The 121,896-nt window shown below is 38.6% G+C and overlaps 1 protein-coding gene across 2 annotated transcripts; it reads right to left on the reverse strand.

The window, feature by feature from the left end:
* Positions 1-72,755: 72,755 nt before the first annotated feature.
* On the reverse strand, positions 72,756-121,380 carry LOC116719267 (nuclear receptor ROR-alpha A-like). 2 transcript variants are annotated; one of them, XM_032561759.1, is made up of 12 exons: positions 120,938-121,380; positions 93,949-93,981; positions 82,867-82,952; positions 80,605-80,746; positions 79,841-80,091; positions 79,573-79,768; positions 77,319-77,440; positions 76,382-76,514; positions 75,979-76,086; positions 75,228-75,338; positions 75,043-75,155; positions 72,756-73,348 (listed from the first exon to the last, which is right to left on the reverse strand). In XM_032561759.1, exons 1-12 carry the CDS (start codon positions 121,077-121,079, stop codon positions 73,193-73,195), a joined length of 1,593 nt encoding a protein of 530 aa, XP_032417650.1. In that variant the 5' UTR covers positions 121,080-121,380; the 3' UTR covers positions 72,756-73,192. The 2 variants fall into 2 exon arrangements, with proteins under 2 accessions (XP_032417650.1, XP_032417651.1); XM_032561760.1 differs by lacking the exons at positions 93,949-93,981; positions 120,938-121,380 and adding an exon at positions 92,964-93,176.
* Positions 121,381-121,896: the final 516 nt, after the last annotated feature.

Raw genomic sequence — 121,896 nt, forward strand, 5'->3', positions numbered from 1 at the left:
GTGTGTTGGAATGGCCTAGTCAAATCCAGACGTAAAACCAACCAATTGAGACAAGAGTTGAAAGTTTCAGTCTGTAGATATTCAAGGCTGCAGGTAAAATCAGTTCTGACTCAAGAAGGCTGAATGAAAATGCACGCCGCACTTTTCAGATTCTTGATTGTGAATCAATCTGAAATCAAAACTTTTCGTCCCACTTTCACACCGTGCATTACGCGCTGAAGGCCTGCAGCACGGCGGCTTTCACTGAGGTTAAAGGTGGGAAAAGGTGAAACGTTTTGCAGGTTGATTCACGTCTGAGAGGGAAAAAAGTCAGAGATCAATAATCAAAAGTTTCTCCCAAATGATGAGAAGTTGACCTTAAAATTACTGAACAGCTTCAATATTTGCCATGTTTTTGGAGTTTATATCGGTTCAATTATTTTTCAAACTGTTACCTCGTATAATTAAACTCACACTAAATCAAAAGTGGATTTTTCTCATTTTCCCGTTTGAAATTTGTTGCCGCTGTAATAAAATCTGGATTAATTTAAAGGCTTTTCACCAAAGTTATGCAAATAAATATAGAGGACGTTGTGATTTAATGAAATCTGCACTGAGCCGCTGTGTGGACAACGAGCTGCTGCACATAAAGATGTAATTTAATAAGCGAGTCAACATATTGGAGAGCGGAGTTTATTATGATGCTTTCAAATTACAGATAAAATCAGAAAAAATGAATATTTACAAAGTACAGAAGCAAAGGAAGTCAGATTATTTTATTTTTAAGAGAACATATCTGATCCTAAAACAAGACTGCTGGAAAAACAGAAAATGATAATCTCTTGAAATGTTGCTCTTTGCCGTCAGGAAGTTCAGAGGAGGCGATCACATTTATGTTGAATTCCTCCATAAACTGTTTCCAGGTCCGGTTTCAGGTCCTGCAGCGGATCGGAATCACGTTTCTCTGTGAGTGGCGGCCCGCAGCACCATGAGCCGTTACCTGCTGCCCCTCAGGAAGATCTGTGCAGTAAATCCAGCCATTACCGGGAATGTCTGCAGAGATTATCGACCTTTCCCCTGCCGTGGGTCCGGACCCGGCCCGCCTCGGGTTTCTGTCAGCAGAACCAGAGCCAGAACCGGCTCAAGGTTCTGGTTCCAGAGGACGGCTGGAAGACCTCAGGTCCATCTAATGATGGAGGAGAGGCAGGATGAAACCAGAAACGGTTTAAACCGTTTCATGAAATCTATAAAAGTCTTGATACAGAGAGTGGCACCAGAACATCATGCTGGTTCTGCTGGGTTCTGATGGAGCAGGTTATGGATCTGTTCATGACCTGCAGATTAGACGACTGGCAGAAATGATCTAACAGCCTCAGCCATCACATTGTTTATTATTTATTCTATGATGTTTACATCAGTTTTAAACTGTCCCACTGAACGCTGCTGTAAACATCGTCACACATAAAGCAAAGTTCAGTCACCAGAACAGATGCAGAAATTTTTGCAATTTCTTCTGTCCTAAAAAACAGCATTTTGACGTGTTTTTGTTTCTTGTGTTACTTTCTAAACAGACGCGTAGTAAAAGTGCCGATTTGTGGCACACTTAGCTTTCCATATATCTCAACACAACTTTTCATCCCTGCAGCAGCCTGCACAACAATATCAGTTTTACACACAATCATCGTTGTAAGCAATATTTTGCACAAGAGCAAACTTTTAATTATCATCTCTTACAGTTTTTGTGCAAATCGGACTTTTCTCGGTCATAAATCCTTGCTCCAACATGGCGTATCTTGTCCTGCGGCTCGGTTCTGCAGAGTTTCTTTGGCTGTGAGGTTCAGGTGAAGTTCAGGTAGACAGCTGAGGACGAACCTTGAGGGCCGACAGAAGCAGCTGGGAGAAAATGACTCGGCAGCAAAGCGCGCCGACTCTCCACAAAGTCTGACTGCATAATCAGGGAACAGCAGGTTGGGACAAAGTCAGCCCAGTCCAAGTTCCTCCGGGTCAGCGAGAGAGTTCTGGAAAGTTTCCTAACAGACGGACGCAGAGTGTGACTCGGTGGTAACCGTGGTAACCCTGCCAGCTGCTGAGATGGGCAGACTTTAAAAACGAAGTCCGCAGAACAAAATCTGCTTCAGAAGGAAAGTTTCTCTAAGACGTTTGGACATATGAATGTTTAATAATAGTTTTTAACAACACAGAGGGCAAAATAAAGAGCAACAAAGAAAATCTTTTCATATTTTTAAGTAAAATATAATGAAAATATCAATTTCTTCTGAGGAATGAATTAATGATTTCTCAAAACTGGATATTTTGCTGAAATGACAAAAGTTTCCTTGAGTTAAATGAAGAAAAAACTGGAATAATTATCTCTGTACAGATTAAGGAGATCCTTTGACTATTTGGTTCTTTGGAAAAACCTGCTGTTAGAAACTTTGGGATGACCTTTGACCCTGTTTTATTCTCGAACATCATGTTAAATCTCCACATTAATCCAACTCCAGTCTGTTTGTTTGGGAGATGTGAACTCAACATCCAACTCTGAGTCGAACTCAAAAGCAAAAAGTTTCCATTTTTTCTTTTTTTAATATAAGTTCAGTTTTTTCAAAAGTTCATTCATTTGCAGTTTTATGGAGCTGAACTGAGGGCTTGACTTTGGTTGCTAGGTAACGTTCTGGAGTTCCGCTTTGGTTGCTAGGTAACGGGTTGAGCTAAGCTGGGGTTGCTAGGTAATGGGTTGCGCTAACCTGAGGTTGCTAGGTAACGGGTTGACTTAACCTGGGGTTGCTCGGTAACGGTTGAGCTAACCTGGGGTTGCTAGGTAACGGTTGAGCTAACCTGGGGTTGCTAGATAACGGGTTGAGCTAACCTGGGGTTGCTAGGTAACGGCGGAATGTGACTCAACAATTGGGAAATTTTTCTTCTTGAAATTTCAAGACATTAAAAAATATGAAATTATTCCCAGAAATCAGCTGGTGTTTTTTTTGTTTGTTTTTTCAAGAGGCAGTTGAGACACAAATGAAAGAACAAAAGAGTATAAAATATCAGTTTTTAAAGGTGTTTCTAACTTGTACTAAACCTCTACCGTGTGTTTAAACTTTTATTTCTTCATTAAATCCTAATCAATGGCACGGAGGAGGCTCATCTTCTGTCAGGCGTCTTTATTCAGGTTCTGTTTAATTTTAAATTGTGAAATTTGTCCAAATGAAAACCTTCCAACTCTGAATGAATCTGTTTCAGTTTTTCTGTGGGGCTGAAATCAGGCCTTTCTGCTGCTTCCCTGATATGTTTCAGTCGTTGTCCAGGTTAACCCCGTTTCCTCAGACCGTCTGAGGTTTTCATCTCTCCTCCTCTTCCTCTCTGTCTGATCGCCGGCTCCAGTCTGAGGTGCTGCGCTGCCAGAGGAGCAGATTAATGGAGCAGCTTCCTCCTTGGCAGCGATAAAACACACCCATCGCGCCCCCGGCTCTCCTCTGACGCCGCATCCAAATGGATCTGTCGCACTTCTGGAGATTAGATTAAATTTGGTGGTAATGTGAAGCCATTTTGTGAAGAGAGATAAACTACCATCTGCTCTTCTATACACTTTTTCACTCACATTCTCAGCCGTCATCAACATCCACATGATTGTTGTCTGGATGTGTCTCAGATTATCAGAACCGCTTCTTGTTTTTCAGCTTCGGTTCGCCAGCGTCCATCTGGGTTTGATCCTCCTTTCAATGCCGAGTGTTGGGCAGCGCTGGACGCCGTGGCTGCCAGCGCGCCGCAGATCGCCGGTGGGCGGCGTGGAAAACGCCTCACGCTGTTTGTTTGCCTCAGATGGATTCGCCTGTTCTTGGCGAAAAAACTGCATGCAGAGAAAAACAGTCAACAGGTTCGTCCTCCTCCCAGACGTACCGGCGTTTAGGGCCTTTGATCGGGAAAGAAAGAAGTAAATTTAGGCCAAAACACTGAAACATTTTAAGAATAATTTAATTAATTTTCAAAAAACAAAAATAAATTCCTTAAGGTCAAAAAGTCAAAAGTTTTCTGGACAACATTTCAAAATGTCTGAGCTACAAAAGTCGAACATTTACAAGAAAAATCTCAGAAATTCTGAGATTAATTTCACATATTTTTTAGAAAAAATCTTGGACATTTCTGAGCTGCAAAAGTCAAAACATTGCAAGAAAAACACAACAAAATTTGCAAGAAAAATGTTTTAGATTAATCTCAGTAATTTTCTAGAAGAAACTTTGAATTTTCGGAGCTCAAAAAGTAAAAGAATTGCAGGAAAAATCTCAGAAAGTTTGAGATTAATTTCACATATTTTCTAGAAAAAACACATGGACATTTTCTGCTTGTAAAGTCCAAAATGTTTGACTTTGGAAATTTTTTGTTTCAAAAGTCACCAATTTTCAAGAATTTTCCTGAAACAACTCAATATTTCTGAGATTTTTCTTGAAAGGTTTTTACTTTTTGAGCTCAAAGTTTTTTGTAGATAATTTCTGAGATGAATCAGAAAAAGTTTTTTCCTCGCAAATTTACAACTTCTTGAGCTCAGAGAATTTCTTTGTCTTTTCTTGAATATTAAAGAGATGAATCTCAAACTTTCAGATTTTTTTGCTAGATGTTTTCTGTGTATAATGGCCGTAATCAGCCGTTGTTCTCACTGGGTTGTTAAACTGGAAGATTTCCAGCTCCTCACGCAGCGCCACTGTTTCAGGGCGCCTGAAAGCCTCGCAGCTTCATTCATTGATCTCTACAAAGCCTTTGATACAGCAGATTTTGTAATTATGCACACTAATTAGTTCTCCCACTAACTGCAGTGTGTACTTGTTGATGGTTTCACATCAAGTCTGTTTTGTGGTTTCAGAGAGACGCTCCCAGTAAAATGCAGATGGCTCACATTCACCAGCTCAGTTTATTTCAGATTTGATGCAGTCTTTAAATGACATTGGATCTGAGCATGTGGCAACAACGAGTTTATTAACAGCAACAACAACTTTCTGGTTAAATTCAACACTAAAATGTTTAAGCTGTCTGTCTCGCTCTGCATCACTGGAAATGTTTCAAATAAACTAAAATCCTCTAAATTACATCCGACTTTAAAATGAGAATTTTCCAAGGAAAACTCTTTTCATGCCCACTTCTTTGAAAAAAAGAAAGAGAAATGTATTTTTAACAAACCCATTTTACAAATGTAGAAGAAAATCTTTGAAAAATTATGACCTACACAATATTAGAAATTTAGCATAGTTGATAATATTTTAAATCTGCATGTGAAATCTTGCTATTCTCTTCTTTTCTCTCTTTCTCATCTGTGCTTCCATCACTCTGACATTTAGGATTTTAGGAAATGTCAATGGTGAGCACTGCTAGCTAAAACATTAGCTGCACTAAAGCGCTAATCATAAACATTAGTTTTGCTAATGCTAACGCACTATCTGGCAGAAGCTAATGCTAAAGCCCTTGAAAGATTACAACTCTTGAGCACCAGTTTCATTTTGACATCATGATTTACATCTTCTATAACACCACTAGATATTATACTAGTGTTTATATCTTGTTCTCTGCTGTCTGTGTTTTATTTTGCTTCTTGTTTGATAAAGTTGAAGAGACAGGAAATGAAACTGCAGCCTAAACAGTCTTCACCACTTCAAGAGAAGAGCATGATTATTAACATTTAATTACTTGAAAAATTCATAAGTCAATAACCAAAACACCAACACAGCTGTTGAACTTTATTCAACCAAAGTTTACCAAACAAACAAGTAAATTAACGCTTTAGAATTTATGGAAAAAATAATTTAGTGGAAGCTAAGTGGCTAAATGTTTTCAAAGTTAGCTAAATTTAATATTAGCTGTTAGCAGATTAGCTAACAACTCGCCACTCATTGTTGGCATCCTGAATTATTTATATTGGAGCAGAGGTGACGTCACACTGTGTGCCACAGGAAGCGGTTATGTCAGAACAAGCAACGGGTTTGCCATTTTAAACAGTTTTTAGCATCTTAATTAGCTATTAGCATGATTAGCTTGGCTAGAATCGCCTGTAGTCTGGATGCTTTCCTTATAGAGTACCTTTGTGTTACAATGATGCTTTATTTTAGGATTTGGCACCTTTTGATTTTCATACTTTAAGATTCTTTGTGTTTTTTGTTGTGTATTTATTACATATTTATCTGAGCTGAATCCTGTTTCTAATCACCTCTGCAGCCTAAATACCTCTCAGTTCATCAGCTTTCTGTCAGATCCTCCTGGTTTTTCCACCAGGTTTTCTTGTAGTCCTCTCATGATTCATAATTTTAGATTTTATTTCTATTTTTAGTTTAATCGTTCATTTTCACTCTTTAACATGAGAAAAAAAACAGAAGAATTTTGCTGCCTTTCAGAAAGAGTCGCCGGTTTTATTCCTCTAGCTTTAAAATTACAGATCAGATACTTTCACCAAACATCCCGGCGTTTTTTTTATTTAAAAAGTGTCAGCTTTAGGTGTCTCCTTCAGATTTAATTGTTGGACCGATGCCTGCAGACTTGGGCTCTGAAAGCGAAGCAGCGGATGGGACGTTAGGAGAGACAAAGATTGTGGTAAGCAGGAGGTGATTAAAGCTGGAGTGCTTCATGGGCCGGCAGCCAGCAGGATGGAGAGCCCAGCAAATTACATTTCTGAACAGAAGGACTTCTGGCAATTACAGTTAGAACAGGAGCTTGGGGCTCCAGAAAAAGTCTTCACTTGAAAATGTTTTAAAAAATCCAAAGCTTAGTGACCAAGTGATGCTTGACATACATGATCTGATATGGAAATAGAAAATGCAAAGAATGGAAAACAATTTGATTGTTTAAATAATCCCAGATCTGTTCATTCACTTCAAAATTAAGCATATTTGCCATCAATTAAATAGTTTTAATCAATAAGTTAAAAAATCGGTACATTTCTGTCAAACAACTCAGAAATGTTGAATTTTTTGTCTGAATTTTTTTAGGAGTTAGAAAAGTTGAACATTTTCAACTTGGAACAGAAATTTAAAAATTTTTTCTAGAATTTTTTTTTCAGTTTTTTGTAGCAAATTTACAACTTTGGAAACTCAGAAATTCCTAAGATTTTTCTAGAAAATTTCTGATAGTTTTGGCAGAAATTTATCAAATTTATGTGTTAAAAGTCGACTTTGCTGCACCGAAATCAGCTTTTATTGAAATGATTAAACTTGAATAAATATGTGAAGCACTTTGAAACACTTTGATCCAGATCAAAAAACAAGAAGTTAAACTTGATGCTTTTCTTTTAATTCAGCAAACGCGCAAAATCATGTTTTAATTTTTGGACCTGTGATGAATAACATCCCCTTCCTGTACAGACAGACAACTTTTATTTGGTTGATTTTAGTTTTTTAAATGTACTTTTGACTTAACAATTTTGTCCAAAAAGTTTGGCCACCCCTGCTGTACAAAGTCTCCAACCTACTGACCAGAAATAAAGAGCTAAAAAATATTACTGACACTTTGATGCCATTCTAATGTGGAGATATGACACAATTAATCCATGAAAGGGTTTCATATTTCTTATCAAATCTATATTTACATATAAAAAACATTTATTTATGTATGTGATTCATTTACAGTTTAAAATGAACATGTCACATGTTGATATAAGCAAAAGTTTTGAATGAAAGAGAAAAATGTGATTTGCTGTTTTGTCCCATTCACAGTAAAGATCAACATCTGCTTTGAAAAGTCAAATTGAGGAAGTTCTTTGTGAAAACAAGCCGTATTGTTTTCCTGCTTTGAAGACGACGGATGTAAATGAGTTCCTCTGAGGGAGCGCGGCGGCTCGGCGGGAGGAAACCTCCCGCTTTCACTGAAGTTGTGTTGGTTGAGTTGCAGACGCCGTAATTAAAAATCTGCGCTGGAGGGGAAGCTGGGATTGATAGGAGCAAACAAAGTTACTGGTACAGGCGATCAAATTCATTAGCCGTGTTTGCAGCTCGACGCGGGGCGATACATCCTTCCAAACATTAGATGGGTCGATATCACAGTCCAGCTTGCTGAGGGCTTTTCTCAGTATGTGGCACCAGATGAATATTTATCAGTTTCTTGCTGCAGGGATTTAAACTCCCAACTGTTCACTGCAGATAAAGTTTAATATTATGATCAAAAACATGTAATCCTGTTGCATAAAGCAGTTATTCCCTCATTGATCCAATGAAAGTTCAATAAAAACGATGGCAAATTAAGTAAAAGGAGCTTAAATGAACTTCTTTCTAACATTTCTTCACTCAGAAAGACTTACAGCAGTATTTCAATCTGTGGCGGTCTAAACTTTGACTAGGCCATGGCAACACTTTGCTTTTTTTAATTTTAATGTGTAACTTACTCCCTGTGAAAGAATAGCCACACCCCTAAAGTGGGCGGGGCCAAAATAAAATGGGGGCGTGGTCATGTCTGGTGATGAGTGGAGGAGGTTTAGCGGGGCGTAGTCAGACTGTTGCACTGCTGCCAATTTAGCAACTTTTTCTCAAAAAAGCAACTAGCAACCATTGTTGCCAGATCTGACTGATAGTTTCCAGCCCAAAAACAAAATCTGCCCAAATCTAAACCTCTAATGACATTTTTTGTTGTTTTTTGTCCTTTTAAGTCTTGATGTTGCCCTAAAATTTCTGTTTTCCAATACTACTGCACAGTGAGGCTTGATTAACCCATGACTAATCATTGATGATGTCACAATCGACAGATTTTAGATATTTAAAAATAAACTGACTTATAAGATAAGTGCAATAACACGTCATTTTATTAAAAGTTTTGTGCTTTTGCCACACAGTGACAATTATTTTGAAAGAGTTTTCATCTGAAGCATTTTTAAAATGTGCAAAGCAGCAAAGATTTTAACAACTCATCCAAAGCTGTTTTTTTCCAGCCAGATTGGGTGGAAACCCGTCCAATCTGGCAACATTACTGGCAACAATTTCTTTATTGCGATGTGAAGAACCGATTGTTCTGGATTATCATTAGTTGCATCCCTAATCTGAAGAAATTAAATTCCTGAAGTCATGAACAAAAACCTTCATTTCTGTTTTGAGAGTGAAATGATTGTTTCTCAGAATTGTATTTCCTGATTAATATTTTAATATTGGTATTTTTAGTTCTATTGATTATTTCAAAACGCAGCTAAAAAACCAGCAGACTTTTAATTTAATTTTATATGTTCAATGAACTTTTCCTTTCTGCTTTTATCAGGGAAATAAAATGTTAATTATTTTATATTTTCGACATATCAGGCATACCGTACGGAGAAGCTAGTCGCTCCTTTTGCTTTACTTAAAGGAGATCTGGAGAGGATTGTAATGACTTTCGAGACAGGCCTAGTCAAAGTCCTTAATTTCCTTTAAACCTCAGTGTTTTATTATTATCGCCACGTATTCATGAATTATTTTTTAAGGTAATTGATTTTAACTCAACGCATCAGAGGGACGGGGGTTATATTTAATGTATTCTGTATTTTCTATGAAGGATAAAAAGTAAAACTTCACCCAGAAATGTAAAATATTGAAAGCAGAATATTGAGATTGAAGCATTTTCAGCAGTTCTGAGCAACAACAGGACGTTTGGAGTTGGCTTTGGTGTAATGGGTTTTTATTGGCTCTTCTGGTTGGAGTTGCTTTCTCTCCGTCCGCGCAGTGAGAATGGCTTTCTGACATCTTAATTGCCTGAATATGAGCCTTTCTGATCTAATGCCGTCTTATCAGCTTCCTCTGCTCTCTGGAAGCCGCAGGGCCTGAAACGCTGATTGTCTCAGTGACAGATATGATCAGCATTAATGCTATCATTAATCACAGCCCTAGTAATGGAATGCTAATGCTTCCAAACGCACACACATATTTATGCTAGTAGGTGAGTCCTGTGGGGGTTCTGCACAGCGGCCCAGTTGGTTCTGGTTCTGTATGTGAGGCAGAACCGGGTCTGACCGAAGCCAGAGAGTTGGAGCGGAAACGGTTTTCCACGCAGTCTGGCCGGAAAACCAGAGGAATGTTTAGGAGACGAGAAAAATCGAAAACCTGTTGGAAACGTAAACATCAACATGTGAGTCCTAAACTCCAGGGATTATTTCAGATTATAATTATTAAACATGATTATTGGGACAGAAATAAAAAATGAAAAGCAGCTCCGCATTAAACTCGATGCAGCTTTTACTCAACTGGAGAAAGTTTTGGCTCCCGGTGAAATATTGATGAAATGATTCATTCTGAATGGATTCAGTCACCAGGAGACTAACGGCAACAAAGAGCTGGGTACAATCTGCGTAACTATGGAAACGGATGGATGAACAGATGGATGTACGGTTGGATGTAGATTCTCTCCACCAGTCAGGAAAGTGTTTCCTGAACTGGTTCTTTTCCTGAACTGGTTCCTCTGGTTTGAGCCAATCAGGTTTCATTTCCTGCTTCGCTGGCCGTTAGCAGCTCGTTAATAAAAACTAATTAATCTGATGGAAAAGCTCGTTATGGAGGAAGTGTTTCCAGTCTGGCTGGACTGGGAACAGTGGGACTCCCTGATGGTTTTATATGGTTCATACTGGGTTCATGGAGCGGGTCAGAGCGGTGCTGCTGATGGCACCAGTGCAACCAGATCAGTGGGAGAACTGGGAAAGCTTATCCATCCCAGTAACAAACATGCTGCTGATTTATGGCTTTTTAATTTTTAATTTTAAAGGTTTGAACTGCTGAGCCGCTTCCTCTGCAGAGACTTTGAGTCTCGTTTGATCGCAAGACTAATCTATTATTCTATCTATTATTCTATCAGTTATTCTGTCAATTAATCGGATAAACAGATTAGCATATTCTGCACAATTTTCATCTAGCCATTTTTTGTTTTTATAATTGATTAAAAATACGTTAAAAGACGCAAACAAATAATTTTTTTAATCAGAAAATAAAAATCTTGCTGTTTAAAGTGCAGCATTCCTTGAGTGAAAACTAATTTCCAACATCAACATGTGAAAAACTTTCCCAGTTTCACACCAGTTTAAACAAAAACTGCTTAAAATCTTTTTTTCAGGATGTTAGCCAAGTTGAGCTAAAACTAAAAATATTTTTTATACAGTTATAGCTTTGTGGTCTTTCAGAAAATTGCCTTTTTTTACTCCTGTTAACGATTATTCATTTACTAAATCACTTGACAATTATTCCAATAACTGATTAATAACGATTAGTGTTTCAGCTCTACCTGTTCTGCTGTCTTTGTCTCGGTTTTGCCTCCTCAGACGCTCCAGCAGGAACATCTTTAGTCTTTGTTATGTAAAACGAACTTTCTTCTCTTTCTCTCCAACAGAGCGATTCCAGCCGAAGTTTGTTTCTTCTTCTGAAGTCTGTCTGGGTGGAAAACATCGGCCTTCAGGTGTGGGACCCTCAGGAATACGGCTGTGATGCCTAAACTCCGGCAATTCTTCTCCCTCAGGAATACTCAGAGTTTATTCTGCTGATTCTCGCAGACAGATCGTAGATAATCAGTTCGTAAGAAACTTCTCCTCCTCGCCGTTTTCCCAGGGGAAACATGATCCAGACGTTCGTCTCAATGTGACCTACTTGTTTCTGAAGGTGGAACAGTCACGACAAACAAATATGACAAATACAAGGAAAAAGAGAAAACAGATGAGAAAAACTGAAACAAGATTTTATTTAATTGTCTTTATTTTCATGAATGGAGATAATTTTAGGGACAAACAAATTTCCAAGAAAAACCATAGTAGTAGCTTGATTTGTTTCTAATCCATAGTAGTTAAATTAATTGGATTAATTAATTAATCAATGATTAATCAATTATTAAAATAAATGTCAACTGATTTAGCAATTGATTAATTGTTAATTTTAGTATACAGACTCAAAATTATGCCATTTCCTGAAGAAACAGCACAACCAGTACGATGTTTTAGATTTAGTTTTTTCATCCAAGACTCAGAAACCTTAATAAAAAAAAACAAGGACATTTCTGAGCTGGAATAGTTTAAAATATGCTGTAAGAAACTCAGAAATGTTGAGATGAATTTCAGAATTTTTAAAGAAAACACACAGAATTGTCTGAATTTGAAAAGTTAAAAAATTGCTAGAAAAAAAACATTTTTTCTAGCAATTTTGCTAGAAAAATTGTTAGCATAATTGCTAGCAATTTTCCAAAAGTAAAGAAAAATTCAACTTTTCAACTCAGAAACTTCAAAGCGTTTTTTTTTGTCAGAAATTTGCTCGTCTTATTCCTCCACAGCGGCCCTCGTTCGTAACAGTAAATATGAAAAAATCTGCCCAAAAATATTTAAAGTTTTGGTGAAAAAACTTTGAACATGTTCAACCCAGAAGTGTCATAGTTTCACTTCCACCCAGTTCAGATAATTCTCCTTTTGTTATCCAATTATTAATCTGTTTATTGAAGAAGCTACAGACGTGTTGATGTAAGTCAATCAGAAAAAGCTTCTAGTGTTTATTTAGCTGCAGACACTGAAAGAATGCATCTTATTTAGGCAATAAAATGCAATAACATGTTTAGAAAACTGAATTAGATTAAATTTAACGTCCGATCTGCTTTCTCTGGTAACTTCTCTCACTTACAGAACCAAACGTCTTCAGGTCCGTAACGGCGGCTCAGCCAGAGAATCTCATCCTGACTCCAGTTTCTGATCACTTAACTCACGCAGTCGGCTTCAGTCGGCCGCCGCTGCAGGACGATCAGATCTTCTCGTCTCTTTAACCGCCAGCAGCTCCCGTTTCCGTCCGCAGTAAATGTTTCCTCGCTGCAGCGCAGGGAGGAATTTAAATATTTATCACCTGTAAACTGTTCAGGTCACACAGAAACCGGAGGAGGAAACCGTCAACAAGATTTAATATTCTGCTGTTTGGATACGGATTCATGAACACAGCAGTTCAGGTTTAGATCCTCCGTTTTAGTTCATCCCATGTGTTAGTTTATATATTCTCTTTGTTTACTGATTGTCAGTTTCAGGCTTTTTCCTTTAAGTTTTCTCTGTTGGTTGATCTTTGTCCTTCCTTGGTTTCCTCGTCTCCCAGCTCCACCGGCTGCAGCTACTCGCCTGTGATTAGCTCTTCTGCTTCTCATGTCATTTCCTCCTCTCTACGTTCAGCTTCCTTTCTGCACGATTCTCCTCTGGTTCCTCCATCTTTTCCCATTTTCCTCCCACTTTCCTGATCTTTGCTCCTCATCAGTTACTATATCTAAAGTTCTAAATATTTAGCTAAATATTTCGTTTTTAAACTAAATATTTAGCTAAATATGCTAGATAAATATTTAGAAGGAAAGTACACCCTGCTGAATATTTAGCCTGCTAGCTAAATATTTTATTGGTAAACTAAATACCGACTAAATAAATGTATTAATTAAATTTACCAATAAATATAAATATTTAGCAAATATAAATGTATTTCTACTGGATATTTAGCTTGCTAGCTACATTTGGTTCTGTATGCGAGGGAAGTTACCAGAGAAAGCAGAGAATTAGAAACTAAGCATTTAGCTTCAACCTAAATATTTAGTTAGCGAAATGAACACACTATTAGCCTTAATAGCAAGCAAGCTAAACTAAATATTTAGCTTTGAGCTCTAGCTAAATATTTTGCTTCAAAATAAATATTTGACCTGATAACTAATTATTTAGTTTCAGTGTAAATATTTAGTTTGTTAGCTAAACATTTAGGTTGCGAAGTATTTTGCTTAACTAAATATTTAGTTGCTTAACTAAATATTTAGTTTGAAGCTAAATATTTAAGCAATTTACTAAATATTCAGCTTGATAACTAGAGTTTGGAGCTAAATTGTTAGTTGGTTAAATACAGATTTTGCTTCAAACTAAATATTTAGTCTGAAACTGAATAGTTAGTTTGTTAACTAAATCTTTGGCTAACTAAATATTTAGCTCTAAGCTTTAAGCTGACTAAATATCTAGTCTGAAACTGTGACATTTAAAAAATGAATAACTTGGTGAAAAATGAACCCATATTTACTCTTATAACAGACTAACTAGCCCAAATTATCGCTGTTATTTTTACTCTTTCTAACTAAAAACTGTTTCTGTTCTTCCCAGAAATCTGGTCTGAATTCATTCCACATTCAGCGTTAGCTGAACAGATGTCGAGGCAGCAATAACTTCCTGTTTGGACTAATGATGCGTGTTGAGATGAATAGATAGAGGCTTGGAAATGATGACAAAGAGTTGCAGCTAAACTCTTGTCTCCGGCAGCCGAGCATATGTTCAGCCGCACTTCAGATGCAATATTGACTCAGTTGGAGTTTAGGGAATTAGAAGCTGCCTCACAGCACTCAGCTGGAAAATGACTCGCTGATGTTTCATAATGAAAACTCTGAAGCACGTAGGGACAGGAGAAGTGATTGATTCACTCGCTGATAGCTCACATCATATCCTTACTTCTTCTGTTTCACTCAACATAATCACGAACGTGAGCGATGGCGGCGGCTGCCAGCGCGTTCTCTGCTAACGTCTGACACAAATGGAAGCAGAGCTACACATGTAGCCAAGGATTCACACCTCGACACAATAGCTTTTAATGAAATGAGCCGAGAGCGGCAGCAGGCATGTACAGCATGTATGGAGACGTAAATCTATTAGTTCAGATGAAATCCCTTTTCATTCCTGCCTGCCAGTGGGATGCATTCGTTGAATCCAATGAGCAGATATTGATTCTGGGGTTATTTTCTCCTTACGACGCCTGATTGTTGCAGGAATGAAAAATATTCGCAGCGCTACGAAATCCAGAGAGACAAAGATAATAAATTCTTTGTGTGGCAACAACAGATTTTATTTGTAAAGGTGAACCTGAGCTGCATTTAAAGCGCTCAGTGTTTTCGTCCTGAAGGACGATGTGTTGCAGGGACGTTCTCGTGGTTCTGGAAAGAGTTCGGATGAAGTTGATAAGATCTCGGTCTGCACTCAGTTTGCTCTACGTTTGTAAGAATCTTGTTTTATAGCTGAGAGGAGAAATCAGATGGTTTAAGTTGTCCACTGTTCAGTCGTGTATTCATGAGTTTTTATGGTCGTCGTTAAGGAGACCATTTCTGAGGTCAGACGCTGATGTTGGATGAGAAGACCAGGCTCACAAGCTAATCTCTAATTCATCCCAATTTGAGTTTATAGACGTGTTGCAACATTAAATAATGTGTTCAATATCCTGGCCCCATATTCCTGCTCACCAATGATGACTAGCATTAGCGTTAGCTGTTAAGTTGTCACCATAACGATCTAAATCTTAAACATAAGCATAATATATAAAAGAAAAAGTTTGTACTAATTGTCAACACTATGACAACCAGATAACAAGGTCAGGAAAAAGTTTTAAGAAAAAAAACCCCCACTGTGTTAGCTTAGCTAATAGCTAATCTATCAAATGACCAATTGGATTCATTTTCTTTATCCAATTAATTGATTACTAAAATAATTGATAGCTTCAGTCCTAGTCTAATCAAGCTATGCTTCAACTAAAAAACATAAACAAAAGCTGCCACCATTAATCACCAAATTAAATTTCTAATTTCTTACATGTCAGATCCAGAAATGATTCTGCAGGTCTAGTTAGAGAAGCTGAATCCTGTTTAAGATAAAATATAAGTAAAAGTTTCCACTGCAGCAGCTTAAAAATAGTCAAACAACTTGATGTGACTGGAGCTTTGGAACAAAATGTTCCCAAACTGCTTTAAACTTCAGCGCTTCACCCAGAGCAGATAATCTCACATCAGACCTTCTGCTTTCCTGCTCACTTATCACCAGCGCATTATGGCAGGAAGTGCACTCTCACCATCTCCATATTTCACATCGGAGCTGCCACTCAGCAGGCGGCTACCGGCAGACTGATGGGTGCTTCGGCGCTGCCGAAGAGCTCCGGAAGGAGAGAAGCCGATAGGTGGAGAGGCTCTGAGTGCCGGCAGGAAATGGACACCAGAACGTTGATTTCCGCTGGGAAGCTTCAGAGAGGCTGCAGGCTGAGTGCTGCTCTGACAAAAACAGCGCAGGGAGCCGCTAGGTTTCTGAGCGACAAAATTCAGGCAGATGTTTGGTTTTAAAAATTAAACTATTTTTTTTCTATATATGTGAGTCAAATGAATGGGATGTGGTGTTTTTTAGGGTCCAAGACCAACGATTGGGTCATTCTGGACTCAAACTTCCTTCAGTACAAGCAGGGGTGTGTAACAAGAAGCTATGCTAACGTGGAATTTAAGCTAAAACAGGAGCTATGCTAAAACAGAAATTTAGTCTATGCTAAAATAATAGTAAAAATTCCAAAATCAGAGAGAAATTTATGCTAAAACGGAATTTATGATAAAGCTAAAATGTAGTCTATGCTTAGCTAAAGCTAAAACAGTAATTTTACTGTTTTGTAATTAAGCGAAATTAATTACAAAACAGAATTTATGCTAAAACTGAGATTTATGCTAAACTGGAAGCTGAGCAGTCGGTTAGAACTGACAGTTAAAATCGAGACAGGATTAAACAGATGCTAAGCCAAAACGAAAGTTTATGTTCAAACAGAAATCACGCTGATTCTCCATTTATCATAATTTGTTGAGCTTTTAAAGTCTATAAATGTTGCATAAACACAGTAATGGCTCATCATCTCCTGTATGTGGTCAGAATGAAGGTTTGGTATATAAATAGACGAGCTTTACTCTGCAGCAGCAGCATTCTGCCGGTGCAGGTAAAAATGTTCTGTCGGCCGTAATCTGGGCCATCTGGCCTTTCCTGTGGGATGATCTTCTCTCTGCTCAACTCCTCTTTTGTCCTGGGAGAATCCGAGGTGCAGTCACGCGCCCTGCAGGCGGCCGCTAGCGTCTGTAAAAACTCATCTCTGTCCAGACGCAATCAACACAACAATCCTGTTTCTGCTCCATGCTGCCTTTAGTCCAGGCAGGAAGTCATATCACAGATTTTCCACCAAAATTAAACCTCAGATCGTTCTTTCTCTCGCCGTGAAATGATGATGTTTATTTTTTAATAATAAATTAGTTTTACCTGCACGGCTTGCTTGGTGTCGCTTCTCTAAATTTCCACACCCAAACATTCCTCTCTGTGGCAGAAATTTAAGACAAACCAAATGATAAAATATTTCATTATTAATGCTGATGCTGTGTAAACTCCTGACCTGCTCCTGATTTTCCTTTGATTTTTCAACGTTTTTATGAATTTCTAATCAGAAAAAGCCTCAATGGTTACAGATAGAAAACAACCAACATGGATGAATCCTGCAAACAACAACAATAACCAGCAGATTTATCTCCTCTTTTTTTTAAGTTAAAGAACTTTTTTCTTTTAATTGCTGCCAATAAGTGTAAACCAACATGTTCCAATATCGGCGCGTTTGTGATAATTTTGGTGGAAATTTAAGCTACCAGCAAAAACCTTTCCAGTTTAAACAATAATAATGAATCGGTGGTTAATCACATTTTCACTCCAAGTCGTTTGAAGTTCATTTTCACCAACTTTTCACATCTAGAAACTCTTTTTTTTTCTTCTTTGCAATGTGAATTTAAAAAGTTTAATTTGTTATTCATCTGACCAGATCAGCAGATTTAAAATCTTCATAAAATACAATCATTACTGGTATTTGTGGTTTTAAGTAATAAAAAGTGACAAATTTCAAGGGCTGTGAATATTTTCGCAATGAACAAATAAAGAATAAATTAGAATATTAAGGAAAAATCTATTTATTTAGGAACTTTTATCATTAAATAAAACATGTTATTCCACATTTTATTACATAAAATAGATGTAAGCATTTTTCTCAGTTAATTATGACCTTCTGCTTATATTTTATGAAAATGTGACATTTAAAATTAAAGGTTTTAAAATAATTTGCAGCCTGTTGGAAACAAGGTTAGCGGTTAGCAGAGACCGCTAACCTTGTGCTAATGATGCTAATTGCTAATGAAAGTTGTTAAAAACATAATTTGTTACTTGATTAAACAGAAAACTCTTTATTGTTGTTTTTGGTGATACCTCATTCACACAGGAAGTGATGTCACTGCCAGACAGAAAGCCTCATTATTTACGCTATTATCAAGTAATTTTACATTTTATAAACTTTTAAAAGCAGATTAAGAAGCTCAAAACAATCTGAATAAGAAGAAGGACATGAAATTATTATTTTGACACGCGTTATTTAAATATTAATCTTCTAAATATCAATATAACTTAAGCTAGCAGGCCTCGTTAGTTAGCTCAGAACCAAAAATAAAATAAAGAGCTTTGATCCTGAAAAAGATCACAGCCATCAGGTAATTAAGTTACATGTCACAATTGAATCATAAACATTGACTATTTAATAAGTAAGAATAGTTAAAACTGAGTCTTTGTGCACTTAGAGGTAAACAGGAAGGCGCTAAAGCTACGTAGCATCCACACTTCCTTCCCAACCTCCATCCTTTTCTGCTAAGAAACTTTTAATAGGAATAAAAAATGTTAAAACTGAAAGTAGAAGAACATTTAAAATGAAAATGTCGGCTGATGCAGGTCCTCAGTGGAACGTTTTGTCATGAAACATTTCCCTAAAGTGTGACAGTCAGTCTCTCCTGTTTTCGCCCTCCTGATATCAGGACGCTGCTCCGGCAGCAGCTGATGACACTCAATCAACCGGCAGTCAGAAGTTAATGGCAGCCAATTTCTGCTCTCCAAGACTCATTTAAAAGCCTTGAAGAGCAGCAAATTGCATGTAATGAGTGGTATGGCAGTTCCTGGCTCTCTTCAGCTTTCCCAGTGATTGATGGTTATTCGCCCCTCACCCCCAGGATGGATTAAACCACATCATGTGGAGTCATTTCTCTATCTCCTCTTTGGCACAAGTTAGGCTGATTGTTTTTAATAACTGCAGAGAGAGCTGCTCCCAATGAAACTGTCAGGTTAGGTACCCTGAGATTGTTTTTAATTTGCTCCATGTTAAAAGTGCCAACCTTGAATACCTATAAAAGATTGGCACTTTTAAATGTGTACATGCACACATTTTTTATATATTTATCTCCTATTATATATATTTATTAGGGATTATAACGTATTAATTTAGATTAATTATGTAAATTTTAATGCGTTATTGTATTATTATTATTATTATTATTATTATTATTATTATTATTATTTATTTATTTATTTTTTTTACCACAATTATCGCACAATTAAAGTTCCGACCTGGAACCTTTATATTCTTTACGGGCGTTTCTGGTACGCCCGTAATTCTGACGCAATGCTACAACACCAGCTAACTAGCTATGGATAAAAACACTCTTCTATTTGTCACTGGGTGTCGAATTGAGCTTCAAAAACGATCTAACGGGTCGCTGAAAAAGATTATTGTTGCGTTCAAGTTGTGCTAAAAGCAGTTAGCATATCAGCGAAGCTATTAAACCTACATTAGCAACTCATGCTAACATGTAGCAGCAGCACAGACGTCCCCAACGCTGACGTCAACGTCCATACTCCACATTTCCAAAGAAGTTCCTGAAACACTGAATATAACTTTGCGCCAATCTGATAGTTTAATAATCTAAATAACATTTTAAAACAATAAATATGTTTATTATTGAGCTGATTTGTCTATTCAATAATTTATCTGTACTAAAGTGGTTTTGAATTGAAAATGTTGCTTAATTTGAATAAATTAACTTGGATTACAAACTTTAATCAAATCCCAATTTTAATATTTATATTTAGCTTTCTGTACCCTGCTTGTTACACAAACCTATTATATCCTGATTGCAGCCAACGGGTGTTGTGATTTGTAAACATTGACCCAGGATTTCTGGACTTTATAGTTGTTTTTTTTATTATTGTTGATATTGTTTTAACATCCATCCATCCATCCATCCATCCATCTTCTTCCGCTTATCCGAGGTCGGGTCGCGGGGGTAGCAGCTTCAGAAGGGAGGCCCAGACTTCCCTCTCCCCAGCCACTTCTTCTAGCTCCTCCGGGGGAATCCCGAGGCGTTCCCAGGCCAGCCGAGAGACATAGTCCCTCCAGCGTGTCCTGGGTCTTCCCCGGGGCCTCCTCCCGGTGGGACGTGCCCGGAACACCTCACCAGGGAGGCGTCTAGGAGGCATCCTGACCAGATGCCCGAGCCACCTCAACTGGCTCCTCTCGATGTGAAGGAGCAGCGGCTCTACTCTGAGTCCCTCCCGGATGACTGGGCTTCTCACCCTATCTCTAAGGGAGAGCCCAGCCACCCTACGGAGAAAACCCATTTCGGCCGCTTGTATCCGCGATCTCGTTCTTTCGGTCATGACCCAAAGCTCATGACCATAGATGAGGGTGGGAACGTAGATCGACCGGTAAATCGAGAGCTTCGCTTTTTGGCTCAGCTCTCTCTTCACCACGACGGACCGGTACAGCGCCCGCTTGACAGCAGACGCTGCGCCAATCCGCCTGTCGATCTCCCGCTCCCTTCTTCCCCCATTCGTGAACAAGATCCCGAGATACTTAAACTCCTCCACTTGGGGCAGGACACCCCCCCTGACCCGGAGAAGGCACTCTACCCTTTTCCGGCTCAAGACCATGGCCTCGGATTTGGAGGCACTGATCCTCATCCCGGCCGCGTCACACTCGGCTGCGAACCGCTCCAGCGAGAGCTGCAGATCACGATCTGATGAAGCCAAAAGGACCACATCGTCTGCAAAAAGCAGAGATGAGATCCTAAGGCCACCAAATCGGATCCCCTCAACACCTTGGCTGCGCCTAGAAATTCTGTCCATGAAAGTGATGAACAGAATCGGTGACAAAGGGCAGCCCTGGCGGAGTCCAACTCTCACCGGAAACGAGCCCGACTTACTGCCGGCAATGCGGACCAGACTCTGACACCGGTCATACAGGGACCTGACAGCCCGTATCAAAGGGCCCGGTACCCCATACTCCCGGAGAACCCCCCACAGGGCTCCCCGAGGGACACGGTCGAACGCCTTCTCCAGGTCCACAAAACACATGTAGACTGGTTGGGCGAACTCCCATGCACCCTCCAGGACCCTGCCGAGGGTGTAGAGCTGGTCCAGCGTTCCACGACCAGGACGAAAACCACACTGCTCTTCCTGAATCCGAGGTTCGACTATCCGACGGACCCTCCTCTCCAGGACCCCTGAATAGACCTTGCCAGGGAGGCTTAAGAGTGTGACCCCTCTATAATTGGAGCACACCCTCCGGTCCCCCTTTTTGAACAGGGGGACCACCACCCCAGTCTGCCAATCCAGGGGAACTGCCCCCGATGTCCATGCGACATTGCAGAGTCGCGTCAACCAACACAACCCTACAACATCCAGAGCCTTAAGAAACTCCGGGCGGATCTCATCCACCCCCGGGGCCCTGCCACCGAGGAGCTTTTTAACCACCTCGGCGACCTCGTCCCCAGAGATTGGAGAGCCTAACCCAGAGTCCCCAGGCTCCGCTTCCTCAGTGGAAGGCATGTTGGTGGGATTGAGGAGGTCTTCGAAGTACTCTGCCCACCGGCCCACAACGTCCCGAGTAGAGGTCAGCAGCACACCATCCCCACTATAAACAGTGTTGGTGCTGCACCGCTTCCCCCCCCTGAGACGCCGGATGGTGGACCAGAATCGCCTCGAAGCCGTACGGAAGTCTTTCTCCATGGCCTCTCCAAACTCCTCCCACGCCCGGGTTTTTGCCTCAGCAACCGCCCGAGCCGCATGCCGCTTCGCCCGCCGGTACCCATCAGCTGCTTCCGGAGTCCCACAGGCCAAAAAGGCCCGATAGGACTCCTTCTTCAGCCTGACGGCATCCCTCACCGAAGGTGTCCACCAGCGGGTTCGAGGGCTGCCGCCGCGACAGGCACCGACAACCTTGCGGCCACAGCTCCGATCGGCCGCCTCGACAATGGAGGCACGGAACACGGTCCACTCAGACTCCATGTCCCCCACCTCCCCCGGGACGTGTTCGAAGTTTTGCCGGAGATGGGAGTTAAAGCTCCGTCTCACAGGGGATTCCGCCAGACGTTCCCAGCAGACCCTCACAACACGTTTGGGCCTGCCAGGTCTGACCGGCTTTCGCCCCCACCACCGGAGCCAACTCACCACCAGGTAGTGGTCAGTGGACAGCTCCGCACCTCTCTTCACCCGAGTGTCCAAGACATACGGCCGCAGATCCGATGAAACGATGACAAAGTCGATCATCGAACTGCGGCCTAGGGTGTCCTGGTGCCAAGTGCACATATGGACACCCTTATGCTTGAACATGGTGTTCGTTATGGACAATCCATGGCGAGCACAGAAGTCCAGCAACAGAACACCGCTCGAGTTCAGGTCGGGCGGGCCGTTCCTCCCAACCACGCCCCTCCAGGTCTCACTGTCATTGCCCACGTGAGCGTTGAAGTCCCCCAGCAGAACAAGGGAGTCCCCAGGAGGAGCACTCTCCAGTACCCCCTCTAAGGACTCCAAGAGGGGGTTGTTTTAACATATATATTTATACTTATTTGGGCCACAGATAATTATTTCATTGATCGATTATTCTAATAATTGTGTAATCATTCTAAAAAATGGCAGGTTCAGCACATGTTTCATGTAACCATTGAGATTTATTTTATATATTACATAAATCTAAAATGCAAAACAATTTGCCATTGTATGGTTAGGTTTATATATACCAGTATGTACAGTTTGTTATTTTTTCATTAAATGGAAAAATACTCGTACTAACAATTAATGGATTACTAAATTAGTTAATGATTTAATAATTGATTAATCATATCAGCCCTAATATGTATATAAATACACATTTTTTTTTATTATTTTTAATATTGATTTTATTTTTATTCATTTGATTGCAGCAAAAGTAATCAGAGCTTTCATATTTTTTTAATGAAACCTAATCTTGTTTTTAGTTCATATTTCATTAGCTTATTTAATTCTGTTGAACTTCTTAATCACTTGTATTGTTACTGGGAGGTTTTATTTATTTTTAAATTAAAACTTTCCTTCTTCTAAATTTGATCTTAGATCTAAATGAGACAACCAGCGTAAACAAAGGTCCACATATGAAATGCTGATTTATTTTTTTGGTTAATTCTCCAGATAACTCTTTGGGTTAGCCAAACCACATCGTGATTCCAGTATTAAACCGGAAAAAATTCTTAACTCATTTCTTCTCTTCCAGAATTATGTTGCGGTCAGATGGGACAACGGCCAAGCGGGCCAGGTGTGAAGCACGGTGGTGGAAGCATCATGAGCTCCAGGTAAACAGCTGAGACTCAGTTGGCTGCTGCAACACAAACACACATCCAAACTTGTTCTACACTGGATCAAACAGGCCAGGAGTTGGATTAAACTCCATTTAACATTTTATTCTTGTTAATAAAAATTATTTCTGTCGGTTTTGGTTCAAAAGCTGTGATTTTCTTAACATTGGAGCCTCGGACGAGTGGAGAAACCTCTCACTGCAGCTGTTAGGGACGCTTCATGTCCCGTAACCTCTTCATCTTCAGACATAAAACTGTGAGTTTTCTGCCGGTGAAGAGTCTCGACCTCGTCACGCGCTCTGATATTTCTGCTGCTTCGTTATTGTGTCTGCAGAGGCCAAACCGAGTGAAAATATGTTGGGGCGCAGCTCCCACACGCAGAGCTTCAGTGGGATATCGCAGCCGTGACCTTTCAGTTTCCTCACTGTTGACAAAAAAAACCCAGCGGTGCTAAAGTCTCTGCGATGACGAAAGGACTATGAAACGCTTTCAGAAAATCCATGTGGGTAAAAAAAGGACAAAAAATCAAAAAGGACCCCTGACAAAGTAGGAATAAAGGAAAGTGCTTTCTTACAAGCCTCACATGAAGCCTCAGCAGCTTTTACTGAGCTCTGGTTTTGGAAACAGTTTGATGATTCATTTTTAGTCACAGCTAACACAGACAAACGCAGACAGGAGCAGGAGTTAAAGCCATGAGGAGAAAAAAATCTTATTACCAAATCAATACACAGTAAACCAGAAAATGTTTCACAGTAATTTGTCTGTTTTAAGCCACAAAAGGAGCGAGTACTGCTAATGTATCACATAGATTCTCCTATAAACAGGAAAATAATGATAAAAGTCTCCCTGCAAGAGGATGAATTGGGTAAACAAACACTATATTACCAAACCTGGAAGTTATAAAAACAGGGATTACTGAGACGTTTAACATTAGAGACATCTGAGATTAAATAAATGCTAATTTTAAGGTTTTAATTGTGTCCGTTTTAAAGTTCACAGTCTTGATGCTCAATTCAGATCTTTTTGTTTTTTGCTTGTTTGTTCTGCTGCTAAATAAATGCGTCTGCAATCAGATTTCTGTCAACAGTTTACAACAAAAGCAATCTGCATGGGTAGAGGAAGAACGTTAGCATCACACAGCAGCGCTCAGATTTCAAAATGTATAATGGACGTTGCTGCTTATTTATCAGTTTTAAAGTTTTTGTGCAACAGGAACGTCCAAAATGTCGGCTCTGCTTCAGCTTTACGTCCATTTTTAACTCGTCTGGCTTCTTCTGGTGCCGAATTATGACGCATGTCTCACGTCAATGACAACAAGGTCAGACAAAATGCGACATGACAGTTCAGACTGCAGATACTTTGAAAACAATCAGATGCTTATGAGTCAGTACCACACATGGAAGTGGCACAAATCAGATTGTTTGGGGGATAAAAAGATCAGAACTGGCTGCAGTGAAAAAGTTGAAAACGGATTTGGGTCTCATTCGCCTGATGAGGTGACAATCATTGAAGGGAGAATAATTCAGCGCCAGGAGAAACCAGAAGCAGTAAAACAATGGCTGACATTAGTTTAATTGATAGTATGAATAATCAGGCAAAAATTCAAATTTCAGCCCAAAATAATCAGAGCATCCAGACCAGCTGCCTGAACGTGACGTACGACAGTCAAGAAGAGAGTCTGACGACTTGAGGGAGACATTAATCTGACAGTCATCAGCATATAAATGAAATAAAATAAAATCCTGTGTTTCTGTAAAAGTGGCAGAAGGTTTGGAGCCTTGTGGTTCACCGCTTGGCAGGTCAGCAATACTCACAGAGAGACGGCTTCATCTTCTAGTTATTATGATAATTATGTTGTAATTTTCCTTTCTTTGTTTTTATTGTTTGTCTTGAGTGTATTTTTTGTATTTATTGACAAAATTAGTATATTTAAGTCATTTTAATCGTGTTGGATGATGTCGTGTAATTTCGTCTAATTGTTTTTAGCTACAGAAATTAATCTTTGTCCAGAGACAACAGATGAAAATGAGCCTTACAGAAATGTCAGTAGCGTACAAATAAATTAAATCTAAATTAAAATCATCTGTTGGAGATATAATGTATATTTATACATGAATTTATACAGAATTGGTCATTCGAATACCACAGTAAAGATGGAGAGTGATTTGTTTTATAACTGCTCAGGTCAGACTTCTGTTCATTATTTTACTAAATAAAATTTATGCAACAATACGGCAAGCTGCAGTTAAAGTTTCTGTATCCATAATTTAAACCATATTTTACACCTCAAGTGTTTCCTTAAATACATGTTTACATTTTCTGAGGGCATCTGCAGTATAGTTGGCATATTTTGTCCCATGTACATCAAAATATTCTCTACATTTTTCCATCTGATGCAAATATAAAAACATGAATCCATTTTCTACGTTCTAATAACTAGTTTGTTTCATATCTCAGGTTTATATCAGTTCTCTGATTGGAGGGTTTCCTCCGGGACAAACGGGACTCTGAGTTAAAATCCTGAAGTTACCAGTAAATCGCCTCTTCATTAACGGTCAAAACAAAAAAAGATGCAGCTCACATTTATCTGCTCCAAAAACTGGAGCTTCCTTTGACACAAGCTGCAATTATGGAGCTTTACAGAGACGCTGCAGAGGATGTAAAGGACAACAGGATAAAAGAGCAGCAGAGGAGAATAATCAGCTGAAAACGGAGTTTCTGTGGTTCAGCCTCTGCTGGCTGCAGCACACGACTTAATGTGACTGAAATAATTATAATTATCCATGATTCACCCTCCATTCAAGCCTCATGGAGGTTATCCTCATGATTTTGTTTTTTTATTTTAGAGGATGTTTTTAAACTCACAATATTCTGTTTATTACATTTTATTAAAAAACAAGAAGGCCTAGAAATGTAAAGCTAATCTCCGTCCTGCAGCGATTATCATTCTTACAGCACAATCCAACTTCATGCTTCCACTGTTCATCCATATGAGCTGGATCACATGAGTCTCTTCTCATGTGAAATATGATTCATATCAAAACCTCACCTTGTTCTTTCAGTCAGCGTCTGCAGGATTTTCCAACTGTTTTTGATTCTTCAGAAATATTTGCATGAAATGTTGTGATGTTTGTGCTCACGTGTGAATGTGACTTTTTGTTTCTCGTCATATTGACTAACTTGACATCAAGTAAGGCTGAGATGTTAGCTCACTGCTAACAGAACCATTACAAACATTTATCTTATATGTTAGCTCAGTTCTAAGTGCAATGGAAATGCTAACCTGATGTTTTAGCCCATTGCTAACTGACGCATTAGAATGTTTGTTGGATCTGTTAGCTTGTTGCTAATTGAAACATTAGAAACATTTGTTGGATGTTTTAGCTCACTGCTAGCTGAAACATTAGAGATCGTTTCCTCATGATTATTGGACTTTGATTAATAGATCTATTTACTTTTAAATGTAATCTTTGTTTCTAATTTTGATAAATTCCTTATCATTTACTAATATTTGGTTTTACTTCATCCCTTGTTTTTGGTTTTTAGTTAATTCTTGTATCTTTTAGTGTATTTCCTTAGATTTGGTGTTTGTTTATTTCCTGTCAGCCATCTTGGTTTATTACTATGTAGATTTATTTTTAAGTGCTTCTCTGTCGTGTTTCTGTTCTTGTAGATTTTATTTCCTGCTAGATCTTCATAGTTCAGTTTCTCTTAGTTAGTTTTAGTTGTTTGGCTGTGTTGTGTCTGCCCCCTGGTGTCAGCATCCATTAGTTTCCCTCTTCTGCTGCTAATTTCCTCCAGCTGTTTCCCATATCCTTCATTACTCCATCTGCATATATTTCCTTCTGCTTCCATGTTTTGTGTCGGATTCCCGCTCATGTCACCCGTTCTTCTCCCTCGAGATATCTTGCTGTAAGTGTTTTGTTGAACTCTTTATTAAATTGGTTATCGTGAGATTTCTACTTTACTGCGTTTTGGTCCGATCCCTGGGCCATACATGACATCTGCACCAAATTAAGTCCCAGTCGGATTATTCCTTCTGGTGCTTCGTTTTATTTTCTCAGTGAATCTCAGCAGCATATCTTCCCGTCTCGTCCACAGAAACCAGCCGGAAGAATTTGCAAAGTTATTAAGTCAGGTTTTGTGTGAATATAAATAAGAAGCAGATGACAGAGGAACAGAAAAATAGTTCTACATGTTATTTCAAATCCAGTTTTGTCCAGAAATAAGTCAGTTTTATAAAACTGATGATGCAAATTCAGTGTCTGAGATTCATTGTTGGTTAAAATGGAATTAATTGCATTTTATGCAACAAGTGTTAAAAAACAAATGCAACATTGAAACACTTCAGTTTTCCTTTTGGTTACTGTAATGTAACTGTACAGTGCTAACACTGCTAGCAATGCTAGCTAAGCCACAAAGCATTAGCAACCTCTCATACCTCCAGTCGGTCGTGGCAGGAGGCCGCTGGTACTGAGCCGGGTTCTGGTTCTGCTGGAGTTTTCTTCATGTTAAAGGAGAGTTTTTCCTCTCTGCTGTCGCCATGTGCATGCTCTGCCTCGATATGAGGGGGTCAACGACACAACGCAAGTGATTACCTGTTGGTGCTACGTTCAAGAGGAGCGAAGGCTGCAAGTAACTGCTGGGTTTCCTTAGAAACTTTTTTAACTAATTAGAATAATTAACTGAGTTTAATCGACTGATTGATAACTGCGATCAAATGGCATGTATGTGTGATTGAATTTACGTTTTTTGTAACATGTCTTAAGACAACATTTTTTTAGAAACTGAATTGAACTGAACCTTTATTCTTGTCTTTTGAAGTGGGAGTAACCTTTACATCATGTTAGAAAGTTATTCTCATCAGAAACCGGACTGCTGCTTTGATTCTTCCATGCGTGTTTTAGAAATCTCCATGGCAACCATTCAGCTGCGCAAAACGCCTGGTGAACCTAGCCCCGCCTTCCAGGCACAGCTCCTCCCCCTCTGAGCTCCTTCAGACTAGCCAGCAGCTACAGAAGCCCTGGAGGGACAAAAAGTTTTAAAATTCAAACTAAATTTATGGATTAACTCTAATCTGTTCCTGGGATTTAGATGCAATCCGTAAATCTGCCTCAGAACATTAAAAAATAAACCATCTTTAAATTTTTAATGGTGGATATAAATATTTATAAAGAAAAAGGAACCATTTTTAGTAAGAGTTCCTTGTAGCAGAGAACAAATCTTAGGCTTTGCGACTCTTCATACGCTCATTAAGTTTTATAAGACAGTTAAAAAAAAAAAAAAAGCCGGATGATCTAAAAGCAAACTGTGGCATTTCTTAGGAGCCTGAATACATGAAAAGGGAAAAGTAGAGGCTTTTTTCTATATTTTTTCCTGCAGTGTAATAATGAAAGTTTCCCATGAAAGTCCTTTTACTTTTTCATGACATTGTGAAGTTGACGTGCATCATGACTCAGCGCACATTCTTTTATACTCTCTCCGCCCGTCTACCTTGAAAAAAATCCTGCTTTTCATCTCCACCTTATTTTCTCGTCCCTGCCGTCTCTCTCTCTCTCTCTCTCTCTCTCCGGTGTGGAGTGGCCTTTTTTCAAACATCCAGCTCAATGCAGTCTCCATATTTATTCTCAGGTCAGTAAAAATCCGCACCACCTTGGAAAAAGCTGCTTTTATTGAAAACCTTTGTCTAGAAAAGAGGGAGCCTCTCCAAACTAACATCACGAAACAAAACATTGCGTTAGGCCTTTTCATCCGCCGCAGGCTAATCAGCAACGAGAAGCAGTTTGGTCGTCTGCAGATTCTTTCTGGTGCTTAAAGTCTATCGCTCTTATTGTTCTGCGTTTCTTTTCGCAGCTGCAACACAGAACCTCAAATAGCCATGGATCTGTTCACCATTACGAGCCTCAAAACCAATTTTCACTCAAATTGCAGAGACGCAATCACGCGCTGACATTTTTTGAGATGTGTGCAATTTCAGTGAGCTGCAGGCATGGCTGGGTAACGAGCCAGTTCTCATCTTATCAAATATGGACATTTCACTAAAACCCACTATGATTTTTTTCTAATTCGAAGATGAATTTGCAACACTGGACGGATGATGAAGACATTTGCAGAATCAGGATTTAGTTTGTTTTATGAACAAAAAGAATCTGGGATGGTAATAAAGTCAACAGTATTTATTTTACATATTGACATGAATATTTTAAAATCAGTGGGTTATCTGTTTATTATCGCAGTTCTGAGGCAAAATTACATTAGAGATATATCTTAGAAGTGATTTCCAAACTATCTGAAGTCTGTAGATCTACATGGAGACAGAAAACAGCTGACAAGGATCAGAGCAGTGGATAAAAACGCTGGGAGGGGCGACTGATGCAGCGGTGAACAGGTGAGTCTGATTACCTGGACATGGAGCAGCTCAGGTTATGTGAAGTAAAGTGATTATTATGCAGATGATAATCTACATTATGATGTCACCAGGTGATTCTGAAGATCCAGGATGCGAAGAACAAATCAATCCGTGGAGACGCCAAAACTTTCTCCGGTTGAACAGAAACAAAACTTAAGTTACCAACTTTGGACCCAAAAAGGAACGGAGTATTAGTGCCACTCTAAGAACATCAAAAAATACAATTACGAGAATAATTTCATAAAATCACAACTTTATTCTTGTAACATTATGACAATTCTCAAAATATTGACTGTATTTTCACATCATTACAACTTTACGTTTGAATTATTTTGCCCTTATTCTCTTAATTCTGTTTTTTTACTTTTTCGTTTTTCTTAGTCTGGCCCTAAAACTCCATCATACGATCAACAATCTAACACAGCTTCAGTTCTTCCAGCTGGAAACTAGAGATCAGGATGACCTCTGACCTCAGAGCCACATAAAGCCGGTTCCACAGTGGATCTTCTAGCAGCTGCAGAACATTTCCAGAACCAGAGACTAAAGTCTCAGATCAGAGAAACTCGTCCAGGCTTTAGTTTCTCTTTAGTGGCTTTGATTCCTGCAGCAGCGTCTTCACAGGTCTGATTGACAACCCAACGGTCCAGAACGCTGCTGCTGGAGTTCTGACTAGAACCAGGAGGACAGAGACACCACCTGGTTCTACACCACCCAGTTCTACATCACCCGGTTCTACATCATTCAGTTCTACACCACCTAGTTCTACACCACCCGGTTCTACACCACCCAGTTCTACACCAACCAAAACTGTTGATATTTTATAAATCACTGAACGATGGAAGATCTGCTGCTGTTGTTTCAAACAAACTTCCACAAACCTGTAAAACATCCGAATCACTGAGTTCCTTTAAGTTCCTGTTCAGATTTTCCTTTGATTAATAATAACTGGAGCTTTGATTCATTCTGGCAGCTTCCATGTTGAGTCCTTGGCTCATGTTAGCTGCAGCGTTTAGTTTTCCTGCTTTAGGTTTGGATATTTTTATAACCTGGTAAATTCCATCCCAAATGGATCCTTTTGTATGTATTTTTCTAAATGACATTTTTATGAAATTTGAAGACAGAACACATGGATATACATTTTAAAACCCTTCTGATGAGCAACAGAGCTTAAATATTCATCGCCTGCTCCACAGTCTGACACGGGTTTGAGATTTAGACATTTATTGTTGGAGGAGATTTCCATAATCTTAGGGATGAATGTGATGATGTTCTGGGTTCCTCTGGTGCCGTTTACCCACCGCAGGGAAAGTTATGGATGTGGGACAGTGAAGGTTACGGACATTAATCACAGGGTGCGCTGTTCGCTGCTTGTTTCTGTGCCAGACGGACCATTTCGCCGGACTTTGGCCACGTGTCAAGACTTCCCTCCATCTTTAAATTCACTCCTGGAAATGGATTACTCTGCCCTCCTCCACACCGGGAAGAAGAGCTGGGATTTATGACAGCGGCTCTGTGGGAAAGCAGACATGTTCTCTACTCTCCTCAGGGACGCCGGATTTGTAAGAAGACTGAACTGAACCTCCAAATCCCAGACAGCGAGGTCCGCCGGGGGAACAAGACTCTGAAAACGCTCCACAATCTGCTTCCAGTCAAAGTGGGAAGATTCCAGATGCTAATAATTAATCACTTCACTTTCTGGAGTCTCTCTGACCTTTGCTACAAGGCATTTGAAACTGGTCTTTGGAAAATGATTAATTATCCCAAATTAGCCGACATCCTTCACTGGATCTAAACCAGGATAATCAAGGGAGTCAGCAGTTCAACACTCTTAAAGTCTCAGTTTGTGCATCTATTCTTCCTTTCTGGAGCATTTCATTATATTCCTGTTTTCACTGGAGCCTGGACTTTCTGGGTTCATTCCCACCAGCCCTGTTCAGTCGCTTTAATCCGTTTGCAAAGAAAGTTCAATTTGGTTGGAGAGGCGTGAATCTGTAATCAACCAAACTATCGAACTCTGGTCAGCCCACAAACCTCGGTCTGGGTTTGGAGCGGTTTGAATGCATATGTGAACACCAAACAGACCAGAGACCGCTCAAACAGCAGGAAGTGGACTACGGTGCAGGGCATTCTGGGTAAATACAACCAAAACAAATGTGCTAGCCTAGCGCTAGTGGGAGAAAAGAGAAATCCTCCAACCGCTCAAATCTGACGCTACTCCATTTTGTGAAGAAGGAAGTTGCGCTCAGTGTTTTCTTCAGCCGTCTTTGTTGTCTCCTTCAGTGGATCTTGGTGCAGCGCCCCCACAGGCCAGGAGGGGAACAGGTTGGGTTTGGTTGGTTTGACTCAGAGCAGAGAGAAAGAGAACCACAGCAGCTGGAGATGAAACAAATGATGAAGTTTATCTGGACTGTCGGGCGTGAAAACAACGTAGATCTCATCCTTCCTCTTCTAGGATTATGGTTTATGAGACAAGACTTCCTGTCCAGCTTTACAGTGACAGGAAAGAGCATTATGTGGAAATATTGAAACCAGTTAGCATCAGGTTAGCATCAACTAGACACCACCGCCTGCCTGAGCATCGTGTCCAGAGTTTCCATCATGAAGAGAGGAAATCTGCAGCAGCTGGGTCTGGACACGGTGAGCCGTTTTCTGGTTAAAGTGTCTTTTCACGTCCCAGGAGACGCCGGCTGATGCAACCCTCCTGTCTGCAGCGTGTCGTTGTTTTCGACATGTGTTCCTGAGCGCTGTGGGGTTGTTGGGAGGCAGGCTGCTGTAGAGGTTTTGAGGAGGTTGTCTGTTTGTTTGATTATTGAGTGACGGGAGGCTCATGAGAGACGCGCCCCGCTCTCCCAGCTGGCGCCGCAGGGCTTCGAGGTCAACGGGATCAGCATTTTAAAACCTCTGATCTGAGGCAGGAGGGAGGCGCTGGAAGAAACGGCATCTTGCCGTATTTCAGCTGCTCCTCGTCTCTTTGAAATGTGAACAGGGAGGAGAACTTCACCTGTCTCATCAAACAGAGGGAACATCTACCTCTGCGGTTCTTTCTAACCCCTACCTGATCAGATCTGAATGTTTTCAGGAAGATGAAAAAGGTTCAGACACCTTTGGGTTCGCTCCAATTACACGTTCAGTTTGTGTAAACAGCGGAAAGTGATCTCCATTTCCACCTGACTCAACGTTTCTGAGCTGAATTAAGGAAAGCTACCGAATGTAGCTCAGTTCTGATGGCAGATTTCTTTAATAATGTCACAGTGTGAACTAAATATTTAGTTAGCAAGCTTAATATTTAGCTTTCAAACTAAATATTTAGCTCCAAACTATTATTTAGGTTATTTATAAATATTCCCAAACTAAATATGTCATCAGTTTTTAAACTAATTATTTAGCTTAATGCTAACTAAATAATTAGTTCCAATCTTAATATTTATCTGGTAGACTAAATATTTAGCTTTCTAATTAAATATTCAGTTTGAAACTACAACATGGTGGAGAAACCTGAGAAAAGACGGATTCAAACCCCGGATCCCCATTGTTTTAAAGAGACAGCGCAGCGATTCCAGCCCAGTGTAGCGCTTCGTCTCAAGACTGAATGCATAAAGGTTAAGCTAACTGGATAAACAGCAGGTAAAATATCTGATCTAATGCCTAAATGTGGTCATTTTTCAACATTTTGTCTGAGATGAAGAGAGAAAAGAAGCAGTTCTCCTCCAGTTGCTCTAGTGAAATAAAAAGGTGTGTGAGGCTGAGGCCAGACGCTTTGATTGTCTCAGTGTGAAGAGATTCAAACCTGGCAGATTATTCTCTTTATTCTGCCAAACTAAACCCCCAGCAGCTCACATCCAGAACCGGCTCAGAGGTGGAGAACCAACCCAGATGAGATCAGATGCAATAAATGATGGAGGCAGGCAGGGCTCCCGTTCCCGCTTCAAAGTTTTACACCTCAGAGTTGTATTTTTCTGAAAACCTAAAATCAAGCAAATAAAGTAGCTCAAATCTTTTTTATGTAATTTTTTTTCTAAATTGATATTTATTTGTCGATCCAAAACTTTTTTTAAGACGGTGTATTAAAAAGAAAATAAAATAAAAGCGTATTTCCACCAGAAACTTCAGAAAAGTTTTTATTAATTTTCTAGAAAAAAAACAAGTTTCAAAAGTCAAATATTTCCAACATTTGAAACTAAAAAATTTTCAAGTTTTTTGTATTATAACAATTTTTGAGTTTTTTTTTTTACAGAAATTTACCCTTTTTTCTCTACAATGACACTTTCCATCCATCCATCCATCCATCCATCCAGTTTTAGTTTATTTTAAATTTAAACGTTTTTGCGGAACGCCGACATTGTTTACATGAACTGAAGAATCATTTCTTTCCTCATTTTCTCCAGGTTTTCATTCAGTTACAGGAACTGAGGCTCCTGGTTATTGTGTGTTTTACTGATGCAGCTCATGTTTATATTATCGCCGTGTTAAACATTCCCTCCATCTGCTTATGAAGCCATTCTTATCTCCACACACACTGCGCCACAAATCCCCAGAAATGAGTCGTAATCTGGGAGATCTGCAGCGGATTGAACACTTTCTGTTTGATTTGGTTCATCCAGGACTTCACCGGCTGCATTTAAATCCGGTTTCACTCAGAAACTGTCTCCTCTTGTTTTCAGATCAGCCATTGTTTCACATCCATCAACGTTTCAGCTTCAGGTTTAACATAGACGTCGCTTCTCATCTCTGCAGAGCATGATGGGAGAAGATGATGGGATCTCCTCTGATCCTGAAGTGCTGTCATGTTGGTTCCTGTCAAACTTTGTTCTTTCTGCAGTCAGAACAGGAAAAACAAAAAAATCCCTCCAGCTACATGAAGTGTTGACGGTCCTGAGCGTCTTTGTTTGGAGTCATGGATCAGCTGCTTTAAGTCCTGAACCTACAGTCTGACAGTTTCTGCTCTCAAACCGTCACTCAGCCTCTGAAAGTCGATCTCCCTCAAGATCCAAGAGGAAGAAACTGGAGGTTTACTTCATCTCCTCAAATAATCACCTTGATGGCTGAAACCTGGACACAGTTGGTTGATTCTGCACAGTGTGTCCAGCATAAGCGTGGTCTGCTAATTACTCTTTATGTCACGGATCTTGTCCAAATGATTTAATCTTTTCATTTAACCTGTAAACTGTCCTGAATTTATGAGCTTCAGAGTTTCAGCCTCTGCTTTCTTCAAAATCAGGTTTAAAATGAAGATTAAAATGTTCACGATCACATCTCGACTAATTTATCTCCCACCGACTGCACAGCAGACAAGTAGCTCCTGTCTTACAGGAGGAACATCACAAAAACAACTCTTCTTAATTGTAAGGGTGTTTTCACCCCAGACAGTTTGGTAGACTTGGTTTGGTTGGCGACCAAAGTCGGAACATTTGTTACATTTTGAGCTGCTGTGGTCAAACGAACCAAACTAGTTGAAAAACCTGTTCCCCTCCTGGCCTGTGGGGGCGCTGCACCAAGAACCACTGAAGGAAGCAACACAAAAACCTCTGGAAAAAAAACTGAGCTCAACTTCCTTCTTCACCAAATGTAAACAAAAATGGAGGCGTCAGATTTTAGCGGTTGGGGGATTTCTCTTTTGCTGTTGGCTAAAGACCATGAGCCATTTCGCCTGCTAGCGCTAGGCTAGCATGTTTGTTTTGGCTGTATTTACCCAGAATGCTCTATGCTGTAGTCCACTTCCTGCTTTCAGGAAGCAGTGGTCTCTGCTCCACTTGGCGTTCACATATCCATTAAACCGAACCAGAGTTCACTTTCATTATCCATATTAGAGTTCGATTACTCATTCACACCTCCACAAACGAACCAAAGTTTCTAGACAAACGAACTGGAGTTGGATTAAAGTGAACTAAACAGGGCTGGTGTGAGTTATTTTAAGTTTTTTTCTACTTTTATCTGTGTTGCTTTTATTAATATTTATGTGACTTACATGCAGAGCCTCCTTTGCTTTCACACTGCAGAGAAATGTCAGAGTTGTTTCGCAGCGCGGCTCCTCACGCTGTGACAGGCTGACATTTGGCTCCTCGTTACCTTCATCTACGGCTCCTTATCTCTTCTTACAGCAGGTCGGCCCCACTCTGTGATTCTGTCGCCGTTATCAGGAGCCAGTCGGACTGGATGAACATGCGTGAAGAAGGAAAATATGCAGAAACAGCCTCTGCTGAGAAGGAAAGCAAAATACAACGATTCAGAAAGCTGATCACCCGTCTGGTTAAGGATCAGAAAACCTTCACTGGGAAAATAAAAGCTCTGCTTCATGAACCTCATGAGCTTTTGTTGTTGTTTTGTTATTAAACTTTATTCCACTTGAGGCCAGAACCAGATGTTTGAGTAAACGACCATCAGCTGGTTTCTCTTCTGCAGCTCAAGAACAAATATGAAACCATTTGGTTCCAGCAGTGATATGATGAGAATAAATTAAAAAATGAGTTTCATTTCTTTCGTTACAGACATTTACTGCACTGGACTGGAGTGGCAACCTTTTCTGTGCAGCGTACCATTCGCTCTGTCTCCTAGATTTCTCATTGACGTCTTTTGGCTTTTCTTAATAAACTTCGTTAAGAGTTCATACTCCAGTTCGTTTACCCAGAAAGCCCGGTTCGTCTGGGGAGGCGTGAATAATCGACTTCTGGTGCGGGCCAAAAAAAATTAACTCTGGTCCAAAACGGCTGAAAAGATGTTTTTCACCCGTCTGTAACTCCCTCTGGACTTCATCTGAGGACGAAAAGATTAAATCCAACTGAACCTGTCGATACCGATTCAATTATCAATCTCACTTACAGATTCTCACGGCGTTAGGAAAGAAAATCTGTAATTCAAAATATGCATCATGTCGTATTCGTTTAAAACTTGCTTAAAAGATAAATATCCTTCTGTCAGATGAACATTTTAACATGAAATGTACAATTAGGCCTGTCATGATATCGAGTTTGCTGGACGATAAATTGTCCCAGAAGTTATTGAGATAAACAATAATATTGTTGATTTGAAATAATTTTCATGTAACATAAAAATGCACCGAAATATTCTCTCTAAATTCTAATGAATATTTAACACTGGATATTTTCAATATCCAAAATAAATGAACAAATAAAATGAATTCAGATTTGACTCTGTGAAGTTCTGGTGCTGCTGACGGCTTTCAAAAGTTTAAATCGACCAATCGGACGCCAGCCTCAAGCACAGAGCGAGTCCATCAGCGGGAGGATTGGAGGATTTTTATCACATCACAGGTTAATCATCCAACAGAGACATGAAATGTTGAGTGAATCTACAGCAGAGAGATTCACCTCTGACCTGACAGGAATACTGTCTGCAGGTGTTTCTCTGTTTCCTCTGAACCAACAGGAACAGCTGCGCAGCATTTAGCACAGCTGACAGAATAAACTCAACATTTCTCGAGCTGTCAGTCAAAACGCCTCTTTCCTGACTCACTCATCAGACGTTATTCAACTGAATTTGCTTCGATGAGAGCTGGCAGAAACGGCAGAACGTCCTCTTTGGTTGTTTTTCCTCCTGACGACGTGCGAAACTTTGATCAATGTAAGAAATTACAGAAGCAACTCGCTGCTAATCTACTCTCTGGGAGAGTAGAGGGAGTCGGATGATTAATTAGTCCGGGCGCCTAATTACCCACGCTGCTCTGCAAACTCGCTGGTGCATGACTCGTCCTGTTTGGTGTTTTTACGCCGTCGATATCGAAATGCAGGAAACACAGTGTAGCGTTAACTGCTCATTAAAGGCACTTTAATGACAACAAATTGGAGGCTAAAGAAATGTCAGAGATTAGCGTACTGCAGGCGGCTGCTAGCTTTCAGCTCTGCAAAACGTTTTCACGGCTTTCACACGCAGACCTGAAGTTTTCAGGTGTTTAAAAGACTTCATGTGACCAAGGACATTTTCACATTTTACTTATTAACTCATATAAATTTACTACATAGAACATTATTTATGAAAGCTCAGACTTCATATCAACCTTTCCTTACTGACTAAACCGTTAAAGCGCCTAAAGGAAACGGTCCAACACAGAGTTTACTTTTTGCACATCAACACGGATCAGAAATAAGTTCTGGCTGGTCCAGCATGAGGCGAGATGCTCCCTGAGTGGTAAACGGACTCAATCATTCTCAGACTGGCTGGAAACTGCGGCCAGAGTCCAACTGCAGGACCAGTTAGAGACCCACTGAGCCAGAGGTAAAGGCACCATCAGAATGGAGCAGAGGTTAAAACCACGTTTTTAAATCTAACAGTAAATAACACAGACTCTACGGTTCTAAAATCAAGATTGCTTTCTGGATCTTTCCTGAACTTCCTCAGAACCTTTCTAGAACTTACCAGTAGTCTTTGGAAATGAAGGTTCTCAGAAAGTATCACATACGTTTTCCTCTAGTTCTGTTAAAAATCCAGGTCAGTAACCTAATGGACCCTGAAGAGAAAAGTCCACAAACCACCTGATAAGTTCAAAGAACGTACTTTAGTAACTTTTTGGTAAAAATGTACTTTTACTACACTGTACTTTTTACTTTTACTTGAGTAAAATTATGTTGAAGTAGTGCTGCTCTTACTTTAATGCAGTTTTTGGTACTCTGCCCCTCTGGGCGGATCTGATGTCGTTTCCCACACAACTGGTGTTGGCTGCAGTGATTAGCGACTGCTTTGCATAAAATAAATCAGGTTTAAGGCGGCATTTTGGAAGAGGAGGAATTTAAGATGAGAAGAAATGAGCTCTGTTGAAAGTATTCACCCACGTTGAGAGGATGTTTAGAGGTTGTTCATTCTAATGAGTTTGTTTTGCATCTGGTGTGGAGCAGGTCATCCTGCTCTGCCCACCAGGAGCAGCAGAACAAAGTTCAGGCCCGTTCACCGGCGGCCCGGTTCTGTGTGGGAGGGTGTAAGGAGGAGGAACCAACTGGCGGCCAGCTGGGAGGAAAGTTTCAGATCCTCCACTCAGACGCATGAAAACCAAATCATTTCTATCGGTAAACTTTATTCTGCAACAAGTGAAGGGGAACTGCATAAACGCCTTCAGTCCATCAATTTAACAGTTTAGAGAGGAGAAAAGGCAAATATAGAAACCGGGCGAATCAGAACCAGGAAGTAAAATCAGCAACAGGAAGTGTGAATAAAAACCAGTAACACGCTAGCAGAGCTGGAGAGTAATTAACATTTTAATTTAGTAAATTTTAGGAGTATTTTTGTACTTTTTTACTTTTATTTGAGTAATTTTATTTTAGTATCTCTATCTCTGCTTTTACTTCAGTAAAATTTTGTGATTTTCTACCCACTGAATGACAAACAAACATGATTTAATCAAACATTCACCAGACACACACCTGCAGTTTTTAACGTTTCAAAAGTTTTTTATTGAAAGAAACTGATTTGAAACATTTTCTTTGACCTAATTTTGTTATGTTTTGTTACTTATATGAATTATTGCCACTTTGGTCCTTAAAATGCCAAATTTTCCACTTAACTTTATATTTTGGTCTTTCAGATGATGTAAATTTTAAATACTAAATAATTGATAATTTGTCAGTTAATTTTTACCAAATATTTTTTACTCTTACTTGAGTAATTTCTTGAATGGACACTTTTTACTTTTAGTTGAATTACTTGCATAAAAGTAATTCATGATTATACCAAAATTTCCACTTAAGTTTATATTTTGGTCCATCTAATGATGTAAATTGTAAATATTAAATGATTGATTATTTGATCAGTCACTGAGTAGTTTTTTTACCAAACATTTTTTACCTTTACTTGGGTAAATGTTTGGTACTCTGCCTTCCTCTCGCCCGATTTCATGGCAACAACAAAAAAACAAACAAACTGGCAAATGCTCATTTAGTCCAATTCAATTAAGTGTACAGGAAATCCAATTACAGTTTGTCAGCACTAATCTGGTGGCTGGCATTCTTCATAGTGTTGTTTGCCAGCGAATTATTGCTCCTTTCCAAGCTTTGACTCCCATTAAACCCTTGTTGATGCTGCACATTCAAGAGGCCACAGGCGCTAATTCAATTAGACAAATACAACCTCTGGAGTGCGCCGCGCTGGAGGCTGGAGCCGGTCGCCGCATGGAGAGACTCTGGTGACTCCTTTCACCTCCTCGGCTGTCATTCCTACAGAAAGATGAAAGCATAATTAATGTTTTCTGGGGTCTGAATCCACTAATAGATACAAGGGCGCAGCGAAGCACTGCGAGGCTGAAGCATCAGAGGAGAGCGGCGGCTGAAACTCGAGCTTTAAGAGGTCACTGGGACTAATGACAAATATGTTTACTGCTGCTGTTACAATACAGAGAATTACTAGTAATCTAGTTCACAATGAAACAGTCACAGACTGAGACGTAGATTAAATAACACAAACATTTTAAGGTAAATAAGATTTAATAAAGCTCATAGTAGAAACATAAACCAGTTTAAAAACTCTTCAAATTGGAGCTTATTGGGAAATATGTTGTGTAGGATGAGTATTTTAAATACCAAAAATGCTTTTGTTGATATTAAAAATGTATAAATAACGTCATTCAATGTGGGAATAATTTAAGATTTAAATGTTTGTAGGTTGATGAGAGGAGCAGGAGATCATAAGAGCTTATATTTCCAACCTGCTTCTTTTCAAACTAATTCTGTAAAATTGCATGATTACTTGTTTTGTTATTTTTTATAAAATAAAAGATTTAAATGCAGTGGAGTACTAGGCCCATAGTAAGAAAAAATAATAATATGTCTTTACTCTTGTATTATTTCTACTTTATTCTTATAATATTATGACTTTATTTTCGTACTTCTCATGTGACGTAACTGACAGCCATCTTGGTAGGTAGTTGCTATGCAGTTGCTATGACAACAATAAACAAGCTACGAACTTAGAACTAGCTCTGGCCTCATTCTTACGTAACTTATAAACAATATAAATACATCACAACTATTACTAGATCACAATTTCTCAGTACTCTACCAACCTCTATGTAATACTGAGATGAATATCAGATACTGAACAAACCAGCAAAATTAGCTTAGCTAATGTAGCTTTTATCTGCTAGCCAGACACCAGAACCTTGTTGTTCACGTGAAGAGTTTGTTCGTCCTTCACAATCCGTTGAAACATTGAATGTTTTCGTCCACAGAGTTCAGGCCTGAAGCTCCTCCATGCTGTTCGCACTCTCCATGTTCACCAGGTAACTAATGATGTCATAGTAGGACATGGCGGCAGCTTCTCCACATCGTCTGACATGTTTCCATTCTCTGTCTCATACGGGTCAATCCCAGCAGCAGCCATTTTGTTCATGTATGTTTCTTTGTACATTGGTCAGAAGTGTTGATATATTTCCTTGGCTGTTAATTGGCGCGGATCATTTCCAGTTTAGTGAACTATGTACTTAAGTTACATTTTCACATTTAGAGATTTATAGATATATGTTTGCTTGATGTGCTTCACCTCTTTGGTTGTTTTTAGAAAGTTTTCCAGAAATATCTTTTGGTTTTAATGATTTTTACCCCAAATCTACAATTTAGTGTCACAAACCTCACTGCAACAAGCTACTGCCCCCTGCTGTCCAACCTTTCACCTGAGTTTTTAGTTTTGCTAAGTAGCTCCCGCTTTCTGTAGATGTTATATTTATTTGACATTTTAAAACTTTGAATTGACTTGACAGCTGAACAGAAACAGAGCTGCTAAGGGCGTATTTTAATTTGCTCCATCGCAGCGTGTGTGGGCGGCGCCGCGCAGCTGCAGGGTCGGACGGATCCTTTGTTTGTCTCACATCTCCTGTTGACAGCAGCGGGGGAGCCTGGTGGGAGAGAGGCCACAGCAAAACTAATTCCCTGTAAAATTAGAGGTTTCTGCTGCCTGAAAATTGTTCAAAAACACAGACTGGTTGTAAAGCTCCTGGGCTGAGAGAAAACAACAAGAGCACCTGCTTGTTGTGTTATTTCCCCCATTTTGGAGCGAATGAGTCGCCGCTCCCACCTGACCGACAGGAAGCTGACGAAGCGCTCCGCAGGGAGTCGGCCGAGGCCTCCAGAGGAAATAAATGCTAATCATCTTTCATTTGAGCCTCGTTTGTCTGTGTGGAAGAGGCTGTGTTGTCGGTATGTTTCCTGAATGAGAATGTAGAAACATGGGCTGTTTTAGTAATCACCAACACAATTTCCTGCCACTGCCTCGAAGGTGGAGGACCTGCGAAGATCACCTCTGCCCTCCTTTGATGTTTGTTTCAATTGCTTCCTCCTGAAGAGGAAAAACTCCAAGAAAAACAGAAAGAAAACAACATGTTTAATTTACTGGCCTGTGTATCTACCGTACTTTAAGAAACTATTTCCCCACCTTAGCTTTCTGTTTTGCATTTTTGGTAACAATTAAATATTTCATATCAAGGACAGTTTTAGATAAACTAAATAAATATATTAATCAGCCTTCAGAGTTATGAATGAAGGCAGCTGGATTTGTCGTTTGGTTTGGTTTGAACGCCAAGCGGATTGGAGACCGCTCCAAAAGCAGGAAGTGGACTACTGAGCATTCTGGGTAAAAACAACCAAAACAAACATGCTAGCCTTGCGCTAGCGGGAGAAATGGCTCGTGGTCTTTAGCCAAACACTAGAGAGAAATCCTCCAACCACTAAAATCTGACTCTACTCCATTTTTGCTTACATTTTGTGTCTTCTTCAGAGGTTTTTGTGTTGTTTCCTTCAGTGGTTCTTGGTGCAGCGCCCCCACAGGCCAGGGGGGTAACAGGTTGCTCTAGGGGTTTGACTCAGTGAGGTGAGAAAGATTTTTATAGAAGAGCGATGGATTCAGCACGTTGGAGAGACTCCCAGCTTTTTATGAACTGATGTTAGTGATGCTCTGGAGGAGCCCGCTCTTCATTGTCCAAAAGAACCAAACAAACCGTCATCCTCACACCACTTCCTGTTGTCTTCTTTGTTTTTGAATGTAGTAACATCCGGCTGTTGATCACATGACTCGATGCAAAAAAAGTGCTTCGATATGACTGAAAAATCATCCTATCCCAGCGCAAAAACTTTTAATCCAAAAATATGAGTTAAAATTGGCGTCTTTCTATTAAGCGAATTTATTTTCCTAATTCCAATTTTTACATTTCTATGGTTAATACAAACACAGACAGTGTTGGACGAGAAGCTAGGAGTTCTCTTCCAACATCAGTGTCTGACCTCATGAATGCATTTCTGGGGAAATGGTCCAAAATCCCCATAACATCAAAACTGAAGAGCTGAAGGTGCTTTAGCTGCAGACGGTGGCTGGACGTCATATTATGGGATATCAGCTCTAGAATCAGATGAACTCATTGAGTTCATTTGTGCATCGGGAGATGAGCGAATAGTTTTGGGTTAGTCTGTTGCTATAGCAACAGAGTGTAGAAAAAGTACTTCTTATTGTTTAAGTTAAGCAAAACTTATTTAACACTTGATGTTTCATTTTGATGTTTTTACATCAGAATAAAACAAATTCTGTTTTTTCATGTTATTTTTATTCATGTCTGAAGCCAATCTGAATAACAATAAATCACCACCACTGTTGTTTTTAATGAATTAGCAAAACTTTTCTTTTTAATTTTGAAGTTATTCCTAAATGGATGATTTACATATTTGTGTATTTGCCAAAATCCTTTTAAACCCACAACTTGTTTGATAAGAAACCAAGCTGAGCTGGATGCAGCCCTACATAAATAATACAACTGCGGCGGCCCAGAGCATTAAAACGATCAATATTTTTATCATTTATGACAAGAATCAATAGTTCTGTCCCAGCGCTTCTCTCCTGAATATTATTTCCAGCTACTCTCTTTCTTTTGTGGGACCAAATGAGGCTTCCCTGAGGTATCGGTGTTAGAGGAAGCGCCTATAGGTCGATGGGAATCGATCTGCCTCATTATTCCTCTGCATCGAACGCTCACCTCGGCCATTAACGGCTAAATAAAAACCAAACGGTCAGAGTCTCTAACGTCCGGACGCTCCGCCCTGCCCTCCGTCTCTTTTGTTGTTCAAAAGCAGCAGAGCTTCATCGACTTTTTGTTTAAGTGGAGGTCCTCGTGTTTGGGCGCTGTGTGAATTACCGGGTGTTTTAGTCCTGGCAGAGACGCAGAGCTCAGAGACGCGGAGCAGGACGGTCGATGGCGCCCAGAGGCCGAATCACGTCTACACGAAACTCTGAGGCACCAGGAGAGGAAAGTACAGCGGAGTGAAGGGATAGAAAAACAAACAAGGAGTTTTCTGCCAAAAAAATCTGAGATTTTGAGATCAATCTCAAAATTTGAGTCTTTTTTTTGTTTTTTCTAAACAAATTCTTGACTTTTTAAGCTCAGAAATTTTCTAGAAAAAAGAAGATTTCTGAGCTCCAAAAGTCAAAAATAGTGAGAACAGAAAGTCAGAAATTTTGAGATCAAATTTTCTAATTTTGAAACGCAAAAATCTCCAATTGTTTTGTAGATAATTTCTGAGATTCATTTTAAAAATTCTGATATTTTTCAATTTTTAAGGTTTTTTTCTATAAAATGTATGAGTTTCGTCTCTAAATTTCAGATTTTTCTCTTGTAAATTTACAACTATTCAACTTTTACATTTTCAAGATTTTCTTGAAGATTTCTGAGTTTTTTTCGAGCAACTTTTCAAGCTCAGAAATGTCCATGATTTTTCAAAATAAAATCTGAAATTAATCTCTAATTTGTTTAGTTTTTTTCTAACAAATTTTCGACTTTTCAAGCTCAGAAATTTCCAAATTTGTAGTTTTTCCTTTGAATTATTTTGTTAAAACCTAGGACAGGATTTGGACAAAGTCGACAGGCGTCTACAAATTTTGATTACATGTCAACATGATAAACTGAAGCAATAAATACAGTAAGTGAAAAAATTATCATTTGAGAGCAAATCAAAACAAGATATTTTTTGCAGTAAAGTTGAGAAACAATGATATGATACAAAAACTAATATAAACATCAGGAGGGAATTTGAAACTAAAGCACAAATTTTCCCACACTAGTATTGATGTTTTGGATCAATCAATAAAAATAAAAAGTCAATAAAATGTTGATATATCCTTAATTTGAAGGAATTATATTTATTTTATAACCTGATGAATGCATATTTCTGCAACAGAAACAAGTGAAGCTCCACGTCGCCGCAGGGTTAAATGTATGGGCTTCTGTATTTCTGCTGCAGAGTTTGCATCATTTTTGCGGTGAGATAAAGCTGACAGCTGTAATATGTGACAAATTCTCCACTATTCCTGCAGTGTTATGTGTGCAGCAAGATAAGAAGTTTAATTTGAGATAAATCTGAGCAGCACAAAGCCACTTTAAGGTGTGGGGAGTCGGATAAACACATCTGAAGATGGGGAAGGTGGCGATAAGCTTGACGTGTTGCGTCGTGATCTGGCTGGAAAAGTAGGAGATGGTAAGAAACATGAAAGGAAAGTGACTCCAGGGCAGATTCCTCGACAGGAAGCGTGTCACCGGCGGAGATACTGAACATCCCCAGGGATGGAGGAGCTTTCCTGATGGGCTCAAAGTGACAAACAAACAAATAAAACCCTGAAGAAACCAACATTAAATAACTTAAATAAACACAAGATGTTTTCTTTAACAAATTCGTGAGATTTTCTGCTGTTGTTCCAACTCTGAAAGCAGATTAGCACTTCCTGTTTGCAGCTGGACTAACGAACTGAATAAATAATTACTAGTCTTTTATTCACCTTTTCTTTTGATGCATATGTATAGAAAAATCTAAAATATTTCAATCTATTTATGCTGATTTAAGTTGGGTTTTCATTGTGATATTGCGCAAAACGCAATTCCACAACTGCAGTGTTCCAGTTAAATAAGAAACGCAATTAAAATCACATGAATAAGTTTGTTCACGCGACAACAAACGCATGATGACAAAGATTTCCTGTCGTCTTCTTTGTCATCTCCGCCAGTAGTAAAATCCGATAGAAAGTTTCTTTAAGTGAAACATTGTCTTTATCTGTATCCAAGTTTTGTTGTACAATGTTTCGTTGTTAGAATAAGAATAAATATTCTATTATATTCTTCAGAAAAAAATGGTGTTAGCTAACTTATTTATTTCATTTTTGTCATGATTTATGTTGACTGAAGGCGAGCCAAATGCAGAAATCTAAGGCAGGAAATGGATTTGAAGAAATAATAAAATAATAATTTTTAAAAAACAAACAAAAAACAAAATTTACAAAAAAGAAGAAGGGAGCACAGGGAGCCAGAGGAGAGCAAAAAACAGAAATCCAGGAAAACTAGACAGTGGGACATCACATAGTGACGGAGAATGTTTTGTTTTTGTCCTGGGGAGCTGGATCATTACAACACAGAACAAATGACTGATTAGATTGATTAGATTGATTAGATTGATTAGATTGCTAAGTAGAAACAGCTTGCAGGTGTGAGAAGAGAGAAAAAGTGGCACCGGGGCGAGGGAGAGCACACAGGGTTCTAATAAATAAATCTAACACTAAAATATGACGAGACATAAGGAACATAATAAAACTAGACACAACAAATAAACATAATAAACTAGAATCACTAAGAAAGACTAAACTAAAGCAGGAACAAGAAAGAGACTAAAGAACAAAATAATAATGAAACTAGAGTCAATCAATAAAACCTCAAAACAACCCAAGATCCCAACATTTTGAGATTTGTTCTGATTTTATAAACACCTAGTCAATAAATCCTGGTAAATCTCAGACTTTTTGATGTATAAACAGGCTAAAAGTGCATGAAAAGACGGATTTTAGATCCTGTTTGTTTTGTTTGGTCTGATTGTGCTGAAGCCCAAGATTAAAAATCAGAGTAAACATGAGGTGAAGCGAGTTAAATGGAGCGTTTTTCTTAAGCCGGTCGGCGCTTTCACCCTGAGTGGCATCCAGTTACAGACAGCAGCCTGATCCGTGCTGCAGGCGGGGGGCCTGGCGTCCGGGCAGACAGCCGCTAAGTGATGGAGCTGTAACCTGCCAGGGTGGGGAAGCTTTTAAACTTTTAAAGAATTGCTTTCTCTGCTGCCGCACAACAAGCTCTGATAAATGAGACCTGAGCGGATCGTCGGCGGTTGGAGCTTAAATGGAGAAGTTTGACTTGTTTTGGTTCTCAGACGCTGAAGAATCAGGACAGAAAACCTAAACTTGTCATTCTCTAACTTTGTGAATCCCACTTTTCATTAGTTCTTTCCGTCTAAAAGTGTTTGAGCCGCAGAACGTGGGCGAGAGGCCGCCGACAACGCTTCGCCTTCCTGTGAATAATCTCCATCTGTTGTTTTTGTTGGTTCCAGTTCGCAAGCAGCTTCAAGGATTTTCACATAAACACATAAAGACGCTGTTCTGTGGCTGAACGATTAAACCTTTAAAACGATTCAAACTTTCACCACTGTGAAGCGTTTCTGGTGATTAAATGTTTTACTTTACAACCAACAACAGCAGAACAATTTTACTTCACTTCTAAATGAAATCCAATATTATAAAATACTTAAATTATTGTGCAAGTTTACTGTACAACTCTTATTAACCTGTGTCAATTCCCCACCATCTTCAAACTAATTTGGTGTCAATCCATTCTGCTACATTTGTGCAGCAAAAAATAGAGTTTGTGCTGCTTTTTTTTGAAGATATTAATTAAAGTTTAAAGGTCAAAAGGTCAACCAGTCCCCCCACTTTATTGTAATCCAACAAAATTGGTGCCAATTTTGACACTAATTTTCAGAAATAACAATTTTGTTGCATAGAAAATGCAACAGTTTTTTTTATTTGTGCTGCTTTTGCTTTGAAGATATAAATGAAAGCTTAAAGGTCAAAAGGTCAACCAGACTCCCCACTTTAACCAAATCAAACTAAATTGTTGTCAAGCATTTGTGCTGTTTCTGCAGCACAAATTTTAGTTTGTACTGCATTCATTTTAATTTTAATAAATGTTTCCAGAGATTATGAAAGGTCAACCAGCCACCCCACCTTCTTCAAATCAGAAATAAATTATGTCAGACAACTCTGCTACGTTTGTGCAGCAAAGATTTTCTGCTGCAGCAGAGCTTGAAAGTCAAAGATTGAAAGTTAGAAAGGTCAATCTTTTTGACCTCACACTATTCAAATCCAATTAATTTTTCTAGCATTCATGTTACATTTGGGCAGCAACATTTTTATTTGTGCTGCATTTTAAAGATATTAGATGTTTCCAGAGGTCATGAAAGGTCAACAAGCCCCCCCCGCCTCATTCCTCAAAACAGACAAGTTAGGTGTCAAAAAACCCGGCTACGTTTGTGCCGCGAAATATTATTTTGTGCCGCCTTTTATTTTAAAGGTCAAAACCAAATCAAATGAAATTTTCAAGCATTTACGCAGCAAAAGAAATTGATGTCAAATGTTATGCAGCAAAAACTTTCCTATCATGGTAAAGATATTAATGAATGTTTGCAGAGGTCATTAAAGGTCAACCCCCCACCTTCTTCAAATCAAACTAATTTGGTGTCAATCAGCTCGGCCACAGCCATATATAGATAATTTTCATATTACAACTATATTTTTGGAATACTTTGACTTTACTCTTGTAATATTATGAGTTTATTCTCAGAATTTGTTTCTTAATTGTTTAATTTGTCTTAGTATGAGCCTAACACTCTGTTGTTGTTTGAACCTATTTCCACCTGTTTCCATCATCTTGATCTTTATTTATTAGAATTTGTAACTCAGATTGTAAATATAATGAAGCATTTATGATCTGTTACCATCGACCCGACCGAGCCGCTGATAAACCCGAGGCGTCTTCGCTCCTGAGTTTCTGTAACCGTCCTCCTTTCTGACTCACCTCCAAAACAAATCCATGAAACCTAAAAAAAATCCTGTTTTCAGGAGAGAAATAATAATAATAGAAAGAAACGCCTGCAGCCAAATCCACATGTATGTACTTTGGGGGTTCGGTCTGTGTGCTCATTGATCCTCCGAGCGGAGCGGCGCAGCAACGTGGGAGCTGGAATCAATGGAACGGGAAATTAGCCCTTAATTAAGAAGTATTTGTATTCTAGTCGCCCTTCGCCGCCGGAGGAGACACCTGTGTGCATAGCAACCACAACCTGACACAGGAAACTACATGATTTATGAGGAAATACAGATTAAAACCCGACATTTAGAGAGAGAGAGAAACTCAAATAGAAATCATGCCTGGATTTGTTGGTCTGTAAATGCGTCTGTTTTCAGCTAAAAGTGTGTTAAAAAAACAACTCATAGCAATTTCACAAAGGAAAAACTGAAAAGTGCGGTGTGCATTTAGATTCAACCTTCCTGAGTCAAACGTTTTAAAAAATGTTTTTTTGCAGTTTGAGCTGAAGGACTTTCCAAACCTAAACACTGAACCTTTCACTGATTCTTCTACTCAAAATAACATTTTTACAACATATTCTCACTTTGACTCAAGTCTAGACTTTGACTAAGCCACTTCAACACGATTCGGCTCTGAGCTAAACCGTTCCACTGTAGAATGAAAACCACTACCCAGGAAAAGCTAAACAGTTTTTACTGTAACAAGTTTTTATCAGTTCTGGTTCAGGTCTGACTGTAAAGAAATGACTGGCAGGAAAACCAGGACACATTGTGTAAACAGGAAGTAGTGATTCACCTGACAGAGGTTGTTTACCTGGAATTCCTTTACAGTGATTCGGACCTTGATGATCTTTAATCCTCTGCAGTATAAGAGAGGAAAACCTGGCCGTTTACTGGGGATTGTTCCACCCGCGGGATTTTCATACGAAAACCATAGAAAATGACATTTTAAACGCTGGAAACTGTAGGAAAGGACCATTTATATCCTGGAAACCATAGAAAAGAGATTGGTCATTTCAAGCTGTTACTCTCCGAATTATCTCCCATTGTTTTTACAATGCTAAAACACATTATTTTAAACGCAGCTAAAATCTTATTTGTGCACACAGACTTTTAATTTAATTTCATGTTATGTTTGATGTGCTTTCACATTTTCTACATGTTTTGTGAAGCACTTTGTGATTTTATCTGTGAGCGCGTTCATAAGGTTGCTTGACAGTGTTAAGACCCGCCTCTTGGCTCTGATTGGTTGATTTTTGTTCATTTCTTCAGCAGTAACTCAAGGAGAAGATGGAGGAGATTGATTTTTTTTCAGAGATTATCTGTCTCGTATTTTACCATCACAATATAGTGAATGTTTTAGCAAATACGTAAAGAAAATAATAAAACATTTTTAATAAAAAAAAATTGCTGTTTTAAATTGCTTTAATTAAAAAAGCTGCAGTTACTTACTGCAGCTTTAATGTGTGAACTTTGATGCATTAGAAGGTCTATAGTTTGTCCAAGCTGCTCTGAATATCAAAATGAAAACAGCGTGAAGGAGAAAATGGAGGAGGCAGAATAAAGTGGAGAGGGTGAAGGTGAGAGCGCAGCAGGAAGTGATCAGTGTCAGATCTTTACCTCCACTCAGACGCCGCAGTGCAATCAGAAACCAGAGCTGCTTCTCTTCTCACGCCACAGGGGATTCTGGGAAGTCACGCTGAGCGGCGGGGGAAGCTGGAGAGCGAGAGGGAAACGGTCAGACTGGACCCTGCGGCCTGGAGACGGAGGGAAGGAGTTTAATCAGCGGGTCTGGTTCTGGTAGTCACTAGTTACATTTACTCAGTTACATTCACTTGAGTAACTGTTTTTTGGGAAAATGTACTTTAAGTTTCTGGATATTCTATGAGTAACTGCAGTGAATGAAGAAAAAACACATTTTAGAGGAAAGAATTTGTTTTCAGCAGTTTATGCAGAAGTGAGACCTCTTGTTTATACGCCATCTTTGTTACTCCAGTCCTGTTTTCTGTCTGCTGAGGTTCGGATGTCAAGTGAACATAAGGAAAATACCATTCATCATAAATATAAAAAATATTTAAAAAATGTAAAATAAAAAAATTACAAGAATGTCAGACTGAAACGATTCCTCAAATTATTCGAGTACCTTGACTATTAAAATTCCTCGAGGAAAATTTACCTGCCTCGAAGCTTCGTTAATTTGTTTTATTATTTAGCGCACCGTGTTCCGGCCGGAACATTATTTGCGTTGCGCGGAGCTCTGACTTCCCCCTGAGTTGTTGACCAAAGCTAAGTGTTAGCGGCATAACGTACAATTTTCCAGTTCGGCCTGTGGGGATTTTATTGATTGATAATGTCCAGGTTTTCATCGTTTTTGGGGACCAATAAGCATCTTAAAATGACTGGCGCCATGCCTGGAGTACGGCAGCCTTTCTCCTCCGGGAGCTGCAGGTATTTATACAGGTGAGCGGATAGACTGAACACGGCGGGCGGCTGAGTAGCTGATGGTTACAGTGTAAGTGTAGCTTTACGGACGAACCGCACAATAAATTTCATATCATCCCTATCTGAACAAACGGCTGGCGGAAATCATCGTGGCGGTCCATGGCTGGTAGATCCGTTTTTACTTTCGTCCCCTGGTCTACCGGTCGTGTCTTCGGTCATTAGGTTTGTTCGTTCGTCTTTACACCCCGGACTTCCGGGTCTTTACACCCCGGACTTCCGTTCGTGTGTCTCCTTGTATATTCCCCCCCGCAGTCTCCACCCCCGTTTCTAAAATACAAAAAATATGAAAAATTGGACTGATATTGATATCCGATAGTAACACTGCTGTTATGCCAGATTTGCCAATATTTCATTTAATAATTTTTTTTATCTGATTAATCGATTAATCGTAAGAATGATCGATAGATTACTCGTTTACTAAAATATTCGTTTACAACAGCCCTACAAGAATGAAGTCATAAAATTACTTAAGTCTGAATAATAGGATAATAAAACCATAATATTACAAAAATAAAGTCGGAAGAAAATAAAGTCGAAATAATACAAGGATAGTCTTAATAATATGAGAATTAAGTCATAATATTTCAATAATAAAGTTGTAATATTATGACTTTATTCTTGTAATATTATGACTTAATTCTCTTAAAATTTGGTTCTTGTAATGACTTTATTCTCTAAATATCATGTCTTTATTCTGATTTTATTTTAACTGTATTATTTAATTTTTTTTACTTTATTGTATTTTTATTTTATTTTATTGCAAAAAAGTCATAATATTGCGAGAATAAAATAAACATAATATGTCTTTATTCTCACAAAATGTCAACTTCATTCTCTTAATTTTATGATTTTATTCTCGTATTTGATTAAATCCTCTGTCGTAGTTTTTTTAAATGTTTATTTGCATTATTTTGTCTCTGAAATACCAGAATTTGCACAAATCTTAATATTTTTGTCAGTCTCATTGCAACATTTATAAATGTTACTTCAGGTGTTACGAATACGCAGTTACCCTGTACTTCAGTATCTGTCTAATCAAATACTTTTAACTCTTACTTGAGTAATTTATTGGGTGACTTAATTTTTCTACTTTTTCTTGAGTGCGTTTGTTTTTTGACAGACAGCAGCAGCGGTTTCTGCGTCCTGCTCATCTGAAGTCACATTTATCTGCTTTGAAAACCTGCAGAGGATCAGATGATAATTTCATCTGTCACACTGAACTAAAACTGCAGAATTAGGAATTCAAACAGGCGTGTTCACCTCAACGGTTCACCATGTTTGAACTTCAAACGGCAGCTGAAAGCATGAAGAACCACTGAGCTGATTCCTGCAGCTAGCTTCCCACAAAGTTACCTGAGAAATGAAAAGATTTAAATATCGCTAGTGGCAAACAAACAGAGGGAGATCATAGAGATACAATTCAGTTCATTCATATCACAGCAGTTCACAGCAAATGGCTCAAAGCACTTTACAAAAAATGTTAATTTCAATCCAATTATACGGGCAGATTAAAAATCTACTGCAAAACACCAAGTTCAGTTTATTATTCAAATTAGTTACAAAGTTTTCTATTTAAGGAACTCAGAAAGTTGCACTGAGTTAGTTTGAGACTTTTTCAAACTAATCTGAATAATAAACTGAATTTAAGAGACAGAGAGTTAAACATTGAAAGACAGGATTGAGTGTATCATCCATTAGAAAAAAATAAAGAGTAACTAAACCGCAAATCAACGTTTGTGTTTTGCAGATAAACTTTCTAAAATTGTCTTTAAAGATACTATCTTTACATTACTGTTCAAATTATCAAATTTTTGTGTAAATTTTGTTTAATTCTGACATATTTTGTGTAAAACCATCTCAGTACTGCCCCCTATTGGCTGAACGGTGGGTACTGCAGGTACAGGAAGTCAGATGTTGGATTAGCAAGTGGAAGAGTTTAATCTGTGAAAATGATGCAGTCATTCAAACTAACTAAATAAATAATAATATTTAAATAGAAATTATCTGACTAATGAAAGTTTCAAACTTTATTGAATTAATATGTGTAATTTAAGACATTTTCTTTAATGCTTTGTTATTTTTCTTCCTGTTTGGATTTTGTTGCGTATGAATATTGCCGTATTAATAAACTTGCCTTTCCTGCTTAAAAAAACTTTATTTTTTCTGTTTTTGGTTTTCTTCTCGCCCTCCAGCGGTCAGACTGGGTGGATTGTTTTGGATTTTTGTCCAGTTTTCCAACTGAAAACATTTCCTCTCCCTTTTCCATCGGAAAAAAAAGCTTAGACTCAAATAAAAAACATGTTAATGCATTTTAGTTCTTCACTAAATAATGGAAACCTTTTAAATTGTAACTGTAGCCTTGAAGCAACAAAACACCATTATGGTAAATTGAATATCTTTGCCTGAGGGCAACAGCAAACCGGGAAGCGGTCTCCATGGCAACATGTGTGTTTAGGTACAGATGATGCTCAGCAAAATGTTTTATTTTTAACCATTTAATGTTAAAATTAAACAGGAACATCCCGAACTGCTGTAAATTCGGGATGTTCCTTAATGGTAAAAGTGAACTTTGACCTTGATTTGCTTCTGATTTCCAGACAATTTCCTCCCGTTTATGCAGTGACTTTAGCTTCATTTTGTATCAATTTAAGGAAGAAGAGGGTAGAAATCCCACTGGCAGCTGAGCAATAATGAAGACAAAGAGCTGCAGGAATATTTACCAGAGAAACGGAGAACCAGGATGGTGAAGGTGAAACAACAGAGGCAGGTATAAAATAAAGAAGCGATGGGATTTCCTCCCTCATTAGTTGCCTAATTAGTCCACCTGGGCGTAATTTAGCCTCAGTATGAATGCAGCTGTTCAGTTTCTGTTGGATTACAACCACCTTTGGAAAACAACCTTTAAACAGGTTTTAAACAGATTTTCATTAAACCAACATTTCTGCGTTAAAGGGGCAAAAATGCCCCTTTAAAGCACATTATACTAGATTAAAGTATTATGTGCTTTCCAGCCCCATACTTCAATTTTACAACACAATGTATGCCTTCGTACCCTGTTTATATCTAATATGACTTTAAAAAATGTGACTTTGTAATTTAACAGGCGTCTATCTCTTTAAAAAGGCCTTAAAACGTCAATCTGTGGGGAATTAATCTATATAATGTGTTGTGAGCTGAGTTACTGAAATACACAAACATTTCACTAATATTCTAATTTATTAAATATGACCGTAGTTGATGATGATTGGCAGAGTTTTTCTCTTTTTTCAGGCTTATTTGTAAAGCACATTTTAATTCCATAGATGCCGGAATAAACTGGAAAAAACAACTTGGGAAAACAATCATTTCTCTCCTCCCTCACTTCCAGCGTCTGTCATGGCGCCTGGAGTCATTAAGCCTGATATTAAAAACGAGGTTTAATCAATCCGACTCAACTTTCAACAAGATTTAGAAATCAATAGTTATAGTTTTTATCTTTTACTTTGTCATGTTGTTTACATCTATTTATTATACATTTTCTTTCCCACTCTCTTTTTCCTCTGTACAAAACAAAATAAATGTTTGACTAAACAAGCAAAATTAACTTTCCAAAGTATAGATATTGAAAAAAGTTCTCCAAATTATCATATATGGCAAGTGTGTCAAACTCAAGGCCCGAGGGCCAAATCTGGCCCGCCATAGCTTTCTATGTGGCCCTCGAGACTCCAAATTACACCAATAGGCCCCTCCAGTTTTTCACAAATAACCGGAAAATTCACACAGAAATCAACAAATCCCCACATTTTTCTGAGTTTATCAACATTTTTTCTCAAAATTGTCCAAAAACATTTTGGTTCAAGTGACCGCTGTCTCAGCCTGACCTGATGTCAAGTTACAGTCCATGACCGATAGAGCGATTAATAAAAGGTCACATTTAACATCATATATTAGAGCAAATATCGTAAAAATTCCTTACGAATATTTTTAAATTAGCGCCACAAAATCTGTGATGTTGATGGCAGAAAACCACAAAAACAATCCTGGATGGACTGATTAGTGTGAAAAGATGTTCAATATTATGTTATTTTAAGGAACACTTTTAACAATTGAATTGGTTTTTATCAATACGATCCGGCGCAACAGGAACTTTATGAACATTCAGATTTTGGCCCAAAATGGAAATGAGTTTGATGCCCTGATATTTGATTAAAAACGACTGAATCCTGGACTATTTTGAATGTAAACAAGAATAAAGAGGAAGATATTTGGTGGTGGAATGATGTCACTCCACCAGCAAAGGAAGATTCTGTGATGTCACTGGCGATTCAGTCTGTGATGTCATCAACTGTAGGATTGTATGTAACGCAATTCTGCATATTTTTCATTGCTTGCAATATCACTGACCAGTTCAGACGCAAAGCTCTTTCAGGTAGTTTACCAATCGAGGATTTTAGCGATTGTATTTAGGAGAAAATGTCTCATTATACGCCGAGATACCGCAGTGGGATGATGGGACCCCACGCGAGAAGGGGAGGCCAGCAAAACCCCCAAGGCAGGTTCCCTCCTGCACACCCGAATGCCTTACACGGGGAAATCCACAGGCTGAGTTACCTTCTGGAAATGGAGAGAGCCGGGAGGTTTGAAGACAACCAGAAACTGTCCCACCTGGAGGCCGAGCTGGAAGAGACCAAACTCCAGTTAACAAAGCAAAAAGCTCTCAAAGAAACGTTTATCAACCAGGCCAAAGACGCAAAGAGGGAACTTGAGAGACTAGAGAAGTTCAGTGATCCAGAAGTCCGTAACGCTGCGGTCATTGCTTCCAAGGTTCACAACAACGTGAAATACATGAAGAAGAAGAACTTGCAACAAGACTTGGAGGAGTTAAAGGTGGCCCACCTCCTCAGCCAGGAAGCATTTGTGGCTGAAATACAGGCTGAGAGGAAGAAAAGTCAGGGACTCCAAGAAGATCTGGACAAACTCCAGACTTCCTACGAGGAACTGCGCTCTGAGTATGAAGCAGCCGATGCTCTGCTGAGGCAGGAGGCCGAGACACAGAAGCTTTATGAAGCGAGGCTGAGTGAGGAACAACGACTGCTGGAGAACTTGAGAACTGAGAAGGACGACATGTTTAAAGAAATGTCCCAAAAGATTTCATTCCTGCAAGACGGCGAGAAACTTTTGCAGGACGAATTAAATCTGATCAAACGTTCATATAATGAACTGACCTGCAAATATGAAAGCGAAGTTTCTTCACTAAAGCAAGACTTGGAAAGATATCGGCAGGAGGCGACACATGAGAAAGACGCCAACATAGAAAGAACGAAGGAAAATCTGCAGCTTATTAACAATCTGAGAGCTGAGAAGATGGAGCTCTTTCATAAAATGTCCAGAGAAATCACAGTTCTGCAGAAGAGAGAGAAGCAGATGATAAAACTGGACCAGTTTAACTTCTTCTACGAGGAGCTAAAATGTAAATATGAAAGAGGCATTATGGATATACAGCAGCACCGTGAAAAATACCAGCAGAAGATAAACCAGGAGGAAACTGCTCTTACAAACAGAGAAAAGAAAGAGAAGGTTATGCATGAAAGAAACAATTGTGAGCTGCAACAACAAGTCGAAAACCTTCAGCTGCAGATAAATCAGGAGCGAAAAGATCATCTGGAGAAATCAGAGGAGGACAAGGAGCATCTAGAGAACCTGAGAGCTGAGAAGGAGGAGCTCGTCCAAAACATGTCCAGAGAAATCACAGTTCTGCAAAAGAGAGAGAAGCAGCTGATAAATGAACTGGATCAGGTTAACTTCTTCTACGAGGAGCTAAAATGTAAATATGAAAGAGACATTATGGATATCCAGCAGCAGGCTGAAACGTACCAGCAGGAGAGAAAAGCTCAGCTGGAGAAATCAGAGGAGGACATGGCGCGTCTAGACAATATGAGAGCTGAGTTTGCCGTCCTCCAAGATAAAACAACAACTGAGATTAAGTTCCTTCAAGACCAGGAAAGGAGTGTCCAGGCTGAGTTGGAGAAGATTAAGAGTTTGTACCTGGAGTTAAACCGGCTGTATGAAACTGATGTCACTGCATTAAAACAGGAAGCAGCAAAATACCAGCAGGAGATGAGTTGTACGATAAATGATTTGGACGAAGCAAGAGAGGATGTACTGCTGCCCGACACTCTGACAGCTGAGGAAGAAGATCTCCATCAAAAACACATCCCAGTTTTCAAAGAGGAGAAAGACTCACAGAACCAAGTCAACCCGGTTAAAGTCTTCAGTCCAGAGGTTTCTTCGGAGGAGGAACTCTCAGAAAAAACATTATCAAGTTGTTCCACGGTTCCAGAATCCACAGGAGAGACTGAGATCCCTGGACAAACCATCCTGGAGGATTTAAACAATCCAGATACTAAAACCCTGCAGGATGGTCAAAAGAAAAAATCAAAATTTTCAATTTGGAAAAAAGTCCAAAACATTCTGCGATTGAAAAAGCCAAAAAAACCCCAAAAGATTGAAGACGATCAAGAACATGTTTAATGTTCTTGATTTGGATATTTAGAGGAGAAAGACGTGAGAGGTCTGTGAACGGGGCGCCATGCCACGCTCCGTCAAGAGGAAATTTAAAAACCATGAAGTTTTTCCCCATCGACTAACTAGAAAATAGATCCCTTCCCGACCCGATTGGAAAAAACGTGGGCAGCACGGTGGTGCAGCGGTTAGCGCTGCGTCTTCACAGAGACCATCTGTGTGGAGTTTGCATGGTCTCCCCGTGTTTGCGTGGGTTTTCTCCGGGTGCTCCGGTTTCCCCCCACATCTCCTAAAACATGTAGGTCAGGTCAGTTGGTCACTGTAAATTGCCCCCAAAACACTTTAAGAAACTCCAACCATGTCCAGTATTATTGTTAAACCTGTAAAATGAATTGAATTAGCCGAACGTTAGCCCTTTTCCCTTCGCTGGTTTAGTGGCAGGCGGCTCAGTGCCGCAACTAGGCTCAGTATTTATAGCAACGTATTGATTTAAGAATTAAAATTTCTTCTTTTAATAGTAATAATTTCTGTTTATTTTCACTGTACTTGTGCTTTTATGGTTTGTCCTTTAGTTTACCTTTTCTACTCACTTTTTATATTAAATTGCACTGAATTGTAGCTCGTTATTCTGTTTAAATCTGTATTTTAAAGAAGATTAGCAAAAGGATCATGCAGTGGCTTTTTTAGGGCGGCTGTGGCTCGGTGGTAGAGTGGTCGTCTTGTGACCAGAAGGTTGTAAGTTCGATTTCAGCTTCCTGAGCCACATGTTGAGCTGCCCCGGGGCGGGGCACTTAGCGGCAAGTTGCCCCCCGACCTGCATGTGGGTGTAAATGTGTGTGTGTGTGAATGTGACTGTAGTGTGAAGCGCTTTGAGTGGTCAACATGACTAGCAAGGCACGACACAAGTTCAGTCCATTCACCTTTTTTCTTTGATAAATCCTGTTTCTCTTTTTATACCAAACATAAAAAGCTGATTTAACAGGTTTGGATTTATTCAGGTTCCAGGTGTTAAATTAAGATTAGAGTTAATCTGAACATAATATTAGATTATAATTGTTATCATAATTTAATACTCCGGACCCTGAAGAAGCTCAAACTTGTTATATCTGGTTTGTTTGTTATAAGGAAAAAACAGGTTTTATCATAAATAAAAGTTACTGTGATCTTTCTGTTAGTCTTTATTTAGAAATACAGATTCAAGATAGTTTAACAAACTTAACAAAAAAGTGCAATTTAACATGAAAAACTGTAGAAAAGGTAAAAAGAAGAACAATCCATGAAAGTATGAAAACAGAGAACTTAATCAGAAATTATTTCCATCACAGGAAGAAATCAATTCTTAGATGAACATTTTGTAATAAATATAAAGCTTTTGTGTTGTTGAGCTTATGTGTTGTCTGCTTGTATAAAAGAGAAGAAAAAGGGGCAGGAAATGCCTAATCCAGTTATTCTTTTAACCAGCTTTATAGCTGGTTAAAAGAAAAAGTGTTTTATTTCTGATGTTACTTCTAGGTTTGGTTTGTCAACCTGGGTTCAATTCCCAGTCCTGGAGAATCTGCTGCATGTCTTTCCCTTCTCTCTCCTCCTAATTTCCTGTTCAACCTGTTAAATTACGGCCTAAAAAACTTTATTCGAGCCTAAAAGACTAAAAAAACTAAAACATACATTTCACCTCACAACTGGACCAACAGTCAGAATATGCTTCCCACCACATTGTGCTCGTTTCCTCGTGTTAAATAACAACTTTCTTCCTCTCTCTCATTTTCTCTCTTTCTTACATAATTAATAGGTTACTTAATATTTACACACACACACACACACACACACATTTACACGTCCCCTCCATGGGCTGCCACCTTATCGTGGTGGGGGGGTTTGAGTGTCCCAGTGATCCTAGGAGTTATGCTGTCGGGGCTTCATGCCTCTGGTTGGGCCACCCAATGCAGACAGGTCCAAGGTGAGGAACCAGAACCAAGTGCAGCCCAAAGATCCCTTATGATGAATACGACCGTTGGAAACAGTGGTTGTACCCGCCCCTACATGAGGTCCCACCCTGGAGCCAGGCCTGGGGGCGGGGCACGTTGGGGAGCCCCTGGTGGCCGGGCTTTCACCCATGGAGCCCGGCCGGGCTCAGCCCGAAAAGAGCCCATGGGTTCCGGCTAGAAATAGTCGGACTCACTGCAGTGCACGGCTCTGGTTCTGGAGCCGGTCTCCTTGAAAGGGGTTGGATGTTCTCCCACCCTGGAGTTGCCCCTTATGAGAGGAGTGGGCTTTCTTGTTGCCTCCATCTTGGTGCCTGTACGTTGGGGTGAACAAGAGGATAGCCTCTCCCTCTACCTACGGGTTTGGGTCGGGTTCTGACTGTTTACCCACCTTTTTAAGTCCTTGGAGGGGGTACTGGAGAGTGCCCCTCCTGGGAGCTGCCTTGTTATACTGGAGGGGTTTTCTCCGTTGGGTCTCTGGGCTCCCTTAGAGACGGGGTGAGAAGCCCAGGAATCCAGGAGTCACTGATGTGTTTACATATATCCAGGGTTTCCCCCAGGGTATTATAAGCCCCCTGACCTCCTGCATCAAGGTAGGAGTCAAGATGAAACCCCACTGCGTTGCTCTGCTGTGCAGCTCGATGTGAACTGCAGGTATAACATGTGGTTGTGCTTGAAGAGGAGCGTTGAGTGAGCAGTGAGAATGATTTATCTTTGTGAACAAAGAATCATGTTGCCCAGCGTGGCTCTGTGTCTGCGCTGTAAACTTTATGTCTGTGTTCTTAACATCTTTTAATACAAAAACAAGATGGCGAGGGAAGAAACGCAGTTTAACCTAATTTGGTTCTAATTACAAAGACAGGAAATCCACCTGCCACACATACGGCTGAGAGAGAGCGAGACGGGGAGGCCGAACAAAACGAAACGATTCTTTATGTGGGAGGATGACAAATAACCTGACTGTCCCAGTGTCTAATACTTTTAAAAATCATATTTTATAGGAAAGTATATTAATGTGGCAATAAATGGAACAATAATACCAAAGATGCATCTTGATTTTGACCTTGAATTTTGATCCAAACATCAAAAATGTAACATGGACTGTTTGGCATATGAGAGATTATTTTAAATACTTGACCATTTTCCAATGCATATACTGCAGCATATCGCTGTAAAAGTCTTTAAAATTTGGATGTAAACATAGAAATGTGCTTATTGAATACAATTTGATTCCTATTTACATGTATGTTCACATCTAAATACAAGCTGCTCTTTAATATTCTATCAATCAATCAAGTTTATTTGTTTTGCAAATTTCATCAACAAAATGGCAGATTAAAGGGCTTTAAATAATAAAAACACAAAAATATGTTTAATGTACAATTCAATTGTACAATTAATGTACAATTCAGTTCAAATCTTTACATTTGAACTGAATTGAAAACAAAAATTAAGTCATAAAAACAACATATAGTCACCAACTGAGGAACCAGAAACTAATATTACATTTTGTCATCATTGAAATCATCAATACATCCGATAAGTTGGTCAATAGACCTTATAACAGAGGCCGCTTTTCATTGGCTGATGCCCATTCTACCTGGTCACGTGCGTGGCGTCTCACAAACACACTTAGCTTCCCGTTAGCTAAGTGCAGCATAAAGGCAGAACTGATACAACTTCTACACCTTGAAGCCTGTCTGCTACACAGTCTGACGTTAGCTAAACAGATCAATATGCAATGTGTCTGTATCTGACATACACTAAAGATTTTATTTTAGCAGAAAAGGCTTTGGACTAAACTGTTACTCTGTTAGCCACGTTAGCACCAAGTACAGCTAGTCAGTCAACCATCTCTGTGTTCAGGGAAGCGCTGATTAATAATCGATAAATAAATATCAAGCCTGGAAACTTGATATCGTAACGAACTGAATGTTGTTTTTACCGTAATCTTTGCTCGTCTTGCAGGGCGCAGGCGGTTGCCACGGTAACAGGTGTGCTTAAACTACAAAGAGAGAGAGTAAAAAGGTAGGAGTGGTTTTGAGTTGATCACCTGTTCAGGTTATTTTACCTTTGTTTCCCTTTGCTGTGGCTCATTACAGCCGCTGTAGTTTCTAAACGTTGGACTAATTACCTCGTTAGTTTGTGAGTTTACGTCATTCACAACAAACATCAAATAGAACAAATATATTTCATAAAATTTTAACAAACAAATGGCTTCTACCGCGATAATTATGTGAAATTAAATTAATTATATCCCAACTTCAGAAGATTTGCCTTTACCTTTACAGAGCTCTTTGGTTCCTCCTATCAGTCTGTAGCTTCTCATATTGAGGTCAAAGTTCAGATCTACCATAACTGACTGACACCTGCTGGCCTCAGGTTTGCAACCAGCTTGTGACTGAGAAACCAGTAACCTCCTCCCAGTTGATGACATGAACTTGTTAGTTCCTCTGTCCATTTAGTAGCTGATATATTGTGAAAATCCAGTAGAAATGATTCACTAATCAGTCATGTTTCCATAGAAACAACTTGTCATGTTTACATAGAAACAACTTGTCATGTTTACATAGAAACAACTTGTCATGTTTACATAGAAACAACTTGTCATGTTTACATAGAAACAACTTGTCATGTTTACGTAGAAACAACTTGTCATGTTTCCATAGAAACAACTTGTCATGTTTACATAGAAACAACTTTGTTTGTGAGACTTGTGGTCAGGTGGGTTGGTTGTGGGCGGAGCTTGGTAAGGTCCATTTAGCTGACCTTAATATTTCCTGTGTTTGAAATGTTGTTTTCTGTAGATTATAAACATTTTATTTAATTCCCTTGATGATTTGAGATTATTTTATAGTAATGATGAATGATTCTCCTTCCTTGGATTGTTTACATCATTTTCCTCTGGTTTTCAGAAAACCTGCGTCTCCTGCAGGAAATTACGTCCAGCGCTGCCTTTCAGGTTTTCTGCTTCCTCGTGAGATTTCTCTTTTTTATGAAATGTTTGCCTTTTCAACCTAAAGGAAGCCATGACAGCCGACGGGTTTGCTTCTAAAACATGAGGAGGAAAATGTGAAGCCGTGTGGAGGGTCAGCATGTCTGAGCGTTTCCTCTGAATTACTTCAAATCTGTCTCTTAAAAGTACATTTTACTACACTTTACTTCCTACCAGGGTAATATTGCTGTTTATTTTGCATGATATTGGAATCAAACTGCCTAAATTCCAACATTCACAGATAAATTTTCCCTGTTTGTACTTTTTCCTTGTAGCTTTGGTTGTGATTCTGACTCCTTTTTAGAAAACTGCTGTAAACAGCAACATTTTCTTTCAATATTTTAAATATTGCTCTTATGATATTGTCTATTCCTATTCGTTTAATCTACAATTTTGTTCCCCTAATTCATGTTTTTTACCTGGAAATAACTCATTTTGTGTTTTAACCGTTGCACATCAGTTTAGTGTTAGATAAATAATTTCATGGATTATGGAGAAAAGTAGCAGAAAAACATGTTTAAACCTGAAACATATTCAGATGTATAATTTAGATGTATAATTTAATTTCTTTGCACAGGTGACTCCTTGTACTTCATTGCTTGGATTGTCCTGTAATGCACCCGGTATTTTATGTTGTGATTTTGCCTCTACAGTATATTATTCTTTTGGGGTTTTTTTGTATATTTTTACTCTTTCGTCTTTACATGTTTTCATTACCTGAAACTTTGCTGCTGCTACACTTCAGTTCTCCGACTGTGGGACCATAAAGTGTATTTTTATTCCCTTCTAACTTGGAAACGTTTTAAAATGGTGAAGGAATATGAAATATTTGCATCTAGTTTCTTTAAAATGTGTGAAAATACATTTAAACTAGGAGTACTAGGTTTTCGACTTCTCCCAGTCAGTGCTGCACTTTATATTTTATATTTAGATTTATATTCATATTTTATACTGTATTTTATTTTACTCACAACATTGGAACCTCAAACATTATCCTGAGCCGTATGCAACAAAATTTCGTTCTGTATTCACCCTGTGCATTGAAAATGACAACAAAGTCAGTCTAAGTCGAAGTCTAAGGAACAATTGTGCAACTGTGAGATGCGTTGAGGCCGTTACCAGGGTACTTATAAGGTAATGGCCCTACTTACTGAACAAAAGCACCTGCTAGATAAAATCCTTCAGGTCATTTGGCCTGTCTCTAGACTGTATAGGTAGAAATGCTCAATGGACTAACTCCAGTACTTCCAGTGTAAGTGACCAAAGGGTCAATAATATGGAAAAATATCTTGTTTAACTAGTAAAGTTTTAATCAGTATTAAATAAGGAATGATTGACTAAAAACAAGCTGACTTTAAGATATTGGCACTAGAATCTAGACTAAAAATATTTGGTAATATTTAGTATTTTTGCAGCATGGGCCCAGATCTCAGCCTGATCTCTAGTTTCTCGCTGTAGTCACTGAATCTGTGCGCCGACTCTAGATCGTCCCTCTTTGGGTCCAAAGATAATAACTTCAGTTCTGTGTCTGTTCTCAGACGTAAAGCTCAGTGTCATCTGCGTATTAATGGCAGCTCATCTTACTTCCTGTTGTAAGAGGTTTGGTTCAGTGGGAAAATCAGGAAAAGGAAGCGTAAATTCCTGCAGGAATGCGTCTAAAGAAGCAGATGCAGGAAAGTTCCTGTTGATCACTGAATTGCTTCCTGTTGTGTCTGGAGCTGACAGGTTCTGTTAAGTCCGTTCAGATCGGCGCAGTTGGACACCAGCAGAACCTTTATATTCACAGCCAGGCTGTAAAAAAACAAAGTCCGCTTCATCCGGGCCTGCGGCTCTAATTATCGGGCAAACAGCGAGCGGGCGGAGCGCGGCCTTCTGGGAGGTGTGACTGCTTAACGAGATGGATGCGAGCTGGCAGAGAGCGAACACGCATCAGAACCGGACCCGCGGCACCGGCTCTGCATCCCACGCTTTAACACAGAAATTATCCAAAAGGTTCATTTAGAATTTGATATTCATGCCCAACAATAAACTATCCATGAAATATTTTAAACAAATAAAGTAGTTTTTTGTAGGAATGTGGAAATTATTGTAATTACTAAACTTAATCTATTTTGGGTTTGATTGAATAAAAATGAAGATTTAATTTATTGTTAGAAATAAAAACATGATTTAGGTCATCCTCTATTTGAAAACACTTGTTATATTTAGTCAAGTTTTAATAACGTAATTAAAAGCAGATTAGATAAAACTGGTTTTATCTACCAGGACAATAAAGGGACAACAGAAATTAATTCTTTGTTGTTTCATTTGAAATAGTTATTATAACTTTATGACCTTATTCTCATAATTTTGACTTTATTATCAACTAGTCATAAATTTGTTTCTCAAAATTTTATGACTATTGTTATTAGTTTGGCATTGTTTTCATATTACTTCATAGGAGAATATAAAACATACGTAATTTTATTATTTTATTGTAAGACTTATGGCTTCTTGTACAATTTTGACTTTATTCTCTACTATTCCCAAAGGTTTATGACTTTATTCTGATAATTTTATAACTTTATTCTTATATTATTTTTGACTTTCTTCCAGTCTGACTTCATTCATGTAATTTTATGATTTATAATAAAACATTTCTTAGCCTGCCTCTAACTCTCTGTCAGAGTAACTAACATTCATGTGATGATTTTAATTTTTGGTTCATACCTTTGTTCTAAAATTGAAGAAAATAATTCTCCATCGGCATCATCATCCTCCGCTGACGGGACAAATTTGTTTCATTCGCGGCCGCAGAGAATCCACTCTGGGGGCCTCCAGTGGCCCCCGAGCCTCACATTCGTAAAGCTTCTCTGCTACGTTTCAACACAACCAGCCTGAAACGTTTGGATCCAAGCAGTTTTATTTCCTGAGGCATCAGAGCTTGAAGGTTTGCCGGATGGATTTCCTCAGGATGAAGCTCCTGGACATGCGTCCGGTCGGGTAGATGTCGCCGCCGTCGTCCATCGCCTGGCAGCTTCTGGAAACCAAACGGCTTTGATTAGGTCACATTCGTCCCACGGCGAACCGGCGCTCCTGCAGGTACTTACTTACTCGTGTCTTGCACGGCCAGAAGCTGTTTTCAGTTTCCTGGACGGGCTCAGTCTGCTTGTGACCCAGTTGTTGACGAGCACCGGGCCCAGTTCGGCCGGGCGCCGGGTTTTGGTTGGCAGTTTGAAGCCGGTCTCCCGTATGGCGGCCTGCAGGCGCGTGTTGCTCCTCGGCGAGGCGCCGCCATCGCCGCCCGGCTCGTCCTCCTCACTGGGGAGGAGCAGCAGCTTGAAGAGTTCGTCTTTTGGGTTAGACATCGTCTTCCTGGTTCTCTTTTTCACTGGGAGAGCTCCCAGTTTGGGCTGCAGGTTTTTGTTTAAATATGGCCGGAACTCTAACAACAGAAGCTTTTGAAAAATGCAACAGAATCCATGCAGAACTGCCAGCCAGGGGCCCGTTGTGTGCTAAAGAGGATTCCTGGGAGCCATTTGCACCAAAATCCACTTTTAAATAATTCATTAAACTGTCTGAAAACTACAACAGTGTTTTATAGAGAGGAAGAAAAACAGTAGGAGGGAATTTCTGCCAAAACGTCTCTGAAATTTTTTAGAAAGAAAAGACGGTTTCTGAGTTCAAAATGTTTTCAACATTTGGAAATCAAAAATTTCCACATTATTTTCTCCAATATTTCTGATATTAATCCGTTTTTTTCTAGAAAATTTTAAACAACTCAAAAGTTTTCTTTTTTTTCTAGAAAACTTTTCTTTCCAAAGTCGAAAGTTTTGAGATTATTGTCAGAATTCAAAAGTCACAAATTTTCTAGAAAAATTGGATGGATGGATGGATGGATGGATGGATGGATGGATGGACGGATGGATGGATGGACGGATGGATGAATGGACGGATGGATGGACGGATGGATGGATGGATGGACGGATGGATGGATGGACGGATGGATGAATGGACGGATGGATGGATGGATGGATGGATGGATGGATGGACGGATGGATGGACGGACGGATGGACGGACGGATGGATGGACGGATGGATGGTGGGGGTTGAATATTTCAGGTTGCCAACTCTGTTTCCATAGCAACCACATGACATCATTTAAAGCTGTTTGCTGAAATGACCTCTTTCCCGAATGTTTTAATAATTGTTTTATTTTTTATTTTATTTTATTGTTTGTTGCTTTTGTTTCTGAATGAAGCTTTTTAGCTTTTTTATGGTTTATTTGAGTAAAACTACCTTCAGGAAAACTAAACCGTTTTTTCTCTCAGCTTTTCTCTGTTTTCTGAAGCAGAACTCCGAACTGAAGCTTTAAATATTAAATCAAAACAAACATCTTGATTCTCCTTCCAGTCATTTTACCAACAGGGGACAAAAAAAATATGATCCTGACAAACAAAAACCAGCCAAGCAGTTTGTGCTCTGCAGATTTTACCCAAACTCCTCCTCTGCTGCACGTTTCAGTGAGCACTGCTGAACTGCACTGCCATCTACTGGCGGGAACCGGAACTACAATGATGCAGAAACTCAGTGACTATTTTTAATAAAATCCAGTTTGATTCACAACAAACCTGCTAAAATATGACAAATAAAAACGTATTTTCTGTTCAGATCCCAGTGAACGAAGCTTTTCTTTATGCTAAAGGACAAATAAACCCACTTAAACAGAAATCAGTTGTTTTTTCCTTTATTGCCTTAGATAGTAATAAAACATACAACATGATGTAGTTAAATTAATACCCTGATAACAAAAGATGAGTTTACAGTTTCAGTAAACTACAAAAACTGTCCTTATAAACAACATAAAATAAATTATGATTAGTAAAAATTTTCACAGAAAACAAAAAGTGGCAAATTCAGATGTTTGACATTCAGTCGTGGTTAAAATGTCATTATTTTTAAGAAAAACATTTGAAACCTGGTTGACTTTTCATTTCCAAACTATCTGAACTTTATACATTTGTTTTGTTCTGTTTTAGGAAAATCTGTTACTTTAATTTGCATTTAATAAAATGAATTCTGCATAAATGGAAAATTTTAACACAAACGTTCACATCTGGCAGTAAAACCCAACCTGAATAATCAGAAAGATAAAACGCTAACAAGGACCGTCCTTTGTCTGGACCAGGGGGGTTCAAGGTGTGGTTTGGGGGCCATTTGTGGCCCCAGGGCTGATCATGTGCGGCCCTCCGACTTCAGTTCAAGAATTTTACAAATTCGGCCCCCAATAAATGGCGACTTTATATTTTTAATTAGGACATAATTATCACAAAGGAAAATCTTCCTACAGTAGAAAATATTGGAAACATCACAATTTATTTCTTTGAATAATAACACTTTTTCCATGTTCTTGCAGGGATCAGTGACTTTTAATCAATTTAATAAAGTTGGCTGATCACAGCAAGCATAAAAAAAAAAAAACCCTGATGTTACTGATTGATTAAACTGCAAAATTACTTTTAATAAGCTGAACTTGAATTTTTCATCTAGAATAATTTAATTTATGCTTTTCTAACAACAAATCTGACTACTGTATATTTTAGTTAAAGTATTGCATGCTTAGTTTATTGTTGAAAAAGTAGAAGAAAATTTTTTGGACACTTTTGGCCCAAAGTGTGGAACTTAGTAAGAAATGTTGGAGAAATGCAGCTAAGAAAATCTTGATAACTAATTATGTAGCCTCACAGGTCCAATAAAGAAGAAAAATGGATTTATGATTTCTCCTGTAAGCTCTCAGACATTAAAAGCAAAGGTCAATCAAAAATAAATTTAAGTGCATTTTAAGAAATGTCACCCCAGTGGGTGCAGTCAGCTCCATTAACAAATAAAACAAGCAGAAAAAATCCACTCAGCATTTAGACGGCGCAGTTCATCAGGGAGACATTGTCGCTTTGTGCAATATTAATATCATAATGAACTATTTGGAATGCATCATTTGTTGGGTTGTGTATTCCAAGTGTCAGGAATTATTTGCGGGGCAATTTTATATTTATTCTGTTGGCCGGAGTCAGACGGAAAAAGGAGGGAAGTGTGGCCAGCGTCCCGGCAATTACCGATCAATATAATCTTATCAAAGCTCCAAATGGGACCTTATCTAATTAATTTATGTTCTATTTTTAGAACATCAAACTGCAAATATTACCTTAAAATATCTGGATTGTTGTTAACTTCCACTGTTATAAAAGTCACACCATCGAACACCAACTGGATTTATTTAAAAACACATAAACTGGCCACCTGAACTGGATGGATGCCTGAATGCTGAATGAATCTTTTTTTATGTATAAAACAGGCACAAAGTTATTCTTGATCAATATATTTATGTACACCCAGCATCCTTCGAACTCAGGATTTTCAGTTTACAATAATTTATAAGAAACAAGTTCAAAATTTGTCTCTTTTTCAGTTAGCTAGCTGCTACATGCTAACCTAGCTCACCTGTAGTTCTGTGGTTTGAATTAGCAGCACAGCATCTGCATGGTGGCCTACTGAAGATATATTTATGCTTTATTTTTTGCAATTTAAAGTTTTAATGGTCAATTTGTAAAATAAATAAAAACGCAATAAGCTGATTAGGTACCGTAACTGTTTAGTGTAGCTGTTTGCTAGCATGTTAGGTGAAGCTAGGTCAACTCAACTTTATAATTTAGCTGAAAATGGCACATCAGAGAATACATTTATGTTTGGACAATGTTTAATTTAGTCACACAATGAGAGAAACTTTAATCTGTCTGTTTTTTATCTGAGATTATGCAAAGTTTCTGCAAATAATGACGATTACATCACTTAGCTGTTTGTTAAAGGCATTTTAAATCATGTTTCATAAACTGACTGGGTCGAAACTGAATTATAAATAAACACAACAATTAACAAAAAGCAGCAAATAAAACCCAGATATCTGAATTTGAGTTTTGTCTTTTAGCACAGGACAGAAGCTAACGTTTAGTTTTAGCTCTACTGCTGTGCATAGGGTCTATTTTAGCAGCAAATCCTCATCTGTGTGTAGAAAATATGTTTTTTCCCTCTTTTGCTCTTTTAGATCTTCTTAAAGGTTTAATTTTCATTGGAAAAGTAGTTATGTGCCTCTTTAATAGTGGAAAATAACCGTTTGATAACCGTTTGACCATTTTGATAATGGTTAAACCATGTTCAAGAATCCGGTTTGAGATGATTTGAGCTCTGTGATGCGTAGGTTTGGATTTCTCATACAGAAAGGGAGTTAAATAATATCAGCTGATATTAAAGCACCTAAAGAAAATATCCCCACAGCACTACACTGCCACCACCAGCTTTGATATAAGGCAGCATAAATATTTGCTTTCATGTTGGTTAGGCCAAATTTCTGCCATCTTAATGTTGCACCGACCAACATTTTTCAAAGCTGTTCTTTTGAATTTAGCCTTTGACTTTCCTCATCACATATCACCAATCGTGCTGCATTTAAAGTCACGTTATTTTCTGTTCTTCCTGGTTCTGAAGCTCAGTTTGAGTTTCAGCAGCTCGTTTTCACCTCGTCTGGATAAATGCATCAGTTAGCTGATTAGCTAGTTATGCTAACAAGCAATTAGATGTGTCACAAACTTACTTTGGGAGTCTTTTATTTCATTGATTTGCGTTTATAGCAAGTATTTACAGTGGTGTATTTGGACCATTGTAGACAGAGAAATAAAAAGTTAATTTTTGCCAAAAAACCTCAAAATTTCTGAGTTTGAAAAGTTAAAAATTTGCTGGAAAATGTTTAAATTTTCTATTTTAAAACCCGGGAAATATCTGAGTTTCAAAAGTTTAAAACTTGGTTTTAGTTTATAAATATAACAATATAACTTTTGAAAATATATTGAACATATATAACCTATTAAATAATACAGGTTTTGAAAGTTATATTGTGATCTTAAAAAAAAATAGTTTAATGCATAGCTGCAAGTAGTTCTTTTTTTTCCTTTTGCAAGAAAGGGATTCATAAATCATTTTGGATTTATTTGCCGTATCAAAGAAAAACATCCAGTTTGTAAAATCTTTTAGGATTTTACAAACTGGGTAAAATCAGAATCTGGGTCACTTTTTCTTAAAAAAATGCACAACAGCGTATTTGGGCCACTATAGACAGAAAAAAAGACACTTAGATTTACACCAAAAACTCAATTTCTTAAATTCTCTATAAGCCAGAGTGTATCTTATCCTTAAAGGAAAATCAAAACAACCTGAATATTTGTGGAAATTGAAGAAATTGAATAATTTACTGAAATTGAATAATTTTCTAAAAGTAAAAGTTTGGTGGAATTATGTGAGTTTTGAATCTTTACTCGTTTAAAGAACCTCTCTACCTTCAGTGTTATTTTGGATTGTTTTACATACAAATGAAAATCATAATGGAACAAAGTGACTCGTTCTGTGGATGTATGTATGTAGGTTTAGAGAAAGTGCAAATTAATTTAAATATGCTTTTTTATATTCAGAAGATTTAAAATTTAAAATCCTGTTTGAGACTAATCTGGACTTTCATGTTTTGACCCTAGTTTAGGTTTAAATAGTTTATGCATCCAAAAAATCTGAAATATTTATAATTTATTGAATATTTCACAGGTGATGTTTACTGATTATAAAATATATTTTTTTCTTACAGCTTATTGCTTATTTTTCATATATTGCTAGTAAAACTATTGACCTGAGTGGAGAGATGCTGCATGTTTTTGATTCAACAGAAAACCTAAATGAAAGAATGATTTACAAATTAAACTGAAAAATGATAAAATGAGGAGGAAAAATTGATGTTGCACTTCAGTTCCAGCAGGGGGCGCTGCAGGTTTGCTGCTGCCGTCTGCAGACCGGCAGTAAATATAAAAAAAATTTGCTTGATTTCAATATTTCAAAAAAAAAAAAGTTTACTTTTAGTGCACAAGCATTTAGAGAAAAAAACAATTTCCTGCTAATAATTTGTAGTTGCATTCAATAGAGAAATCCTTGAAAACTGTAATATTTTAGGTGTAATATTTTAATTTTTTTATCAATTGTCAGAATCACCGAAATAAAACGAAATAAACTTTTTGATTACTGAAATAAAACATTTATGACATCATAATTTCTTCACCTGAATATTTGTGGAAAATGGAAGAAAACATTTGCTTGAGTTCATTTTGACTCAAATCTGAGAATTTTTGAGGATTTAACTTTGAACCTGGATTAGTCTGGACATCAATATTTAGATAAATATTTAGTCAGAAATGCAGTTTATTAAATTACCTAAATAAAACTCTGGATCTGCTCTGTGTTGGAACAGCTGGGATGGATGAAAATCTATTAAAAATCTATAAAAGTACACATTTAATCCTTACCACAAAGATTATTTATAACTAGACAATATTTTTATCTTTTAAACATTTTTACCAGAAAACAATCCAGGTTGGAGTTTATTGCTTTATAATCGTTGCAGCTTTTGCATCATAACTGAAAGGTTGTGTGAACTTTAACCTCATCTGGAAATATTTAAACACTTTTTAAGAGGAGTTTTGTATGAAAATGAATAATGCCAAATGATCAGAAACATTAAAAATATTAGTAAATTCCTGGTTTTCAGATTAATTTGTTGTTTTACACTAAAAGATTTGCAACTATGACACAAAACCTATTTATTTAACTGCTAAACATTTTGAATATGCGAAGACATTTTTAGAAAAGTGGAGGGAAAATTTGTTCTTCACTCTTGCAGCTGCATCTTTGAACAACATGGCTGCTGAGCTACGGAAAGCTGTTTTGGACATTTTCAGCTGCTAACAATCAATCATCATGTTTTTCACTCACTTATACTGTATATTCCTATGTAATGTCACATTTTCAAACTAAATATTTAATTAGGCTAATTATTTATTTGCTAACTAAATTAACTTCAAACTAAATATTTAGCTTGGTGGCTAAATATGTACATAGCTCTGATTTAAACAGTTAGCTAGTTCTGCGTTAGCTACTTAGATTACTAATTAAATATTTAGCTTATGGTAGCTAAATAGTTAGCCAACTTTAGCATGATTTTTAAGTAGCTAACTAGAGACATTTAGCTCAGCGCTAGCTAAACACTCAGCGAAGCATAAGCTAAATTTTTAGTTAGCAAACTAACTATATAGCTATCTCTGAAGTAAATATTTAGTTCAAGGCAAACTGTGACATTTAAAAATGATTGAATAAAATAGAGAAAATATAACTTTGAAAAATGAACCCCTGTTTTTCTCTCTTGGCTAAATATTGCTGTTAATTATGGAGTCGAGGAAACTGAATCTCAAAGCCGAACATGAAGCCAGATTCAGTAGGTTTTATAAGATATCCATCAAGTAAATAAATGAGCTTAGTGTCGTTTCTGGGATTTATTTTTGCCTGGATTTGCATCAAAAGTGATTTGAAACTCAAAAGCAGAGAAATTCCAGCTGGAGAAAATGAATCTCCTCCAGCTGAACTTCGATACGGAGAGAGAAAGAAACTAAAACCGCTTAACAATCTGTACAAGAAACTGGGTTTTCTGTATAAAAGCCTGAGTTTCAGGATGAATCAGTAGCTCGGACGTTATTGCTCAGTCAGCGCGGTGTGAGTCAGCAGTCCTGCAGTAGTCCACATGTTTCCAGCACCAGAACCTCCAGGGTGCTGCTGCTCCCGGATCAGTGCAGTAGTGCAACCATAAAATCAGATTCCTCAGGATTAGTCCTGCTGGGACCGGACCGGTTCTGGCGTTCAGTGCAGAGTCCCGTCCAGGTCGGCAGCAAACAGCTCCTTGTAGAGCGGAGGGAAGAGCGTTCGGACCGCGTCCGGGTAGACGGTTCTGAACGCCGCGAGCTTCTCCGAGTGGAGGCCGCAGAGAGCGCGGAGCGCCGATGCCTTGCACCGCAGCTGAGCAGGAAACGCAAAACAAAACAGAAAACAAAGTTTTTACTGAAATAACGAGACCAGGAAGCGTAACGGAGCGTTAGGCCCAACCTGGGAAAATACAGAGATAAAGAGGAGGGCAGATGGAAAAATGTTCTACTCAAATCAGAGTAAAAGTTCCCATTCAAGAACTAAATTACTCAAAAGTAAAAATTATGAGAGTTACTGAAGAGTCTACTCAGTCATACTGATCAAATTATCAATCACTTAATATTTAAGTGATCCATCATCAGATGGACCAAAATATAAAGTTAAGTGGAAATGTTGGTATTTAAAGGACCAACATGACAATAACTAAAAAAATAAAATAAAATCAGGCGAAAGAAATGTTTCCAAAATGTATGAAACTTTAACCAAACACAGATCAGGCGTGTTTCTGAGTCCGGTGGATTTCTGGTTAAAACATGTTTGTTTTTCTTTCAGTGGGTAGAAAATCCAGACATTTTACTCAAGTTGAGTAAAAAGTAAAGTGAAGTAAAAATACTCCAAAAAGTATGTTTTTCAAAAAAGTTACTCAGGTAAATGTATCCAGTTACTCCCCAACTCTTCATCAGACTGAAGTGATAATATTATGAGAATAAACTCATAATATTTTGATTTTAATCCCATTTTATTCTCATATTCTCATAGTTTACAGCTCCAGTCCCTGGTTGGCTATTTTTAACCATTAAAATACATATTTATAAATAAAATACAGTAAGAGTAAATGGATATTCCTGCCTACATATTAATATAATGATCCTTGCAACTTCCATAATCATATAATAAAAATTGTACATTAAACTACAAAGAATTTGTATTTGCATATTTGGTTGTGTGTGATCTTACGTCAATAATTCCTTAATATTGGTGGGAAATGTGGAAAAAATGTCATAAATAATGAAATAATCTGTGAGTGAAACTTGTATTTTTCATCAATATTACAGAATTATTGATTTAAAACAGGCTCCTATATTAGATGAAAAATTACCTTAAATGTAGTTTTGTCTCATTTGAAGTGAGCTAAAATATTTGTAGTACAAACTGGAGAAAAATACTTTTTTGTTTTTGCAGTGCAGCAAAATCCAGTCAGTCAAATCCGATGAACTGAAGCGAACTCTATATATTGGATTATTTTTTACAGTATTTTCACGCAAAAGGAAAAAAAAAATCTTCATTTTTTAGTGTAGAGAATGTTGCACTGATTGTGTCTTTGTGTCAAGTTTTATTTTAACTGGATTTTCATTTTATGTTTATTCTAATGAAACAGTCTAACAGACAAATCATAATAATGATTAATAATAAAACTTAAATTGGTTGCAATTCCGATATTTTCCACTAGGAGGCAGCATAACCTCAGTTTCATTTAGCATGCAGGATTTTTCTCTGAAATATTTTCAGTTTATTTTTTATCTCATTCACTCAATAATAAATATGAACAGTTCAACTGGAAGAAATTATGAATGAAAAGGAGCAGGAAGAAGCATAAACCTAAAATATCTTCCTCAACTTAGAAAACTATTAGACATATTTTTAAAAAACACAGAAGATATCAGGTTATTTAACGACATATCTCTTCATAATAATGATTTTCACATTTCTTTTAAATGCAGAAAAAGATTTCTTTAAATGCCTTGTTTTAAAACCTGATTGTTGGCACGTTTAGCTCTCCGTCATACCTTCTCCAGAACCCCGTCGTCTCTGCGGTTCTTCTGCAGGACGTGCTGCAGGGCCGACTCGGTTTTCCGCTGCAGCTTCTCCACCTGCAGCTTCTCCCGCAGCCACGACCGGTCTGCAACGAGCACATGCACACAGATAAACACTAAAAAACAGAACGGTTGGAGAGAGCGGAGGGAGGACGTACCTGCAGAGAGCAGAACGAACGCGGAGAAGAGGGCGAACTCTTCCTCGGTCAGCTGCAGCGAACACATGCTCTGAGCGAAGTCAAACACCGACGAGATCAAATCATCGCAGCCTGACGGAAAGACGCAAAGGATTCACTCTACAAAACTGCCTTAGATTTATAATTTAACTCTAGCTTGGGCTTAATTACTTAAAGTTTCAGCACGATATTTTGTGATAACGATGAAAGTGATAAGAACTACTTATTGAGAAACATTCACTGCAAAAACACAAAATCTTACCAAGTATTTCTGTCTAGTTTTCAGTGCAAATATCTTAGTTCATTTGAACAAAAAGGCAACAACTAGACCAAATATATTTAGTAAGATTTAGCATTTTTGCAGTGAACCCATTTGTAATACACTTCTTTAGTCACAAAAATAAGTGTGATATGTATCATTAAACTGCACATACTAACTCAATTTAATCATATTTTCAAATTAATTGATATTTATTGGTACTTTCATTAAACAGTGGAAAAACTGTAAAACCTAACAATCCCAACAATACAGAGAGTTTAAGGAGGTTTTAAACAGCGTGACAATAATAAATCTGAATTATTACAATAAGAAATTTATCACAATAAGTGATAAACAATACGATAAATGGACAACCAAATGTCTAAATCTGCGATTTTCAACCCAGAGATATTAGAAAAACATTTAAAAGAAGAATATTTTTTGCATTTTTAAAAATAAATATGAGTTACTCACCTAATGATTTGAAAACGTCAGGACTTGCAAATTTCCCATCGAAGTAGACGGTGTTGTTCTGGGAGTCAAAAACCCGACACATTCGTACGAAGATGACCTCTAAAGATCCTGTCAGGAAAAAATAAAGAGTTCAGTCCAACAAGAGGGAACAGATTTAGAAAACCTCAGTCCAACTGATTCACATGCAAAGTTGCAACAATTTAAATTGGAATAAAGAACAAAATGATTTAAAGTATCTGATAGTGTATGAGGTTTATTTTTTTTATTTACTTATTCTCTTTTTAGAGCTTTATTAAGCAATAAATAAAAACTCAACTTAGGCTGAAACGATTAATCAGATCAATTGTAATCGATTATTGAAATAATCTGGAACTTATTTAGTATCGATTAAAGGTTTGCTCACCGGCTTTCAGCAGCACGATCTGGTCGTTCTGGCAGAGATCCATGAAGCCGTCGATGCGCTTGGCGAACTCCACCACGTACTGGATGGCGTCTGTGATCTTCACCGCACAAAGCTGCCACATCGCCTCCTGTGGCTGAACGGGGAACAACAGGAAGCCGTTTCAGAAAAGAGGCGGAGCAACAGTAAAAACGGGCTGAAAATGGAAACAGATTTAAGACCCTCAGGGTTTTATGTGTTCAAAATAACCAACACAAATCCAATTCTGATTAAAGTCAAACTTCTGAGAAAAAAGAGTTTTTTTTTTTTTTGTTCCAGTGACTTCAATCCTATTTTATACCATTTCAATAATCTTTGTATCAAAAAGGTTGGGAGACTCCATCAGAAGTGTATTATCACTGCATCTGCTTTAGTTTCAGAGAAAATTAAGAGAGAACATAAAGTAATTTGAATTTTGTCCTTCAATTTAGGCTGAAGGTTGAAGTGGAAACAATGAAAGACCTTGAGAATTTCTTTACATTATGCAGTTCATAAACCTTTCAGGAATACCGTAAATAAGGCTGAAAACCTTTGGAAACCATAGATCCACATTACCTGTGCAAAGATTGATGCAGCTGCAGGAGACATTAGCAAATTTATAGAAGTAAAAAGAAATATCTCTGCATCATCTACAAAAACTGGGGGTGTCCTGTGTTTTTACTTACTAACCCTTAATAAATTTATTTTTCAATGTCTAAAATTGCTTGTTTTTGATCCAATTCTAATAAAACACTAAGAAAATATTATACTTGTCTCCAATCAAGTGTAAAAATTATTTTTACTGCTAAAAATTAAAACCATAAAAAAAAAATTGGCAATAGCAGAGCTCCATACAATGAAAGTCAGAACATTATCTAGAAGCTACACAACATTTCGTGGGGTCTGGATGGAGCGAACGGACCTTGTTCTGATATTTCTCCACCTCTTCCTGCAGGAAACTCTGCCAGCTCATTTCCTGCAGCTCCTCCCTCAGGTACTGACACGTCTCCAGGTGAGACTTGCAGATGATTTGAGCCAAGTGATCTGAAGCAAAACAAAAACAAAGTTTAGAATTATTCAGAGCTAAAGATGGACCGATTCTGTTTCTCTGAGTCATTTTTCGCTCGTTTTCAGTCCAGATCAGGACCGTTTTCAGAGGAAACTAAAGGCTCCACACATCAAAAACAACTCAGCAAAGACATATTATGACATCACACTGCAAAAGTACAAAATCCTACTGAGTATTTTTGTCTAGTTTCTGGTGCAAAATATCTTAGTACACTTCAAATAAGATGAAATTAACTTACAAGTAAGAAAATTTCCCATTTTACAAGTGAAATAATTTGCCAGTGGAACTAGTATTTTTCATCAATGTGAAGGAATTATTGACGTAAAACAATCTTCTATACCTTGCTGAAAAATTATTTGTAAGTTAGTTTTGTTAGTGTATTGAGATATCTGCACTAGAAAGTAGACAAAATACTTGGTGAGATTTTGTTTTTTTGCAGTGCAGATCTTCAGGATGTTTTGATATGAAGAGATTTTCACAGACATATAATTGGTTTGCAAAATATGCTTTTCTACCAAAACAATTTTTGTAATATAACCAGTTGCCTAGAGTTCATCCAACAATATCTATTTTTTTTAAGGCGTTACAACATGAGCGGCAGAAGTCGGCTCATTCAGTCAGGTCAGTCAGGATAAACTCGGTCTCATTAGGAACCAAAACTGCAACATGTTGTTCCATCTCCAGCTGCTGTGGTTCTCTTTCTCTCTGCTCTGAGTCAAAAGCAACCAAACCCTTTGAACAACATGTTCCCCTCCACACCTGTGGGGGCGCTGCACTAAAACCTCTGAAGACACTGAGCACAACTTCCTTCTTCACCAAATGGAAACAAAAATGGAGTGGCGTCAGATATTGGCAGCTGTGGGATTTCTCTTCTGCTATTTTTCCCACTAGTGCTAGGCGAGCATGTTTGTTCTGGTTGTATTTACCCAGAATGCCCTGCACTGTAGTCCACTTCCTGCTTTTGGAACGGTTTCCAGTCTGCTTGGTGTTCACATTTGCATTCAAACTGCACCAGAGTTCACTTTTATTGGCATATTTTAGAGTCTGTATACTCCAGTTGATGACTAATCAATTACTAAATTAGTTGACGATTATTTCAAATAGTGATTAATCAATATTAATCTGATTAATCGTTTCAGGTCAGTTGTTTTGTTGGTGCAGTAAGATTGGTGAAAAAAATCACAAATTTCTAAAATCATACATCTTGATCTGATGAGCTGAAATTCAGAAATAAATTAGAAAATGAGTAAAAATGCAACGAAAGTCCAAAGAAGAAACTTCAACAAACCCCCCAAAAATATTGAAAATCTGCCTGAAAAATAAAAGTGACATCATTTATAATAAACCTTCATTTTTCCTGTCAGCATTATTTTAGCCTTTTTACCAAATAAATATTCATGAATGGAAATTAGAGGGAAAACTTATGTTTATGCAGTTAATTAGATGAGAATAAAGCTGAACCTGCAGCCATTTGTTGTTTTTAGTTAATATAATAAAACAGAGAAAGAGTCCAAGCTTCAGTCAGATGATGATGCACTTCCTGTTTGGTGAGTTTTGGAGTTTATCGTTCAGAAAATCTCCAGGGAAAATAAAATCAAGCTGAATTCCCCAAACGAGTCGATAACGAATCACCACACTGAGGTTTTAATGAGCCTCCGACCTGCAGGCAATCTGAGCCGAACGGCCCGCAGTCAGAACCTCCAACTGCTTTCTTCCTCTGTGGTTTCTCAATCTTTCCTCATTCTTCTTCATCTGCTGCTGCTGAAACAGATTCACTCCATGTTTGATTCCCTACAGCTGCAGACAAACGTTCTACAACCTGTGCTGGTTCTGTAACGGTTCCATGAGGGAGACCCAACCATCCGTCTCCCTAGCAACTGTCTCCACGTGTTCTCTCAGAATGGACTCATGTTCTGGTTCTGTTCCAGTTTGGATCAGTGGCTCCAACCTGAAAGTCCTGCAGAACCCGGCCAGCCTAAACAGGAAGCTCATGTCTGCTGCTTCTGTCCAGCGTCTCATTTTATCCTGATCCTCTTTGGTTCTGGTCAAAGATTCTCAGGACGTAACAACTGTTTAGTTTCTCTGAGGAGATGCAGTATGGACTCACCGTGTTCGGCCACGGTCAGGGTTGGAGAAGCGTCTCCGTTGCTGAAGGAGCAGTAAGGGAAGAAGTCGTCGCCGTGTCCGTAGTCGTACAGCGGCTCTGGTTTGATTCCATTGATGTCGAGTCCGGACTGGTCCGGAGACGGCTGGATGTCCAGGTAGAAACCTCCACATCTTGTGTCTCCTGCTCCTGACTCTGCCTGTTTACAGCAACATAACTGATGCAGAAATGGTTGCTAATGAGATCAAATGTGGGAGTTACAGCTGCAGACCTTGGCGGTCAGAGATACTCCGTCTGGTGAGGTCCGGTCCGTGTAGCAGGCCGGGTCGTCTGCTGGGTCCGTGAGGCCCGCGGAGCACAGCGTGTACGGGGGGGACGGCGGGTCGGCCTCGTCCGGGCTGGGGCTGCCGACGCTGAGGGAGGTCCGGCTGGGCGCCTGCTGCTGCTGCTGGAGCCGGTGCTTCTGGACCTCGGCGTACAAACTGTCCCGCTGCTTCTTCGACATGCGGCCGAACTTCACGGCTGCCAGAGAGCGGGACGAGAAAACATCTATTTAACTCATGTTTGGAACTGGGAAATATTTGGATTTATAGTCCAAACTGAAGTGGCAGAACTAAAAGCTTTAAGGCCCTTTGGCGCCTCCTGGTGGTCCAGCTGCCCACGGCTCTAGGACCAAGAAAGATGGGCTATTCCTGGTGCGGCGTGCGTACTTCCCTCCTGCTGGTTTAGGCAGGTGAGTGTGTGTTGGGTGGGTCGGTTGGTGTTGGGTGGGTCGGTTGGTGTTCGGTGGGTCGGTTGGTGTTTAGGTGGGTCGTTTGGTGTTGGGTGGGTCGTTTGGTGTTTGGTGGGTCGTTTGGTGTTTGGTGGGTCGTTTGGTGTTTGGTGGGTCGTTTGGTGTTTGGTGGGTCGTTTGGTGTTTGGTGGGTCGGTTGGTGTTGGGTGGGTCGGTTGGTGTTGGGTGGGTCGGTTGGTGTTTAGGTGGGTCGTTTGGTGTTGGGTGGGTCGGTTGGTGTTTTCAGTGTGTGTGTGTCTCACCGTCTCTGGACATGCCGGCAGCCAGGCATTTCTGCAGGCGACAGTGCTGGCAGCGGTTCCGGCTCGTTCGGTCGATCTGACAGTTTTTCTGCCGCGGACACGAGTACGAGGCGTTGCTCTGCTGACTCCGCCTGAAGAAACCCTGAGACCAGAGGCAAAACACTCAAGTTATCCTTCAGAGGCAATGCTTACCGGATCCTTCTTCAGAACCAGAACCAAAGTTTTAAAGGGGAGCGATTATTTAAAATTCACTTTTTGGATGTTTTTATTCTTCCATTTGGGACTCTACTGTTTCCAAAAACAATCTAAGCACTTAAAAAAATCATCCAGTGTTTTTTTGACAATAAGTTAAGAATGTTTGGTGTCTGGAAAATGAGCCATTTCAAAAACCTGCCGGTTGTTAAGCCTCATTCACCGTTACCTAGCAACCTCATCGAAGCCCAATCAAGATACCTAGCAACCCCAGTGAAGCCCAGCCCCGTTACCTAGCACCCCAGGTGGAGTTCCAGCATGTTTGGTCAGCTGGTTTTAGTGTTTTGTTTTTGATTTACCATCCAGAACCTATTTGCTGCTTTATTGTTGGTTGTGCAGGAGGCTCTACTTCTGCTTTTCAAACATGTATGTGAGATGTTGATGTTGAGTTGGAGGGGGCGTGGACAACAGCAGTTTATTTGGATGTAAAGTGACAGAGGCCCTAAAACAGCTCATTCTGAAAGGAGCTCAAAATAGATTAAAATCTCATATCTAAGGATGATTTTGTGCTAAAAATGTGAACATGTTTTATATAGACCATAGATCGATAATAACCTGTTCAAGGAAGCATAATATACCACCTTTAAGATAATAAAAGATCTGCAGAATTAAACAGTTTCCATAAAATGAGAGGACGGTGTCATCCATTATCAAATTACAGCCTAAAAGTAATGAAATATCAGTAAAAAGTCTCCAAATATACCCAACTGACTAATTAATCAGAACATCGATCTGAGTAGATCATTATTCAAGCTGGATCTTGGGTTTGGGTTTGCGTGTCTCTCCGCCTTCATGGCTTTTCAGTGAAACCTCCATGAAGTGGCTGATTGTTAGATGAGCCTCCAGCTGTCAGAGTGGCTGAAGCCTTGTGACTGATAATCCACATGGAAACGCCTGCAGCTGCTAACAATTCAGACCCAATTCTCACAGAAACTGTAAACAAAAGCTAAGCAGGAGCAGCTAGCTGGACGCAGGGGCGGTTTCCCAGGGCGGCAGTGGGAGGGGGAGGCAGCAATATTTTACCTCTAAGTTGCATCCTGACTGATTCTTTTCTTTTCTTTTATTCATTCTCCATGAGGTTATGGTGCAACCTGTTGCCAGATCACTGAAGGCACATTCACACCAAAAATCTCTGAGGAAGACACTAGCTGCATTTCCATTACAAGTGCAAAATTTTGTCGGTATTCCAGTAACGTTGAAAAATCCGTAACTTATTCCCACATCAAAAAGTTTGTTTACGTGATAAGTCATTAAAAATCATCATTCTCAGACCACTTCCTGTCTTCTTCCTCTTCTTTGTTGTTTCTGTCAGTAGTAACAGCCGGTCGTTGATCATGTGACTCGTGTTTCCGTTGCAGTTTAGCGAAACACACTAATTTTGATACAGTTGGAAAAAAAACACTTCATCCAAAACGTTTTATCGAAAAACATATTTTCAAAATTAGCGTGTTTCTACTAAACAAATTCATTTTTGTAATTCCAATTTGCGACATTATTTGGTCAATAAAAATGCAGATAGTGAGCGCCACTCCTTCTACATATAATATAAATGAAGTAGCATCAGATTTTAGCGGCTGGAGGATTTCTCTTTTGTCTTTGGTAAATTACAGGAGCCATTTAGCTGTAGGCTAACACATTTGTTTTGGTTGTATTTACCCAGAATGCCCTGCACTGCAGTCCACTTCCTGCTTTTGGAGCGGGCTTTAGTCTGCTTGGTGTTCACATCTTCATTCAAACTGAATCAGAGTTCACTTCGACCGAATCCAGACCGAGGTTTGATTTTTATGATCCGAACCGGACTTTCTAAGGAAACGGACTGGAGTTGGATTAAAGCGACTGAACGGGGCTGGTGGGAACGCATCGTAGGATTATCTTCAGAGCTTTCACTTTAATTAGATCATCCTTTTTTTGTTGGAAGGAGGAAGATCTATAACTCGCTAAGGAATTATATGTTTATGTATTTATCTAGGAAGAGTTAGAGCAAAAGGTTCAGGATCAAATGGATCTTACCTTGCAGCCCTCGCAGGTAATGACGCCATAGTGGATCCCTGAGGATTTATCTCCACAGATCTTACAGGGGATGATCTCAATCTGAGCTGCAGAAAAGAAACAGTCAGGGACAAAAAACTTTAAAAAGCTCCCAACAGTTAATCCAACACAGTCCACATTAATACTGTTTCCTGTTTGAAACATTGAGTACCATAGAGATTATTGATTATTTCTCTTTTTTGAATAAACAGAAAATACCAAAGAACCAATGGAGAAGCCCACAGCATCACTCTTCCTTTAATCAGACATAAGTGGAAGAAATTACAACACTTTGGTGTATAAATTAGTGAAGTTTGACATAATCTCATTTCAAGTTCGTCATTTCATGGTAGAAATCTTTAAATAAGATTTCAGCTACGATTGTATAAAAACCATACAAGGAAACAAAAAAACAAGTTTAGTCGAAAACATTCCGGCTTTAAATTCTGCAACAGATTATTAGGGCCATGCTCAAAAAAATGAAATAAAATAACAATAAATTCATATGATTATGACTTTATTGCCTTATTTTGACTTTATTCTCATAATATTATAACTTTATCTTGTGATTTTTTTTATCATTTAATACTTTGTGATAAACTTCGGCTCTGTTTCTAATTCTTTTTGTTTAAGTTATATGTAGTCATTTCACATCATTTCCAACTATTTCAACATGTTTTGAGGTATTTTTATATGAGAACAGGGAGAATAATTAGTCTGGAAAAGCTGTAAACATTCTTTTAAGGCCTTGATTCTCTGATAAAGGACCCACACGGTTTTGATAAAGTGTCAGTGCTGTCAGAGAGCTCAAAGCCAACCTGAGTGTATTTATACTCTCAGAGTGACGGCTCGCCTCTCAGATGCTATATTAAGCAGAGGGGCGTTATGTAAGAGCGCAGCAACATTAACACAACAAACAGGAAAGTTTTCATCCACAGACAACAAAGAAACGGTTCATCTGACGTATCAAACGCTCCTTTTTAGCCTGACTTTACGTTCCGGGATCAGAACTTGTATGTTTGCTTTAAAGATCTAAGAAATTCAGTTTGGATCTGAGGATCAACATGCTGCCTCTAAAAAGATATAAAATGTCGTCTACAGTTACATGTGGAACGGTTCTGTGGCCGCCCCGCCCGTCCTGATGCGTCCAGGCTGCCACAGCGGGTCGGTACTGCCCAACTGGCTGCCACTAATACGCTAACAGTGGAGCTAATTATTGTGTAGCGCTTTTTGCTAAATGCCATGTTGGTATAGCAATTTAACATTAGCTTCAGCTAGGTACGATGTTAGTATAGTACTTTTATCTTAGCATTAGCTTCAGTTAAACACCATGTTGGTATAGCGCTTTCATCTTAGCATTAGCTTCAGCTAGATACCATGTTGGTATAGCGCTTTCATCTTAGCATTAGCTTCAGCTAGATACCATGTTGGGCTTTCATCATAGCATTAGCTTCAGCTAGATACCATATTGGTATAGCACTTTCATCATAGCATTAGCTTTAGTTAAGACACCATGATGGTATAGCACTTTTATCTTAGCATTAGCTTCAGTTAGATACCATGTTGGGCTTTCATCTTAGCATTAGCTTCAGTTAGACACCATGTTGGGCTTTCATTTTAGCATTAGCTTCAGTTAGACACCATGTTGGGCTTTCATTTTAGCATTAGCTTCAGCTAGATACCATGTTGGTATAGCGCTTTCATCTTAGCATTAGCTTCAGCTAGATACCATGTTGGGCTTTCATCATAGCATTAGCTTCAGCTAGATACCATATTGGTATAGCACTTTTATCTTAGCATTAGCTTCAGTTAGATACCATGTTGGGCTTTCATTTTAGCATTAGCTTCGGTTAGACACCATGGTCGGCTTTCATCGTAACATTAGCTTCAGCTAGATACCATATTGGTATAGCGCTTTCATCTTAGCATTAGCTTCGGCTAGATACCATGTTGGTACAGCGCTTTCATCTTAGCATTAGCTTCAGCTAGATACCATGTTGGGCTTTCATCATAGCATTGGCTTCAGCTAGATACCATATTGGTATAGCACTTTCATCTTAGCATTAGCTTTAGTTAAGACACCATGATGGTATAGCACTTTTATCTTAGCATTAGCTTCAGTTAGACACCATGTTGGGCTTTCATTTTAGCATTAGCTTCAGTTAGATATGTTTGTAAAGCGCTTTAGCAATAGTGGAGGTACTGTTTCTGATTCGTGGTTTCTGGGCCTTTCCCTGCCCTGGGGATCATTTTAGTGCTGCTAGGTCGGGTTTTTGGCCCAGCTAGCCGTCCACCTGGCTTTTGCTGCTCCTGGGTGCTAAGCTGTGGGAGCTTTCAAACCTTTTTACAACAACTTTGCAGCTCCAGGTGATAAATTCATGCAGTCAACATCCATCCAGAAATCATTGCAGAGCACAAAGCCTCGTTATCTGGGTGAGATGTGGCAGGAAGATGCTGAGACCAACTTTAAAAAATATTAACAGATTTATGAAAACCCCACAAACGCAGGCGAAGCCTCAGACGCTGCAGCCTCCTCTCTGCTGTAATTAGCTCTCCGAACGTTAATCCCGCCTGAATTCAGCATTTCAACATCAAAGCAGATGTTGAACAAAGCCTCCGCCTAAAATTAGAGTGGATGTGGGAGCAGCAGATATTTATACGTACAGCTGCAGACCTCTGATTGGGCTCTAGCATCCAGCAGCCTCCCCCTCGGACGGCGCCGCCGAGCCTTGAAGGCCGCGCCGCTTTCTCTGTTCCGGCTGATAACAAAACATCCGAAGAGGAAGAGGAGTCTAACTGATGAGAGGAAGGTGGGGGTCTGAGGATAACCTTGGGTTCGGTCGCATTTAGAAAAACAAAAACATTATTTATTCACATTTTACTGCAGCTGAAATAATGAGGGATATGGCTGGGCATTTATCAGATAATATTTATCGTGATAAATATCTTATTATAATAACTTAGATTTATTGTTATGATAAAATCCAGTTAATGCCGTTTAAAATAATCGGAAAACTGTCCGTATTGTCAGGATTGTTAGTTATTTTTTCCACCGATCAATAATTTTGAAAATACAATTAAATGCATAAAAAATTAAACTTCTAACAATAAAAAGATTTACTGGATGATAAATTGTCCTGCACGTTATTGCAGTAAACAATAATACTGTTGTTTTTAGACCATTTTTAAGTAATAAAATGGTAGTAATGCCATAATAATAATGCCAGAACACATTCTCAAGGATCAATAAACTTTAATTGCTAATGGAGATCTAAACCTGGAACTGGAAGACAGTTTAAATATCCAAACGAAAACCTCAAAAACAGAAATAAAAACCTCTTACAACTGAAACCATTAATAAAATGGATTATGCTTTCTGTAAGAAAATTTTCCCTTCAAAAAATAATCAGAATAGAAATGATCAGGCTGATTTTCATTTATTATACGACTGATGGATTATTGCGACAGGTTTAATTATCATATTGTTTATCATTTATCTTGATAAATGTCTTATAATAATTCAGATTAATCATTATGATAAATCCCAGTTAATGCTGTTTAAAATCCCCAAACGGTCTGTATCTGTATCAGGATTTAGTTTTACTATTTTCTCCACTGTTTATTCAACGAAAGCATCAGTAAATATTAATAAATTTGGAAATGTGATTATTACATCATATTGGTGCTATAAGGAAGCGTATTACAGATGGAAAAGTTTTTAACAGTATTTGTGTTAATTGATGTGTCACAGCCATACAGCTGCCTCTGAAAGAATAATAAACATTTTACTGTCACTTTTTTTGTTATTACAAAATATTGTGGTATCATTTCTCAGTGTTTATATTATTCGTTATTAGCTCATATTATTTGTAGTGGATTTCTTTCTAAACTAAACTACTGTAGTATTTTCTGTGGTATTCTAGTGATTAGAATAATGAATTTATTCCTTTCCAGGGTTTCTTTGTATTTTTGTACATAATTCAGGCTGAGAACATCTCTGTCTGATGTAGCTGAGAGTTTTGATTGAAAAAGTACGATTCCTCTCTGGTGAGTTTTTACACGAGTCAAACTGAAGGGAAACTCGTTTTAATGACTCGTCAGCCGTCAGAGCGCCGTCCATCAACCGAACTGAAAACTTTCATGTTCTCCTCCTGAATCTGCAGCGAAATCACTCGTAAAACAGCGGCGCACGCAGAGCCGCCGTTTTACTGAATGGCTTTGAGCGCGGGCTGCTGGACCTGCTCCCGTTTTCATCATCCCTCCGCTCAGATCGCTCTTCCATCGAGTCTTCCCAGGCTGCTGCTCAGAGGAGATCTGAGACAGAGCCAGACTGCAGCCAGGGGAAAAAAAAGACATTTTCTGAGTTTTATCTGCAGATTAAAGGGGACCTGATATGCAAAATTCACGTTTTGTTCTTCCATTTGAGTCTCGACTGTTTCTAAAAACAGTCGAAGCTCTTAAAAAAAACATCAAGCTGTTTTTTGGAGACAAGTTAATGCTTTTTGGTGCTTGGAAAACGAGCCGATTCAAAAACCTCCGAAATGTAACGTCACAAATCTGCTTCCTCTAAAACGTGTTTCGATGTTTTTCTTGTTTATAGTTGCAGAAATTCAGCGTAGGATTGGTTTAACTTTTATTTCAGTGTCTTTTATTACAGGTCCAACCAAGAACTGGGTTTGCCGATTAGCCTGTGTCCACAGCCACAGCTGTTGTGTTTTTATCATGAAACATTGTTTAACATGCTGTCCTTGATTAAAGAAATTTTAAATTAATTGTAACCACTTGCTGCATCCTAATTGGATGTGCAGGAGACTCCACCTTTGCTTTTCAAAGATGCACAGTTGAATAATTGCTCATCTGTTTGAAGCCATTTTCAGGTCTGAGTGTAAACAGAGTTTGGGGGCGTGGCCAGCAGCAGCTCATTTGGATTTAAAGTGACAGAGGCCCTAAAACAGCTCAAGATAGGCAGAACTGAGCAGAATAAAATCTCGTTTTCTAAGAATGATTTTGTGGAAAAAAAAGTAACGTTTTGTACAGGTTATCCTGCATAACAGCCAGGTCACCTTTGAACAGGTGTGGAGGTCAGATCTCTGTCTGAAAGCGATGCATCGTCGACCCAAACATCCTTTGAATCTTTTTTCTTCCCGCGCTGAAGCCAGTTCCAGTCAGGACCTTCCAACGGCGGACATATGGCGGCACACACGGCGCTCCAACACGGCCAGCAGACGAAGCAGCAGCTTGTTCATCCGACAGAGAATCGACTGCTGACTCCTCCCGCTTCCCCTCAGGAGATCTTGCTGTTTTACAGGATTAGGATTATAGATGGGGATTGAAATAAAGTCGATCAAAGTGTTTGGTGTGAACTTTTTGTTCTGACTGAATGTTAAAAGTGGGGCAGCAAAACGACATTCATGACGGTTTTATACCACAATATTAAACATAAAAGCTTTGAGTCTAAAAAGTAAAAGCTTGAAACTCAGCTATGAAAATTCTCCTCTAACGTCCGTATGCCTGTCGCAATAATCAATAAATCACATGATAAATTAAAAGAAGCTCAATAATTTCCATTTGCATTATTTATCGTTTTTCTCTTTCTAACAAACAAAAGTCTCGTCCTTTTTCTCAACAAGTTCCTTTTTTTGAAAGACTTTAGTTCAGCTGAGATTTCATAATTCATTTGATTTATTGATTCTGTAGTTTTGTGTATTTATTTTGGATATTTCCTCCAGTCTCAGTGTTAAATGTTCATTAGAATTTGAAGTTCTTCGATCTGTGAGAATGTGTTATTCCATGACCATTATATTACTGAAAATGATCTCAAAACAACAACATTGTGGATTATAGCAATAACTTCTGAAACAGTTTATTAGTTAACCTTACAGGTCGAGTCTTTCACAGGAACATTTAGCAAAATTTTGATTCTTGTTTTCTTTAAATGGTCATTTTCGGTCTCACTTACAAAATATTGCCAAAGTGATCATATTATTTCACCAACAGATATGAAAACTGTTATTCAAGCTTTTTTTTTTTGCACATTTCCAGATCTTCTTCTCACTTATAAAGCTTTGGTTTATATCAGTTCCACCTGTGCTCTGCAGGTGTTGACCGTTTCTCTGACCATTGCAGTAAAAGATGCTTTGGCGTCACGTTTTGGGAAGGTTGACGGAAATTTTAAGTGTTTTTCTCCTTTTAGGATGTTTTCCCACCTGACAGTCCGGTAGACTCGGTTCCATTGGAACCAAAACATCTGCTCCGTCTCCAGCTGCTGTGGTTCTTTCTCTCTCTGCTCTGAGTCAAACCAACCTGTTCCCCTCCTGGCCTGTGGGGGCGCTGCACCAAGAACCACTGAAGGAAACAACCCAAAAACCTCTGAAGAAGACACTGAGTAAAACTTCCTTCCAGATGGAAATAGAAATGGAGGCGACAGATTTTATCAGACCACAAGACACTTCTCCCGCTAACGCTAAGCTAACACATTTGTTTTGGTTGTATTTACCCAGAATGCCCTGCGCTGCAGTCTGCTTCCTGCTTTTGAAGAAGTCTCTGGTCCGCTTGATGTTCACATATGCATTCAGTTGTATACACCTCTATGCAGATGACTAATTAATTAATGCATAAAAATCAGCTGCTTGTTTTCCTCTTAAATCTTTTGAAATAAACATTTTGTTCCCATCATTGTATTCATGAACCTTTGTAGATTCCTTCTTTATCTGATGTCCTGCAGGCTGATAAGCCAGCAAACTGATACTGTTGCAGTGCAGCAGCTTGAAGCAGACGATTTATTCTGCATCCAACACTTGAACTTTTAAATTTGCTCCCTGTGGACGCTGCACTCGGATGCTGCTGCAGAAAGTGTAATTAACAGGATAGCGGCGCTAAGTGGAGCCTAATGAGCAGGAAGAACTTCACGACAGCCACCGCTGCTCACTCCAGAAACACTGAAGCTCGGGCGAAGCGATTCCCTGATGGATAAATTATCTCAAACTGAGCTCTAAAGAAATAATAACGTTCAGATCAAAGACGGCTGCGCAGACGGCGCCGAGGATCTGAAACGAGCCGGTTTCCCTGCAACAACAACAAAAACAGCCTCCTGCTTCAAATCTGACTTCAGTTTCCGAGTCTTTTCTCACGACTGCAAACCAAGAGCTGCTGAAAACATCAGAGTAAAGATGGAAGTCAGTAAATCCTGGGTGCACTTGAACGCACCACAAGCAAACTGGATTAATTAATAAAGAGGCTTAAGAAACAAGAACATATGAAGCAAAGCCATGAATAATTCCTGGATGACAACATTTCGTTCCCATTTATACGGGCGGGAGCGACTAATTCCTGAACAACAACAGCTGCAGACCGATGTGGATGTGGATAAATCCTGAAAATGATCTGCTCTTCTGCAGGTTTTTAGGCAACATCAACTTTTTTTGGTAATATTATTAAAATGTGGCTTTATTTTATTATTCAGTTCATTTCTTACACTTTAAACGTTTATTCAGTTATTTATTATTGAAAATTGCCAAACATGAAGGGATAAATTTGAAGGGGGGACATTTCTTAGGTTATAAATACATTTTTTCATATTTCAGTTGTTGAGACTGAAATGATGTCACCTCTTCCTCTTCCTCCTCTTCCTCCCAGTAACAGTTAAATAATCTCCTGGCTGTTGTAATCCTCTGACATAACAAGCTGGCTGAACGCCTCCTGCTGCCGTTTCCCTCAGACTGAAACTCTGGACAGGATGGCAAAAAGACGAACAAAACAAAACCTGCAGCAGCAAAACTCAACGTACTCTGACTAAAACACAACGGTTTTCAAAAGGAAGTTAGTTTATCCTCAAGGGATACTTCAGATTTACTGAAGAGGGCTTCCGTTGTAAAAAAAAATTTATAAAATAAATAAATGATGTGAGGTTTGGTTAAGTAATAAAATAAAATAAAAAGTAAAAAAAATAAGTGAGGTTTGTTAAGATATATAAATATATATGAAAAGAATAAAATTAAAAATAATAGAAACAACAATAAAAACTGAAAAATAAAGAAGTAGGGTTCAATTTAAAACTGAATTTAAAATAAAAATATATACCGTATAGAGGGCACCTCACTACAAGCCGCACCCACAAAGTTTTTTTTAAAAACTGTAAACGTGCATATATAATCCGCTCCCACGGACTCGTTCACGCCGAGTTTACGTGCAGCAGATATCGATCTGTCCTGCCAGATCGATATCCTTCAACTTAAAGCGTCATCATATGAATTTCTTCGTGTTGTTTCCATGATGAGGGGTCTGAGTTTGAAGACATTTCTCCATCGTGCCTGCCGCTAGCATGAGCTTGTTCTAAGCGAAAAAGAGCGCTTTCTTCTTTGATTTCCAATTTTGACTTCTAATGATTCACTTCCTGCTGAAGAGCCCCCTGGTGGTTGAAGAAAAATCCACACAAAAGCTGCACCGGGCTACAAGCCACATGGTTCACAGCGTGGGAAAAAAGTAGCGGCTTATAGTCCGAAAAATACGGTAATTTAAATAAAAAAATTAAGAAATGGTGTTCGTTTAAAAAATAAATGAATAACATAAAAAATAAAAATGAAGAGTAAAAAACATACTAGTGTTCTGTTAAAAATAAAATGAATTAAAAAATTATTTAAATAATAAATACAAAAAGTAAAAAAACAAAATACAGAAATGGGGTTCAGCTGAGAGGCTTTCAGTGGTAAATGTCTTACTCTCATTGCATATTCACTCCCTAACCAGGCAAAGGAAAACCACCTGAAAACATGTCGGTTCATTACAGGCCACAAACGTTCCCAGAATAAAACCATCTGAAAGGCAGAAATGCATCACAGGTACAAGATGCACTTCAAAAAATATGCATCTCTGTTGATTCAGTTAAGACACACCTCACACCTGGACAAACTTCACACAGTTTGTTTCTTCACTTTGTGCTGAAACTCTCACACATCAGCCTGTTTTTCTGTTTACTGGTGGATATTATTCATATAAAACATTCCCTAACAACAAACACCAAAATAATACAAACAACTTCTTCTGTTTATTGTTTCTTTTATCATTTATCATAGTAAATTCAAATTAACTGTGTTTAATAAAACAAAACTGCCATCATTGTCAGGATTGTTAGTTTGATTATTTTCTCCACTGTTTGTTCATTGAACACCAATGAATTGAAAAATGCAGTTACCATGTGCAGCTCACAAACCACACTGGTGTCCTAAAGACAGGGTATTACACATGGGAATGTTTTTCAGGGGCATTATTTGTGTTTGTGGGGCTGTAATTACTGTGACACACACTTACAGTCATACATGGGCCTGACGAATAATCAATAAATCAATTAATAAATTCAAAGGAGCTCAATACTTTCCATTTGCATGATTTATCATTTTACTTTTCTCCATCTTAATACCAAAACCTGGATGGTAAAAGTCTTCAGTCTCATCTAGTCATTTTTTGAAGACTCAGTTTATTTTATTTGTTTGTTTATTTATTTGGAATATTTAAAATGTCTTCCTCTTCCAGAGTAAAATGTTTATTAGAATTAAAAGTTTATTAATCTTTGGGAATGTGTTTTTGCATTACTACCATTATAAAACTTGAAACAATAACATTATTGTTTATCACAATAACTTTTGCATCCAGCAAAATTTGCTATGTGACCGTTAAAAAGATCGTTACTTTTACCGATTTCACACCTTTATCACAAACTGCGGTCCACATCGCCACCGCTAACAGAGATGCTTTGTTTGTCACTTCAGCGGTGCACAAAAAAAAATCTGAAGTTGGTGAGATTTCAGTCACAACCAAAATAGCTGGATAAAAACAAGCTTTCAGAAAACTTCAGAGCATATTGGAATCAGTCCGGTGTGAGAAACACTTCCAGAACATTCATGTCCGACACGCATCGTCTCACATCACACTCTCCTTTAAAGTCGGACTCCCAAAATAAGCGAGGCGTCGCGCTGCGGGGCTCCGCTGTCAACAACCAGCCGCGGGGTTCAAACAGGCGCGCAGCCCCGCAGGAACAAACCGAAACAGCCACAGCAGAGAGACGAGGCCGGAGCCCAACTCACCTTTCATGGCGGAAATGACAAAATACATATTTAGAACAATCCAGACTGATGGAGGGAGCTGCGTGTGAACCGCGCCGCTCTCCTCCCGCTCTGTCATCCTCTGGCTGCTCCGCACAGCGTGAGGGGACGAGTGACGGTGACGTCATCGCACTGGCCACGCCCCCGGCGTTCTGAACGCCCCACCCACAAGCCTCTGGGCCAATCAGAGAAAGCGCCACATTGTTTCTAAAGCAACATTTTTTTCTCTCTTTCAAAAAATTCCAAAGATTTAATACAAACATGTAACTTTATTTCTATAGACTAAAAGTTACACATTGTTTTATTTACAAATTTATTGATCCCAAAGGGAAATTAAATGTTGTCATAACTTATATTAATTAAAATTCTTCATAGAGTTATTGTAGATAGCGATGGCTGTTGGCAGGAAAGCTCCTGTAGCAGTCTGTTTTACAGTGACTCTGAAGACGCCTCTGACTGAAGACACCCTGTTTTCCTAAGACAGTCTAATGAAAAGATGGTCAGGGTTGTCCATAACTTTCTGTAATAATAATTTCCCCATTTATCTCTAAATTTATTCAACTTTTGTTTTTAGTTTTATTTGTTCTACTTTGTAGATTTTAAGATTTTAACACCAATATTGTCAGTGTTGTGGTAAGGTTCAAGTATAAAACAAATGGAATAAAAAACATTTAAAAAATATCTTTTATCACCAAAGGAAACAGATAAAGTAATAATCAATTATTCTGACGATTAATTCTGCACCACATAAGGTTTTTTTTCAGTATTAGAACTAGATTAAATGAATTTTAACTCTAATTGTTCTTTGGAACCACTTTCTCCGTGTAAAACAAGTTCAATAAACATCAATGTTCATGTCTGAAAAATGGTTTTATCTTTGGTATTCTTAGAAAAAGACTTAAATATTTCATAAAATTGCAAAAGAAAAAAAATCCATATATTTCTATATTAAAAAAAGTGAACTTACAAGCGTGCGTCTTCTTCACAGCTGCTGACAAACCTGGAAGACAGAAATAAACAGAATCTTATTTTTGATTTCAGGTTATTGTGTAGCATTTGTAGGATATTTGCATGATGTTGGATCTTGAAACATTCAAACCAGCCTTATTTATTTAAAAGTAAATTAAATTATTTAAAAACCCAGCCGATTGACTTTACAGCAATTCTTCCTCCTGATGTGAAAACACCCATTGCACAGTTTCAGATAATGTGACGAATTATTTCTTCTCAAATCCACTGGAAGCTGCAACTTTCTCATCATTTTGTCACCACAACCGAAACTATCTGCTATTAGTAGTGTAGATAAACTGAAAGCTTAAAAAAGTAGAACTACACCAGATTTTCAGGAGTTCACTCAGCAGTCAGCCTCCCTCAGTTCCTGATGGTGCTAGATAAAACTCGTAAAGTCTGCGTCCCACCACAGGGGAAAACCTGAACACGGTGCACAGAGTCACGCAGGCAGCAGCCAAGACAGAAAAAAACAAACGATCCGGTTGATTTCATTGATCATCTGAGTCTAAACCTGGAAAACAAAAACCTTCATCAGCAGAAAAACACTGTGCAGCGAATGCCTGCTGTTTCTCCGACTGTCCGGCAGAATTAATCCTGCTGGAAAAAACACAAACATTCCCTTCCTGTCTCAGAGAGACGCTAACAATCCCACAGCCTCGTGTTTCCAACTCCGAGCTGCAGAACGAGAGGAAGAACTTCCCCGTTTCAGGAACAGAACTGCCCAAACCATGATACTCGCCCTTCAAACATCTATTTTCTCACTTTGGTTTCTTTGTAGCTACTTTATGTCATTTTAAAGGGGAAGTATCATGTAGAATCAACGTTTTTGAGCTTTACATCAAGTTTCAAAGTTTTTCCCTCATCAGAAATATTCCTGCAGTGTTGATTTGATTCTTTCATGGATGTTTCAGAAATCCTTTAATCTCCATGGCAACCATTCAGCTGTACAAAATGCCTGGGTGGACCTAGCCCCGCCTTCGAGGCGCAGCTCCTCCCCCACTCAGCTCCTTCAAACTAGCCAACAGCAATTAGCAAACACCTGCTGAGATCATTATAAGAGCTACTTCTGAGGTTAATAGAGGAGCCATGTTGTGATAATTTTGTGAAGAACGAGCAGCAGTTTCTTAAAGAGACAGAGGCCCAATTTCAAGATGTTAATTTAAGAAGTCTAATTACTTTTAAGTCATATTTGATATATGTAGCATTTTCAGAACAGCTGAAGGTAACATGGCTAATTAATTATGCTATAAAAACACAGTACTGCCCCTTTAAGAAAATATTTGTGTGACTGTTTGAAAATATTTTTCCAATCTAATTTGTTTCCCCATCTTTTCTAATTCATGGACGCATCACAGAAGACTGAAGTCATATTATTCTGCTCAAATGGGTCATCTGGAGCCCAGCAGGTAAATATCAGATCCATATTCATACTTTGACTCCATATTTAAAATCCACAGCCACCAATCTAAGATGGCCGTCTTAGATTTGAGACTCGTCAAAGTAGAGATTACTTTGTCCAAGCAGGAGTTTGCACAGATCATTCACTCCTATATCTTTATTATTGCACTTTGGTCAACCATTTTGTTTTTAAATGAGCTTTCTACATAAACTGGACTGACTTTGCAGATATCAGCAAATGTTTGGTGACAAGAACTCAATTAGATACACTAGTTGCAAACAGAGATGCTTGTACAAACTGTTCTAAGCATAAGTTTAAATAATAAAACATAATTCATGGCGCAGTTTTGGTAAGCGTTATGAAACCACAAAAAATAAATATTTGATTGACTCGACATCCTTCTGCAGCTCTGAGGAGCAGCTAAGAGATTTCCCTCCCAAACTCAGAGCGCAGTCTGTCACAAAGCCTGGCTCCCCGACACACTGACCAAAACCTGCAGCTAGCTGCTGGAACATTTAGAGCCACAGGGGGGCGACGGCTGCAGAGCGAGGACAGAGGAGACGCTGCAGCCGTGTGACCTGCAGCAAACCAGGCAGACAGGAAGTCCAACCTGTCATCTCAAAGATCCATTTAAACAGAATCAAATATTTACCAAACCTATTCCTCCTTCAAAGCTGCAGTTTGTAATCTCTAAAACAAAATATGTTTACATATTTATAAAAACTAGTTTTTATTTTGACTAGGAATGACAAAATAACACATTTTCCTGGACGATAAATTATCCCAGAAAAGAATCTTGATAAACGATAATATTGTTGTTCTGATTTTATTTTTAAGTAATATAATGGTAATGCAAGAACACATTCTTAAAGCTCAATCAATTTTATACATTTTATATAATTTTATATTATTGAAAAACCTTGCGATTAAATGAAAAATCTTCGTTGTTTCCCTTTGATGACTGCAAAAGCACAAAATCAAGTATTTTTAGTCAAGTAATTTGTGCAAATATCTTAAGAGAAAACTAAAGATATTTAGTTCTCTCAGCAAGATAATAGGAGGTTATTTTGAGCCAATAATTCCTTAATATTGATGAAAAAGTTCTTGTTCCATTGCCAGATTATTTCACTAAAATCATGGTGAAAATATATTGTTACAAATAAAATAATCTGCCAATGGAACAAAACGTTTCTGATCAACATTCAGGATTTATTGACTGAAAACAAACTCATATTTCTGGCTGAAAATGACTTAAGTCTGTAAGTTAATTTTCTCATATTTCAAGTATGTTAAGAAATAAGAGCAAAAGTACTTGGTGAGATTTTCTGTTTTTGCCGCGATTAATCGATTAATCATCAGAATAACTGATTAATTGTTAGAATAGTAGCATTCTAAAATAATCGTTAGTTGTAGCCCTATTTCATTCCATCAACACTCGTGATTTTACATCTCTGAGTGTTTCCTGTAAGAATCTGGATGCACTCGGCTGTTCCACTCATGTTTTGACACCATTGTTCCGTCTTTGTGTCTTTTTTAACGAGGAAAGCAAATCGAAGACAGGATGCGTTTCCTTTTTCACAGTTTTTAAGGTTTCTGCTGATATTGCAGAACCTGAGACAAGACGAACCTTTGAAATGAAAATTAAACCATGTAGTAACTAAGAGGGGACGGGATGAATGCGCTCGGTAACGGGCCGCTTCTGTTCCGCTCGCCTCCATAATTCATCGGCGGCGCTGAGCTGAAAGCAGCAGACATGAGGGACGTGGAAGCTGCTTCCAGCCGGATTCCCCAGCGGAGAGACGAGGCTTTAAGACGAGGAGCCGGCGACAGACTGAGAACCTCCCTGCGGGCGCTGATGGATGGAGCTGCAGCTCAACAAACAGAGCTGGAGGACGGCCGAGATGAAGGGGAACTGCGCCTGCAGCAGCGGCTTTACCACAAACACTTCATATGTCTGAACAAACCGAGCCGCTGAGCATCTTCTCCGCTGCATCCAAATGAGAATCCAGATATTTTCATAAATAATGAGTTAAAAGATGCTGAACCAGTCAGTGCAAAACAAAAGGAAACTCTTAAACTGAATGGCATCTGGATGAAGCTGCATTACGCTTTAAAAAACTAAAAATCCTCCAGCCCAAGTTTCCATTCAATTCAGTTTATCTACATAAAGCCAATTCACAACACATGTTGTCTCAAGGCACTTTATAAAATATTTACCCAAACCATTTCCCTCAGATGAAAGAAAACTGGTTTGGATCAGAGAAGCTACTAATCCAGTAATGAGTTAATATAAAGTTAATTGATCCTATCGACGATTAATTGATAAGCGTCCATTTTCTTAAAAACACCAACAGATTTTTCTCTTCAATCAAGATGGCCGACTGTCTTTCAGCATTTCATAACTTGCTGAATTAAACAAAACATAATTAAATCGTAACATTATTTTGTGTCAACTCTATTAAATACTGAATGAATGGATAGAAAATTGTGGTTTTCTCACGTTTTAAACTTACTGACCTGTCGTCAGTCTGGTGCTCTGGTCTCAACCAGAACCTTTTATTTTGTTTACAGATGATTAGTTTTATTTGTTGTTTTTGTTTGGGTTATATATTTTGGATATTTCAAATGTCTTCCAGCTCTGGTGTTGCATGTTCATTAGAAATTAAAGTTTATTGACCTTTGAGAATATGTTCTTGCATCAATATTATAGTAATTGAAAATGATCTCAAAACAACGATATCATCTTTTACCGCAATAACTTCTGGCACAACTTATCGTCCAGTAAAATTTGTCATAGTGATGGAAAACCATCAACACCAGATGGAGCTCTGGTTGGGTTGCTAGGCGACAGGCGGATCCCTGCTTGGGTTGCTAGGTAACAGCGGAATTTGACCAAACAATCGGGAGAGTTTTGAAACGCCTCATTTTCCAAACACCAAAAAAACATGAACTTATTGCCAAAAAACGACTGGATGTTTTTTAAGGTAGGGGAGGAAAACGTCTCAAATTAATCAAACAAATACGAACTTTGTTGAAAATGGTGAAAATCTGAAACATTTGAATTAAAATGAAGGTTACAGTGAATCCTGAGCTGCTGTTTGCCAGTTGATGTGAGGAAAACCTCCTGAATGCGACGCCTTCAGGCAGCAGCTGCCTCCCTGCGCCTGTTTCAAAGCTCCTAAATATGTACAACACTGCAGGCTGAAGCTCCCAACATGACAGCGACCCGTCCCCGACTCCCCCAGCGGAGCTTGGAGATCCAGCGGCTCGTAATTGTTCGGAGCGAGCGTCTCCTCGTGCCAATTATAAGGCATTAGCAGCAGCCGCCAAAGTCATTTCCCCGCCGCTCATCAGGGAGCTCAGCGCAGGAGGAGGAAAAGCGGAGAAGCGGCCGTCCTCTGGCTGCCTGCAGCGTCGGATGAGCTGCGGATTTAAGATGGAGGTGATAAAAGCAGATTTATGGATTAGACAAACGGATATGATTGAACTTTCAGTGACTCGCTGGAGCAGAGCTTCACTGATTTACTCTGAGGCACAAACTCTGTTTGCTACTGAACCTACTGCCTCACATCTGATCTTCAGGTCGGTAACAAAATCTAACAACGAAAACTGAGATCAAGAAAACATTTTTGTTAATTGAAATACATAAAACCAGTAGTACATGAGGAAATGCTACAACTATGACAGCAACAAAGTTTCTTTTGCCCCATCTTAGCCCCTCCTCTCATACCCACACTTAGACACGCCCCTCAGTGTCTCTTGGCTCCACCCACTTTAGGGGGCGGGGTTAGTTACACGTTTTTCCGTCAGGTGTCACGGGTAAACAGACTTTATATCTAGCCAACACTAACAAGATAAAGAAAAATAAAATTTATAAAATGTTTTTGTTATGTGAAACAAATAAAAAAGGTGATTAATGGTAAAAACTATAACTACTTGGAACTCTATTGTGTTTATAAAACTAAAACATACTGAAATTATAGATATAATGTTCTTTATTTTTGTGTTTATGAATTTATTCATTAGCCTTACAAATTGATGTGTAATTTATTTTTTGTTCTGCCACACAAACCGTCAGCTGTTCTCAAATTACGGCACTCCATATGCGCTTGTATACGACCGCAAACTTTTGGAAATTCAGTGTTTCTACTTTACTTAATGTTTTGAATCTTTAAGGATTTATGGGCTTCATTAAAATTCTTTATTACCGAGCAGGTAAAGCAAAACAAAACAAAATTACACTATACTATGTCCAGAAGTAGTTTAAATGTTTTGTTTGGACACCACTGGTGTAAACAAATCTTTAGTTTTTCTTCTTTCCACTTTTTAAATAATTTTTATTAACGCTTTCGTCCAACGATACAAAACACAGCAGCCAGAAAATCCGTCTACGTTGAAACGGTCCTGTAAAAGTCAAACAGCCTTTCCTTCTGATCGGTTCTAATGAAGCTGTTTGAAACTCATCTGTGGTTTTTCTTCTAAATGCAGACAGAACAATGCAGTGAGAAACACTCGGGGAGCTGCTGTTAGCTTCCTGTCTGACCGCAGTAACGTTCGCTGCCACCTCAGATGAAAGAGCCGCAGCTTATCACCAGCAGCCAAACACAACCGACTCTCTGCTGCTGTAACTGAAGCCGGGGAAGCACCGCCAACCAGGCAGAGCGCCGACAGCCGCTGCTGCAAGGCGCTCAGCCCCACTTTCATCTGAATTCATCACACCACAGCTGGATGTGTCTGTTTCTTCTGTCTGGTGTTTGTTTATAGGCAATAATTAACTTTTATACCAAACATCTTCTTGATAAGCAACCAAATAAACTGATTTCTTCAAACAGCATGACGCCCTAAAATCACTAGAGTCTATTTTTATTACAGTGAAGGAGCCAAATGGAGCCGACCTCCTTGATCCAGGTTGTTTTACTATTTTAGAGTATTTTAGAGTGTTCAAATATAAAGGGGTAATAATATGTAAAATCAACTTTTCATATCTTTATTTGATGCTATGATGTTATTTACTCATCAAGAACAAACTGGAGTGTTGATTTGATTTTTCATTATTTCATAAATCCTTTAATCTCCATGGTAACCATTCAGCTGTGCAAAACAGCGGAGTGGACCTCATCCCGCCTTCGAGGCGCAGCTCCTCCCCCACTTTGCTCCTTCAGACTAGCCAGCAGCGGTTAGCAAAAACCCGGTGGAACTGCTCAGCTCATTGTAGGAGCTACGTCTCAGAGCAACATGGCAATAAGGTTGTTAAAAGGTTAATCAGCAGCCATGTTGGATGACTTCCTGAAGGCGAAGCTTCAGAAAGACCAGGAGTTTCTTAAAGAGACAGAGGCCCTGACATTTTGAGAATAATCTCAGACATTTTCTAGACAAACAAGAATATGAAGTATGAAAACTTGAAAATTTGCAATTTTTCTAAAAGTAAAAGTATTTACAACTTTTGAAACTCAGAAATCTCTGGGATTAATCACAAAATTTCTAGAGTTTTTTCTATCAATTTCTTTTACTTTCCAAGCTAAAAAATTTTACCTTTTTTTCTGGAAAATTTCTGAGATGAATCTAAAACTTTCTGAGTTTTGTCTAGCAAACTTTAGACTTTCAAGTCTCCAAATTTCTGAGTCTTCAGGAGTTTACTCCTTTTTCTTTGTACAATGGTCCTAATATGTTGATCTGCAGAGGAACCATGCAGCTGAAATGAAGATCAGAGCCTCAGATGGCGGCAACAGGAAGTAAACGGAGGCCAAAACCAGAACAAATGAAGTTCTAAAATAAAATCTGGTGTTTATGGAGGTAAAACTACAGGAACAAAGCGAGGCTTAGAGTCTGGAGGCCTCAGGGGTAAACATCTCTGACAGAACTGTGAGTTGTATCTGTTCTGTTTCCCCCTGAACATTTCCATGAACCCGTCACTGTTTGTGTTTTTCTGCTCAGCTGGTGTTTTTTTCACATCTTTCTTTGCACGTAATCAAACTAATTTGGCAGGCGGATGCAGCATAAGCCCCGCCGGCGCGATTAGACGGCTGTCTGACTCAGCAAACTGAAAGTGACATTCGGTCATGCACGTATCTGCCTGCAGAGAGTCACGCTCTCAGGCGGCTATCATCTAATCCATCTCAGGCAGAGGGGGATTCTCACTGATATCACGCTGGATTTTCTGTCCGTCGCGTGGCAAATCGGCCGCAGCGTGGGAAACGTTGCTCTCTGACCACCTGATGTTTCCAGGTGTTGTGGATCCGTTGGTCCCAGAGACAGTTTGGCTGTTTCTTGTCCTGGCAGAGCACCTGCTGCTGGTGTGAGCGAGCTGCATCAGGGACAGATTATGTAACGCTGACATCTGCTGGGAGCAGAAGGAGGCTGGGGGTTCAAGCTGCTGCATCACTGATGTCTTTTCTGGTTTCTACAGGATTTACGTTCAGGAAGGTCGATTTAGAGTGTTTTTACATCTGATAGTCTGGTAGATTTGGTTTGATTTGGGATTAAAACTTCAACATGTTGCATCTCCAGCTGCTGTGGTTCTCGTTCTCTCTGCTCTGAGTCAAACAAACCAAAACCTCTAAGCAGCCTGTTCCCCTCCTTGCCTGTGGAGGCGCTGCACCAAGAACAACTGAAGGAAACGACACAAAAGACACTGAGCACAACTTCCTTCTTCATCGACTAGGAACAATCATGAGTGGCTTCAGACTTTAGCGGTTGAAGAATTTCTCTTTTGTTTTTGGCTAAAAACCATGAGCCATTTCTCCCACTTGTGCTAGGCTAGCTTGTTTGTTTTGGTTGTATTTACCCACAATGCCTGGCGCTGTAGTCCACTTCCTGTGGTCTCTGGTCCTCTTGGCTTTCACATATGCATTCAAACTGAACCAGAGTTCATTTCAACCAAACCGAAACCGAGGCTTGTAGGACCAGAATGAGATTTTTTTGGACTGGAGTTGGACTTTTATTTTTTTAACTCTGTTTTTTCTTCTTCTTTTTTGTATTTCAGGGTCTTATATTCTAATAAGAAGCAGGATTTTCTCTGCTCAGTGGCCAGCAACCTGAGAGACAACGATAAATATGTCAATGTTAGACTTATTTAATAAACGATCATTTCTTTTATACATTTTCTAAAAACGGAAATAAATAAATGAATAAAGTGACTGACAAAATAAGCTCTCCATTAATATTTTTTTTCATATATTTCTTTTGGTTTTTTATGATCTATTTAATGGTGTATTTATTTAATTTTTATAAAATAGGTCTCCATAGTTACTAGCTTGACTCCATCAGAATTTCTCCCTGATTCTCCAAATTGGAAGCTCCAGGAAAGATACTGACTACTCAGAACTCACCCCCACAACCCCTTTTAGACTCATTTGGGCCTTTTAGATGTTTTAAGTTCTCTTTCTATCAGAAATTAACTTTGAGTGTTCATAAAGAGCCGTTTTATTTGGGTCTAGAACCGTTAATCAGCCTCTCAGCTCCAGCAAATAAACACAAAACCACATTAGCCACCCGCTGACAGACGGAAATTTACCCTCCATGTTGCTCTTGAGGAAAATAAAACATAATTTGATCCGTAATTTTATTTAAAAACCGCAGAGCTTAAACGCGGCTCTAATTGCAGCTGCTGCTCCCTAATTCGGCTGCAGATTTGATTCTTTTTTTTTTCTGTCCTCGTCTCGTCAGCCTCGCAGCTCTTCTGCTTCCGTCAAAACCCTTCAGAGTAACAAACTGGGGGAAATGAATTTAACGAGAGCCTCTCTGGCATCCGTCCGCCCGATGTTCAGGGGGGCCGTCAGGCTGCGTTTAGGAGCTCTAAACTGGTGGACGATAAGTTAATCCATTTATCCGAATCGTTGCCGCCAGGCGGCAGAAATAAACAGCGCAGAGGGAGCTGGAGGAGAAGGAATCACATCTGAAGGAATTAATTAAAACCAGATTTAAGGCACAAAGTCTGAAATATTTAACACACAGCTTCTCCCTGACTTCATCGTCTGTAACCTGTGATGTTGGTTCAACTGGGTAACAAGGAAAACCGGGTAAAAGGTGATCCATAACCGAACCGGAACGACAATATCATCAATCAGCAGGAACAAAACCAGAACCTGGACTCCAAACCGAACCGCAAACAACAACCAGGAGCTGGAAGCTGGTTCTTCTGGCTGAAATATTACTTCTTTTCTTTTAAACTTCTGTTTCACAACAAAACAAACCGGACTTCACGCCTTCTGTAAATTCATGGTTAACTCAGTTATTGTTTCCATTGACATTAAAATTATGCAATTTCACATTTTGAAACCGTTTGCTCAATTGAAGCAATTTAAAAAAATTTTGATAAAACGATTTGGTTCTGGGTCTTTTTAGTGCATCGAAACTGGTTTATTTCACAAACCTCCAAAGTAAAATTTATCCTGAATCCACAACAGGATGTTACTACTGGCAGAAACCACAAGGAAGATGACAGGAAGTAGTAAGAGGATGGTGACACAGGATGTTTTTTAATTACTTATTGTGTGAATAAATTTATTTTTGTGTAATTTTATTTAATTTATTGTTTAATCTCAACAACACAACTGCGAAATTGTGTTTTTTCAGAGTATTGACAAAGTTTTGCGCACATTTGTAATGGAAATGCAGTTAGTCACTATTGGCTCCGTTTTCTCTTGAATCAGTCAATCTACTGGTGCAGTACAGATACTTTTCATGGTGTTGTTATTCTGCCTTATTGTTCAGTTTGGTGCCTTGAGTTGCGTTTCCGTTAACCTTTAAATTGTGTAATTTGGAATTACAAAAATACATTTGCTTAATGAAAACACAGCAACTTAGAAAAATCTAGATTTTTGCTAAAAAATCTTTTACTCTTGGTTTTTTTTGCCGTATTAAAATTGGTTTATTTCACAAAGCTGAAATGGAAACACTTTTTTTGCATCATATGAGTCACATGATCACCAACAGATGTTACTACTGGCAGAAACCACAAAGAAGAAGAAGACAGGAAATGGTATGAGGATGATGGAGTAGCATATTTTTAATAACTAATTTTTAGAACAAACTGATTTATGCGTGATTTTAACTGAATTTCTTATTTAATAAAAACACTGCCGTTGCAAAATTATGTTTTTTCGACTTTATTGGAAAGTTTGAGGCACATTTGTAATGGGAACGAAGCTAATGGCGGTTTGGTCCACGTTCCTCTGAAATCAGCCAATCAGACACTTTCATCAGGTTGGTACCATCAGCTGTGTTTCCGTTACAAATGTGAACAAAACTTTGTTGATATTCCAGTAAAGTGGAGAAAACACAATTTTGGAATCGCGTTGTTTCAATTAAATAAATTAAGTTAAAATCGTGAATAAGTTTGTTCATGCAATAAGTCATAAAAACACACATTTCACATTTATATATAAAAAAAGTCTAAAACATGTTCTTGCCAAGTTATCAGGCAAATATTAATAATTTTGGTATTTCTAGTGAAGCTAAAACAAGAAAATCTTCATCTGATGTAACTTTGGAAAGTGAGAAAAAAATATGTTTGTGTTTTTTTATTTGGTTTCAAATGCAGTTTTTAAAAAAGTGTGTTCTTCTAATATTGGTGCAGGTCGTCCTGTTGGGTGTACTTTTTATTTAGCACATAAAAGATAAATTAAAATCATAAAGAGAAAATATATTTTAAAATCGTTTGTCTCTTCCTGTGTGAACAGAAAGAGCCAATCAGAGGGAACAACATGTAGGAAAACAGTCGGAAGGAGCAGAATTCCCCCAAACTTTCACATTTTGATCCAGACTGCTGCCAGTCTGACGGAGCGCCACCGTTCTGCTCAGCTGTCAGCAGCCAGTAAATAAACCCGCCGTTTGTTCCGCCTGCAGCCTAAAATAAACCTCCAGCAGGTGTGACAGCCGCTCATTCATCCAGCCGTCATGGCCGACCCTCACCTCTGAGCGGCTGAATAAATCACAGCAGCTCCTCCAGACGCTCCGCTGCTAAAAACAGGCAGAGAGACAAAGAGCGGCCCGATCCCAGAGGAGACCCGAAACATCCTGATGCATCTGCCGCCATGCAGAGGCTGCAGCTGCGCCGACATAAACGGACCCACGCTTTCCACTGCTAGCACCTTTAGTTCTAATACTGGGCCTCAGACCGCTGGCTAAACCTACAATGAAGCTTGCTTGATTTTTTTTATTGAAGCATCATATCCTCGCAACATTAAATTTGAGGAAAGTGTTGGTCAAAAATCACAGCAACTAAAAGTTTCAGATTCTGTTAAAGGTGACCTTGAAGAGGTTAGGATCGGTCTACAGGCGATCCAAAGCATCTTCATACACACGGTCATTCTTAGATAGCGAGATTTTTACTCGCATGTTAGAAAGGCTGCAAACAGATGTGCAATTATACAACCGCACATCCTCGAAAAGCAGAAGTGGGACCTCCTGTACAACCAACCAGAATGCAGCAAGTGGTTTCTGGATGGTAAGTCAATAACAAAACAGTCATTGTGCAGCGCATACAGCAGCAAAACCAGCTGACAAAATGTGCTGGAGCTCTGCTGGGGTTGCTAGGTAACAGGCTGGGCTTCGTTGGGGTTGCTAGGTAACAGGCTGGGCTTTGTTGGGTTTCTAGGTAACGGCGCATTGCCTGCTGATTTGTGACGTTACATTCCGTGGATTTTTGCAACGGCTCATTTTACAGAAAGTATAAAACAAAAACGGCTTATTTTAAACGCTTGGGCTGTTTTTAGAGGCTGTTGAGACCCAAATGGAAGAATAAAAACATGCAAGTACATTTCCACAGAAAAACTCAGACATTTTTTAATTAATCTCAGAAATGTTCTAGAAAATACTTGGAAATTTTCTCCAAAAGTCAAAAATTACAGATAAAAAACTGATTAGGACATTTCTGAGGCCTGAATAAGTCAAAAACATTTCAAAGAAAAGCTTGAAATAGTTAGAAATGTCCATGTTTTTTCTTGAAGATTTCTGAGATTAATCTAAAAACATCTGACTTTTTTGACAGAAATGTACTCTGCAGTCGTCCTAATGCGCTCGGAGTTACAGAAATGACTTAACTGAGAAGAGAACAGATCAAAATTTACAAAAAAAACTTAGAAAAATCATAACAAGAAGTAATTAGAAACATGTTGCACAAGCAAATCCAGACTACCAAAATAAAACAGGAAGAGGAGCCTACATGGGGAAATGGTAACTTAAGAGTAAAAAAGTATCAGAAACTTAAAAAAAACACAAAATGAACACAAGTCCCACAGCGAGGAGGAGGATCAATCAATCAATCAATCAAATTTTATTTGTATAGCACATTTCAGCAGCAAGGCATTTCAAAGTGCTTTACATCATTACAAACACAGAATCACAATGCAATATAGAATCAATCATTAAGTCAAGTTCCATCAATAAATTTGTAATTGATTACATTTCAAATACAATCCTAAACAGGTGGGTTTTTAGTTGAGATTCAAAAGAAGTCAGTGTTTCAGGTGTTTTACAGTTTTCTGGAAGTTTGTTCCAAATTTGTGGTGCATAGATGCTGAAAGCTGCTTCTCCTCGTTTGGTTCTGGTTCTGGGGATGCAGAGCAGAACCAGAACCAGAACCTGAGAGGTCTGGAAGGTTGATACAACAACAGCAGATCTTTAATGTATTGTGGTGCTAAGCCGTTCAGTGATTTATAAACTAACAACAGTATTTTAAAGTCTATTCTTTGAGCTACAGGGAGCCAGTGGAGGGACTTTAAAACTGGTGTTATGTGCTCTATCTTCCTGGTTTTAGGATGAGCGTTTTTAAATCAATTTTCACATCAGATTTTTGAGTCAGAGAGAGAAAGTGCAGTAATTAAGTGTCGGATGAAGCTGCAGGTTTTATCAGCATTAAAGCGCCGACATTCATTAACCCAACAAAGCGTTTCATCGTTCTGCTGGGAGTGCTGGCTCTGCAGCGGCTCAAACACGAGCCAAATGGATGGACAAGGTGGCTTTCAGCCACTAATTCTGATCAGTCTGATCAATCTGATCAATCTGATCAATCTGGTTGGTCAGGATTTGTGATGATCATTTAGAAAATGTTAAATAATTAGCATGTTTATTTTAAAGCGTGTTAAAATGTTTTTTGACTAAACTGAGACATAAAAATCAATTAGTGAGGATCTGAATAGTAAAAGGAAAGTTATTCTAAGATGACAGATTTCTTCTGATTAAGCATTGCTTGGGTAGGAACTGTGGCGCCCCCTCTGGTGGGGTTTGGTATTAAATCAGTGGCAGAAAATCAATCTGTTTTCTTTCACAGCAGCTCTTAAAAAGGCTCTAAGAAGTTAGAGGGACTATTAGGACGTCTGTGGGTTAAAAAGGGAAAGTAAATTTCCAACAAAAAGCTCAGACATTTGTAGATTAGTCTCAGAAATTTTCAAGAAAAAAATGGGAAATTACTGAGCTTTAGAGGTTGAAAATATTTGACTTTTGGACATTTTTAAAAATAAATAGCTCCTTCTAGAACATTTTTGACTTTTGAAACTCAGAAATGTTCTTGTTTTTTCTAGAAAATTTCTAAGATTAATCTCAAAATTCATGAGATATTTTTCTAGCAAATTCTCAAATTTTCAAACTAAAATTTCCAAGTTATTTTCTAGAAAATTTCTGAGATCAATCTCAGTTTTTGATTTGTTTTCTAGCAAGTTTTTATTTTCTCAAATTCAGAAATTTTCTGAATTTAATATCAAAATTTCAAATTATTTCTAGTAAGTTTTTGACTTTTGAAGCTCCAATACTTTTCCAAAATTTCACTAGAACATTTTTTAGTTTAATCTCAAAATGTGAGTTTTGGGGGGGGGGGGTTTTAGCAAATTTTCAACATTTCAAGCTCAGACTTTCATTAGAAAAGTTATTTACTGAAATATTTCTTTAATCTCAAAATCTTAAAGTTTTTATTGCACATTTTTGACTTCTGAGCTGTAGAGATTAAGAAGCATATTTTAGGTCAATCTGGCAGCTGCCAAACATCTGTCGTCTCCAGGTTGATAGTGTGTGCGTGTGTGTGTGTTGAGGTGTGTGTGTGTGTTTGTTTATGTTCGATGTGGATCTGTGTGTGTTTCTGTTACTTCAGGGTTTCATCAGCCTGAGATCAGAGTTCGGCAGCAGGCGCTCCTTCGGGAGCCGAGCTGCGTTTGGATCTGATCTGTCATAATTCAAAGGCCGAAACATTTCTCTTCATCCCGGCTGAGCAAGGCGAGCTGCGGATCCCATCCTTTCATGAGGTCCGATCGATCCGATTCAGCTCAGGAGGACAGAACCTGTCTGCATCAAAAGGTCTTTAAAAACCCAAACAAACACTTTCCTCATTAAAGCCATTAAAGTGCAATTAAAACATAATCGGATCAAATTTGACTCATTCTACAGATTTTTTATGTAACCATTTAAGCCTTTTTAATTCAAATATATAAGCAACTTCCTTTTCAAAAATAATAAAATAAAAACTGTGCTGCCCAAAATGCAAAACCACAGCATTGCTTTTGTGAATTTGTTAATATTTGTTAATATTAACAAATATTAACAGTCAAAAATGTGCAATAATGTGAACCAGGTGAAGCTAAAACTTCCCTAAAGTTAAACTTCAGGAGTTTTGCGTTTTATTTACAGACAGAGAAGGTTGTTTTTTGTATCTTAAATAAAAATTTATACATATTTTGTAAAGCCATTAAATTCCAGAAATGTCACATATTCGTCTGAATGCGGCGGTTTTCTCGCCTCCTCCATCTGCTCCCAGCAGACTGCGGAGGTGAAAGGTCACACTCCGCCCACCTCGCCGTCAGGAGGTGAAGAACCCAACACCTTCGCTCTTAAGCAACCGGATGACTCCACTGTGATCCGGTTCTGATGGGCCATCCGACCCAAACCAGCAGAAACACTCAACGCTTAAATATAAATACACACAAGAGCAACAGCGTATCAGAGCAACTGCACAGAGACAAGGAGTAAATTTACACCAAAAACCCAGAAATTTCCTAGAAAACAAGGAAATTTCTGAGTTTGAAAAAATTAACATTTTCTAGAAAAAAATTGAAATAAATCTAAAAAAATAAAAAAACTTCTGGGTTTGGAAAATAATTTTAGAAAATACTAGACAAAAAACTAAATTAATCTGAGAAATTCATGAGATTTTAAAGTCACAAATTTGTAGAACTTAGAAATTTTGAGATTAATCTTAGAATTTTTTTTAGAAAAAAAATTCCACATTTCAAAAATGCAGAATTTTATTTTCTTTTTTTAATTCTAAAAGAAATTCACTCTATTTTTCTATACATATTGTCATATATTCAACCCCTACCCTATATTTTTGTTTAACAACAAAAATATTTACAGTTTTGAATAATTTTCTGACCAATCTACCATCAGATTGGTCCAACGTGACGTTACAGACATTCAGTTTTCCAGTGTTTCAGGAATCGGATCATTAATGGGAATTCTTTGAACAAATCTTGTTTTTTATTATTATTTTTGGCTTCAGCTGTAACCCATATGTTGCCGTTTCATCCAGTTTAACCAGTGGGTTTGATAAAATGGGAACGGATTGACTGGTTCACCTCCAGCTCTGCTGCTCGGCAGAACGGACAGAAATATTAGCAGCTACAAAATTCAATTTCCACATTTTGATTCGTCCTGCGAGGTGAGCAGAGGGAGAAAATCAACGAGGAGGAAACTCGATTACAGAAACTCAGCTCAACAACATCTCCGGCGTTTAAGAACATTTATGGTCATGTTTGTAAAAATAAAATAAAAAACAATGACCAAAAAACTATGGAGGAACAAAACAGGAACGGCTGCAGCTGGAAACAGAAACTGGAAGGAAACAAGGAAAATGTTGGTGAAAGAAAGAGAGGAAGAAAGGATGAAAGGAGGAAGGAAAGAAAAAAGGAGAGGAAAGAAAAGAAGGAAGGAAGTAAAACAAGCAAACAAAGAGGAAGGAAGTAGCTGTAACAAACAGGAAGTAGCTGTAACAAACAGGAAGTAGCTGTTGCTAACTAGCATGAAACATCTCAGTAAAACGGAGAGATTCTTCTGATAGGAACAGAAACAGAAACATTTTTTCCGTCTGTCTTTTAAAGCAAAGGCCAAAAAATCAACTCAAGCAAGCGTGAAAACTTTTTTGGCGAAAATTTAAAAGTTATTTAAAACTTTTCTGTTTTCATCAACCTTTTCTACTGCAATAGTTTAAAAAACATTTATTTACAGTTTGTATGATCTCTTTTTCATCCTGTAAACTTAAAAACCGACTTACTGCAACTACAAATGTATTTATACCTCTTAAACTTTTCCATATTTTCTCACTTTAAAACCCCAAACATAAATTTATCTAACTGGAATTTAATGAAAGCTCAACACAAAGTGGTCATTTGTGAAGTAGAAAGTAAATTATTCATAATTCAAAACATTTTTTACAAATAAAAAACCAAAAAGTTTGTCAAAAATATTCAGTTTTGCTTCGACTAAATTATCAATTAAATCAAACATGCAAATAAGTAAAAATGTTAAAAATTGTCTGATTAAAAACTGAGGATAAATCTAAAAAACTTTCCTTATTAAACGCCACGGCTTGTTTGTTGAACATAAAGCTGAAACCTGGAGAAAACCTCACTTTCACTCACACTGTGTGACTTTGTCCAAAGTCACGGAGAAAAAAAACGTCCTCAGAAATCACGAGCAAAGACAACCTGCTTTAAAAAACCAAAGATGTTTATCTGAGACGGGTCGGTCTAAGAATACCGACCCGCTGTGGAAAGTTAGCGGAAACTTCTTCATCAATCACCGGGAACTCGGACTTCGTCCCAGTTCCAGCAGAAGACGGCCGGAGACTCTTCGCTCCACTTTCCGCAGAAAAACCGGCTCAAGGTGAAAGAAAAGTCATGGACAAGAAATTCAGCAAACCGCTCTGGTTCTGACGCAGGACGACGTCGGACACTTTAAGCTCTCATCTGAAGCCTTCAGGTGTGTGTTAACACACACATCAAAGGTTATATTAATGTTTAGAAACTATTTGAAGTCTATCAATCCTCAGGGAGAAATGTTTACGTCTCATTTTTCTCTTTCTACCAAAACAGGATGAGTAAAGTCTTCAGTTTGAAGGATAGTTTTCTTAACAGACTTATAATTAATTTTATTTGTTGTTTTTGTTGTTTTTATTTATTTTTGATATTTAAAATGTCTCCCAGTTCCAGTGTTAAATGTTTCTTAGAATTTTAATTTTGTTGGTTTTTATGGATGTGATCTTTCTTATTATTGTGAAGCCAAATTGGAGAGTAAAGATCAGCAGAAGCCTGATTATAACGTTTACATTTCTAATGTACGACGGTGGAAGCTGTGACAGGAATCTGTTTTTGGATATCTTGGTCTCATCTTGCAGCAGAACCGTCAGTAGAGACACCAGACAGGTAGCCGGGTCCAGGTGAGTGATGACGGCTGATCGGATCCAGCAGCAGGAAGCAGGAAGTCCATCCGTCCGCCATCAGGAAACACCGGCTTTGATCCCAGCTGCGCGCGCTCGCTGAACATCTTAAAGAGCTGCAGGCGGAACGTCGCTGCAGCCGAGGAGGAGATGAAACGACGGAGGTCACCGGGTTCAGCGTTACGTCACTCCTGCAGCTGGATGTTAGCGCCGCTTCGCTTTAGTCGACAGAGTTTCTCCACATGAGCTCCTGACTGAGATGCAAGGAAGATATGACTTTTAAATTTTTTAAAATTAGACAGAAAAATGCTGATTTTGCTCAATATTGTTTCTGTATAAATAATTCGCTTAATTTTTTGAAATTTTCTCTGCATTTCTTTACTACTTTAATTTGACATGATTCTTTTTCCATTGTATTCCATTCATTGTAAAATTTGTAATATTAATATTTGAATAATATTTTTAGTAAATATTTAAATGCTTAATCAGTTTTGTGTATTTTTATTATTTATTTAAAAAATGTTTAATCATCATAATCTTATTCATACCAATAATAGAGAATTATTTTAAATGTTAACATTTTATCTATATTTTATTAATTTTTTCCATCATTCTGTAATTAAGGTGTCAAACTTATGGTCTGGGGGCCAAATTCGGCCCGCCATAACTTTTTTGTGGCTATCAAGACATTAGAGTGACACATAAATAACAGTTTTATGCCTAAATATTATTTTAACATTCAAATCAAAACAGTTTTTATCTGTTTCATAAACGTGAAAAGATCCCACTCCTTTTTGTGCAGATTATGAAAGTTTTTCTTTTTTGTGTTTGATTATTATTCCCTTTCTTCTCTTGGCGTCACTGGGAGACGCTCAGCCGCTCTACAGCAAGTCAGTCAGTCAGCAGATATCATCGTCTGCAGTTTTCAAACCATCGCAACGTCAAATCTGCACCAAATAAAAAGAGATAAACACGTCTGACTGATGAAGACAATTACTCATTCTGCGCTCTGCGCGAGAACAAAGAGAAAGCAAGAATAGCTTTGTATGCAAATCAAGCCCAAACGCCTACTCCACCTCCAACGAAGGTGGGAAAAAAACGCAGAGATCAAAGGCGGCGGCTGACATGCCTCAGAGTGCAGAAAAGAGGCTGATTAGTTCAGCAATAAGTGGCTCTAATCCTGCGGCGAAGCTTCAGCTGAACATCAGAGCCCTCACGCATCTCAGACGTCAGAATAATGCAACATTTATGCCGCATCATCGCAGCAGCGTTTCAGAGCTTCAGCTTCTTGAAACAGAGGTTTCAAGAATAATCTGACACAAAGAGAAGCTGCGTGACGTCTTTTTATTTCCCTGCTGAAAGCTAAATATTTAGCTGATTTCTATAAGTAATGCATTGTATGGTCACAGCTAACAGCTAATAATGCTATAAAGCCAAACCAAACACCTGGGACTGGCTGTGAAGCACGGTGGTGGAGGGTGATGATTGGGGGTTGTAGACCAAAATGTTCCAGAGTGAAATGTGAGTCTGTCTGTCTGGCAGCTGCAGGTTGGACCAAACTGGGTCAAGCTAAGAACCGGGTCCACAGCAGGAAGTTCAACAGAAAATATCTGAGATTTATTAAACGAGATTCAAAGAGTTTCTAGATCACAAAGAGCAACGGGGTGGGAACTGAGAGCTGAAACGATAGATCTGCTAATGCTAAAGCACTCCACAAACACTGCACTAAGCTAAGCTAATGCTAAAGCACTCCACAAACACTGCACTAAGCTAAGCTAATGCTAAAGCACTCCACAAACACTGTACTAAGCTAAGCTAATGCTAAAGCACTCCACAAACACTGCACTAAGCTAAGCTAATGCTAAAGCACTCCACAAACACTGCACTAAGCTAAGCTAATGCTAAAGCACTCCACAAACACTGCACTAAGCTAATGCTAAAGCAGACCACAAACACTGCACTAAGCTAAGCTAATGCTAAAGCGGTACACCAAGCACAGTATTTAGTGGAAGCAAATGCTAAAGTGCTACAGCAACATAGTAATTAGCAGAAGCTAGTGCTAAAGTGCTACAGCATTAAGGTATTTACTGAAGGCTAATGCTAAAATGCTAAACCATCACGCCCCTTAGACATTGTATGAATATTTTTATCTGATCCTCTATTGTCTTTGTTTTATTTTGTTCTTTAAGTTAAAACAAGTTACTGGAAAAAAGAGATTGAACATGAGGACAGGAAACAGAACAGTTTTCACTGACTTCAAAATAAAAGCATGAATAAAAATGTCTAACTACCTGAATATTTTGTAACAGTTTATAACCAAAACTTTAACACAGGTGTTGAAGTTTATTCAACAGAAATTTTTTGAAAAACAGAAGTAAATGAGTGTTTCAGAATTCATCTGGGAAATTAATTTAAGGGAAACTAAATGCGCTAAACATTAGCAACAGTTAGCAGAAACGCTACGAGAAGAATTAGCTCCACGTGCGCAGCATCTTTCTACCGCAGCACTGTACCACTACTGGAAATCAGAACATGGTTCCTCTGAAGGCTGCGGTTATCCCTGTTGCTACCACACTTTTTCCTTCCACTCAACTTTCTATAATTATGACTGGATGCAGAACTTTGTCAATCAGCTTAATTAGCAGTGACCCTTTGGTAATAAAACATAAATTTTATTTCCTTCACATTATCTGACAAACTGAATTTTGTCATCATCTGTAAGCCAGAATCATCAAATTCACAGAAATGAATTAAAAATATATCAGTGTTTTTCATTTAGCCTTTGTGAGCTTCAATTCTGAACTAAATAAATAAACTTTGTAATGATGTGATTATTTACTGACATGCATCTTGACATCTGTGTTGTTATTTCTTCCTTTACTCCCAGAATCAGGTTTTGTTAATAAGGTGAAAATATGACATTTCTGTTCATATAATTCACCTTTTTCATGAAAATCATTAATGCAATTATGCAGATCTGATCATCTGAAATGATAACAGCAGCACTCTGTTATTGTTTTGACGCAGCTCTGCGTTTCTGACACTGTAAATAATATTTAGTGACATCTACAGCCGCAGAGATCGTCATACATAACAAAGCTCGTCTTATCTGACGCGTTTCTCTGCTAAAAATCCATCATTAGCATTTCATGACAACAGCATGTCGAGAGTTTCAGCGGGAAACCCAGAGCTTCACTGTTTCAAGGTAAAAGTTTTAAGATTTATGGTTTTGAAAAACTACTAAATTAGTTTGAGTGGAAAACCCCTGGAGCAGCATTATTTTCTCCATCAGAATGAGTTCTTGTCACTTTAAATCCAAATAAGCTGCTGCTGGCGACGCTCCCAAACTCAACACTCGCACGTGAAAATGGATGCAAACAGATATGCAGTTATTCAACTGTGCATCTTTGAAAAGCAGAAGTGCAGCCTCCTGCACAACCAGCAAGATCGCATTAAGTGGTTTCTGGATGGTAAGTCAAAAACAAAACACTTTGTCTTTTCTAGCGGACATTGTGCAGCGCATTCAGCGGTAAAACCAGCCGACCAAACATGGTGGAGCTCAGGGTGGGTTGCTAGGCAACGGACCGGGCTTGCCACATTTTTACACAGACACATAAATGTCTTCATCATGTCATCCAAAACCACTCAGAAAGCTGATCTGAGGTCAGCCAGACGGAAACTTGTGGAAGGAGCGACAGGTGCACCAAGGTCGTCATGTTGCAGCATGTTTTCAGTATGTGACCTTTGACCCTTTGTTCTTCCCTAGAAAACATGTTGATTTACAGCCAGAACAGAAGAAGCCCACAAATATGTATGATTAAACGGATTAATCACAATTAATCAAATGATTTGTGATTAATCCGATTACAGAAAAACTGTCAACTAGTTTAGTAACTGATTAATCATTAAGTGACTCCAAAAAGGCAGAAAGAACAACTAACTCAGAGACAAAATATACAAACATTTTTCATTTAAGATAAAAAATGCTTTTTTTGTCTATGAATATATTTTAGCAGTTTTAGCTTCACCCTATTAATATTCTGCAACAAAAAAAATCTGCCAATAAGTAACTTTTTATATCCAATTATTAATTGATGATGCTAAAATTCAAACATTCACTAAATGAGAGCTGTGATTACATTCCAGGCAATAAAATGTTTATTTTCTGATTTAAAAATGGATTTAATTATTTGTTTAGTTGCATCTTTAGTGTATTTCTAATATTGTATTAAAAGGCTTAAATGTTTAAATAAAAACCTGCAGAATGAAATAACTGATCACTAAAACAATCATTAGTTGCAGCCCTGCAGAGATGTTTTGTTTCATAATCCTCTGGTTGTGATTATATATCAGAATGATGCGCAGCCTCAAGATATCGGTGAAAATTAGACGCTTTAGGGGTAAAAATACATTCAGATCATTAAAAAAAAAACAGAAAATTAACAAAAAGGAGGTGAATTTGTTTGAACAGAAGGACGAAACATTAATTTATGCAGCAACTCTGGAAGCATTGTCTTGAATTAAACCCACAAACCTTCAGACTCGGATTCATTACGAAGAAAAACAACACGAGACGCGTAAAGATGCCGAACACTGAAAGCAACCTGAAGGTTGAAGCAACGTGACGGCGAGAGCAACGTGGGCGAGACAGAAAACCCTGGAGGGGCTGAGACGACTCAGAGAAGACGGAAAAACAGGAAATAAAGGATGAAAATCCCTGAAATCACAGAGAAAATAACATGAACTGAGAGAAGGAGGGTGGAAAAGGAGGTTTTTCTCTTTTCCTGCAGGACAAAGAAGAGTTTAGGAGTCAAACGCTCCATGAGGGGAAACTTTTTAAGAGGTTTGTTGCAGTGGTCGTGTAATTTTTAATGATTTCTTGGGTTTTCTGAGTTGTTGGAGACGGTAGGAAAACACAAACATGATCATTAAAACCATGCTGTGAACTTTCACCTCTTCTTTGTGTGGAAATGGGGGTTAAACAAAAGGCCCGGTTCTGGTTCTGCAGGAGGTTTCTTCCTTCAGTCCTGTCCACTGTCGCCCAGTGCTTTCTAAAGGATTGCAGCTGAAGATTTAAAGCTGTTTATCGGCAGTAAATAAATCTGAATGTATCTGGTTTAATTGTATTTAAATAAACCTTTAATTTAATTCTGCATCTTTGAATAAATTGGACTTTAATATCAATTAGGCTATGTATGCAATACTAAATTACTTATTAAAATTCAAATTTGATTGAACTGGAGGTAGAATTTACGGTGGCGCATTAGGACAATTTTAAATAGAAAAAATGAGTAAATTTGAGCAAAAAAATAAATAAATAAAGGGAAACAAGAAAATTTCTTGAAAAGTTGACATTTTCTAGCAAAATTCAGAAATTTTGAGACAAAGGTCATTAATTTTATAGAAAAAAAACATGGAAATATCTGAGTTTGAAAAAGAAAAACTCAAAAATTTTGTAGATTAATCTGAAATTGAGAGAAGAAGTTGAAAAATGTCAGAAATATAAGGTTTTTTTAGACAATTTCTATGATTTTTTTGTCGGAAATTTACTCCTTTTTATTTTTCTATATGAAAATTCGCAGTCATGATAATTAGTTTCTCAAGTTTTACAATTTCCTTTGAAATGAAACACATACATAGCTTATTTTTATCATTTATCCACCTACAATATTTTTTGTAGTTTGATAGCAGAGCTACGATTAGAAACTTTTTATTTCCAAGTTGATTAAAAGATGTCAACAACTGAAGACTTGTTTATCCAGGCTTACAGACAAGAGCCAGAAAATGCTGCCAGCCACAATATGAATTAACACAACTTGCAAACAAGGCCTTTACATAGTTAGCAAGTTAGCTAATGCTAGCGCCAAGGACGCCACTGAAAGCATTCAGGTCGTGTGTAGTCTAACAAAGTGCATTTAAAAGCTTAGAAAAGTAAATTTAAAACTATTTGTCCTGTTTAATAAGTTACAGTTGAAGGAATAAATGATTTTCTAGATCAGTTTTTTCTGTACAAGTCAATTAGCAAGTTAGCTAATGCTAACAGCAACAGCGTCACTGACAGCATTTAGACCAGGATCTGTTCCCCAAGGAAAGCAAATGGCAAAACAATGTAAGACTGTTTAATAATATGATTCAAAACACGAGTACGGTTATGTCCTAAAGGAGATCAAAGCTAGCACACAGCGCTAACATTAGCAGAAAGCACACTGCTAGCTGCTGCTAGCTAAACAATTCTGTAATGAATTGTGAGGATTTGCTAAATTTTTAGTGCAGGTCTGTGACCTTGTTTAGCAGCAAATGCTGTGACATAATAGTTAAAAAACATAAATAGGGAATAGAAAAACTGAATAGATTGAAAAATGTGAAACATAATATATCTATGCAGCATCAAGAGAGGCTAAACTTTTCTGCATTTCTGGAGACTCAAAGTACACAATGTATGTAGAAGCTCAAAAAGTGGGTTTAGAATAATTTGTCCTGTTTAACAAGTTACATCTGAAGGAATAAATGACTTTTTAAAGCAGTTTTTTCCAAAGTCTCAGCTGCCACTTCAAATGTGAAAACAGTCATGTCCAAATCAGAGTTGCAAACCCCCGAGCGTTAACCTGAGCTGCGCTCTCATCATCGCTCAGATCGGGTTAGCCGAAGTGGCTGCAGGGCAGCCTGGTCAGGCAGAAAAACCATCCGTCTGCAGGAACCGGCTCGGATGTTCTGACTCGTTCTGGTGCCATGTGGGTTTTCATGGCTGCTCAGTCATTAGGCTTTGACTTCCCAGTTCCAAGTTTCCCCCTTCCAGTAACAAACTGCAGACAAGCTGGTTTGTCTACTGTCAGTTCAAAGGAGAAGCATTTTTCTCAGCAGGAAGTCGACGCAGTTTGTTACATAACGGATGGATCAGTGGAAAGTTTCAGTCCAAATCGCTTTCGTCTGCATCACCAGCACTCCAATTAAACCAGGTCTTAACAACTAAAGGGTGGGTTCATGGAAACCAGTTAAAACGCTTGACCTTTACTTTATTTACTGGAGAGCAAAAACTGGATTTTCTAGCAGTGAATCCACAAACCCTCATTTCAACTGATTCTATAAACGAGACGTAAACTCTGCCAGATCTTGTAAATAATGAGGTATTTCTTTTTTTTCTATTTTTCTTTTCTGTCACATTTCAATGTTTTAGATCAAATGTAAATAACCCGAGTAAATACAGAGTTTCATCCAAACTAACCTGACTGTGTAGGGAAAAGTTACACACACCGTCCTGTTAGATGTAATAAACCACAATTTTGCTCAATTTCACAAAACAATGCAGGCCTGATCACCACCAGACTTACTGAGTTAAGAAATCTTTTAAATAGAACCTGCCTGACAACATGAAGTAGGCAAACAGGTCTCTAAAGGAAGCGCGTCATGTCCTCATCTAAAGAAATTCGAGAAGAGGAAACAAAGTCTCTGCTTTCTGGAAAGGGTTGGAAGCCATTTTAAGACTTTGGGCCTCCAGAGAACTACAGTGGAAACATTTATACACAAATGACCAAACATTGAAACTTTTTAGGAAAATCCAAAATTACTTCGAGAGTTTCAGCAACTCATCCAGAAGAAAACAACACAAATGCACAACTGCGCAAATTGGAAATTACAAAAATAAATTTCCTTCATGGAAACAATCCTGAAATACAACGGAATACTGAAGCCATACGGAAAAAAATAAAATAACATTTCAAGAATAAAGTCGTACGAGATTAAAGTCAAAATAATATGAGAATAAAGCAAGTCGTTGTATATCGACAATAAAGTTGTAGAATTTGGATAATAATGTCATATTAGGACTTTTCTCGTAATGTGACCTTATTTAAATTTTCATCTAAAAAATTTCTGAGATTATTCTCACATTCTCACATTTTCTTCTAGTAAATATTCAACTTTTCAAACTCAGAAATTTCTAGAAATTTTCAGAGATTTTTGGTTGAATTTTACTCCTTTTTATTATTATTTCTGTCCTGATTCGCCATCGTGGTTTTCTGATTCTGTTTCTTTCCGGGTAAACATCGGGGAGCTGATCGGACCGAACTCGCCGTCTGACCGCCGACGTCCCTCTGGACGTTTTATTTACCCATCTGTATTTACTTTTCTCCGGCCTTCGCCGTCGGTTTTTGGCTGAAAGTCTCGGGGAGAGAAAGGCGATCCGTTCGTCTCCAGTTCCTCCCAGCTCACACACTCACTGGGAGGTTTTTTTTCCACTTCAGCTGCTGTTACGTAACCGGCTCTGCTCTGAGAAACTCAATGAAGCTCCGTGTGAGCGGCGGCATACCAACGCCGAGCGGCAGCAGCGACTGCAGGGGTCGTGACCTCACAGGATGCCATGTGGGTCTGACAGAGATGATGGGATTCATCAGCAGAAACAGACCAGAGGGAATTAAATAGGGACTCCATCTCTTTAAGAGGCTGATTATGACATCAGAGCAGGTTCAGATCTATTTAACACTCCATCCTTATCCTTGCAGGTTGACCCCGGCCAGGTCACCAGTCCAAAGGTCAACACAGAGACACTCCTATGCTCTCACTCTCACCTGTAACCAGGTTCAGATTTAATTTCTCATATTTTTAAACTGGGAGGCACCCAGGTACTCCACATTGTCTCCATTATAATTAGTCAAGCAACTGGATTAATGTTGGATTAACCCATCAGTCCGATAATCCCTCCATCCCTCCCTCCAAGATTAGATCCAGGATTATTTACTGAGCCAAGCTAAAGGACGCAACAGCATGAAAAGAATCACAGTTTTGACAATCACAGCTCTCAAACCACATGTTGTTCTGTCAGAAACTGAACTAATTCATCATCATCAACTGCACAGCGGGTTAAAGCGTCGGTACCGTCACTGCGATGGTTGAATTAAAGTCCAATAACTTGGAGAACTTAACGGTCCAGCCGGAACCCTGTGGCCGACCTTCATGGCCTTTCAGCGGATTGGACAAGTTCTCGTCCGTCGGAGCTCAGCAGGAGTCAGCGTGGCCCGTGGGGTCGTTAATGTGGACACAATTAATCATTTCCTAAGCTTCACTTCAGCGGGTTTGGAGCTGCAGCTGCTGCCTGGCTCATGTGCGGTTGGGCGGGTCATTCGGTCCTACCTTTGCTTTGACTGGACCCGGAGGAGTCGGAGCGGCTGTGCGTCCTGCCCGCTGCGGGGAGCGGGGTCTCCGCGGCGGCTTCACCGGGCTGAGAGCGACTCCTTACCGCGTCAGTCACCGAATCCTGTCGGGACGACTCCATTCAGGAACCGAAAGAAGAAAAATCCCCCACAGCAACAACAAAAACCAAAGAATCTGACAGAAATCCAGAGGAAGGAGGAGGAAGCAGCCGGTCCGGAGCGGCGCAGCGCGGAGGAGAGGCAGCCGGGCTGGAGGAGAGGGAGGGCGGCGCTGTGGAGAGCTCTGCCCGCCCTCTCTGGAGGCTGAGACCCCAACAGGAGCCGCGGCCGAACCGCGGAGTTTTAACTGGAAAAGAGTTTGACATGCGGGTTCTGCTGAGCAGGGGCGACCAGAAGATCTCAAAGGCCAGGGGGCCTCAGCTCAGCTCATTGTCACGTTAATTACGTATATAACATTAAAATATTCTTTTTTTTTTGCATCTTCAAAATAATAAATTATAATAAAAATATTCAATGTAGTAAAATATATAATTTCAGAAATATATAGATAATTTTATAAGAATTTAATAAATTTATAATTAGTTTTGTATTTATATATTACATTAAACAAATATTTGCTTAAAAATCATTTAGATGTTTTGATAGAGAAAATCAATTTATGAATTTGTGCTTTAGGCTATTAAATTATGTTTTTAAAAAAGTGAAATATTTTAATTTAATGAAAATATATATCAACATGAACTCTCACTGTGTGAACCTCATCATCATCTTCATCTAAAATATTTTTTAAAGTCCAGCTGATTAGATGAAAATGCTTTGGAATCTAACTTTATTTGAAAAAGTAAAGACACCCCCCATAAATATTCAGTTTTTTACTTAGAGTTGTTCACATTCTAACGTTTAATTGTAACTGTTTTGTTTGATAAATGGAAAGTAATT

Source organism: Xiphophorus hellerii, chromosome 4 (genome assembly GCF_003331165.1).
Source record: "Xiphophorus hellerii strain 12219 chromosome 4, Xiphophorus_hellerii-4.1, whole genome shotgun sequence".
NCBI classification, from domain to species: domain Eukaryota; kingdom Metazoa; phylum Chordata; class Actinopteri; order Cyprinodontiformes; family Poeciliidae; genus Xiphophorus; species Xiphophorus hellerii.

What these genes read in the sequence shown, in the direction of transcription:
- LOC116719267 (XM_032561759.1), bottom strand. Translation starts at nt 121,079, where the DNA reads ATGGAGTCGTCCCGACAGGATTCGGTGACTGACGCGGTAAGGAGTCGC. An exon ending in GAGTATCTCTGACCGCCAAG is followed by an intron (nt 79,769 to 79,840) that starts GTCTGCAGCTGT and finishes TGCTGTAAACAG; the next exon opens with GCAGAGTCAGGAGCAGGAGA. An exon ending in TGACGTTTTCAAATCATTAG is followed by an intron (nt 75,339 to 75,978) that starts GTGAGTAACTCA and finishes TCTTTCCGTCAG; the next exon opens with GCTGCGATGATTTGATCTCG.